Raw genomic sequence first — 112,097 nt, forward strand, 5'->3', positions numbered from 1 at the left:
TAACATTTTTGCTTTCTAATCAGGAAAGTAGGTAACAATCAATAATAACTATGACAGAGTGGCCAGTAATGTCTCTTTGAAGCCAAACGTGACCATGATTTAAGAGGGATGTGCCTGTCCTGGTCACTGAGAACTTGTCATCTGCTATGTTCTCAGGAGGCCACATGCTCCTTCATAGTTCGAAAAATGAAAGCTTTGGGGCCCAGGGGCCCTTGTAAACAAGGGTGTTTACTCTGCTGCTTCTTTGAGATTTTAGCGTCTGAAGGGAAATCCAGAAGCAGCTCTCTAACCCCCTGCATGACTGAGGGGGCTGCAGCCCCGGCTCATGTCAAGAAGGGAGCAGGGCTGCCCTCAGACTGCCATTGTGTTCATGCATATCTTACTCTTCTTGTAGTCATCATCACCTTTGAGAAGCTGATGAAAACTGTGACCCTCTCCCTAGAAAAAAGCCACAAACACAAAATTTTGCCAGACTTTACAGGGAATCTTGGACCCTGATGGATACCATGTTAAGGTCCCCTTTCTAGAGGCAACTTCTCAATGCTTCGAGTTCTTAGAGGAGAGCAGATCCTGCAGGAGGTCCTTTTGGCCTTTTCTGCTCTTAGTAGCGCTGATACTTTTATACACAAATCTTGGGTATAAATAGGATCATCTTTACTCTGAGTCCCAGCGCTAGTTAGTGTTCTAATTTAATGTTAAAAAAGAGTTCAGTGAGGAGTTCCTGTTGTGGCACAGTGGAAACGAATCTGACTAGGAACCATGAGATTGCAGGTTCCATCCCTGGCCTCGCTCAGTGGGTTAAGGATCCGGCTTTGTAGTTTGTAGATGCGGCTCGGATCTGCTGCAAGTGTGGCCCTAAAAACCAAAAAAAAAAAAAACTAAAAAATAAGTTCAGTGAAATGGAGCATTTCCAGCATTCCTTCCACAGGGAACTTGGGTGTAAGACTAAAAGGCAGGAACTATAGGCTTATAATACAGACTTCATAGAAACAGAGGTATGATTAAATGCATGTCTTGATTTTAAAGAAGTAGTTCTGTGCTGAGCTTTGAAATCAACTCTTGGCTTTCACTTAAATCCTTATTTTAAATCATTGATCCTCCAGTAATATCTGCCCCCCCCCACCACCAAACTTCCCTACAACTTGCTTAGAATTTTTATAAATGTGATTTAAAATTCATTTTATCTACACATTTATATTTTCGTACAGAGTAGGAATGGATGGAGAGGTTCTCTAGTTCACACTACCATTCAGGGCAGGAATCAAGCATCATCCTCTGTTCAGATGGTTTTAATGAAGGGAATATCCCTTCCCACTAAATTTTTTGTAGTTTTGACTGTTAGAAAGTTTTTTCTTAAACTGAACTGAAACTTCCCACAGCTTCTACCTGTGGATCCCAGGTCATTATTTTGGGGAAAATAGAGTGAGTCTGACCCTTCCTTTTTTTTTTTTTTTTTTTTTTGCTTTTTAGGGCCGCATTTGCAGCACATAGAGGTTCCCAGGCTAGAGGTCGAGTTGGAGCTGTAGCCGCTGGCCTATGCCACAGGCACAGCAATGCAAGATCCGAGCCTCATCTGTGACCTACACCACAGCTCATAGCAGCACAGGATCCTTAACCCACTGAGCGAGGCTGGGGATCGAACCCGAAACCTCATGGTTCCTAGTTGGATTCATTTCTACAGCACCACGATGGGAACTCCTGACGCTTTTTTATGAGACAGACTTTAATACTTTAGTTGGAAAGGTAAACTCAAGGTCTTCCCTTGTCTAGCTTAAAGTTCTCCCAACCCTCTTTCATATGAAAAAGGCCCTGTAGCCTCACCACCTCGGTGTACCCTAAAAACATGGGCCCAGAAGTGAATAATATTCCAGATCCAGCCTGAGCATGTACTCTCCAAACAAGGCCCCACTAATTAATACAGTCTCGGGTAGCCTTAGCTTTAATAGCCATATCACACCTGGAGCCTGTAGTCCATCAAAAATCACTGGATTTTGTGATAGTGCAGTTAATCCTGATTCTGTCATCCTTCACAAGCATTCTCTCTGCCAGCTGTGGCAACCATCAGTTTTAGGAGCATGAACATGCCTTGTGAAAATTTACCCACGAGGTGACTAATAGCCTTGAGTGTCAGGACAGAGCCTTAAGGTAGACCCAGCCGTCACAGTGACAGAAGCCATGTGGCCAAGGCTTCGTCAGCCTCCTCGGCAGGGCTCTCAGCCCCACGGCTTTGTCGTTCAAGTCACGTGGAATGTTATCTTGCCAGGAAGTCTGGAAGAAGGCTCTTGATGGACACCTTGCAGAAATCATGAAGACATTTAAGCAGCAGCCTCTGATCCTGGCTTAGCAGAAGTGAATCTGACTAGTATCCATGAGGATGCAGGTTCGATCCCTGGCCTCAATGGTTTAAGTATCCGGCATTGCCATGAGCTGTGGTGTGGGTCGCAGATGCGGCTCGGATGTGGCGTGGCTGTGGCTGTGGTGTAGGCTGACAGCTACAGCTCTGATTCAGTCCTTAGCCTTGGAACCTCCATATGCCGAGAGTGTGGCCCTAAAAAGACAAAAAAAAAACAAAAACAAAAAAAGAGCGAGAGAAGGAAGGAAAGAAAGAAAAAGGAAGGAAATGAGTTTGGCACTGTGCACTGGTTCTCAGAATTTATTCTTTTATTTTCTCTTAGGAGGAGCAGGTGGTGAGCGCAAGCTTCCCCTTCCATGTCTGCACCTGATAGCCTGTGCCCACTTAGAAATGTGACCAGTTACTGTCCCAGTGTCCACAGGTCAGTGAGTGGACAGGGGAGTGGGGCAGAAACTAGTGCTGGTCTTATTCTGTTTGCATGTGGAGAAGTGACGTGTTTTGAAGTCTGTATAACTGATTCCACAAGGGACCGCAGGAACTAATGCCAGGCTGCCCTTTGGTGGCCTGTTAATTACAGAATTGTGTCCATCACCTGGCTCAAGCTGGGCAGACCCTCAGAAGTTTATCACCTTAAAAAAAAAAAAAAGGAGTTCCCATTGTGGCTCAGCAAAAACAAATCTGGCAAGTATCCATGAGGACGCAGGTTCGATCCTTGGCCTGACTTAATGGGCTAAGGATCTGGCGTTGCCATGAGTTGTGGTGTGAGTCGCAGATGTGGCTTGGATCTGGCATTGCTTTGGCTGTGGTGTAGGCTGGCAGCTGTAGCTCCAGTTTGTCCCCTAGCCTAGGAAACTCCATATGCCTTGGGTGCAGCCCTAAAAATACAAAAAAAAGAAGAAGAAGAAGTTTATCACCTTGAACATACCTTTTTTTTTCTTTAGATAATAGCAGTCATGCTAACTTTGTTTTTATTTGATTTAAATCTAGGCTAGAATTCCATATGGAATTTCACTAACAGATTAAGTTTGCTCAGCTCTCCATTACAAAGTTGATTTCCTGAGTATTTTAAAGCACCAAATTATCATACTAAATATGTGTAAAGAAAACACACAACTAGTTCCCGTGGTGGCACAGCGGAAATGAATCCGACTAGGAACCATGAGGTTGCAGGTTCAATCATGGGTTAAGGATCCACGGTTGCTGTGAGCTGTGGTGTAGGTCACAGAAACGGCTCAAATCTGATGTTGCTATGGCTGTGGTGTAGGCCAGCAGCTGTAGCTCCAGTTGACCCCTAGCCTGGGAACCACCAAATGCTGCAGGTCCAGCCCTAAAAAGCAAAAAACACCAAAACCAAAAAAACACACAACTATTTGGACAGCAACACTCAGCCGTATGTGTTTATTCTCAGATATTCTCAAAGATGGCTCCCTAACCATACTTGACAGGGGACTAGGATGCAGCCAGAGAGGGCCTGCCTTTTCCTCCCCTCGCTCACCTCCAGCCCCTTTCAGGAACTTCACTCCTCCAATCATCTCTATCCTACGTGGTCACTCTCCACCCTCTGCTCCATTATTCCCTACCTTTATGTCACCTGTGTTAAAAAGAAAAAGTTGCCCAGCCCAACGTCACCCTCGAGCTGTTCCCCTTCACAACGTAAATGGAGAGCAGTCTATAGTCAATTTTTCTACCTTCTGTCCTCCCATCTGCTCCATTTTAAAAATTATACACATATAAGAAAACAATTGAGAATGAAAAACTAAGCACATCATATTCTCCTTCCAGAGATGATTTTGGTTTTTTTTTGTTGTTGTTTGTTTGTTTGTTTGTCTTTTTAGGGCTGTACCCATGGCATATGGAAGTTCCCAGGCCAGGGGTTGAGTCAGAGCTGCAGCTGCCGGCCTATACCACAGCCGAATTAATGCCTTATCCGAGCCGCATCTGTGACCTCCACCACGGCTCACGGCAATGCGAAGTCCTTAACTCACTGAGTGAGGCCAAGGATCAAACCCATGTCCTCATGGATACTAGTCGGGTTCGTTACTGCTGAGCCACGACGGCAACTCCAGAGATGGCCACTCTTGATACTTGATTGTATATCTTTCAGATAGTTTTCTATGGACATACACACATCTAAGCTGATTTGGAGGTTTATTTTTTTTTTCTCAAATAAAAGTATATTGTACTTGCTTTTTTATAACCTACATTTTTCAGTTAAGGTCTCCAAATGTCCATGTCCATAAGTTTTCATCTGGTTTAATACCCAGAGCCTTGAGACTTCCCCAGTGTCCCCAAAGTCCTTGACTGGTGTGCCCTGCCACGATCCAATCAAAGCCCTAGCATTCCTGGGGTCTGATTTCTGGTTGTCATTTTCTTAATCTTACCTTCTAGCCCTCTGCCCATCATATGATGTCAGGCAGGTTGGCCTGCAAGGTGCGCAGCCCCTCGCTCTCTGTGGCTGTTTCCAAGGGGTTGCATTTACCATGCTTCCTGTCTCTAGCATTTCCTGGATCTGGAAGGCATGTCCAAAAGTTTGATAGATTCACCCACTTGTTTCGGTTACAATACATTTAAATGATGTGTCCATTATATGAACTCACACCGGAAGACATGTATCTTTTGACCCATTGTCGACAATACTAAAATTGATCTCTGGGTTTGAGCGATGCCAGACCAATCCCCCATCACACAGTGGTGTTTCTCTCATAACTAGAAAGTGGGCTGACTTTGGGTGGGTGGAGTGCAGCTACTGCATATCTCATGCTGTTAACCCAGGTGATAACCCTTGCCTTGAGCACAAATTTCATGAGGGCTTAGTTCACCCAGCCTGCTGCCATCATTCACTGGCACCTGCCAGGGTTGTTTGGTGGCTCTAAGGTGAGCTCTGATTGAGAGGCTGGCTCCTTACCTTATTCCTTCTCTTCAGCAACCAGTGCTCAGAGTAGGGTGTAGGTTCAATCCAACCTTAGATGGTATTTCAAGAGGGTTTACACTTCTGGCTTTCTCTTTCTTTGAGTATTTCCAGTCAGTAAATGCACTCCTCTCAGAAACATGGATCTAGAAGATTGGAATGTCACAATTATTTAACTTGGGCTCATAGAGAATAATATACCCAATAGGCAAATCTCCTTTAATAACACATGGAACTTAAAGAAAATTGACTATATAGCAGGCCAAAGAGGACTCCTCGATTTCAAAGTCAAAAGTACAAAACTGTCTATGATAATGCAATAAAATTTAAAATAAATTTGAGAAGATCTCACACATCTGCAAGCTAAACAACACACTGAAAGTAATCTAAGTGAAAGAAGAAGTCATAAAGAAAATTACGAAATTCCTAAAAGTGCGTGACCTCAAAAAAACACTACATGCCAAATTTGGTCAGATCCAGATAAAACTTAAATATGTTTATCAAAAACAAGACAGTTTTTAAAAAAATGACTTCAATGTTCAACTCAGGAAATTAACAAAAGAGCAACAGAGCAAGCCCACAGAAAAGGAAGAATAATAAAGATAAGGGTATGGACAAGAACCTAGAAAATAAAAATGAGAGGAAAAATCAGAAAAATCAAAAGGTTAATCAGAGACAAACGTTTGGCAATACTGATCAAGGAAAAAAAAAGAATAACCTCTGGCAATATTTAGCAAAGAAAGAAAATATGCAAGTAATAGACAAGTAGAAAATGCAAGTTCTGATAGACATAAAAGAAAAGCTACAGTATTCTAACAAATGTGATAATCTACAAGAAGCAGACAAATTTCTTTTTTTTTTTTTTTGCCTTTTTAGGGCCACACCTTCTGCATATGGCAGTTCCCAGGCTAGGGGTTGAATCGGAGCCATAGCAACGCAGGATCTGAGTCTTGTCTGTGACCTACACTACAGCTCACGGCAACGCTAGGTCCTTAACCCACTGAGCGAGGCCAGGGATGGAACCCGTGTGCCTATGGGTGCTAGTTGGGTTGGTTAACAGGAACTCTGACAAATTTCTATAGTAATATAAAGTACTAAAATTGTCTCAAGAGGAATGATGATACTAAGCACATTATATCTTATTTAATCTTCTCAACAGTTCCATGAGGTAGGTATTATCTCCATCTTAGAGTTGGGGAAATGGAGGCAGGAAGAAAACATAAGACCCCACAGCCAGAGAGTATGCAGAAATGAGGTCTGAGGCCAGAGGAGCTGGTGCCAGCATCCCCCCTGCCCACGCTCTTAGCCTCTGTGTGCTCTGGATGGCCTCCAGAAAGTTTGAATAGACCAGTGACCATCAGAGAAAGTGAAATGGTATCAAAGGGTACCTCTCCCGCCTCCACATACCCTCCAGGAAAAATAAATCTCTACAGGTCAGTTTTTACTAAATGTTCAAGAAATGGAGACAAAGTCTTATTTATTTATTTATTTATTTTTGGCCACCTTTCTGGGCCAGGGATTGAACCCATGTCGCAGTAATAACCCAAGCTACTGCAGTGACAATGCTGGATCCTTAACCCACTGTACTATAAAGGAACATCCCAGACAAAATCTATCTTATGCAAGATTTTCAAAGCCACCCAACTCAGGAGGCTGAATTAATTTTTATTCCAAAATTATATAAAGACAGATCAAGATTCTATGCCGTTTTCATAGACGCTAACTGAATCCAAGATTGTACTGTTTATTCCCAAAGGCAAGGGTGATTCAACACAACTGCTTCAATAAATAATCTATTTTTGTTTTGGTTTGTTTTGCTTTTTGTTATTTTTTTATGGCCACACCGCAGCGTATGGAGGTTCCCAGGCTAGGGGTCTAATCAGAGCTGCTGCTGCTGGCCTACGCAAGAGCCACAGCAATGCCAGATCTGAGCCATGTCTGCAAACTACACCACAGTTCACAGTAATGCTGGATCCTTAACCCACTGAGCAAAGCCAAGGATAGAACCTACATCCTCATGGATACTAGTTGGGCTCATTACCACTGAGCCGCAGTGGGAACTCCTGACCTGTTCTTAAACTCTCAGAAAACTAGATAGAAAAGTGCTTCCTTTGGGGAGTGGTAGGGCTTATTCTGGGAGCCGCAGGAGACAGCAGATGTCAAACGCACATGGACAAGCTAACAGAGAAATGCGTGGTGCAGCAGTTGTGAGGGATCACCCAACCAGGGGGAATCTAGGGCCGTGGTGGCAATGGCAATGAGAAAAAGCTGGCTCCTGTGCCCCATGGGCCTGTGGAATGAGGCTGAACCCTGCCTAGTGCAGGCAGGCAGCTGGGCCAAGACTCTTCCCATTCACCCCCTCACCCTACCCTCTGGTCTAGAAACAGCCCAGCAGCCTTGCTGGAGGCAGAGACAAAAAGACCCCCCCTTCCAACAGACATAATGCAACCTCTGTGCAAAATCAAAATGCATCCTTCTTCAGGACTATGTCAGGCCTCCTCACCTGGGCCCGGATGCTTCCCAGGGTCCCCGCTTCTAGGACCCCTCCACCCCCTCTTCCCCTCATGCAACTGAATGCCATTCTTTCATTTTCAACAACTGCCTGCTGAGCAGCTCTTGTGTCCCACAAAAAGTCACAAATACCTAACCCAACTGAGTTGACAGCTAAGGACGAGAAGTTCCCTGGGTGAAGGCAGCTCAGCAGTGGCGGTGATGGCCCAGAGGAGTTCCTGGCGTCCACTCTAGTCCAGCCACCACCTGGCCTTCATCCACCTTAGAAGTTGCCTGCTATGATGCAGCTGTGACCACATGTCATGGCTTCTGTGGGTCTCAGTTGACTACATGAGTGTTTCTCAAACCTGGGCTCCACTGCCACGCTGCTGCTACACATTGTTTAATGATCCAGGTTTCCAGTGTCCCATTTAAGACACCGGGATGTGAGTCTGCACTTTTTCTGCTGGTGGATTCTAAACAATTGTAGGTCTGTAAACTGTGCTGACACCTGACTGTTACCACTGCCAGAAGACACAGACCCTACCCAGACCCTCTGAGTTCAAGGTCTTGGCAGCGTCTCAGGCATCTGTGTTGTAAGTGAGCTCCCAGGGAAGGTGCAGTATATATCCACTCTGCCCAGCTGTGGCCCTGTGGAGGCAGCAACCTGATTCCGACCTCCCTGCCTCCCACCCCCCGCCCCCACGTGGGGTAGTTAACAGGAAGCAGGCAGTGTTTGGGCTCCTGCTCTACTGTGCCACCTGCACAAGTTGCCTGCCTTCTCTGAGCCTTTCATGGAATGATGTCCGAGCTTCCCGTTACCGCAATTGCAAATCACCATGAACTTAGAGGCTCAAAACTATGCCAGTGTATTTTCTCATAGTGCTGCAGGTCAGGAGTCTCAGTGCATCTCACTGCGCTTAAAGCAGGTGTGTCAGGACCGGTTTCCTCACCTTTTCCAGCTTTCAGAGACTACCCGCATTCCTTGGCTCATGGCCCCTCATAATATCTTCAAAGCCAGCAGCATAGTATGTCTTTGACTTTGCTTCCATCCTCTCATCTCTTTCTCTGGCTCTTCTATTTTCCTCTTCTGATTTTAAGCCCCCACTGATTACATGGGGCTCACCCTGATAATCCAGGGTAATGTCCCCATCTCAAAGTCCTAAGTCACACCTGCAGAGTCCCTTTTACCAAATAAGGTCAGACATTCACTGGTTCTGGAAATTAGGACTTGAGCACCTTGGGGGGCCATTATTCTGCCCACAAATGGGAGGGATCACCCTAGACCCTTTTTGTATGTGTGTCTTTTTAGGGCCGCACCCACGGCATATGGAGGTTCCCAGGCTAGGGGTCCAATCGGAGCTATAGCCAATGACCTATGCCACAGCCACAGCAATGCAGGATCCAAGCCGCATCTGCGACCTACACCACAGGTCCCAGCAACACATGATACCTAACCCACTGAGTGGGGCCAGGGATAGAACCTGCACTCCCATGGATACTAGTCAGATTCGTTTCCACTGAGCCATGATGGGAACTCCACCCTATGCTCTTTTTAATCAGCATTCCTTCAAATGGGCCCCATCTTCTGCCCGCATCAGGGTTATCTGGGGCTCTTGTTACAAACACAGAGTGTGGGGCCACCCAGACCCCCAAACCTGAGTCTCATTGGGGGTGGGGGATGCTGCCTCTCCTCAGGTGCTCAGGTGATTCCTCTGCACAGTGATGTTCAACTGGATAAGTGAGACCTTGAGTGTGGCGCTCAGGAGGGGAGAAGAGGTTTATGCCACTAGACCCTGCTCCAAGAACCTGGTTAGCCCATCATATAACAATTTTTCCCCTAAGATAAAGGGCTGAGGACTCTTTGGAGGTATGTTCCGGGCCTGCAGATTGAGGCTCTGCTAAACGATGCCCAGAGGCTCCTGGAATGCCTCTTTGGAACCTCAGTCTCTCCTTCACTCTCCTTGGGGGTCCTTGGGCCACTGGACCAGCAGGCAGTGAAAGGAGTTGGCAGGGGTGGCCATCCGCAGCCCTGGCCACCTGGGCTAGCAGAAGTGCTGCCTGCGGGGGAGGGACTTCAGGAGGGGTGGGAGAGGAAGAGGGGTGACCTAAGGGAATTAGAGTGTCTCCAGGGGGGGGACTGTGGCAGGCAGGTTTTGTACTGGCCATGGCGGGAACCATCTGAATAATGCACCCTTTATGGGCTGTCCGCCCTTCCCGATTTCACCCTCCCTGCCCCTCACCAGCTCCCTGCCACCCCCCGCCCACATGGACCACCTGCACCTCATCTCAGGCTCTGCTCCCAGGGGGCCCCATCTGTAACACCTGCTGTGGTTCTCAGCCAGCCCAGCCTGGAGCTTTGCGATGGAGAACCAGACCCACACTCACCTCCCACACACATGCCACGCACACACTCACATATTACACACACATGAGCACATGCCTACACACACACTCTCTCTCCTCCCTGATCCCTGCCCAGACTCAGTGGGTGGTCAGGGCCCTGGTCAGTCACTGTCATTAAATGTGACTGACTTAGTCCATTTGGGCTGCTGTCCCAAGTGCCACAGACCAGGGGGCTTATAAACAACAGAAACTTATCTCTCACGATTCTGGAGGCTGAAGTCCAAGATCAGAGTGGCAGCGTGGTCAGATTCTGGTGAGGGCCCTCTTCCAAGTGGCAGACGCTGACCTTCTGTGTCCTCACCTGGCAGAAGGGGCAAGGGAGCTCTGTGGGAGTCCCTTTTATGAGGGTGCTAATCCCATTCATGAGGGGTCCACCCTCATGAACTGTTCACCTCCCCAAGGCCCCATTTTCTAATAACATCAGCTTAGAATGTTAGGGGCTTAGGAGTTCAGCATAAGGACTTTTTAAAATTGAGGTATAGTTGGGAATTCCTGTCGTGGCTCAGTGGTTAACAAATCCGACTAGGAACCATGAGGTTGCAGGTTTGATCCCTGACCTTGCTCAGTGGGTTAAGGATCCGGCTTTGTCGTGAGCTGTGGTGTAGGTAGAAGATGCAGCTCAGATCTGGCGTTGCTGTGGCTCTGGTGTAGGCTGGCAGCTACAGCTCCTATTGGATCCCTAGTCTGGGAACCTCCACGTGCCGCAGGAGTGGCCCAAGAAATGGCAAAAAAAGACAAAAATAAATAAATAAAATTGAGATATAGTTGATTTACAATATTATACTAGCTTCAGATGTACAACATAGTGATTCAATATTTTTATAGATTATATCCCACTCCAAGTTATTATGACGTGCTGGTTATAGTCCCTGTGCTATACATGCTGTACAATATACTCTCGTAGCTTATTTATTTTATACACAGTAGATTGTTTTTATTGAAGTAGAGTCGATGTATTATAGAAGTTACAGTTCTACAACACAATCACCATATGAGTTTGTGTGGGACACAATCAGTCCCTGACAGTGACCTCCACCAGTGGCTGGCCATACGCTGGCTTTCTCCTAGAGATTTGCCTTTATAGTAAGTTTGGACAATTTTCACCAAACCCAAGAACGGGTGGGTCATGGGCCGCACTAATAAAATGTACTGGCCAGAGGCCAAAGTTCTGTCCTTACTGTTCTCTGATTTTATTGATGACACTGCTTGGCAGTCCCCTTCATGTCAGGCTTGTTCCTGAGTCACCTGCTCCAGCTGGGCCAAGAGTTGGATAGACATGCTGCAGGGGCCTCACAAATTACTGGCTGAGTGTCCTCAGTAGCTGGAACCCCAAGATTTTCTTCCTTCACCTACGAGGGCCCACATTAGATTCTGCACCCACAGGTCCAGCCACCTCCCCAAATACCCCACTGGCCCCACAGTCTTAGCAAATCCCAGTCCATCCTGGCCAGACCCCAGCTGTCTCTCACCTCTCACATATTCTCCTCATCTTCCTGTCACCCAGTCCTGCAGCTTCTCCCCAGCCCCCTGCCCCAGGTCTGTGCTTTTCAGATGTCCCCTGCCCGCTATCCTCCCTCAGGTACTTTTAGGGCAGCAGGTGTCCTCCTCAGTGGACAACCACAGCCCCATCCTCCCAGCACTGGGTTAGTGCGACAAACTCAAACGGTCCCAGAGTCATACGTGTCGGGGAGGTGCCCTCTGGGCCACGGGCAACCCAGGCAGGGGCTGGGGGTGCTGGAAAAGGTCTCATGGGTATCAGAACCAGCACACCTCCTGCGGGGGGCACTGCTGACAGAGCTGGGGCAGAGCCTGCCCCTAAGCCACTCCCAGAGGACAGACTCCCAGCTCCTCACCCCCCAGAAGCCCAGACCTGGGCCTGACCCCTTCCAGCTGGGCCTCTGCACTCTCCCCTCCTCTCCAGACACATCGGCCTCCTTTCTTTCTCCCTGAATGTGAAGTGCATGCTGGCCACAGGGCCTTTGCTCCTGCTATCCTCTCTCCCAAGACAATATTCCCACAGACCTCGTGGGCTCCTTGCTTGGGTCTCAGCCCACACTCCCTTTGTCCATAAAGTCCAGCCTTGGCACCTGAGTCAGTGTCCCCCGAGCTAGGGACAGCTCAGTGCAAAAGTCCCTGCCAGCCTTGAGGCTTGGCTCAAGGAGTTGCAGGGTGGTAGTGAGGGTACTCAACACAGACCTGACTTCAGGGCAGTGGGAGAAGCTGCAGAACTTGGGAGAGACAGCCTTCTTTCCTGTCACAGGCATGGACAGCCCTGCCTCACTCAGCCACTTGGGACATGTGCTATGGCCACAAGCAAGTCCACCCTTGGGTTTTAGTTACTCTACTCAGCACTGCCTTGACCCCCATCCTGCACCCAGCATGGCAACAGTGCCCCAGCAGTCTCCAAGCCTGTGCTCATAGGGAGGGGTGGCATAGGGAGAAACCAGCCCCTCTCCTCTGAGCTACACTTGATTAGGGGGCCTTTTAGTGCTGCTCAGGCCCCAGCATGTTTCAGGAGAGTGGACCAGCTCCTCCAAGTTCTCTCCTGCAGCCTTCTCTCCCTCGAACCCCAGCATGCCTCCAGGAGGCACACAGGGCCTGACCTGAGGGCTGGGGGCATGGGACGAGAATTGGAAAAGACTGGAGTTCCTGTTGTGGCTCAGCGGGTTAAAAACCTGACTAGTGTTCATGAAGATGCAGGTTCAAACCCCGGCCTCACTCAGTGGGTTAAGGATCTGGTGTTGCTGCGAGCTGTGGCCTAGGTTGCAGATGCAGCTCAGATCTGGCATTGCTGTGGCTGTAGTATAGGCCAGCAGCTGCAGCTCTGATTCGATCCTTAGCCCAGGAACTTCCATATGCCTCAAGTGTGGCCCTAAAAAAAAAGAATTGGAGAAGATCCATTGGCCTCAGGACTTACCTCAGCACCTAAGCCCTAAGGCAAATTTATATGCTGGGAACCTCCCCCCACCCGCCTCTGTTTCTCCTTCCCCTTCACCACAGCCTGACCCTTGGCATTGGTCTCGGACATGCCCCTTCACTGTGAACAGCCTCTGGCCCTGACCCTGTCCCAAGGTTCCACTGCCTTCCTGTCCAATGTGCCACCCACTAGCCCAATGCGCCCCAGGCAGATGCTTGCTCCAGGCCTCAGTTTTCCCAACAGTGCAAGATATGAGCTGGACTCTTGCTGTTTTATTTGTTCAATCCACTGGAAACATCCCTTGGGGCATACTAGAGCAGCACCCTCCTCTCTCCTCAGGGTTAGCACAAGGGCTAACTTCATCCCCTGCTCCAGGGAGGCAACATCTAGGCCTGTAACCCTCATTCTCCAGGTCTTTGGAAATGACCTGAGCTGGCCTCCTCAGAGCCTGTGTGGCAGCTCTGGGCTCTCTCGGATCAGTCAGGAGTGCTCTTTCTGAGGGTGTCAACTCAGGGCAGCTGGGGGTCTGAGAGATGGGAGAGGTGGATTCCTATTCATAATGTTTAAGCACCTGGATCTAACTATTCCTGAAAGCAACATACATTGGCTTTTAAGCCTTCATGAGCCAATAAATTATTTTTGCTTAAGCTAGTTGGGTTGGGTAACCTGCCACATCCCCTCAAAGCAGGTCCTGACTGAAACAGAGAACAGATGTCCTGATCTCTACACTGGAACAAACCAGGAGACTTTCAATGTCCAGGCGGAGCCAGCTGAGGAAGGTCACCCATCTTGTTCAGGCCCCCTCGCCCATTCTAAAAGTGAAATAGCACACTGTTTTCCTCCTAGCATCTCAGTGTCTTCACAATGGTGACCCACCATCCCAGTGGGCCAGTTTCTGGGACCACCCTCCCTCTCTACGGAGGCCGCTTGCGGGGTGACGGGCAGTCGTCCATGCCCCCTTGATGCCCACTTTGTACACACCAGACACCGGGGCACAGGAAAACCACAGTTCAGTGGCCATTGCAGAAGGAGGAGTGTCCAAAGGAGCGGCCAAGGGCCCAGCCTTGGGGAAAAAGAGATGAACCAGGTTTTAGGGTGCCAGAGGTTTTCCAGGCGAAGGATTCGGGGCGGCGGGGGTGGGGGGCAGTTCAGGTGCAGAGTCCAGCAAGATCCATGGGTGAGGGAGGCGGGATCTGGGCATCTGATGCTTGTAGTGAGCCCCCCTGCACGGGGGTGGGAAGCGAGCCACAGCGGAGGGTCCGGAATGCAGCGCTGGACGTGTGGCCTTGACCCTGAGGCCTGCAGTAGAGCGGCCTGGTGAGCCGGGCCCCCTCGGGAATGGGAGGCCACGGGAGGGAGTGGCAAGGGGGCCCGCGCAGCCCAGGCTCCGTCAGCTCCACCCCGCGCCCCGCCCGCCCTGTGCTTCCCCGTATGGCCACGAGGGGGCGCCGCGCCTCGCTGCTCCGGGGCCGGCCGCCAGCGCACGGCCGGCTGCGCCCGGGAGCGGCGCAGGCGGCAGGCTGCGGGCGGCGGGCAACGGCCCGAGTCCGCGGCGCCGCGGCTCGCAGGGGGCGCGGCAGGCGCTGCCCATGGGCCGGGCCCGGGGGTTCTGCGCGCCGGGAGCCGGTGAGTGGGGGCGCGGCCGGGCGGGACACGGACGCTGCGGACCAGGGAGCTGGGGAAGGGGCTGCGGCGGCGGCGGCGGCGGGGCGCGAGTACCCGGGAGGTCGCGACGCTGAGGTGCGGGGCGGCAAGGCGGGCAGGACAGCGGGTGTCCGGGCCGCTCCGCGGGGACGCGCGGGGCTGACCCAGGGCACAGGTGCGCGCGCGGGTGACAGTGCGCGTGGCCGGCCGGCGGCGGGGCGGGAAGCCGCTGTGCGCCGGAGTGCGGGGCGGGAGAGGCTGAGGTGGTGGACGGCGGGAGGGACAGCGGGAGGGGCGGCGGGGCGCGCGAGAGTGTGCACTACGAGGGGAGCGGGTGCGTACGCCGGGGTGGCGGCCGGGAGGGGACCCGCGGAGGGCACACCCCCCGGCCGCGGTTGCGAGAGACCTGCTCTGCCGCGCGCGCGCGCGCTCGCGCGCTCAGCAGAAGAGCAAGCTTCTTCAGCGCTGGGGTGGCAGGAAAAGCCAGCCTGGACCCTAGGCCTCCTCCGCGCTAGACCTCAGTTTCCAGAGCTGTGAAATGGGAACAGCAACGCTGAGGTGCTGGGCGCTTGTGAAGAAAGGAAAGGGCCTTGGTCGTGGGGGAAGAGGGTGTTGTCGTCTCTGAAACTGGGATGGGTCTGAGGAAAGGATCAGGGAGCCTGCAGGGATGGTGGGTCAGCTCCAGGTTCCGGGTGTGGCCCTTACTCAGTGACGGTGGGCAGGGCCAGGGGACCCGTAGGCCACTCCTCTCTGTGTTCAGGTGGGGAAAGGGAGACCTAGAGGGGAGGAGGAGAGGGGATGCTCCCGGCCCTGCCCCATGCTCAGCGTGGGGAGTAGTGTGGAAAAGACAAGGCAGCATGGGGTGGTGGAGGGGCTCACCCCTGCCCCCTCCCTCCTGCCTCCTGGGCCCCCAAGGCTGACATTCTGCTGAGCTTCGGATGTCAGAGAAGATTTTCCTACGGTGCAGGTGCTCTGTCCCATCTTACAGTTGAAGTAACTGAGGCTTAGAAAAGTGACAGGATTTGTTCAAGGTCTTAGGACCATGAAGTGGCAAAGCGGGGTTTCAGCCTTGGTAGGACTGGTTCAAAAGCCATATTCCAGCCACTGTGCCAGGTAACCAGGGTAGGCCTGGGTTTGTCTGCTCACTTGTCTAGAGCATCCATTGAGCTCTTACTGTGTGCTCCGGGCCCCCAGGGAGTGCTTACAAGCAGGTGTGGGAGAGCGAAGCTGAACAGGTAATCAAAGGAAAAACCAAGGTCATGACAGAAGTGCTAGGAAGGAAATAAACAGGGTAATTAGGGTGGAGCCTTGGGAGGGGAGTGAGGGGACTTAGCCTCTTCAAAGAGGGTGTCTCTGAGCAGTGACCACTGGCTGTGGTGTGAAAGGAAGGATAGAACCTACCGAAAAAGGTCTGAGGGAACAGTAGGTGCAAGCCTGCACAGGTGTTGGGTGGGAAGTGCTGGCACCAAGCCAATTAGGGGAGCTGTGGAGTTTGAATTTTTCTTCAGGTGCAGTTATTGAAAGGATGTCCCTGAGGTGGGTAGAGGGAACCGCAGGGGGCAGGAGAGGGAGTAGGGAGGGGACTGCTGGAGTCCGCCAGGGAGTTTCAAGGATGAGCTTCTGGCTACCAGATGTGGAGTTTGCCATCCTAGCAGGGCCAGGGGCATGAGAAGGGTGGGGTCTTTTGCAGATGGTGGGGTTTACTGTGGTGGACAGGAGAGCCTGGTCCAGGTGCTGCTCTCAGACCCCCTGCGTCCAGCAGGGGAAGGGCTGCCTACCCTGAATTTGCAGAGGTGAGGTGCTGAGTGTTTTGGCTGATCGGTCTCTGCATCCGTTGACATGTTCCTGTAAGTCTTGAGCCTCATATCAGCTTTCACTTGTGCTTTGCCCCTGATGTAGAATCAGCCATTTCTCCAAAAAGTCTTGGTGTTTTTTAAGGAGGAATGGTGGGGAGGGGGCAGAAGGAGGTCAGTTAGAAACCAGTATCTGAGCATTAGATGTGCTTGTTGCTACCTTGCCGTCATTGGTTCTAGGCTTCTCAGTGGACTCTTTAAAACAAAAAACAAAAACAAAACCCTAAAAGTTAATATTTCCATCTCCTTTCTCCGCAGTAAGAATCTAGCTTCCCCCACATATCAATTAGGTGATAACTTGCCCTAGAACACACTCAAAATAGTTTCAGAATCACTATAACCAAACCACTACCAGGTGTAGTCAGCATATACTACAGTGAGTATGTTATCAATTTGAGATACAGTTAGTTTCATCTGTTTCTGTTTGCGCACCTTTTGGGTTTTTTCCTTTTAGTCTTTATAATTTTATTTTTTGAATATGTAAAACATTGGTTTTACAAGTTTCAAAGGTCAAAACTAAAAGAAAAAAAGGCTGTACTCAGAAATCTCAATCCCATCCCTGTTCTTTCTCCTCCTGATACCAAGGGTAACCATTTGAAATCCCTTCTGGTTTATTCTTCCTGAGTCTCTTTTGCAAAACAAGCCATTTAAGCATTATCACAAAAGTTAGCATATACATCTCCTTTGTACCTTTTTTCAGTTAAAACATATCTCCTTACCAGAAAATAGACACTGTCCTCGTTTGTTTGCACAGCCACATAGTACTCCCCATTCTGTGACTGAACCCTGCTTCTTTATCTGTGTCTTATGGATGGACATTTGGTTTTTCCAGGCCTTTGTTATTAAAAATAATGGAGTAATGGAAAACCTGTATATAGGTCGCTCGTATTTCTTGGAGACATAGCTTTAATTCCAAGAAGGAAGAGTAAAGAAGTACTTATTTTGTTAACTATTTCCAAGTTTCCCTCTCCCAAAAGTTTGCACACCTACCAGAAATGTGTGACAGAGTCTCTTTCCTCCACAGCCAGAAGACAGTATTTGAGTCTCTTTCCTCCACAGCCAGAAGATAGTATTTTAATTTTCATTTCTATTATTATGAGTGAAATTAGACATCTTTTTATATGTTTATGAATCTCTTGATTACCTTTTTTCTGTGACTTGCCTGTCCATGTATTTTGCCAAATTCCTATTGGACTGGGGGGGGCGGTTCCCTTGGATTTAAAAGTTTTTTTGAAATGCATATTAGAGATATTAGAAATACATATTATGCATATTAAAGATATTCAGTATCAGGTTTTTTTTTTTTTAACTTTGTTTATGGTGGATTTTTCCATTAAAAGTTTTCAGTTTTAGGAGTTCCCATCGTGGCTCAGGGGTTAATGAATCCGACTAGGAACCATGAGGTTGCGGGTTTGATGCCTGGCCTTGCTCAGTGGGTTAAGGATCCAGCGTTGCCGTGAGCTGTGGTGTGGATTGCAGTCGCGGCTCGGATCCCTCGTTGCTGTGGCTGTGACATAGGCTGGCAGCTGTGGCTCCAGTTGGACCCCTAGCCTGGGAACCTCCATGTGCCTTGGGTGCAGCCCTAGAAAAAGGGAAAAAGACCAAAAAAAAAAAAGTTTTCAATTTTAGATAATTGATTTAATCACTCTTTTCATTACTGCATCTAGATTTTGAATCCTAATTAGAAAGGCTGTCACACTCAATAGTAAAGGAATTCACCCATGTTTTCTAACTTATTTGGGTTTGTACTTAGTTTATGGATCCAATTTAATCTTTTTCCAGATGTCTATCCCTCTGTCACAGCACTATTTATTTAAAAGGCCATCTTTTCTCTCATGATCTGAAATGCACCTGTGTCATGCACTAAACATTCAAATGCAGCTGCACCTATTTCTGGGCTTTCTGGTCTGGCTCACAGCTTTGTCTCTTCTTATGCTGGTCTCACACTGTGGGAATTATGGAAGCCTCAGTGTGTGTGGCAGGGGGGTATATGGCAAGGAAGACTCCACACTATTGCAATCGGGGAGAAAGATTGAACTCAACTCCCATTTTTGTGTTTTGTTATCTGGTGGAGCTAATCCTCCTTCCACTGCTTTTTATTTCAGGGGTTTCCTAGCTGTTCCAGCATGTTGATGGTATCTTTTGTTAAGATCATATTAAATTTAGGAGTTCCCGTCGTGGCGCAGTGGTTAACGAATCCGACTAGGAACCATGAGGTTGCGAGTTCGGTCCCTGCCTTGCTCAGTGGGTTAACGATCCGGCGTTGCCGTGAGCTGTGGTGTAGTTTGCGGAGGCGGCTGGGATCCCGCGTTGCCATGGCTCTGGCGTAGGCCAGTGGCTACAGCTCTGATTGGACCCCTAGCCTGGGAACCTCCATATGCCTCGGGAGAGGCCCAAAGAAATAGCAAAAAGACCAAAAAAAAATCATATTAAATTTATATATAACTTCAGGATGATTAATGTTTTTATGAAGTTGAATCATCTTATCCAAAAAATATCTTCTTTTGTGTTCAAGACTGCTTAGTCTTATTTGTTCAGGACCACTCTCTGGGACATTTTTTATTTTATTTTGTTTTGTTTTTTATTGTTATTTCCCCAATACAGTTTTTTGTTCTACTGTACAGCGTGGTGACCCAGTTACACATACATGTATACATTCTTTTTTCTCCCATTATCATGCTCCATCACAAGTGACTAGGCATAGTTCTCAGTGCTACACAGCAGGATCTCTGGGACATTTTGAAGTTTTATTCATATTCCTTGTCAAGTTTATTCATGAGTATTTTACCTTGTTGCTATAATAAATGTTGTTTTCTTCCTTTATATCATATATACTGGTTATTTCTGTATGTATGTTATTTTATATCTATCTACCTCACTAAATTTATTTTGTTGCTAGTTTTATCACTAATGCTTTTAGGTAGTTCAGATATTCTGTCATCTGCAAATTGAAATAGTTTTACTTTTTTACTGATTTTTATGCATCTAACTGCTTTCTCTTATCTAATTAAATTGGCTAAATATCTCCAATTCACATTAAATATTGGATATAATGGGCATCTTTACCTTGCACCTAACCTCAGTAAAAAGGTCTTTAGTACTTCTTCCATTATGAAAGATATTTTAGGACAGGAATATATTTTATATATATGTTATATATATATGTACTGTATGTTTTTTAAGGAGTTATTAATTAATTCCTATTTTATTTGGTGGTTTCTTAAAATCAGGAATGGGTATTGATTTTTGTTGAAGATCCATGGAGATAGTTATATTTCTTAGCAAATATCAATTAATTAATACGATAAATCATATTAATGGATTTCCTAATAACAGGTCTGGGATGAGGCAAACAATAAGGTACAAAATTTATCAATATAAATATTAAGCTGTTTTTGCATTCCTAAAATAGAAACCACTTGGGCATGATATTTTACATTTTGATGTGACTGTATTAGCTATCTATTGCTGTGTAACAAGTTACTGTAAACAGAGTGGCTTAAAACAACACACATCTATTATCTCATAGTTTCTGTGGATTTAAAGTCCAGGCCTGGCTTAGCTGGGTTTCTGCTGGTGTTGGCCAGGACTGGGTCCTCATTTAGAGGCTCAACTAGGAATGGATTCACTTTTCCACTCATGTAGTTGTTAGCAGGATTCAGTTCTTTGTGGTTTCAGGACTGAGAGCTTAAGTGTTGCTGGTGATTGGCTGGAATCTGCCCTCAGCTTCTGGAGGCCACCCACAGTTTCTAGGGACCACTTGTGGTTTTTGCCACATGGGCTTCCACAGCATAGCCTCTTTTTCCATCAGGCCAGCAAGAGAGTCTCTAGAATAGATAATCTATGTAAGGGAGTCATGGAAGTTATCCCATCACTTTTGCTATATTTGTTGGTTAGAGGAAAGTCAGAGGTTCCATCCACACTCAAAGGCATGAATACCAGGAGACATAGGGATCATGGGCACATGTTCTCCACAATGGAGCTGGCTTCTGTGTGCTTATATTTATTTTTGCTAAAGTTCCCCAGTCATCTCTTGGTTTGATAAAGCTTAGCTTCTACTGGGTTCTTCAAGAAGGGCTCATGAGTATTGTATTCCTGGATTTCTTTCATGTTGAGACTGTTTCCTATACCTTTGATACTTGAAGGATGGATTGGCTGGTTATAAAAGCCTGACCTATACTTTCCTTCAATTTGTTAAAATGTTGCTCTGAGTGATATTTCTTACATGTTATTGACAAGAAATCTGAAATAAATGTTCTTTTTTTCCCTTTGTAACTTGATCATTTTTCCTGGAAAATTTTCCAAAGGATTTTTTTTCCCCTCTCCCTTTAAGGTCTAATCATTTTACTACAAAATGTCCTGGAATTGACCATTTGAGGTCAGTTTTCTCAGGTGTGGATGGGAGTTTTGAATATGCAGATTCAAGTCTTCTTTCATTTCCAGAAAGTTTTCTTGGAGAATAATTTAAATGTTAATGATTTTGTTTTTCCTCCAATAATTTGTCTATATGCTAGATCTTTTTTTCCCTATCTTTTATATCTATCATTTTCTCTATGATTCTCTTCACTACCATTTTTGTTGTGTTTTGTGGTTGTTTTCCTGCATTTCCTCAATGAGCATTATTAAACTTTCAGTCAAATCTATTCTAAGAGAGCTTTTAATAGTGTTCATTTCTGGGTTGACTTCGTCTTTCATTTTCTTTCCTGAGTTTGGGAAACCCTAGTTTCACATTTAACTGATTTTGGTCCATTTCTATTCTAAGTTTTGAAATTTATACTTCAGGTTTTTTTTTTCATATCAGAATATTAAGGCAATTCAAGTTGGGGCGTTGTTACACTGTTACCCTGTAAATTATGAGGAGAATGATTGTCAATTCCTTAAATTGGTTTGTGTGGGTATTGTCTTATCTTCTAGTAACTTAGAAATGTCCTCGTTGTGGCAAAGTGGGTTGAAAACCCAACGTTGTCTCTGTGAGAATGTTGGTTCTATTCCTGTCATTGGTCAGTGGATTAAGGACCTGATATTGCCATGGCTGTGGCATAGGCCACAGCTGCAGCTCCAATTAGACCCCTAGCCCAAGAACTTCCTTATGCTTCAAGTGTGTCTATAAAAAGAAAAAAATGTCTTTAGGTTTGGTGGGACTGGTAATAATGAATGAATGTAGGTAGGAGTTGGGGATTTGGGTAACATCAGTTTTCTTAGTTCAAGAGTGCCCTCTAGTGTTGGTTTAGAGACATGCCTTATCCTTACTTGTCCTTGGGGCTTGGGGGTGGCATGTGTTGACAATTCATTATTACTTCTATAGGTCCTTTAATTTCCATGCTACTTCTTCTAGCTACTTCCCACCAAGCCTCCAAGGGCCTCCACTTACAAGCCATATTCCATAGAAGCAGGGCCTTTCCAAGACAGCTACCTCTTGTCCCACACACTTTGTCCCCCCTCATTCTCCAGTACTTGGTGCTTTGACTCACCTGGTCTCATACCTGCTCTCAGAATTTCCCCATGTGGGTGGCACTTTCTCTTTCTGGTGTCAGTTCTTAGCCCCAATCCCATGCTCCTCTTTCCCGCCCAGGCTCTGCGTGACCCTCAATACCAGCAGGAGGCCCTTGAGCAGGCTCTGCATTTGGGTCCTTTTCACACCAGTCTCAGGTGTATAGCAGGCTGTCTCCTGGTCATGTTCTCGGCCTGGTTATAAGTGGTCTCATTTGCTCTCCCCCTTCATCTGTGTAGAGAGGTTTGGATTTAGGTGGCTGCTGTTATCTATGGGGACAGAGATGTCCCCAAACTTCTTACTTGGAAAGATTCATAAAGAATGGTGCACTCTTGGAGTTTCCTGGTAGCCTCTTGGGTTAAGGATCCCGTGTTGTCACTGCTATGGTTCAGGTCACTGCTGTGGTGCTGATTTGATCCCTGGCCCAGAAACTTCCACATTCCAAGAGTGCAGCCAAAATAAGAATAGTGTACTTCTCAACTAAATACATCACTTGTTAATAGCTTGCAGCATGTGTGTTATTTCAGGGCTCATTAGTTTTGCTGAACCATTGAAAAGTCCTTTACAGGAATCATGTACTCCCCCTAAATACATCAGCATCTCCTTAGAATGAGGAAGTTCTCCTACAAAACCTCTATTCAGGTATCACAGTCAATGTTTCTCATAACACAGAAATGTTTCTCATAAATAGTTCATATTGAACCTTCAACAGCTGCCCCAGTGATGTCCTTTGGCCCTTATATTTATATCCAGGATCCAATTAGGGATCAAATATTGCACTGGTTTGTCATGTCTACCAGACTCTTTTAATTTACAACAGTTTCCCCATCTGCGGCATATGGAAGTTTCCAGGCTAAGGGTCCAATCAGGAGCCACAGCTGCCAGTCTACACCACAGCCACAGCAGTGGGGATCCAAGCTGCGTCTATGACCTACACCACAGCTCACGGCAATGCCGGATCCTTAACCCACTGAGCAAGGCCAGGAATTGAACCCACATCCTCATGGATACTAGTCGGGTTCTTTACCGCTGAGCCACAATAGGAACTCCTCTCCATTTTTGTATTGTTGTTGCACATCAGTTTTCTCCCATAATCTGGATTTGTTGTACTCTTTTGTCAAAATTGATCCAGGTTGAGGATTTGGGGTTCAGATTGCTTTAAAATTACAGACTGATGGGTCTCTAAGAAGAGACATCCACCTCACCTTCCACCTGCCCATCCTGTGCCCTCCTGGAGGCCAAGGTCTTTTCTGGAGCACGTGGGGAAGGGGTGTTGGGAGGAGAGGCTGCGGGCCCTAGGGCTGAAGGCTTTCCCTGAGCATCCTGTGGAAGTGTTGGGCTCTGACCTCAATTTCCCTTCCCACCCTTCAGGCATCATTCCCGATCTCCTTCCTGTCACTGTCGCTGTGCCCTCTCAGGGGTCTGCCTCCTACACCCCGGGCTTTGGGACTGACTCTGTGGGCCTGGCTCTGCCTCAGGGGGTTCTCTCTTTCCGCAAAGGTGCCCACCATGCCCCTTTCATTCAGGCACCATAAAGACTATTCAGGGAGGCAGAAGGCACATAGCAGAAGGCACTGGGTCGTGGAGCCCGGAGTTTGGATCCACTGCCTGCTCCCTGGGTGCATGTTCTTACATTCTCGGTATCATTCTGGGTTTCAAACACCAGTTGGGCCCGTAATGCTGTGTCTGGTGCAAAAGAGGCATCCGCTGTGCTCATTCCCTCCCTGTCTTGGGGACCCAGCCTGTGTCCCTCCCTTTCGGTAATGATGGTGAGGGGGCCTGACCCCCGTGGCCTGGCAGAGCTCCTTGGGGCTGGGGCTGCAGAAGGGAGCCCTCCCATGTGTGTCACATCATCCCCGTGATTTCCTTCAGGTTACGACCCAGGCAGGCCCACCAAGAATACCCTTAACCACCAAGCCACATAAACGCAACCAGGAAGAGTCTTACAGACTAAGCTATGAAAGCTCCATGAATTTGGGAGCACCTCAGTTTTATTATTTTTGAATAAAGCTGACACAAGTTCCAGGGTTGTCTGTTAAAGGCCTTTCCATCCTGCACCAGGGTCCATCCTAATTGGTGAATTCCTACTTTACCCACAAGGGATCTGCCCAGAGTGGGAAGGAATGCAGCCTTTTGGCATCAGCTAAATATTGCCCCTGCAGAGTCATTATTTACCTGGTTCATTTGGTCAATAATTGTTCATTTTTTTGTTTTTAAATCCAGACACCACTCAATGGTATGTGAGTCTGGCTAAAGAATAATAGTAATAAAACAACTGCTGTTCTCTTTGATGATTGACACCTGCACAGTGCCAGCAACTGCATACCGATGGCGTCAGGTAATTCTCATGGCAATTTTAATCTGCTTTACAGATGAGGAAACAGAGGCTCCCAGATGTAAGGGGATTTTGCCAAGTAATCTAGCCAGTATGGACCTTGGCTGTGTATGGCCTGAAATGTTTACAGTCTGGCAGTGTGGCCTGCCCTCTTCTCTGTCTTTATGAGGCCTCTACTCTATGCTCGGCCACCTGTTTGCCCATCCATCTGACCACCCATGTGCTAAGCAGCTGCCCAGCTTCAGGCCTGAGCCAGGCTCAGCCAGGAGCACCTCCCTGCATGCTTACTATCTACCAGGATGTGCCCAGTTGTTTATAAACATTATCTCATGAGGATGGAAATAAGTAAAATAGAAAACTAACCACAGAGAAAAAAAACTTTTGAAAAGATTAATAAAACTAATAAATTCCTAGCAAGACTGACTAGGAGAAAACAAGTTACCAATGTTCTACAGGCATTAAAAGGATAACAAGTGAATTGTATAAAGTACTTTATACCAATACATTTGATTAAAGGACTCAATGCCTTTAAAGACAAAACTTAACCAAAATTGACACAAGTAGAAAATCTGAACAATACTATTTCTGTTAAAGGAATTGAATTTATAAGGAAAAACCTCCCCAGAAACAAAATGTCAGGTGGCTTTTGCAGTGAATTCTATCAAATATTTAAGGAAAAAACACGACTGCACACTCATTCAGTAAGCAAAAATTAACACGTGTGGTAATAACAAATGCTGGATATGATGTGGAGCAGTAGAAATCCTTCTGATCTATGTGTGGGAGAGGGAATATGTACAGTCAGTTTATAAAACAGCTGAAAATTACTTAGTCCAGGTGAACATATAAATATATACTTGCAGCATGTCCTGCAAAGGAGCACTTCCACTGCTGACGTGTGCCCGAGAGAATTGCACATGCATGTGCCTCAGAGCCATGCTCTTGGCAGCAACAACTAGAACCAACCTAAGTTCCATTGGCAGAAAAATGGAAATAGAAACTGTGGAACACTCACAGAATGGATGGTCAGAGAGAAGACTCTTAGAAACATTGATTGTATGGGTATACTTTTCATCATGTTAAGTGAAAAATCAAGTCACGAGTACTGTGTACAGATGACACCATATTTATAAAACTTCAAAGCAGTCAAACTGGAAGTTCCCCTTGTGGTTCAGCTGGTTAAGAACCTGACATAGCACTTGTGAGGATGTGGGTTCGTTCCCTGGTCTCACTCAGTGGGTTAAATGTCTGGGGTTGCCAGCTCCAGCGCCAACATCCCTCCCCTCAAGTTCACAACCCCCAGCATGGCCAGCATCCTGGAACAGCTGAACATCATCACTGGCATCCTCTTCATTCCTCTCAGCCAAAAAGACTTAGAGAATCTGAAAGCTGAGGTGGCACAGCGGCACCAGCTCCAGGAGGCCATCAAGGAGAGGGATAAGGCTGAGGACCCCATGGCCACTGAGCCAGAGCCAGCGCGGCCTCAGAGGATGAGGCTTCCCACCCCCCGGCTGCCAAGGACCCTTCTTCCCCAAGCTTGCAGGGGTGGAAAGGGAGAGACAGCTGCCCCGTTACCCAGTGATCCAGACTCCAAGAGAAGGGGGCACACCCTGCACATCAGGAGAGGAAGCAAGTCCCTCTTCCTCCATGTTTCCAACCCCAACCCCACCCTCAGCATCCTCCTGGGACCCTGGCCTGGTCTGCCTGACCCCCCGAAGGATGTTCTTGTACTGGTTCAATGAATATATGATGCAGAGGCCTCATTGAAGACATGCGGATGGAGTGTATGGACATCAGTTCCCAGCTGGTGGGCAGGTGCCCCCTGGAGCCCCCCATCCTCAAGCAGGCGTGTGTGAGTGTCCATGCTGCAAGTGTCCTGATCTGTCCTTCCTAACTGTTCATAGCCCTGAGCCGGTTCTGAGTGGTGATGCGCAGATGAGATTTCTCAGGTCATTTGTATATATGCCATTGAGGCTGCTGCTTTTGCTTCCACTGCCCCTGAGCCTGACCTGGCTGAAAGTCCAGGTTTGAAGCCAAAAAGAGGGGAGCTTTCCTGTGTCCTGGGATAGGGAGCCAGAGCTCTGTGGCAGGGCCGGAGGGTTGAGGAGCACTTTAGCTTTGTGGGGTGTTGAGAGCCTCAGTGGCTTTATTACTAACTGTGGTTGGGCCTGGCCTGGCTGTGCTCAGGGTGGGGAAAGGGGTGGACTCCCCTGTGCCCAGCCCCAGCCTCTCTGCTCTTGGGCCCCAGTAGGAGGTGCTGCTGCCCTACCTCCCTGCACCCCAGCTGGGGATAAACTTGGGGGTATAATCTGAATATATTCTCCCCGTTGAACCCCAGCTGCCTAACGCACAGTGAGAGTGGGGGGGTTAGGAGAACCAGGGCTGAATCATGGATCCTGGGGGAGAAGTTACTGATCCACAGGAGTGATTGTCACTTACTTGTGTAACCCAGCTCCCTACCTGGTCCTTGTCTACAAGTACCTTCTACAGAGAGGAGCTCTGAGGATGGCAGAGAGGGGGCTGCAGAAGGTGGTGGCCCCCACGGGCCCTGACTACCCCTCCGCCACCTGCCTACGCCACTTCTCTGTGCCTCTTGCTGAGCTCTGATGGGTGGGAGGAGATGGCCACCCTTGTGAGCTGGAGGGAGCTGCTCCCGGGCTGGGGCATCTGCCTGGTGGCTTTGCAGGGAGCCACTTATGAGTATGGTCTGTCCAAACACCTTGTTTCAAAGGGAGTGGGTGTGAGCTAGCAAGCAAGGCATCCTCACAGCTGATCAAGAGCTTTTTCTTGTTTTTAAACCATCACATCTTGATTTCACATTGGAATAAAGAGAGTTTTTGAAAAAAAAGAAGATCCAGTGTTGCCATGAGCTGTGGTGTGGGCCGAAGATGCAGCTTGCATCTGGCATTGCTGTGGCTGTGGTGTAGGCCGGTTTCCAGGTGCAGCTCCAGGTTTCACTTCATGTAACTGTTGACTATATGTCTTCTTTAGAAAAATAGCTCTTCAGACCCTCTGCCCATTTTTTAATCAATTGTTTTTGCTGTTCAGTTGTATGAGTTTGGTAAAATATTTTTAAGGAATTTTTAAAAATTCCAGAAATGGGAATGATGGGAGCAGGGCGGGTTGGGAGGATTCCATAGTTGGGCTAAATGGAGGGGCTGCTGACACTCTGCTACTTGACTGGGTGGAGGGCCTCCATGTGTCTATTTGTTATCATGCTTCATAACTTGTATGTCACAGGTAATTCTTTCATGCAGCAAATATGTCATAATACACTAAAATGTTAAAAGGAATTTTCATATTTTCTTCCCATGCTTCTTGTCTTGGCCTCTACTCTGGGTACACACTTTCCACTTTGAAGACCACTGAGTTGATCAAGCCACGTGATCACAGGGCGCTGATCTGCAGTAGGCCCTAGTAAGCTCATGCGTGGGTAAGGGAGGGCCAGAGTCAGGGTCAACTCAAGGGAGGCTTCCAGGAGGAGGTGATGCCTCAGCTACTCTGGAAGTCAGGCAGGAGTCAGGGAAAATGTGTTTGGCTGGGTAGGAGGGGAAGAAGGAGCAGGGCAGCTCAGCACCCACTCTCTGAGTCTTGGCCATGAGCAGCTTGAGGACAGGCACTGGGCTACCCTATTGCTGCCATCCTGCAACAAGGCTGGGAGCACAGCTCAGGAGAGTCCTGGGCCTTCTTAACCAGCCATTTCCTGGTTTCTCTGCCAGTTCTCAGTAAACTCCAAGCTAGAGAGGCAAGCAGAGGAGGCAGGAGGGGGCCCAGGCTCTGAGGGGCAGGGCAGGTCACCCTGCACACTCACACGCCCAGGCCACCCCAGGCTGGTGGATTGGGGGAAAGTGCTGGCTCTGATCCACAGAGAAAGTTAACTACACTCTGAGCCCAGTTGGGAGGTGCAGTCCACTGATGACATACTTCCCTGAACTCTCCAGTCCCTTCACATATCATGGCGGTACCCAGCGTCCCTTGGCAGGGCCAGCTATTCTGACAAGCTCCTTAAGAATAAAGCATTGGGAGTTCCCGTCGTGGCGCAGTGGTTAACGAATCCGACTAGGAACCATGAGGTTGCGGGTTCGGTCCCTGCCCTTGCTCAGTGGGTTAACGATCCGGCGTTGCCGTGAGCTGTGGTGTAGGTTCAGACGCGGCTCGGATCCCGTGTTGCTGTGGCTCTGGCATAGGCCGGTGGCTACAGCTCCGATTCAACCCCTAGCCTGGGAACCTCCATATGCCGCGGGAGCGGCCCAAGAAATAGCAACAACAACAACAAAAAGACAAAAGACAAAAAAAAAAAAAAGAATAAAGCATTGCCCACTTGGTGGTTTGTGTGAACATGTGCAAGGGGGATTGTGGAAAGGGTTAAGGAGGCTGAGATGACAGTGTATGTGACAGCTGCTCCCTGGATGTGACTTGCAGGCCCCCAGTAGCCTGCAGTTTGAAAACAGATGTTTCTACATAAACACAGCCAAATTGTATTAGCATTTTGGATGATGAAAAGGACTTTAAGTGTCCGCATGTTGCAGTTCTGAATTGTTTGCCAGAGAAAATGTGCGTATACTTTATAAACAGCAAGTGTAAGAAGCAGGAACAAATTAGGTTATTGCACCGGAACCAATTTCCTCAGCAGAGTCAGGCACATTGCATATATTAACCATGATCAGTGGTGATGCCACTCACCTTCATGAGGAAGCCCCAGCTTCCTTCCTGCTGCCCTTTTCACCCCTGGCTCAGACAGAGAGGGCAGCCTGAGGTCACATGGCACCCAGGCCCTGTGGGACCTTCAGGGAGAAAGTCACAGACTTTAATTTATTTTAAACTCTTTCTTCTGGAAAATCTAAAAAACTAAGCATGTAAAGACTAGATAAACACGAATCACCATGTACTCATCTCCCAGCTCCCACGCTATTGACTCACAGCCCATCTTTATCCCAACTCCCGTTGTGTTAAGGTTTCAAAGCAAATCCAAGATACCCTGTTATATCCCCTGTCATGACTGTGATATGCATCTAGGAACTGATAGGGACTTTATTATAAGCACCATGCCATTGACACACCTAATGAATAAATAATTTCTTAAAATTGTCTAATAGCCAGTCAGTCCATGATTAGATGCCCCAGTTACTTCCAAAATACTTTGTTCAGGGAGTTTCCCGTTGTGGCTAAGCGGTTTACAAACCTGACGAGTATCCATGAGGATGTGGGTTCTAACCCTGGCCTTGCTCACTGGGTTAAGGATCTGGCATGCTGTGAGCTGTGATGTAGGTTGCAGACATTGGCTTGGGCCTGGTGTTTCTGTGGCTGTGAATATGGTGAGATTTTAGGTTATTGGGTGGCATTATATGGCAGAAGGAATTTTGCAGATATAATTAAGGTCACTTGTCAGATGACTTTGATATAGTGAAAAGGGAGATTATTCTGGGTGGGCCTGACCTAATCAGGTGAACCTCAAAGGAAGGACTGGGTTCTTCCTAAAGTCAGACAGATTTAAAGCCTGAGAGAGACTCTCCTCTTGGCCATGAGGATGCAAACTGCCATGTTGTACAGAAGGTGGGTGGCTTCTTAGAACTGAGTTCTTTTTCAGTAATTGATTTATTTCTAAAATTTCCCTTTATTATGTGGCTGTCATTTATTCTCTTCACAGTGTCTTTTGAGGAGCAGAAGTTCATAATTTTGATGAAGTTCACTTTATCAATTTTTTTTTCAATTATGTTTTGGTGTTTAAGGAATTTTTATCTAACCTGAGGTTACAGAGGTTTTTCTCCCATGTTTCCTTCTAGAAACTTTATAGTTATAGATCTTACTCTTAACCTGTGACCCATTTTGAGTTAATTTTGCCTATGATGGGAAGAATGAATCAATATCAGTTTTTTTTGAGGGGGGGTTGGCATCAGATAACCAATGGTTCCAACATCATTTGTTGAAATGATCTTTCTTAGCTGAATTGCATTTGCATTTTCTTAAAAAAATCAATTGACCATAAACTTGTGGCTCTATTTTCTGGACTCTCTATTCTATTCCATTGATCTCTTGGTCTATCTTGTTTTGTTTTGTTTTGTTTGTCTTTTTAGGGCTGCACCCACGGCATATGGAGGTTCCTAGGCTAGGGGTCGAATCGGAGCTGTACAAGCTGCTGACCACAGCCACAGCAACACAGGATCCGAGTTGTGTCTGTGACCTATACTGCAGTTCATGGCAACACTGGACCTTAATCCACTGAATGAGGCCAGGGGTTGGACCTGGATCTTCATGGGTATTAGTCAGGTTCATAACCTGCTGAGCCACAACAGGTACTCCCTAGACCTTCTTTTAGAGAGCTCACCTGATTAGGTGGGGCTCACCCAGAATAATCTTGATTAGCTCTAAACCAACTGATTAAAATCCTTACTTAAATTTGCAAAACTCCCTTCACCTTTGCCATACAACATACTCTAATCACAGGAGTGCCATCCATCATATTCATGGGTCTCACCTATACTCAAGGAGGGGGCCATGTACACCAGGGAGGGGAGAATCTAGGGGGCGGGTATCTTAGAATTCTTCCCACCACATTTTTAACTTAACACAGTCTACCTTCAAGTGATTCTATGCTACTTCACATATAGTAGTGGACCTGATGCCAGTGTACTTCTGTTCTCTCTCAGCCTTTGTGCTTGCATGTATTTCCTAGAGTTGTGTAACAAAGTACCACAAACTGGATGGACTTAAAATGTAAGAAATTTATTCTCTCATAGGGTAGACATCTAAAATCAAGGTATCAACAGGGCTATGCTTCCTCTGATACCAATAGGAAAAAAGCTTGCCTCCTCCTAGCGTCTAGAAAAGCTTGAAAAGCTTGAAAAGCTTGAAAAGCTAGAAAAGCTTGAAAAGCTAGAAAAGCGTCCTCCTAGCTTGCCAGAAAAGCTTTTTTTAGGGCCACACCCACAACACATGGAGGTTCCCAGGCTAAGGATCGAATTGGTGCTGCAGCTGTCAGCCTACGCCACAGCCACAGCAACACCAGATCCGAGCCTCATCTGCGACCTACACCACAGCTCACAGCAACGCCGAATCCTTAACCCACTGAGCAAGCCCAGGGATCAAACCCACAACCTTATGGCTCCTAGTCGGATTTGTTTCCACTGCACCACGACAGGAACTCCCGGAAAATCTTTGACATTCTTTTGCTTGCAGCTCTAGTCTCCACCTTCATTGTCACATGATGTCCTCCCAGTGTGTCTGTATCTTCAAATGGCTGTCCTGTTACAAGGACACCAGTCAGATTAGGGGCTCATCCTGCTCTAGAATGATATCATCTTAACTAATAAAATCTACAGTGACCCCATTTCCAAATAATATTATATTCAGAGATACCGGGGATTAGAAATTCAGTATTAGGGGGCGGGGGATTCAACACATAAGAGTGTTGCTGTTCTGCCAATATGTGTATATTTCCACATGTTTACAAACCCAACACTGCATTATTTTTGCTCTGAACAGTCAATTGCATTTTTTAAATATTTCAATAAAAAGAAAAAAGGTCTTTCTACTTACCCATGTAGTCCCCATGTTTTGCTACTTTTATGTAGATCTGGGGGGCACTGAGGCTGGGTGGGCCTGGCACATCCCCAGGCAGTGGCCTCCTGACCACCAGGGGCAGGTGTGTAGCCCATCAGGCCACGTGGGCCCTTCTTCATCCTCTTTCCCGCATTTGTGAACATATCCCTCTGGGTGCTGCATGTCTCAGGCTTTGTCTCAATAGCAGTTGTTTCCTAAATGGTGGTCCCTCTTCGTTTTTCTTTCCAGTTGAAATTGAGGGTTAATAAGTATAAAGAGGTCCAGGCTGGACTTTGGGGAGCTGGAAATGTGCTGTTTCTCCATCCGGGTGCCCATTGCACAGATGTGTTCACTTTGAGAGAACTCACTTAACCTGCACACTTCAAATGTGTGTCATTTCAGAATGTATGCTGTACCTCATTAAAAAGTTAGGACACAAGCAAGTAACCATAACTAAGGCCAGAAGAGAAGCTGAGGGCCCCAGAGGCCCTGCTTCTGGATGGATTTGGTGGTCTCTTGAGCAGGAGCCAGATCCTGGGCTGCCAGTGGCCAGCCTGGGGTGAGGGCCTAGATTCTTGAGCATATAGGCAGGGACCTAGGACTCAGGGGCAACGACATCTGTGAAAGGACTCTGCAAACTCTAAAGTGCTGTGCACATGCCAGTCTGAATCCCTAAATGGCAGTTTATTTTCTGATGATTTGGGTCTTGGAGCTCATCTCAGAGAGCAGTAGCAGCAGCACTGGTTTTAGAAAAGAGGTGGCCTTGCAGCTGTTGCAGGTCTGAATACAGCAGCTGGGCTGCCCCATACAACAGCCTCTGCTTTGACAAATGACTTTGAATCAATCATCTCTGCTTTTTGTTAAACTCAAAAGCACCCTATATGCTCCTCTGTGTTATTACCTCCACCAACTAATGAGTATCTGGAGAGAGAGGAGACTGTCCTTTGCCTTTTAGTGGAATTGGCTGCTTCCCCAAGGCTGCCGGCTCCAGAGAGCTGCCCCCTCCTGGCGCCTGCTGGGTGACCTGGCGCCACGCTCCTCCTCAATCACCTGTCTGCTCTCTCCCAAAATGAAAACCCTTTGATACTTAGTAGAAGTTATACAAGCCATTGACAGGAGGAAAAGTCAGAACTGCAGAAAGGGGTAAAGGAGAAACCCAAACTACTCACTACCCTGTTAGCGATGAGTTAATTCCTCTCATCATTGATTGTGCTGGACTTTTCTCAGAGGGCGTGGAGGTGTATTTTTCTTTTGCAAAGATTTGTTCACTCTAAGCAGAGCCTGAATTATAACTGGCTTTTCTCCCTCCTTAGCTGGCATGCATTCTCCTCAGAATCTCTTGTGTTCCTCTGACAACTGCACATATTCCATCAAAGAGAGGGACCTTTGCTTAACCAGCGGCGTTGCTGGGCGCTCCGCATCCTTAGCAGTGCAGTGAGCCTCCTTGCCCTCATCAGGTGCTATCCATCATTGTCCTCTCCCTGGATAGGGCCTCAGAGTAATTGTTAAGGTTGAATGTGTAGATCCATGCTGGCTCTGCCTTCATGCCATCCATCAGATGCTATGGAGAGAGTCCTCAAAGCCTCGGAGCATCACCCAAAGGTTCCTCCTCCCTCTTCTGTGCCCTCCCTCTGCTCCCCCTCCACCTTCTGCATCATTGGCCCACTGATCAGCCCTTCCTTCCTCTGCTGTCCTGCTCCAAGCTTCCCCCCACCCCTGCAACCTCTTCTCCCTACAGTCTACCTCATCTCAGTCACCCAGGTGGCCAAGCACAAACCTGAGTAGCTGTGTCCTTTCCATCAGCAGCTCCCTTGCCATCCAGATTTCAGTATGACCTGTGGGTGTCACCTTCCCGATCTGTCCAGAGTACAGCCACTTCTCTCCACCCCTTGATTCCAGCTCATCCCACACCCACGACTCTCCCTCTTACCCATTCTTCAGCCAGTGGTCAGAGACCCTGCCCCCCAGGGCCATCCCAGAACTCTTGACCAAACCTACCTCTTCCCCAACCCATGCCCCTCAGCGCAGCTCCTTATCCTCCTGCTCCAGCCACAGTGGCCTTGCTCTTCTTGGCTGTTCCCTCCTCTGGGCCTTGGCACTTGCTGCCCTGCACAGTCCTCCCCCTACCCCCAGGATATCCTTCCCACATCTGGTCCTTCTTGCCACTGAGTTTCAGGCCAGATGTCACCTTGGCACATCAACTTGTGAACTGGGGTCATTAGATCCATTTAACATAAGAGAATATGAGAGACCAAGTGATTTCCCCAGGATCTCACGGCAAGGAGCAAGCCCACATCTGCCTCTGATCAGCCTGTGCATAAAGCCAGAGCATTTACCCCAGCCAACAACTGATTCAGTGTAGCCCACAACCCTGCTGGTGATGATATACTCCAAAAACAGACCTGGCTCAAGGGCCTGATGTATTAGGATTCTTTCTATTGCAAGTGCAAAACCTCAGCTTAATCAGACTTAAGCACAAAAGGAGAATGCATTTGCATCTGTAACTAAAAAGCCCAGGAGTAGGAGTTCCCGCTGTGGTACAACAGGATTAGTGGCATCTCTGCAGTGGAAGACACAGGTTGGATCCCTGGCCCAGCACAGTGGGTTAAAGGATCCAGTGTTGCTGCAGCTGTGGCATAGGTTGCAGCTCAAATCTGATTCCTGGCCCAGAAACTCCATATGCTGTGTGGCAGCCAAAAAAGAAAAGGAGAAAAAAAGAAAAAAGAAAAAAAAAAAAAAAAGCCCTGTGGTAGACTTTAGGCATGGCTAGATCTAGGATACGGTATCAGGTTCTCTGCCAGTTGGCTCTGCTTTCTTCACATGGGCTTCTTTTATAAGAAGGACTTTAGCACCCTTACACTTAATTCCTGTCCTTTCCTTGATCTGAACAGAAGATAGTCACTGCTCCAGCAGTTCGAATAAATGTCCCAAGAATTGCCTGGTGGCACACTCAAGTGGCATGCCCATCCATGAATCTATCCCAAAGTCTAGGCAGGGGAATGTACTAAGTGGCCAGGCCTGAATCACATACCCATCCCAAACCATTGTAGGCCAACGTGGTTCCTGCCCCAAGTAGCCACTAGGGCCACATGCCCTCATACCACAGGCAAGAGAGACAGAGGACAGGAGGGGTTCTGTTGCCAGAAGGAGGAACCAATGCTTGACTGGCAGAAACCACAGGGGCCTATGACCTTGGGCAGCTGCAGCAGGACCATGTCTTGGTGTGGACCAGGAGGCAAGCCTGGACTCCACCTTGCTCACTGTGCCCTGGTCTCACTAGGTCCACATCCTGCAGCAGCCTGGTCAGAGGCGTGGTGCACACTCATCAGAGGGCCTTTGCTGGGGCTGCTGGAAATGGGAGAAGGCTAAAAATTGAGCCAATTAACAGCCTTCTCCCTTGGGGAAACTGTTGGTTGAGCAGAGCATAAGCAGGCAGTGAAGCCAGCTTGAAATAAGTTACTAAGACAGGCCGGCCCCTGCACCAGATGAGAGGCGGTCCTGGAGAGGGATGGAATCAGGGCTGCTGAGCCAGGGCTCTGATGTGCAGGCCACCCCAAAGACATCCTTTCCAGGAGTGGGTATTTCTGAGTTGCTCTGAGACCCTTACCTCCCCCTCACCCAGCCACTTCTTTTGCCGCTGAGGATCTCACTGTCCCCAACCCAGTCTCTTACCTGCTGGCAGACCAGGTTGGGACCAAGAGGATACACAGGTGGGACTGGCCTCTGCTGGGCCCTGACAGCCGCCATCATTGGGACAGCAATGTTTTCAAAATGTCTGTGGCTAAAATCTTATTTTAAAGAAAGATTTTAAAATTTTCCTGTTAGTCTCAGAAAGCTAGGGTCTTCTGTCACCTGAGCAGCAGGGTCTGTCTGCATAAGCAGTGCCACCTCTCTGCTGCAACCTGGCAAGGCCTAGAGAGGTGATAGGTGGCGCCTGGGCTGGCCAGGCGGCCCGTGCAGAGCCTGAAAGTCATCATCCTGATGACATGATTGGCAGTCACTCAGGACAGGTCTCTGCAAAATTAAAGCAGCACTCAGCATGGTTGGACCATTCAGTGCCCTCTTGGCCCCTCTACGGACTGGAGCCTGGGGGGAGCAGGTGCTGAGAGGAGGGTGTGGCCAGCTGAGGCCCAGACATGTGGATCCCTGTGGGTCTCAATCAAGTTAGGAAGGCAGCTTGGTTCATTTAAGAGAACCCAAGACAGAAGGTCCTAAAATTCACCTCATCCGACAGCCACTGTCCCCAGGGCTGCCTCCTCAGGCTGGGCTGAGGCTTGAACACAACAGCGTTTATTCACTGTTTAGTGGTTGTTATGCTTTGATGTGTTTATTTTAACACATTTTAAAACACACACAGCCGTGAGTTCATAGATATTATGGGTAAGGATGATGCTAATTTTAAAATGCAAATTGATATGAAGAACATGATTAAGTGAATATCTGTGCAGAGTGTAGCCAGTTCAGGAAACATCAGGAAAGTGACCCTGGAGTGTGTTGTCCAGTGAACACTGAATTGAAGCATTTTGTGTCCTGAAGGTCCTGAGCCCAAGTGAGGTTCCTGGAGCCTGTGTGCACAGGACAGGTGTGCATAGGACAGATGTGCCTGGAGGAGCCCCACCCTTGTCATCCTGCCAGTACCTGGCATACTGATATCCCCAGCCCTGCAAAGACTTCCCCTGGTGGGTGTCCTCGATCCTCCAGTCCCCCTTGGGGATTCCATGCACTGACACGTGTGGCCCAGGGCCCAGCATGGAGGCTTGAACACAGCAGCGTTTATTCACTGTTCAGTGGCTTTTGGCAGCTTTTCCACCTCCTCCCCTCCCCTGTGGGTGGCGGGAACTGGACAAGTAGGGCCTGAGTGACACCCAGCAGGGCCACTTATCTGAAAATAACTCTGAGAAGCAAGAAACTGCTTTGGGTCCTGAGTCAACACCATCCATGGCCTGGCTCCCCAGCCGCCTGCACCGTGGGGCCAGGGAGGGTGAGAGCAGTGACGCCGTGGGGGCTGGAACTGAGCAAGGAGACGGAGGAGGGACTCCAGGCACCTGCTGTCATTGTGATCCCTCTTCCTGCTTCCACCATCTCCACTGCTGCTGCTAGATGATCTAACGGATCTGTCAGTGGGGAAGCTGGCTGCTCCCTTTTTGCCAGGACATTGTTGTTCTTTCTTAATAGTTCTGTGTTTATTTTCAAGGATGTATTAACCACATTTGGGCTGTGACTTTGTTTGGCGCGAGGTGGCTGGTTCACATCCTGTCTGCAAGTGAGGCAGTGCACTGTGTCCACTTTATTAGGAAGAGGGGACTTGCCTGAAGGCTCCCAGATGGATGGTGCTCTATGGGTCCCCAAATCTGGGACTCCTCAGGGTAAAGGCTCTGGCTGGCTGTGCATCAGAACCACCCGGGCTGCCCATGAGCTGGGGCCAGGCCCAGGCATCTGCATTTTCCTTGAGCAACTCTAGTGACTACCAGCCTCCCCTGGCTGCTGAGGGCAGGGACAGATGTCCAGCGTGTGCATCTGACCAGACGGCCCTACCTCCACTGATGGGAAGTCTCAGCCTCAGAGGCAGGAAGGAGCTCACTGGCCTCTGCAGAGGCGATCATGGCCAAGTGCCTCTTACATAGGACTTGGGTTCTAACACCATCGCCTGCTTTTAGGATGATGGGAAAGCCCTGTTCTGCCTGAGTCCCAGAGGTTGACATTGCACTCTAGGCTGCATTGGGGCAGCCTCTAGTGCCTATGGTCTGCGTAGCCCACTATCCAGCCAGAGCCTTTCCCCATGAGAGCTGCCTAGGGTCTCTACATGGAGACCCTCCCAAGTCAAAATCAGTCCTGGCTGTGGGCTGCCTGGACCCATTTTATCAGACAATAAAAGTCCAACATCAAATTGAGTCCCTGGAACAGGTGGAGGTCATTCTGTCCCCCTATGATCAGGCTGGGTGACCTAGCACAGGTCAGACCCTCTCTTTGAGCCTCAGTTCCCCCTTTGGTGAATTGCAGATGACAGCCAGACTGCTCTTCAGCAAACCCGGAGGGAACCAGATTCACGATTGCATTTGTGCACATGCTGTGCCGTGTTGGCTGTAGATGAGGGCCCCTCTGCTCCAGAGGGACAGGGACTGGACCCAGAATTCTAAGTGGAGCCATGGGCTGCGGGGCTCAGAAGTACACACGCATCCTCCCAGCCTCTCTGACAAGGGCCTTTTCTCTGTCTACTCGATGTTCCTGAGAAAGCCAGAGAAAAACAGTATGTTTCTTTGTTTTATTATAACACTGATGACTTCATCTTCCCTTGTCTTCCCAGAAAAGACGATGACGAATTTGTTAAAGTTCAGCTGTGAGCGCCTCCTCTTAGAGCAAGAATGAGGAGTATTTAAAAGCAGCTTCTTGCTTCTCGGAGTTATTTTCAGATAAGTGGCCCTGCTGGGTGTCACTTAGGCCCTACTCCTCCAGTTCCCGCCACCCGTGGGGGAGGGGAGGAAGTGGAAAATCTGCCGTGTCCTGCCCAGTCATTTGGCTGCCCGACTCCCTGGGACTATCCCACGGGTTTTAACTCCTTACCCCAGATTTCCAAATTCAGGGAAGAAATGAAATTATTTCTCTGTCCATTAAGATTTTCCAGCCCCTTGACAGACATCTCTAGCTAGAAGGAAACAGCCCGAGGCGTGATGTCCATGTGGCCTCCACAGCTGCCATCAGGGTGAGGGGCTGGTCTCCAGTGTGCCAGGACCCCTGCCCCAGGGTCCCCCAAGGTGCCCAGACCCCAGGCAACTGCAGAGGATTTAGCCAGGTCCGAGCAGAGCAGGGGTGGTAGGTGAGGGGGACAGTGAGGTGGTGGCATCCTCGAGTAGAGGGACAGGTGCCAGGCAGGAACACGGGCCCAGTGTGGGCAGCTCTTCTGATCTCTTGAGGGAAGGCAGAAATGCTGATTCTTGCAAAAGCTCATGTCAGTAAGGTCAGCAGAGTCACCGTTTCAAAGGGCAGGATACACTGGTCACTGCTTGTCAACCTCAGGTGACTTTCCTGGAGTGACCACTGGGCATGCCCTTGGCAGGTGCCTGCCAGGCCAGTGCTGGGACAGGGGGCTGAACTGGACTCTCCCTGGCTGTGAGCAGTTAGGAAAAAGAGCCATGCAGGGAGCAAGGCCCTGCCTGGGGACAAACATGTCCAGAGAGCTGTGCCAAGGACAAGAGAGTCCAGAAGGGGAACTCTGGCTGCTGCAGTGGAGGCATTGAGTCAGGCCCCCTGGAGGGAAGGATGATGGGTTGAACTTTGGCCTCTGCCATCCAAGAAGAGGGTATGGCAAGCACAAAGGCCTGGAGGCAGGAATGGTCCAGAGATGCAGGAATGGACTATTGAGGGGCAGGTGGGAGGGTCAGAGGGGAGAGGCCGCACGTTGCGGGAGAGGCAGGTGGGCTGTGGCTCTGGGGAGGGGTCCGGCAGGGATTCTGAAGGAAGGAGGAGGTGGGCCCAGTTCTTTGCAGGTGGTTCTTTGCAGGTGGGACAGAGCTTGGCTGTCCAGACTCCTGGGGATCCCTGCTCCTCCAGGCCCCCACTTCTGCAGCCAGCCTGTGATTCCTGGGTCCTGACCAGGGCAGTGTGAGGTACACGTGGCCTGGCCCTGAGGTCTGGGCTCAGAGAGAGGCCAGGGTAACACAAGTGGCAGTGGAGGGCCAGGCAGCCCGGGCCAGGGGCCAGTTCCTGCCTGAAGGAGGTAGGGGAGCAGGCTGAGGGGCCGCCCAGCCATCTGGGCCTGACAGGAGCCTGAGTACCTCTCATCAGAATTGGATGGACCCCACTGATGGAGCAGCGACTCTGCTCCCGACCCCAGTAGACCCAGTTCAGGTGGCTATTATGAACCTACTTTATAGACGTGGAAGCTGAGGCGCATACAGGTAAGGGGGTTCTCCCAGTGCCAGGCGGTGAGGACACCCACCATGCCCTACCCAGCCCCTTGGAACACGTCCCTGAGCCTCACAAGCTTGCTTCCCAAGGCCACTCTGAAATGAATCCCAGAAGCTACAGGGAGAAAAAAAAAATGTTTATTTTTGCCAACTGTTTCCCAGCCTTGAAAACGCCTGAGAGGTGTTTGTCAGGAGGTGTGGGTGACTCATGCAGACATGTGGAGATGGAATTGGCTATTTTTGCCTCAAACTCCAGGGAGGCATGGGCAGCATCCCTGCAGGTGCGCAGGCGGCCTGAGCTGACCCTCAGTGGGAGAGGGGGCAGTGGGTGCCGGGCACAGTGGACTAGACATCCCAAGTGTGTCGGCGTTACTAAAAACAACCCCCTCAGCCCAAAAGGCGGCTCTGGGTTTCCTGAGGTATTGTCATCTGCATGGTGCCCTGTCCTCTCGGGGCTTGTGTTGGGTTCTGGGCCCATGGGAGGTGGGGGGGCAAGGTCCTTATTGATGTCCCTTTCCTTCCAATCTGCAGTGTCTGAATATGAGGCACCCTTGCCCTGCCCTCTCTGGGGGAGCAGCCCTGGGCTGGTGACCCCACACGGCTCATACCTTCTTCCACATTCACCCGAGGCCTGCCTTCCGGGCTCAGGTGTGGAAGCTGAAAGTCCCAGGTTCTTGCAGTTCAGGAGCCACGAAAACTGAGCTAAGAATGGTTTTCCTCCCCTGTTGCCCATTGGGTGCTCCCTCCCTGAGGGGCTGGGGTGGAGATCCCATTCCTGGGCTGAGGGAGGGCCCCAGGGGGCCTAGAATGGGGGACCATGGCCCTTGTCCCACAGCTGGTCAAGTGTGGTCCCTGCACTTAGCTGCCTTCTGACCCAGGCTGTCCCCTGCTCTCTGGGGCTCAAGGGCCCCACTTTGGAGCAGTTCTACAGTGCTTAGAAGAGCCCCTGTGCGCCAGGCTCCTGCAGGCAGGGCTATTAGGGGTCATCCTGCCTCTACCCCTAGGAGGGAGGCACATACTGAGGCCAAGGTGAGGCAGGGGCCTGGCCTCAGGGCAGCTCCCACAGCTGCTGCCATTTTGGAGACTTGGTCCTGGGGACAAGGGAACAGGAGAGGGATGTGGCCTCACTGCCAGTGTAGCTCCTTTGACTGCAGAACAGAGATGGGCTCAGCTGAGGGCTGGGGCTGCAGGAGCCATCAGAAGCTTCAATAGGAGAGGAACCTGGGGACAACTGCCTTTGATCAGTCACAAAAGGGGGTGAGCCTGACTGGGGGTAGTGGCCCCCAAGGGGACAAGGTGGCTGTGCCTGAGCAAGGCAGGCTGGGCTGTGCCACTCTGGTGGGTGAGGAAGCTGAAAGAATCTCAGCTGAGGAACAGTTAGCACTTTCATTCCTGGGTCCTCGATCCACACATCTCAGTGGCAAATGCGTTTTTCACACAGAGTCTGATATTCATTCCCTGTGGTAAATAAGATGCTTGTTTTCCCCTCACAAAACAGGCCACACTTCTCCCTGGCAGCTGTCGCCTGGCTGGCCAGCTCCATGGAGCAGCACGGTCACCACTGTCGGCCTCGGCCACTGGCCAGGCACTGCCAAGCACTTTCTCTGTCCTCTCCTGTCCAGTGTTGCACATGGTCACCTCCAAGTGACTGTTGTTCATTCAGTCATTCAGCAAGTGCTGGCTGAGCCTGTTCGAGATTCTGGGGTGCAGCCGTGAACAGGACTCATGAAGCCGCACCGCCAAGGAGCTCACAGTCCTGTGGGGAGAAGAGGAGACAAAAAGTAAATGAGACATAGGATAACCCATGTCACAGGAACATGAAACGAGGTCCAGGGTGGAGAGGGCTGGGCAGCGAGTGCCCTGTGTACCTACGATCAGGAAAGTCTCTGATGGCAGCGGGAGTGGTGAGAGGGAGGCAGCCAGGGGAAGCGTGTTGTGGTGGGGGAAGAGCAAGCTCTGGAGCAAGCCCGAGACCAGAATGAGTGCGGTGTGTGCAAGGGGAGAATTGAGGACAAGGTCAGAAAGGTGGGCTTGGAGCCCAGTCAGTGGGCACTTTTGGGCCCCGAGAAGGACTTTAGAGGAGCACCCCTGCATATTGCAGGATGTAGCTGATGATGGTTGGGACTGAGTCCCAGCACTGTGCTGGGCATGGTCACTCACAGGCTCTCCATGCTTGTGCGGGCTCATCATCCCCATTGTGCTTGTGGGGAGCCTGGGCTCAGGGAGGAGCCTGCACACACCCTTGCAGCTCCCATCCACCTGCCACCCGCGACCCCGTCCCAGCCAACCAGCCTTTCCCAGGTCTCCCTCTATAACCCCAGCTGCTCAGAGGACCCTTTCTTTACTCACTTCCTCTAGTGGCCACCTCCAAATTCACGGGCCTCAGCCCCCTGTCTACTGCATTTTTGAAGTCTTCTTCCAGGAGGGGACACTGCAGCTGGGCCTTCAAGAGGCACAGAAGCAGGGTGTTCTAAAATGAAGGAAACAGTGGAAAACCTGACTCAGAGGTGGGAATGTGGATGGCATGTTTGGGGCACAGCAGGCAGGCTGGTGTTGCTCACTATTTTTCATAAAATCAACTCATTAAAATGAAAATAATCTGTAACGAAAGTTTACATTCCTACCTAAATCACCAGTATCATTCCCATAAATAGAAACCATTTAAAAAAGAAAGAAAGAAAGGAAAAGACCACCTACTGAATGGGAGAAAATCTTTGCAAATGATGCAACCAACAAAGGCTTAATCTCCAAAATATAAAAACAATTCATACAGCTCAACGACAACAACAAAAAACAAACCAGTCAAAAAATGGGCAGAAGACCTAAACAGACGTTTCTCCAAAGACCGTAAAAATTAATATCATGGAAAGAAAATGTACTGATTTTTAAAAAGAATAAAACTACAAGATATATACTCCAGCATTTGGGTTCTAGGATGGTATAAACATACTCCACTCTGTCTATCCCACTAACTGCAGCTTAAAATCTAACAGAATAGGTGGAACAGGTAGAGGACTTTGAAAAGTAAATAATAGCAGGCAGTTTGGGGAAGAAAATCAGAATTTGAAGTATCTCCAAACTGGCAGTTTGTTTACCATTTTTCCTCCACTGATGTCCCCCAGCCTGAACTCAAGGCAGCCTGAAACTTAGAAGCATCATTGGCAGTGACACAGAGAGCTTCGGGAGGTAGCCACTGGTCCTGGCTCAAGAAGCAGCTGAGAGGTTTCCTTTTTCTTAGAGCAAGAAAATCCATTTAAAAAAATTTTCCGGAGTTCCCGTCGTGGCGCAGTGGTTAACGAATCCGACTAGGAACCATGAGGTTGCGGGTTCGGTCCCTGCCCTTGCTCAGTGGGTTAACGATCTGGCATTGCCGTGAGCTGTGGTGTAGGTTGCAGACACGGCTCGGATCCCGCGTTGCTGTGGCTCTGGCGTAGGCCGGTGGCTACAGCTCCGATTCGACCCCTAGCCTGGGAACCTCCATATGCCGCGGGAGCGGCCCAAGAAATAGCAACAACAACAACAACAACAACAAAACAAACAAACAAACAAAATTTCCTCGCTTTTGACATAAATTGCAGCAATATATTTCTTGATACACCTCCTAGAGTAATGACAATAAAAACAAAAATAAACCAATGGGACCTAATTAAACTCAGAAGCTTTTGCATAGCAAAGGAAACTATTAAAAAAGAAGAAGAAAAAAAAGACAACGTACTGAATGGGAGAAAATCTTTGCAAATGATGCAGCCAACAAGGGCTTAATCTTCAAAATATAAAACCAAACCAACTCATACAGCCCAACAACAACAAATAACAACAGCAAAACCAAACAATCCAGTGGAAAAATGGGCAGAAGACCTAAATAGACATTTCTCCAGAGAAGACATATGGATGTCCAGTAGGCACATGGAAAGATCCTCAACATCACTAAGTATTAGAGAAATGCAAATCAAAACTGCAGTGAGGTCTACAAATAGCAAATGCTGGAGAGGGTGTGGAGAAAAGGGAATCCTCTTTAACTGTTGGTGTGAATACATGGTACATAGGTACAACCACTGTGGAAAAGAGTATGGAGCTTCCTCAGAAAACTGAATATAGAACTACCACATGATCCAACAATCCTACTCTTGGGCATATATCTGGACAAAACTCATTCAAAAAGATACACATGGGAGTTCCTGTTGTGACTCAGCAGGTTAAGAACCCACTAGTTTCCATGAGGATTTTGGTTCCATCCCTGGCCTTGCTCAGTGGGTTAAGGATCTGGCATTTCCACAAGCTGCAGTGTAGGTCATGGCTCAGATCTGGCATTGCTGTGGCTGTGGCACTGCAGTTCCAATTTGACCCCTAGCCTGGGAAATTCCATATGCTGTGGGTGCAGCCCTAAAAAGACAAAAAAAAAAAAAAAAAGATACACACACACCCCTCTGTTCACAATAGCCAAAACTTGGAAACAACCTAAATGTCCATCAACAGATGAATGAATTAAGAAGATGTGGCACATAAACACAACGGAATACTACTCAGCCATAAAAAAGAATGAAATATGTCATTTGCAGCAACATGGATGGAACTAAAGATTCTCACACTAAGTGAAGTAAGTCAACAAGAGAAACACAAATACCATATGATACCACTTATATGTGGAATCTAAAATATGGCACAAATGAACTTATCCACAAAACAGAAACAGACTCACAGATGTAGAGAACAGACTTGGGGTTGCCAAGGACAAGAGGAGAAGGAATCAAATAGACTAGGAGTTTAGGATTAGTAGATACAAACTTATATTTAGAATGGATAAGCAATGAGATCCTACTGTATAGCACGGGAACTGCATCCAATCTCTTGGGATAGAACATGAAGAAAGATAGTAGGAGAAAAAGAATGTGTCTGTGTATATATTCATATATGTATATGTGTGTGTGTGTATATATATATATATATATATATATATATATATATATGAATGACTAGGTCACTTTGCTATATAGCAGAAATTGCCACAACATTGTAAATCAACTATGCTTTAATTTTAAAAATCAAATTAAAAATCATTCCTCTGCTGTTTTATACCCCAGCTTACAAGAAATCCAATAGGAGCATTCATGGGCACTGCAAGAACCTAAAACTCGGAGGAAGGGCCATCTTCCTCTCTGAGCAGAGGAGTTGTTGTCCCATGGAGGACAGGTTAAATTGCCACTTTCCTTTCTCTCTCTGTCCTCCTGCCACTTAGCCCTGGATGCAGGCATAGTTATGGGAAGTGCAGAACAGAACAGGGTAAGTAAACCCTAGCTTTTTTACTTGAAGACCAAAAAAGGGGGCCCCAGGACGCTGGAAAATACCATAGAGATTGTAGAAAGGAAGGTCAGGAAAGCAGTCTCAAAAAGTTGTTTATGAAATCCCAGGCTTATCCCTAAGCTGCGCAAGTAGGGACCTGACCTTAAAGAGCACACTACATAGGCTTTGATAAAGTACAAAATGGACCACTTCCCAGGTCTTAGATTGGCCACTGCATGGCACACAAATTTGAACATCAACTCAATGGCTTTGAAAATAAGACTAACATTAAACCCACAAGCCATGGAACCCCATCAGAACTTTGGAACAAGCCCAACGGGGTCAATTGCCTGATATAACAAAACCATAAATATTCTCCATGGGATTTTTAAAGAACCAAAATTCATAAAGTATTCAAAATGTCTAGAACACCATCCAAAAAAATTTTTTTTTGTCTTTTTAGGGCCACATCCTCAGCACATGGAAGTTCTCAGGCCAGGGTTTGGATTGGAGCTGCAGCTGCCACCCTATGCCACAGCCACAGCAATGCCAGATGCAAGCCACATCTGAGACCTACACTGCAGCTCATGGCAATACCAGATCCTTAATCTACTGAGAAAGGTCAGGGATACTAGTTGGGTTTGAGTCACAATGGGAACTCCCCAAAATTATTTGACATGTGAAGAACTAGGAATAACATGGGTTTGAACTGTGTGGGTTCACTTATATGTGGATTTTTTTTTCAATGCAAATTCACTACAATGCTATGTATTCTGTGGGTTGAATCTGAGAGTGCAGAACCACAGGTGCAGGGGTCTGACTGTAAAATTAAATGTGGATTTTTGACTGTGTGGAGGGTTAGCACCACTAACTCCTGCATTGTTCAAGGGTCGACTGTAAAATGACATAAATAGATTCAAAGGAAAAGAATGGGAAAGGAGATACCATGAAAATACTAATCAAAAGAAATCTAGAGTAGCAATATTATTAACAGTAAATTTCAGAAATTTACCAGAGGTAAAGAGAAATGTTACAGGAGTTTTCTTCATCACTCAGTGGTTAATGAACCCAACTAGAGTCCACGAGGATGCTGGTTTGATCCCTGGACTCGCTCAGAGTGTTAAAGATCTGGTGTTGCCATGAGCTGTGGGGTAGGTCACATATGCGGCTGTGGCTGTGGCTGGCAGCTGTAGCTCTGATTTGACCCCTTGCCTGGGAACCTCCATATGTTGTGGTTTGGCCCCTAAAAAGAAAAAGAAAAAAAAAAGGGAAGAAAAAGAAAGAAAGAAAACGAGAGTGAGGGAGTTCCCATCATGGCGCATTGGAAACGAATCCGACTAGGAACCATGAAGTTGCAGGTTCAATCCCTGGGTTGAGGGATCTGGTATTGCCAGTGAGCTGTGGTGTAGGTCGCTGATGTGGCTTGGATCCTGAGGGTTGAGGATCTGGTATTGCCGTGAGCTGTGGTGTAGGTCGCTGATGTGGCTTGGATCCTGAGGGTTGAGGATCTGGTATTGCCGTGAGCTGTGGTGTAGGTCGCTGATGTGGCTTGGATTCTGAGTTGCTGTGATTGCAGCATAGGCCTGTGGCTACAGCTCCGATTTGACCCTAAAAAGACCAAAAAAAAACAAAAAGAAAAGAAAATGGGAGTGAGGTTTACCTACCAGAAGGGAAGAAATGAAATTATGATTAATTGTATGCATAATCAGCTTCTGGAAAACCCATGACTGTTAGAACTGATGAGATATAAAAATCCATATACAAAACTCAATAGGAACACCCAGGTAAAGATATAGTAGGGGGACATCAGAGAAGATAGTGGCATGGGAAGTGCCAGGATTCTATCTCCAGCTAGATGACAGTTGCACTGGCAGAATCTGTCTGATATAACTATTTTAGCACTCTGGAGTCTATTACAGGCTTGCAGCTCCCAGAGGAAGGTTTAAACAGTCATTTTCATCAACTTCAGGTCTGAGCACGGTCACAGCTACCCATCCCCCATCCCTCAGTCTCCTGGCAGTCAGCCATGCACATATTCCTGGAGCAGTTTGCCCACAGTTTGTGGGAGCCAAGGTGGGCAATATCTGGGATCTAGGTTCTGATGCTTATTGCTGCTTCTTATCATGGAGGCACAGATACAGGAGACCACCATAGTTGTAATCCTCACTAGCTAAAGAGGCTTCACGGGGTTTAAAGGGCCAGAGTCTCGCTTCCTTCACCCACTTCTTTTTTTTCCTTTTGGAAGTCAGACACGTAAGGATTAGGACTTTCAAAAGCAACCACATATGGGAGGGGGCTAAGTTACTGCACATGCCTTTGGAAAGGCACAGTCTCAGAAAAGACCCCGAAAGATCTTAATTTTACATGTTAGGCTGATTCCAGCACAAAGGCACACTGAAGCAGTTTTTTAAAAAAACAGGAAATCTTGGGGAAGTCTGATTTCTAGATTCCAGTTTCCACATTATTCAAATGTCCAGTTCTCCCCCCTCACCCCCAAAAGGCATACAGAGAAACGGGAAAGTATGGGCCATTGAAAGGAGAAAAAACGTCAACATAAATCATTCCTGAGAAAGACCAGATGATGGACTTATTAGATGAAGATGAGGTAACCAGTTAAAACTATGTGTGGACAAAATAGAAATATCAATAAAGAGATGGAAAAAATAAAAAAAGAACCAAAAGAAATTTTGGTGCAGAAAAGCACAATGCTTGAAATGAAAAAAAAATCAGTAGATGTATTCCAAAGCAGGTTTATGCTGATAGAGGAAAGAATCAGCAAACTTGAAGATAAAGACAATTGAAATTATTGAATCTGAAGAAAAAGAAAAAATACTGAAGAAAAGTGAATGGCGCATAAGAGACTTCTGGGAAACTATTAAGCAAACTATGTCTTATGTTGTGAGAGTCTCAGAAGGAGAGGAGAGAGAAAAAAGAGCAGAGAAGTTATTTGAAAAAATGGTGGTTGAAAATTTCCCTGACTCGATGAGAAACGTGAATATAAACATCAGAGAAGCTCAACTAACTCCAAGTAAAATAAACTCAAAGAGACCCACAATCAAATATGGAAAGACAAAGATAAAAATAGAATATTGAAAGCAGCAGGAGAGAAGAAAATTGTCACATACAAGAGACCCTCAATAAGATTATTAGTAGATTTCTCACTGGAAACCTTAGAGACCAGAAGGCAGTGAGTTGATATAGTCAAAATTCTGACAGTAAAAACATAGCTAATCAAGAGTTTGATATGTAGCAAAACTATCCTTCAAAAATGAGGGAGAAATTAAGATATCCCCGAATAAACAAAAGCTGAGGGAGTCCATTACCACCAGAACTGTTATACAAGGAATACTAAAGGAAATCTTTCAAATTTAAATAAAAAGACACTAACCAGTAACTCAAAGCCATATGAAAAAATAATGATCTCTGGTAAAGATATATACATGGGTGAATATAAAAGTTAGTATTATTGTAACTTTGATTTGTAACTCTGCTTTCTGTTTTCTACATGATTTAGAGATTAATGGATTTAGAGAGTTCCCATGGCGGCGCAGTGGAAACAAATCCGACTAGGAATCATGAGGTTGCGGGTTCGATCCCTGCCCTCACTCAGTGGGTTAAGGATCCGGCATTGCCATGAGCTGTGGTGTAGGTTGCAGACGTGGCTCGGATCCTGCATTGCTGTGGCTCTGGTGTAGGCTGGAGGCTGTAGCTCTGATTGGAGCCCTAGCCTGGGAACCTCCATATGCCATGGGTGCGGCCCTGAAAAGAGGAAAAAAAAAAAAAAAGATTAATGTATTTAAAAAAAATAATTATTAGTCTTCGATACTAACTGCATAAAGATGTGATTTTTGTGACTTCAATAACTAAAACAGTATAGGGACAGACTGTATAGGGACAGTTTTTGTATGCTATTAAAGTTAAGCTAGTATAAATTCAAACTAAAATGTTATAATGTTATGGTAAATGGTAACCATAAAGAAAATAACTATGAAATATACACAATAGGAAATGAGAAAATTAAAATATTTCTCAGTAAAAATAAAAAATTAAATACAAAAGAAGACAATAATATAGGAAATGAGGGACAAGAAGCTATAAGACATGTTAAAAAATAGTGAAATGGCAGAAGTAAATCCTCTTTAACAGCTACTATTTTAAATGTAAATGTATTAAACTCTCCACTCAAAATATCAGATTGGTGGCTTGGATTGGAAAAACAAAGAAATAAACAAAATGATCCAACTCTATTCTGTCTACAAGAGACTCATTTTAGATCCAAAGACATAAATATGTTAAAAGTGAAAGGATGGAAAAAGATATTCCATGTTAATGGTAACCAAAAAGGAGTGGGGAAAAGAACTATAAAATTTTAAAGGTTACAAGAGACAAGGAAGGACATCATATATCAATAAAATTCGTTAAAATTCTTCATTACAGCAAGAAGAGATAGCAATTATAAACATTAATATAACTAAAAACACCATCAAAATATATGAAGAAAAAAATTACAAGAGTTAAAGAGGCAAATAAACAGTTCCATAGTAGTAGTTGGAGACTTCAGTATCCTACTCTCACTAATGGATAGAAGAACCAGATAAAGGATGAGTAGAGAAACAGAGGATTTGAAAAACATATTAGGTCGACCAGATCTATGAGACACATACAAAACACTCTACTCAACAACAGAAAACACAGTCTTCTCAAGTGCACAGGGGACATTTCCAGGCTAGGCCATATGTTGGGCCATGAATCAAGACTCGAGATTAAAAAATATAGCTATCATATGAAATACCTTCTCCAACCACACATGATGAAGTTAGAGGTCAACAATAGAAGGAAAACTAGATTCACAAATCTGTGGAAACTAAACAGTGAATTCTTTTTTTTTTTTTTTTTTTGTCTTTTTGCCATTTCTTGGGCCGCTCCAATGGCATATGGAGGTTCCCAGGCTAGGGGTGGAATTGAAGCTGTAGCCGGCCTATGCCAGAGCCACAGCAACACGGGATCGGAGCTGCGTCTGCGACCTACACCACAGCTCACGGCAATGCCGGATCCTTAACCCACTGAGCAAGGCCAGAGATGGAACCCACAACCTCATGGTTCCTGGTCAGATTTGCTAACCACTGAGCCACGCCGGGAACTCCAACAATGAATTCTTAACTAATATTTCAAAGAAGAAGTCATAAGGGAAATTAGAAAATCATTAGAGACAAATGACAATAAAAACACAACATAAAACTTAATGGAAAGCAGTGAAAACAATGCTAAGAAGGAAAGTTAAAACTGTAAAAAGTTAGCATTTGAAAAGAAGATCTCAGAGTTCCCTTCATGGCTCAGCGGTTAATAAACCCAACTAGGATCCATAAGGAGGCAGGTTTGATCCCTGGCCTTGCTCAGTGGGTTAAGGATCTGATGTTGCCATGAGCTGTGGTGTAGGCTGCAGATGCAGCTCGGATCTGGTGTTGCTGTGGCTGTGGTATAGGCTGGCAGCTACAGCTCCGATTCGACCCCTAGCCTGGGAACCTCCATATGCCTCAAGTGCACCCCTAAAATAGGAAAAAAAAACATCAGCATTCCTGTTGTGGTCCAACAGGTTAAGAACCTGACACAGTGTCCATGAGGATGCATGTTCTATCCCTGGCCTCACTCAGTGGGTTAAGGATATGGCATTGCCACAAGCTACAATGTGGTTCACAGATGTGGCTCAGATCCAGTGTTGCTATGGCTGTGGTGTAGGCCTCAGCTGCAGCTCTGATTCGACCTCCAGCCTGGGAACTTCCATTCGCTGCTGGTGTGACCAAAAAAAAGAAGAAAAGAAAAAGGAGTTCCCATCGTGGCGCAGTGGTTAACGAATCCGACTGGGAACCATGAGGTTGCGGGTTCGGTCCCTGCCCTTGCTCAGTGGGTTAACGATCCGGCGTTGCCGTGAGCTGTGGTGTAGGTTGCAGACGCGGCTCGGATCCCGCGTTGCTGTGGCCCTGGCCGGTGGCTATAGCTCCGATTAGACCCCTAGCCTGGGAACCTCCACATGCTGCGGGAGCGGCCCAAGAAATAGCAAAAAGACAAAAAAAAAGAAAAAAGAAAAAGAGAGAGTTCCTGTTGTGGCTCAGCAGAAGTGAATCCAACTAGTATCCATGAGGATGCAGGTTCAATCTCTGGCCTCACTCAGTGGGTTAAGGATACAGCCTTACCATGAGCTGTGGTGTAGGTCTCAGACGTGGCTTGGATCCCCTGCCCCTGTGGCTGACAGTGGGGTAGCTCCTATTCAGCCCTAGCCTGGGAACTTCCATATGCTGCAAGTTTAGCCCTTTAAAAAAAAAAAAAAAAAAAAAGGCAGAAAGAAAAGAAAAGAAAAAGAAAACTGAACCGGTGTTGGCACAGATGTGGAGAAACTGAAAATCTTTTACATTGTTTGTAGGAATGTAAAATGCACAGCCACTGTGGAAAAGAGTGTGACAAAGGTAAGAAACAACCCAAATGTCCATTGATGGATGAATGAATAATGAAAATGTAGTATAAATATACAGTGGAACATTATTCAGCATTAAAAAGGAAGGAAACTCTGATATGTGCTACAACATGAATGAACCTTGAGGACCTTAGGCTGAGTGTAATAAGCCAGTCCCAAGATGACAAATACTCTATGATTCCACTCATACAGGTACCTAGAATAGTTACATTCATAGAGACAGAAAGTAGAATGATGGTGACCAGAGCTGGGGGAAGGGGAGAGCGAGGAGCTGTTGCTTGATGGACATGGTGTTTCATTTGGAAAAGTGGAAGATTTCCAGAGATGGGTAGCAGTGATGGGTGGTAAATGATCAGTGCCACTAAAGCGCACACTTAAAAATGGTTAAAATGGGGAGTTCCTGACATGGCTCAGCGGAAACGAATCTGACTTGCATCCATGAGGACACAGGTTCAATCCCTGGCCTCACTCAGTGGGTTAAGGATCCAGCATTGCAGTGAGCTCTAGTATAGGTTGTAGATGAGGCTTGTATCTTGCATGTCTGTGGCTGTGGCGTAGGCTGGCGGCTACAGCTCCAATTCGACCCCTAGCCTGGGAACCTCCATATGCCATGGGTGCAGACCTAAAATAGACCAAAAAAAAAAAAAAGGTTAAAATGATAAATATTATGTTAAGCATATTTTCTGATAATTTTTGAAAAAGATGTAATGGGGGAGGGGGAAGAAATGATGGGATGTGACTATGTAAATGTGTAAACTTGTGCTACATAGGGAGAAGTGGCTCTGATTTGAAGTTGTGGCTTACTGTATCCTTCAAGGTCAAGTGGCAAGGATAATCCCCAGCAGCTCTTGATAGCAGGTTTCAGAAGCTCCAGCTACAACGCTGGACAAGCAGGATAGAGGGCCATTGAGCCACAGCCGGCTTGGAAACCCTGGTGAACCACAGGAGTACTGTTGACAAGGGTTTTGGCACAGAGCCCCATTGGCAGTTGGAATTACTACTTATGTATTCTGGGCCCTTGCAGGTGGTAAGTGCCCATGGGGGTGACTGACCTTGGTGGTCCTTTCTTCCCCAGGTGGGCACTGTGCTGAGAGCTTTGTGCACTCAATCTCATGGGCTCCTCTCCATAAGCTGAAGATGAGGGATTCTTCCCCCTATTCTCAGAATGTGAAGGCACTTTTCAGGGCTCAGAGAACTCCCTTTTCAGCCCAGGGGAGTGTCCTTTGCCTCTTTCCCCTCAGCCAGACCTGGCCCAGTGCCCACCCAGGAAAGGATGCTCGAAAGAACATCACCTCTCAGGTCCCCAAGATACGCCACACTCATTTTATTCCATAGCTTCTTTAGATTTCCATTTTTGGCAGATTTTTGATAACAGTCACCAGCACCAGGGGCTGTGACAGCAAAATGGGTTTTGTAGACTGGCCATCCAGGAGCCAGAAATGTTTCTAAATGTGCTTTTGTCCCACAGTGTGGACTTCACTGTGGCTTTAAAATTTTTTTAAACTAAAATCAAAATTTAGGGAGTTCCCTGGTGACTCAGTGGGCTAAAGATCCAGCATTGCCCCTGCTGTGGCCCGGGTCACTGCCATAACACATGTTCAATCTCTGGCCCGGGGAACTTCCACATGCTATGGGTACAGCAAAAAATAAATCAATCAATCACAATAAAAAACAGAAATGTCAAGAGTCGTGGCCTCTCTTAAACCTGGAAGGTCTGAGCATGTGGTTGGCCCTCAGGGACCCCAGGGGAGCTGTGTTTTCTCATGCTCACAGCTCTGGCCACTCTACCAGCATCCCCTGCAGGGAAGCTTACTAGGGGTCCTCTCCCTGGATCTGCCAGTCTTCCTGTGGACTGGATCCATGCAATGCGGGCTTGCTGCCCACACCCCCATAACTGTCATGGGAGCCCCAGAACCTCCAGATGTGGGCCTGGCAGGAGCTGTAGATATGCCTGAGGTGGGGGGACAGGGCAGGGAACCAAGGCAGGAGCACATTCCTAGCCTGGGGAGGGGCATCTGTGACCCAGAAGCCACCCCTCTCCCTCCCAGGGTCAGGCCTGCTCAGGTCAGGTCCCCTGCAGGTGTATCTTCCAGGGCAGTGATTGTCCCAACCTGGGCTGGTACCTGCCCCTTGGCCAAGTGACAAGTGAGGGCAGGGCGGGCCTCCCGGACAGTCCCACCAGGACTCAGTATTCATCAGAAGTTGTGGTTTCCCCAAAGCAAAACTCCCATGTTTGGAGCCAGAAGGAGAAGAAATGGGTGTCAAGGAGGCAGACCCAGCCGATGGAGGTACCAGAAGGGGTGGATTTGGGTTGCAGCTCAGGTCTGGGCTGGAAAGGAGATATGGCACCTGGGAGAGGAAGTCTTCTGTGTACTTGGGCCCATAGGCCACAGATGATACCTGGAAGGGTTACCTGTCCATGGAGGGGCCATTTTGACCACCTAGGGACCAACCAACATGTGCTTCTTCCCTCCTGGTGTTTTGGGAACTACTGGTCACACCTCCAGAGTCTGACCAAAGGAGTTCCACTGTGGCTCAGTGGTTAACGAACCTGACTAGTATCCATGAGGGCTTGGGTTCGATCCCTGGCCTCAGTTAGTGTGTTAAGGATCCGGCATTATTGTGGCTGTGATGTAGGTTGGTGGCTATGGCTTCGATTCGACCCCTAGCCTGGGAACTTCCATATGCCGTGGGTGCAGCCCTAAAAAAAAAAAAAAAAAAAAAAAAGTCTGACCAAATCCCTTTGATGCTGCAACTTGGGGACACCAGCCAGCATTAGTGCCTGGGTGGGCTGATGAGCGGGAACAGGGCTTGGGACTCAGACACACCTGCTGTACTCAAGTCCCACCTCTACCAGCTACTCAGCATGTGAACTGGGCACCTGCCTTTCCCATGCTGAGCCTTAGTTTCTTCATCTGTAAGATGGGAGGCCTTAGGGCTGAGATGGGGTCAGGCAGGGAAGATTGACCCAGTCAGCCTTTCCAGGCCAGGAGCCCAAGCTTCACCCCAGCTTCTCCCTCCCACTGATTCTAAAACTTGAATGCCTGAAGCCTTGGTCACTTCTCACCATTCCTGTTTGCACTGTTCAACTTAGGGCTTCACTGCTTCTTACTTGTATCACGGAGTCACTTGAATGCTACCCATCTTAACTGAGCTCTATGTGTGTGCATCCGGGGGCCAGGCCCTGGGGTACGGCATTACGCGAGCCAGGCTCCTCCTGGAGAGAAAGGAATGCTGGAGACTGAGGCCAGTGAGAGGCCTGGGGGAGATGGCAGCTCAGGGGTCCCCAGGGATTAGGAGGGGTGTCAGGCAGGCAGTCCAGCTTGTCTTAAGGTGTGGTATGTTGCTTGTCCTGGGGCAAGGAGGCCATCACCTGAAAATGGCAAAAAGTGGAATTTGTATTTCAAGCCGTGGCTGGGCCACTGTTGGTTGTGTCCCCTTGGTGACCTCATCACAGGGTGAGCATGCCCCCATCCTGCCACCCGCCACGGCCCTGAGATGCGTTCAGGTATTCTGGGGGCCTTTCATCCTTGCAGCTTCCCTTGATGATTGAGCTTGACCTTCTGCTTGAATGGCTGACACTAAGACAATGACAACATCAGGGCAAGGGGGGCATGCCCCTCAATTGTAGTTTTGATGCTGTTCGTATCATGTTATAGGTGCAATTTTCTCTCCTGCCATTTCACTTCCTTACATTATAACCGTTTTGGTGTTATCACTGAGTCCTCGTAACTATCATTTCGCTGGCGATAGAAACTCCACTAATGAATATGTGACAGGATCCTGTCCATTCTCTTTTTGTTCATCATCTATGACACTCTGGATTTAGTTTACTGTTTATAATTAAAACAGGACCAAACTCCTTTCCACAGCTCTTCCTCTTTAGATTATTTTCTTGGGATAAATTTCTAACAGTTTCATTAAGATGAAAGGACACTAGCAAACCTAAGGCTCTTTAGAGTTCCTGTCATGGCTCAGCAGTAACAAACCTGACTAGTATTCATAAGGATGTGGGTTCAATCCCTGGCCTTGCTTAGTGGGTTAAGGATCTGGCGTTGCCATGAGCTGTGGTGTAGGTCGCGGACTCAGCTCAGATCTTGTGTTGCTGTTGCTGTAGCTGTGGCGTAGGCCAGCAGCTGCAGCTCCAATTTGACCCTAGTCTAGGAACTTCCATATGCCATGGGTGTGGCCCTGAAAAGATGAAAGAAAACAAACAAACAAATACCAGATGTCTCTTTGCACATCAAGCCAAATCTTGTCCAATTCTAAGTATATAGCCCTGCCCAGGAGTATTTAAAGGGCTGCTCCAACACTTTGACACCTGCTGGAGTCAGCACAGTTCTGTTCACACTCTTGGAACCCCAGATCCCAGAAAAGCAGAGAAAGAGAACTGGAATAGGCTCTTTAGATGGAGCACAAACAGAACAGCCTGCCAGCCCGCTCAGGACCCCATCTGTGCTGGCCCCAGACTCCCAGCCCCTGCTCATGTACACCACGCCGGCTCTGTGCTTCAAAGCACAGATTGGGTTGATTTCAAAGATTTCCAAGGGAAGAGTTCCAATTGTGGCTCAGAGGTAAGGAATCTGACTAGTATCCATGAGGATGTGGGTTCAATCTCTGGCCTCGCTCAGTAGGTTAAAGAACCAGCATTTCTGTGAGTTTTGTTGTAGGTTGCAGATGAGGCTTGGATCCCAAGTTGCTGTGACTATGGTGTAGGCCAGCTCTGATTTGGCCCCTAGCTTGGGAACTTACATATGTCTCAGGTGTGGCCCTAAAAGGACAAAATGTATATTTTCAAGGGAAATTGTGACAAGAAACAATTTTCTCAGCATCACTGGCTTTTAAAAGTATTATGGTAAAATAGGAGTTCCCATCGTGGTGCAGTGGAAATGAATCCAACTAGGAACCATGAGGTTGCCGGTTTGAGCTCTGGCCTCGCTCAGTGGGTTAAGGATCTGGTGTTGCTGTGGCTGTGGCGTAGGCTGGTGGCTATAGCTCCCATTAGACCCCTAGCCTGGGAACCTTCATATGCTGTGGGTGTAGCCCTAAAAAAAAAAAAGACAAAAGACAAAAAATTATGGTAAAATACATGTAACATAAAATTTATATCTTAACCCTTTTTAAGTGCACAGTTCAGTGGCATTAAGTACACTCACATTGTTGTGAAACCATTACCACCATCCATCTCCAGACTTATATTCGTCTTGCAAAACTGAAACTCTGTTAATAACCCCTCTCCCCCTTCTCCCTGGGCACTGCCATCTACTTTCTATCTCTATGAACTTGACTTCTCTAGGAACTTCATTTAAAAAGAATCACACAGTATTGGTACTTTGTGTCTGGCTTACTTCACTCAGCCTAGAGTCCTCAACTCATGTTGCAGCACATGTCAGAATGTCCTTCCTTTTTAAGGCTGAATAACATTCCATCTTGTGTATACACCGCATTTTGTTATCCATTCATCTGTTGATGGACATTGGGGCTGCTTCATCACTGGCTTTTAAAAATTACTCCTGCACATCCAAACAGTGGAAATTGTGGGATGGTTAAAAATTGAAAAGCATGGAGAGTTCCCTGATGGTTTAGTGGTTAGGACTTGGTGCTTTCACCTCTGTGGCCCGGGTTTGGCAAAAAATAAAAATAGCATGAAGATGCTCTGTCCTGCCATGGGAAGATTTCCAAAAGGCGCTGCTGTGAAGAGTGTAGGAGAGTGTGCAATGAGCTACTTCTTGTGTAATGAAGAAGAGATGTGTTTTCTTGTCCATGCATAAAGAAGTTCTAGAACAATAGACAAGAAACTAACAAAAAGCAGTTACTATGGGAGAAAGTGTGCAGGGGAAAAGAGGGTGGCCCCACCCCCACTCCCATAGCCCATCTCTGAGTTCCCAGCAGGCTGGAGCCCCTGCACAAGGGAGGAGCGTGATGTTTGCACCAGCACACCTGAGAGGGGGCGGAGGGACAGGAGGGATGGCAGGGGCACTACCATGGCTCTGACCGCACCCACCCTATCTCAAAGGGACATCCAGCTGCAGGGAGTCATTGTCCCCCTCTCCTTGCCCAGGCACACCCTGCAGAGCCTCAGTCTCTCTGCATGCCTTGGCCTGCTTCCTATCTGCCTCCTCCGAGCCCTTTCCAGCTCCGAGAGCTCCCATCTGTCTACAATGCCAAGACAGGGCCAGCAGCCCCTCCATGCAGGCACGATAAATGACCCTCAGCAATAGAGGGAGGACACCGGAGACTGGAACAGTGAGACAGCCCATCCATTGAGACCCAGGCCAGGGCCCTGCTGGTGACGAAATGGATGGTTAGAGGTGGGAGGGTAACACCAGCTGCCCCTCTATTCTCTGGGCATCCCTGTGGGTCATACTGGTTCTAGCCCCCAGCTTCACCCAACCCCAGACCTTCAGTGTAAACTTGCCAGTCTGGAATGGAGCTGGGTGCTCCCCCTCCCCCATGTGTCCAGTGCCGCACACCCAGCCCCCAGTACCAGGCCAGGCCTGAGGTGCTCTGTCTTGAAGTTGTGGCATCCTGGCTTCCCCAGAAAGACCCTTCTGCGGCCCCTCCCACATCATCTGACAGACCACCTTGCCCCACAGAGAAGTTTCCAGAATTACCTCCATCTCCGATTCTGGCTCATCTTTGAGAAAACTGGACTGGGATCTGGGGCGGGCTACAGAAAGAAGAAGGTACCAGGCGTCCAGGAGAAGAGAGCACACCTTGCTGGCCTCGAGAGTGTTCTATCTGGTGGAATGAGGGTTTGGGGCAGAGGCAGCACCCACCCCAGAGCTGACCACCATTCCCTGCTGGGCACAGGCAGCCCTGCATGCCCACGTGCACAGCAGCCTCCCCGTGGGATGGACATGAGGCAGTTTTGTGAAACGTTACAGTTTCATCAGCTGAAAATTGAACATTTACAACTTTGCCAGGAAGGTGAAAATAAAGCTGTGGCTGTCCCCAGGGCTGGAACTGTCTAGGCTGCTGCCCACAATTGTTCCTGCCCCCCGCACTATAACCCAGACCCCACAGCTCCCACACCCACACATCCTCGTGCTGGCTTTCCATGGGGCTCCTTCTGATCCAACATTAGCTTTGACTCTCCAAGTGTTTCTGTCTCTACTTTCAGGGCCAGGTCACCCAGGGGGCTGAAGTCAGAAACAGGCCAGAGCCGGGGTCTTCCTTGGGGGACAGCAGGAGTGAGGTGAGCAGGGTGAGGGGGAGCCTGGTCCCTGGAAGGCCACTGTGGCGAGCCTGCTGGATGCCACGGTTGAAGCCATGGGGGCGACTTGAATGTTGTGTGGGGGAGGGTTAGACAGTCACAGTGTTGCCATGAGTGCCTCAGTCTTCATTCAGGAAGACTGGCCTATAGAGGTCTGTGGCAGAGCCAGGGAGAAGAAGCGCAATCTGCTGCACGCTCACGGATCGGGCTCCTGCGGCAGGCCAGGCCCTTGGCTCAGGGCTGGGTCAGAAGACACGCAGGCTCCGGCCCCACCTTGGGGTCTGGGTGAGATCTTTCTCTGCACCATGCACCAGCAGCACCCCCGAGCATTCCACAGTGCTGACAAAGAGGATGCTGATTCCCACCAGAAGTCAGGCCCAGCCTTGAGGGGGTCGCCGCAGGGAAACAGGGAAGGTTGTGCCTAGGAGGAGGTGTTTCAGCCATGTCCAGAGGGATGGAGGATTGAAGATAGTGGGAGGGTCTTCCTGCAGGGCAGCGGGGCAGGGGATAGTTGGACAGGTCAGTGGGTCCTAATCACAAAGAGCCGGGAAGACCAGGCTATGAAGGACAGCCATTTGTCTGCACCCAAGAGAAACTCAATCAGGCTCATGTATGGAACTGACAAAAGAGCAGCTTCAGGCATGGCAGGATCCAGGGCCTCACACACTGAACTGAGGGGCAAGATGGCCTTGTGGGGACAAGATGGCCCCAAGAGTGCCATTCCACCAGCTTAGAAGCCCAGGGGAAAACGTTTTCAAGTGCCTCAGAAGTTCTAGGATTGGAGTTCCTGTCGTGGCGCGGTGGTTAACGAATCTGACTAGGAACCATGAGGTTGCGGGTTCAATCCCTGGCCTTGTTCAGTGGGTTAAGGATCCAGCGTTGCCGTGAGCTGTGGTGTAGGCCAGCGGCTACAGCTCCAATTCGACCCCTAGCCTGGGAACCTCCATATGCTGTGGGAGTGGCCCAAGAAATGGCCAAAAAAAAAAAAAAAAGGAAGTTCTAGGATTGAATTCAAGCCCTCTAGTTTGGACCAGGTCTTGTGGGGGAATATGCTCATTGTCTAGGCCTGGTCAAAAACAACCTTCATTGGGGGTAGCAGTGGATACTGGAAAGTCCTAAATGGCTGGGACTGAGGTGGAGGAGAGATGGGTCATGGGGGATACAGTGAATATAAGGTGGGGATCCCTCCCTAGTAGTTTTCCCAGGAAGTGATCACTGGGCTCAGGTGGGCATTGAAGTGTCTATGGGAGGCAGGGCCCACCCAGCCAGGATCCTGGAGGACCAGCAGGTCCAACTGCCCCTTGCCGTTGCAGGCAGGCATGCCCCGGACACTGAGAACCTCCGACATGGTCACCCCAGGCAGCCTCGGCCCACCCCCTACTGAGCCCACGGATGGCGAGCAGGCTGGGCAGCCCCTCCTGGATGGACCTCCATCCTCAGCCTCCCTGGACACCCTGATCCAGCACCTGGTGCCCACGGCTGACTACTACCCTGAGGTGGGTGATCTACCCAGTGGGGAGACAGGCAGCAGGCATGGAGAAGACAGCAGGGCTGGGGCTAGCCGGGCCTGGGGGGTGGGCTGGTCTGGTCTGGGAGGCACGTCCTCCCACACCCTTGTGAGCACATCCTGCCTTTCTCCCATGTCACCCTAGAAAGCCTACATCTTCACCTTCCTGCTGAGCTCCCGCCTGTTCATCGAGCCCCGGGAGCTCCTGGCCCGTGTCTGCCACCTGTGCATCGAGCAGCAGCAGCTGGACCAGCCAGTGCTGGACAAGGTGAGAGGCGGGGCAGGGTAAGGGGCCCCTGAGTGTACAGCTGTCCCCTGACAGGCATCAATATCTTGGAGAGGCAGTGACTGGCCCTGTTCTCCTGACAAGGAGCCCACAGGGGTTTCTGACTTGTCTAAGACCCAGAGCCAGAAGGGACAGTCAGAACGTTTAACCCTGGCGCTGTTTTCCAGTGCCCTAGGGGAGCCCTCCAGCTCACCCTGAACCCAGACCTGGGCCCCCAGAATCCCCCGATTAGGGCCCTGCCATCTGTGGCCTCAGATTGCCCTACAGTGTCTGTTGGGCTTCCTCATCCCAGCTCTCTGCTCCACCCTTCCCTCTTCTATGGGTCCTCTGATGGCCCAACTTTCCCTCCATTCCCCACATCCTTCTCTTGGTCCCTGACCAGATCCCACAGGCTACAACTCTCTGTTTATACACGTGTGCCAGTGATAGAAACCCAACTTCAACTGGCCAAAGGCAAAGGGACTTTACTGGCTCATGTAACGACAGAGTCTTAAGGTACCACTGATTCCAAGGGCTCAAACATCATTAAAACATGGTCTTTTCCCTAAGGCCCTCTGTTCCAGTTTCTTGTGGGCCAGCCTCACTCTCGTTCAGGCAGGTTAGTGTGCAGTGACAGGAGGCCTCCGAGGCTCCAAGCTCCAAGTCCACCCTTCCCAATCCTGTAGAAAGAGAACAAAAGTCTAGAGCTCATTGGCTTAGCTTAGGCCGCTTGCCCATTTGTGAACCAATCACAGTGCATGATGGGGGTGTGCCATTCCCTGATTGGCCAGCACTGATCTGGGTGCCCTGGGGCAGGGTCAGCTGGTGATGAGGGAGAGGGGAATCCAAAGCCAAAGTGGGACGCTGTCACAACAGGAAGGGAGATGGGATGACTGGCAGCTACAAACAAAAGATGGCCCTTATCCTAAATATGCGTGTGTCCCCCTCTGTTTTCCTGGGGTTAGGCCCCATCCCCATGTCCTTTCTCTGTCCCCTGGTGCAGATAAGACACAAGCCCCTTCCCCACCTCCACCATGACGGCTGCCCCCCACCCCCGCTACCCGCGGCAGCCCAAATGGGCAATGAGCAGCTGAGGTGGTGGCTGCTGTGACCCCAGTCTCCTGAGCAACCCTCACCAAATGCAGATGACCCTGGCTTGCCTTGCAGGCCCGGGTCCGGAAGTTTGGCCCCAAACTGCTCCAGTTGTTGACCGAGTGGACCGAGACGTTCCCCCGGGATTTCCAGGAGGAGTCAACCATATGTCACCTGAAGGACGTGGTGGGCCGCATCGCCCCCTGTGACGAGGTGGGCGAACCAAGCCGGAGTCTCTTCACCTTGTCGACACCCTCGTACTCAGGGACCTCAGCCTGTTCCTAGGCCCACCTCAGGGCCCCCCTCTCCCCTGCCAGCATATTGCAGCCGCTCTAAATTAGCCTCTTTCTGCCCCATCAGGGAATCAGGCACTGCAGAGTAGGCAGAGAAGTGAGGCCTCTGCTCTCATCAGTGGCATCAGACAGCAGGAAGACCCACTCATGGGCTCTTGTGGCTGCATGGTCAGGCTTCTTTCCCAGTGGCTTGGGAGGCAGCCAGGGTACTGGGGATCAGGTGCCCCTGTACCCCACACTCTGCCCTGCTCTCCCAGCTGCATTGCTCTGGGGAAGGCACTTAAAGGTGAGAGGGGAACAAGAACCCCTACCTCTCAGGCTTAGGTGAGAACAGTGAGGGGTAGTGCATGTCACTTGCCTTGGGTGGAGACTGAATGTGGCAAGCTGATAGCTAGTGAGCTGCCGCAAAGTGGGTCTGAACATGGCAGAGCCAAAGGAAAACTGCTCAGACAGGCTAGGCAACAGCAAGCCATAAAATCCAAAGCCTAACTGAGGCTTGGAAAGGGAGCCCCTGCCCTGGGGTCACTTTACATAGCAGGCAAGTTAGTTTTTCTGAGATCTTGAGAAGAGGGTCATCTCCTCCTCCTCTTCTGCATCCCCTGGTCCATCTGGCGATTATGACTTGGCTTGGGATACAGCAGAGAACAGGGGTGGGGAAGGCTCAATGATTGGATGGATCAGGAGGATGAAGCAGAGAGGGGAGATGCTGACTGACTGGCTGGGTACATAGCTGGCTACTTGGATGGATGGATGGAATGGGGAGAGAGAAGTCTGGGCAACTGGGTAGGCAGCGAGATTTATGGGATAAGTGGATGTGGAAAGATTGATGGAAAGAAGTAGGGGAGAAAGGTAGAAATGGTGGACAGGTGAGTAGGGAGATGGATAAATATATGGATTAGAGGGCAGGTGAATGGGTAGATGGTGGGTGGGGGTGTGGATGGGTAGACGGGAACATGGGTGGGAAGGTGAGTGGATGGATGGATGGTGGATGGATAGATGAATAGTTAGGAGGTGAATATGTGGGTGAATGGATGGATGGATGATAGATAAATAGATCCAAGGGTGGGTAGATGGATGAGGGCAAATGTTAGAATGGAGGAAGGATAGGTAAGTGAATTGATGGATCTGTGGGTGGATGACTGTATAAAAGGGGAGATGGGAAATAACAGATGGGTGGAGAAGAGATGGGTACAGGATGGATGGATGGATGGATGGAATAAGGGGTATGTAGGGAGATGAAAGCCCAGTCTCCTGCTTCATCTCCCTCCCCCCACAGAAAGTCTTCAAACAGTGTGGGGTCTTAGCCATAGACAAGATGGATTATCCACCCTGATCAGGCCTGCCTCTGCCATTGGCAGAGCCATTTCAGAGGAAGACCCTGCCATTCTGGCCGTGGTGGTGTGGGACAGGTCTAAATCCTGGGCTTGTTTCCTGGAAAAGCAGTGCCTCTTCACCAACCCCCCAAGAATCTGTTCAGGGCTGTGCTGGGAAATCTTTTCTAACCACTCAGTGGATGAAAATAAGATACAACCAAGACCTATATGAATGGGCTGTCAAGAGTAGTCATTCAGTAGGTGTGGGTTTTCAGAGTAGAGATAACTGGTTTGAGCATTTCTCATTCCTTCTTTTGGAATCCAGTTAGGTGTGCTGAGTGGTTTGAACTGGAACTGGGATTCCTTAGTCCCCATGCCACCTACGCAGGCCCAGGCCAGAAGTGTCCCATATGTCTTTGTGATCCCCAAGCTGCCGTTCCCCAGAAAGCATGTGCTCCAAGGGGATGTCCCATAGGCCGCTCCCCTGGATGCTGCAGATGGATTGCAGGCTGCTCCCCTCCCACCACAGTCTCAGCTGGGAAAGAGTCGGTGAGCCCTGAACCAAAGTGATGAGGTAGGGCCCCTCGGACTCAGAACATGGGATCTGGGTCAGACTTCCTGAGCCCAGATCCAAGCTCAGAAACCACAGTGGTGGGACTTTGGGCAAGGTGCTGCCCCACTCTGAATTTGGGTTTCTTCATTAGTCGACGGAGATAATAACTGTTCCCACCATGCAGCTCTCAGGCAGTGTCCTGAAGTCACGTGTGCTCATATTTCAGCACTTGGTAAATGTGAGCTATGATGATGAACAAACTCTTTCCAAAATTCAGGCATATGGGGATTGCTTTTAACTTTTATGAAATTTTGTTAGGGAGCATTGCAAACATGCACAAAGATAGGTAATCATAACCATGAACTCCTGTGTGCTCATCACATAGCTTCAACAATGATCAACATTTTGCCAAACGTGGAGTTCCCATTGCGGCTCAGTGGTAACAAACCTTACTAATATCCATGAGGACACGGGTTCAGTCCCTGGCCTCACTCAGTGGATTAAGGATCCAGCATTGCTATAAGCTGTGGTGTAGGTGGCAGGTGTGGCTTGGATCCTGAGTTGCTGTGGCTCTGGCGTAGGCCGGCAGCTGCAGCTCCGATTCAGCCCCTAGCCTGGGAGCTTCCATATGCCACACATGCAGCCCTAAAATGCAAAAAAAGAAAAAAAAATTGCCAAACGTGTTTTCTTTTATCCTCTCCCAAACTTTCCCCTCCCTCCAAATTATTTTTAAACAAATCATAGACATTCTATCCTTTGCTCCAAAAACATTTCAAAATTATCTTATAAACGATTTTTTACACAGAGATAGGAATAAATGATATCAAGGGTCGTTCCCAATCCAGTGAGATGAGCACGAGTGTTTTCAGAGCAGTGTGTCTTTGGGCAGGTCACTTAAGCTCTCTGAGCCTTAAAATAATTTCTCTAAGAGAGAAGATGAGCACCCCTCCCTCCCAGGGCTCTGAAGAGAACCATGCTGCTCGGGGACATGGAGGAGACAGTCCAGGGCAGAGGGAGCCTTTCCCGTCAAAGTGGCTGTGACTGGCGACACTTTTCCCTTTCTTCCTGCTCCCCCCACCCCCGCCATTTCCTGGAAGCTTCATGGCCTCACTGTGCTCCCTGTCACCTCAAGAGGCTAGAGAGAAGCTGAGAAGGCCAGTCTCCTTGACTGTAGGTTCTGCGGATTCCCATGGAAGCCTTCCAGCATCCGGCCACTGCATTGAGATGCCTGTTCCAGGCCACCCTCTGTGGGGCAGGAGACCCTGCCTTTGTTGCGGGGTTGGTGCAGGGGGGTCCCAATAGGTCAGGTTTAGCAGTTTCCGCTCAGGGTGGCCAATGCCAAGGCTGAGGGATCCTGGGGGAGGCTAGAGGGTCACAGCCCTGGGTGAGGGAGAGAGCAGGACATCAGTGCCCTGGCCATATCCACTGCGCTGGCCACACCCACTGCGCTGGCCACAGAAGACCAACCTTGCTTTCCCACTCACCCATCTGTCTGCTGGACCCCCCTCCCCAGGGCGTAGGTGGTGGAAAGCTGACTTGAAGATGGAGCTGGCAGTGGGCACGGAGCTCCTGCCTGTGCCGGTGGGCTGAGCCCTTTGGCCATCACCTGTGGGTGTCAGGTGGGAATTTTGGGAATTTTAGAAAACAAGGGCCTGAACCAGTCTGGCCAGAAATGGGTTCTAATCACCAAATGCTCAGTCCAGGAGAACTTGGAGGCACCTGGAGACCCACTGTCACCACCCAGGGCACCTTCGAACGGCAACCTCTGCACTTGCACCCAGCTCTGTGTACACAGCAGGCCCCTCCGTGGGAACGACAGAGGAGACAGTCCAGCCCTCATCCTCCCAGTTTGTGGGCAAATTATGGGGGAGAGCTGAGCCACACTGGGTGCACCCTGGCACTCCAAATGTGGGCTCCTGACAGTGACAGAGAACTCCTGGGCATCCTCAGCGGGAGGCCCCAGATTCACCAAGATCTCCCAGCCTGCGTCCACAAGGTAGAGATATCAGTAAGAAAATGAGAGGAGGTCAAGGAGAAGGTCAAATATCATCCCCACATTCAAAAGAGGAACAGAAGAGAAAGAGCCAACAGATAAGCTTGAGATTAACACCAGTGGAAAAATTGTAAATGAATTAGCACACAGTCAATGGCAATTACTCAGAGTAAATACTGGTTCAATAGAAACAAGTCTTGCAAAATTGTCTGCATATTTTTTTAAATAGGCTCAGCACACGGTTCTGTCAAACTGTAGCCACAGACGCACTGTACCCTTGGCTTCAGGAGGGCTCCGCACTCTGCCTTGGAGAGGCTGACTGACTAGCAGCACATCAAGGTTTATCCAGTCAGCAACTGTGTGTGGGCCCCTCCTGTTCATGCCGGGGACCAGCAAAGAGTGGCCCGGTATTGCCCTCGTGGAGCTGAGAGTCCAGTGAGAGACTGGGGTGGGCTGTGAAGGAAAGACACGGAGCTTGGAGGGGGAAGGCTGCACAGGTCCTGCTCGGGTCATGGGCAGGCAGGAGGGACAAGGGGTGAAAGGGATGGGGGAGTGGCCTGTGTCTGGGGCACAGAAAAGAGGAACAAGGGCTACCTGGAGGCCACTGAGCATGGTCAGAGCTAACCTCTGGGCCTCAGAGCTTTTGTCTCTGCAAAAGCAGGGGGGCGTTTTAGGGAAGGGGGGTCACAGTGGTCAGAGCGGCATTTTGCACACTCTGGCTGCAGGATGGAGTGGAGGCCAGCATGGATGCAGGGGGTCACTGAGGAGGCTGCTGCAGCCCCCAGGGAGATTGCTGTGGCCTGGAACACAGAGACCGTGGTGGGAAACAAGCATGGGGATGGAAGAATGCAAAGTCAAGAGGGGTTGGTAATGACCTGGAGGGGCCTGAGGGACAAGGCACTTGGGGATGGGGCCGTGCCCAGGTGCCTGACACCAGGTTCAGGTGGCCCCTTGGCTGCATGGCTTTGGAGAGCAGACAAGAACGTTGTCCACACACAAACACAAAATGACATTTGACGTGAACCAGAAAACCCAGGAACGAGGCACGGAGCATGGACAAGAGAGAACTAGACAGAGACAGAACCCAGACATCCAACCACAGTGCAGAGAGACAAGCCTGCAAACAGTCCAGAGCAGGAGGAACCAGGGGCCTGAAGCAGATGCCACCTGAGAAATGGCCCTTGGATTTCATGACAGGAGATCCTTGGTGACAGTAAGAGTTGGTCTCATGGTGATGGGAGTGGAGCCAGAGGGGTGGGGGAAGGGCGAGTGGGAGATGTGGGAACTCGACAGCAGTGTGGCCACCTCTGGGCTGGGTGGCAGAGAGAGATGCGGGTGCTGATGTCGGGGCTCACTGGCGACTGACTGTGTCACTGGGCTGGCTCTGGCCGGACCCAATTCACCGTCTCCCTGGCACTCAAATGAGGACCCGGAAGGCAGGGTGCTGACCACGCTTCGGACACAGCAGAGCTGGGAGGGGGTGTCCATTCCACAGGAGACAAAGAGAAGAGGTGGATCTCAGTTTACTCACGCACTGCCCAGCTAACCTGTGGGTGCCTCTGGGCCTGTCCCACAGCTCTGGGAGTTAAGGTTAGGGTTAGTATTAGGGTTCAGGTTTGGATTCCCTGTGTCCTGAGGGCTCTGCCATAGCCGCCCTGGCCACTCCGCAGAGAAGCACTTTCATAAGGGGCTGAGCTCCATCTCCATCACTGGAGCTCCAGGCACAACAGAGCTGGACCTCAGTACCCCTTTGAGCCCCCTCATAGACTTAAGGCTGGCCCTATGCCCCACCACCCCACCTGCAAAATGTCTCTGGATTTGTGTGTTTCAAAGCAGCATGAAGAATGTGCACTTTTTCCGTCTGAAATTACCTCGCAGTACTGACCACCCACCCCTGGTCATCTTCTGAGACCTCTGGGACCAGGCCCCACTGGACACCACCTATCTGCCTAACTCCTCATTGTTGCCAGGAATCCAGGCCCTAGATGCCACTGCAGCTCCCAGGCTAGCTCCTGACTCAAGGGGGTTGAATCCATCTCTGGGGGAGCCATTTGCTGGCAAGTCTGTGTGTTACTGACCAAACCTCTGGGAACGTGTAAACATCTTGCTCAGTAAACAGAGCCAGTCCGATGATGCCTTCCTTGGAAACAGGGGTCTCTGAGGGGACAATGATCAGTTCCCTGGGGATGGGGGTGGGGTGGTTCCCAAAACCAACCACCTGAGCTGCGTGGAGAAAGACCGTTGGTACAGTAAGGTGTTATCAAGTGTCTACTGTGTGCCCAGAGCTGTGACACAGAGAGGTCAACCCAGACTTCCCGGCCCTGCTGAGTTATCATTCTGCGGGGGAGGAAAACACCTAATCATCTCCTACAGTGACCCCATGAGGAAGTCCCGCAGGGTGACCTGGGCAGAGGACAGATAGCAAGGCAGGTCAGAGATGTCCTCTCTGAGCTAGGCCTGGGAGACAGGAGGGGACCCCGTTACAAAAGGCCAGTGCCCAGGGCAGGGCCCATTCCACATCTCCTTCCTCTCTCCCTTGCTCTGCTCCCTGGCAGAGCCTATCCCACCCTACCCCTCTTGCCAGGAGCAGGCCTGAGCCACCCTCCACCCAGACCCTGAGCCTGGAATACTGAGGCTTCCCAGCCATCCCCTCCCTCCCATTCCCATCTGGCCCCCCACCTTGTCTCAGCCTAACTAGGGCCTGAGACCATAACATCAGGGCCCCCTGGGCATCTCCACCCAGCCCCTCTGCCCAGACAGCTGGGGCACTTTTGGACCATGTTCACCCTCCCTGATATGTGCTCTTCTTGGCTCCACCGGTAATCCTGCAGCCTGCTCCCCAGTCAGCCTCAACTGTGGCCCCAACCCCAACCTGCCCTGGATTGGGTCCTGCTTCAGAGGGGGGCAGGTGCAGCCACACCTAGGACCAGCCCATCCCTGCCAGCTGGGGAGCTGCCTGCCTCTCAGACAGGCAGAGGTGGTATCCAGGGCTGAACACCCTCTCTCCATCCCCCTCCAGGCGTACCGAAAGAGGATGCACCAGCTCCTGCAGGCTCTGCACCAGAAGCTGGCAACCCTGGGCCAGGGGCCAGAAGGCCTGCTGGGTGCCGACAAGCCCATCTCCTACAGGACTAAGCCTCCGGCCTCCATTCACAGGGAGCTCCTCGGCATCTGCAGTGACCCCTACACAATGGCTCAGCAGCTGACCCATGTGGAGCTGGTGAGCAGGCCTGAGGCACCCCTCCACCCAGACCCCAAGCCTGGAATACTGAGAATTGCCAGCCACCCCTCCCCCATTCCCATCTGGCCCCCCCCACCTTGTCTCAGCCTAACCAGGGCCTGAGACCATGACATCAGGGCCCACTGGGCATCTCCAGAGGGTCCTAATTCTGGAGACGTATCTCAGCACTCCTAGGGCGAAGAACAAGAGGGCTGGAGGTACCAGCCCTGCCCAGGCCTGGGACAGAGGAACTGGGTTCTAATCCTGGCTCTGACACCACCTGATGTGTGATCCTCCCAGAACTAGCGCCTTCCCCACTCAGGCCTCAGTTTCCCCATCCAGGACTCAGTCACACTGCACCCATGCCAGCTTTCCAGAGAAGCCCAAACAGGCCTTCCTGCTTGTGAAGCGGCTGCCCTGGCCTAGCCTCCAGCACACTGGTTTCCTTGTAGATCTAGAAGCCCAGGGGCCTGCCCTAGAGAGGGAGGAGGCTAGAGAGTAGGTTTCTTTTCTTTTAAACCTCCGCCACTTATGGTGCCCTTACTGTTTCTGGGCATTGTATTCAACTCTTACATGCGCCATCTCATTTCATCCTCCCACCACCTGGCCAGGTAGGTGCTGTTATTATCCCCTTTTCACATATAAGGAAGCTAAAGCCCAGAGAGTTTAAGTGATTTGCCAGAAGTCACACAGCAGAAGGGACACAGCCGGGATTCAATTCTGACCCAGAGCCCATGCTCTTAGCCACCAGGCCTACTCCGGAGGGAGCGGGTCATTTCAATCACCCGATTTCCAGCCTGGTTTCCTAGGTAACACACCCTACAAGCACTCCCCATGGGGACACTTCTCCCTGCCCCCCATGAATTGTGGCAGCCGTAGGCATGGGAAAAGAGGGGCTGCCCCTCCAGAATGGTGCTGAGCTCTGTGGTGTCCTTGGACAGGGAGCCGCAAGAACCCCACTCCAGCCCCCCAGCTGGCACCCGATCCCCGTACCTTTCCCGACTCCTCTTCTCCCTCCGGTGCAGGAACGGCTACGACACATTGGACCTGAGGAGTTTGTCCAGGCTTTTGTGAACAAGGACCCTCTGGCCAGCACAAAGGTAGAAGGCTCTTGGGTGGACTGTCCCAGCAGTGACCCCTGCTCACTCACGAGAATCCCCGGAGCATCAGCTGAGCCAGCTTGGGAGGGGCCCAGAGCAGAGCAGATAGGCTTAGAGGGGCCATGCTGGCTCCACCCAAGCCCCTAGCCCAAGGCCTTCGCACCCCAGAAGCCCTGAATCCCAGGGAAGGCCTGGTAGGGTGGAATATCCCTGGCCCAGTCACTTACCCAGCCAGGGTGAAGGGGCTGGCAGGGAGCCCAGGCCCTGGTTGGGTATGAGGGTGGAGGACACATTGGGTGTTCCAAGCCCCGGAATGCCCTCCTGGTGCGTTTCAGTGGGCGCCTGTGCCCTCTAGTGGCCGCTCTGGGGGAGCGCAGACTGGTGTGTGCAGCTCAAGGAACGTAAGGGCCTCTGAAGGTGGGCCAGGTGCTTAGGACAGGGTCCACACACTGAGTCTCAGACCCACCCCTCTCCTCTCAGAGCCCAACCAACAGTTTGCCTGCTGCTAATCAAGGAGTTAAATTCAAACCAGAATTGGAAACATATCTTCTACCCTCGACCCTAATAAAAGTGCAAACTAAATATGCAATTGGCGTTTCACCTCTTGGATAAGCAAAGATTAAACACAGTGGGTGTGTATGTGTAGGGAAAAGGACACGCTATACATGGGGGCAGGGGGTGAAATTGGCACAGCCACTATGGAGGGCAGCATGGCAATAGCATCATCACTTAAACTGTACACTCTGGACCCCAACTTTCCACACCTAACAATTTATCCTACAGACATACACATTCAAGTATACAAAGATATTTGGGATATCCTTCTGTGTTTTATGACAAAAGGCTGGAAGCAAACTATCTTACCATCCATAGGGACTGGATTAAAAATTATAATACATACATAGGTAGAATGCTAGTCAACCTTTAAAAAGAGTAAGAGTGACTGAGAATAAGAATCACCAAAAATCCCTTGTTGAGAGAAGAAGGTAGAGTGAAAAGGAGAAACAAAGAGTATGTAACTGGAGTTCCCGTTGCAGCTCGCAGAGACCCTGACTAGCATCCATGAGGACACAGGTTCTATTCCTGGCCTTGTTCAGTGGGTTAAGGATCCGGCCTTGCTGTGAGCTGTGGTATAGGTTGCAGATGAGGCTTAGATCCCACGTTGCTGTGGTTGTGGCAGAGGCTGACAGCTGTAGCTCTGATTCAACCCCTAGCTTGGGAACCTCCATGTGCCTTGGGTGTGGCCCTAAAAAAAAAAAAAAAAGAGTATGTGACCGTCTGTGTAGCAACACAAGGAGGGTGCATGATACATAACTGCTTGCACGTGCGTGTGGACAATGTCTAGGGATACTGGTTACTCTGGGGAGCCCAGCATGGAGTGGGAGCAGGAGTGGGAAGGAGACTTTGCTACTCTTATTGGGTTGTTTGTTCTTCTGTTTTATTTTGTTTGGGGTTTTGGCCATTTCCAAGTATTATTTTTTATTGTGACATACACCAAGATTGCACGTGACATTTATGTACCCACTTTTACATTGCTTCCAACCTCTTGGCTATTATAGATATTGCTACTATGAAAATTCTTAAACATTTCCAAAATATGTGGGCACGTTTTTCTAGGGCATCAGTTCTCAAATGATTCTGTCTCAGGATGACTTTCCACTTTTAAAAATTATGGAGGACCCCAAAGAACTTTCTTATGTAGATGAATTAATAATATCTGCCGGGAGTTCCCGTAGTGGCACAGTGGTTAACGAATCTGACTAGGAACCATGAGGTTGCAGGTTCGATCCCTGGCCTTGCTCAGTGGGTTAAGGATCTGGCGTTGCCGTGAGCTGTGGTGTAAGTTGCAGGCGCAGCTCGGATCTTGCATTGCTGTGGCTGTGGTGTAGGCCGGTGGCTACAGCTCCGATTGGACCCCTAGCCTGGGAACCTCCATATGCCATGGGAGCGGCCCTAGAAAAGGCAAAAAGACAAAAAATAATAACAATAGTAATAATGATAATAATAATAATATCTGCCAGTATTAATAAATATTAGCCATTATTTTTAAAATATTTATTCAGAAATAGTAATAACCTATTATATGTTCAAGTTACATATTTTATTAAAAATAACTCTATTTTCCAAAATAAAAAAAGTGAGACAAATGATATTGTTTTACAGTATTTTTTGTAAATCTCTTTAATGACTGACTTAATAGAAGACAGATTCTCTTAATCTACTTCTATATTCAGTCTCTTGACATACATTATTTTGGTTGAAAATCCAACCTCCCACAAATAGATAGTTGGAAAAGGGAGGAGGATTTTACAGCCTTTTCAGATAATTGTGACTATTCTTCTTTGATACTAAATAAAAACTCAGCAAGTGGTTAATTTTGTGTGTGTGTGTGTGTGTGTGTGTGTGTGTGTCTTTTTGCCATTTCTTGGGCCGTTCCTGTGGCATATGGAGGTTCCCAGGCAAGGGGTCCAGTTGGAGCTGTAGCCGCTGGCCTACGCCAGAGCCACAGCAACGTGGGATCCAAGCTGCATCTGCATCTGCAATGCCGAATCCTTAACCCACTGAACAAGGCCAGGGATTGAACCCGCAACCTCATGGTTCCTAGTCGGATTCGTTAACCACTGCACCACGACGGGAACTCCAGCAAGTGGTTAATTTTTAAGATTAGTTGCACTTTGGAATCTGAAAAGAAACTCTATCACATTAAAATTCATTGGTTGGATCTTTTTGCCCATGCATGATTTTGTGACATGCATTGGCCGTTTGGAAAATATGGATTCCCTGAATCAAGCAGGTCTTCTGAATGTTGGAATATTTCATTATACAATATTTTAAAATTATATTCATTCATATGACTACTGATCTCATCCCCCAAATTTCTTTTTCTTTCTTTCTTTTTTTTTTTTTGTTTTTCTTTTTTTGCTCTTTAGGGCCACACCTATAGCACATGGATGTTCCTAGGCTAGGGGTTGAATCAGAGCTGCAGCTGCCGGCCTATACCACAGCCACAGCAATGCTGGATCCGAGCCATGTCCGCAACCTACACTGCAGCTCATGGCAACTCAGATCCTTAACCCACTGAATGAGGCCAGGAATTGATCCTCATGGATACTAGATGGATTCATTACCACTGAGCCACAATGGGAACTCCCCCAAAATTTCTTAAGTATCAGGAAGCTGTCAAGCTCCAGAGGCAGATACATGTGTTAGAAGTGCCCAATTTTCTCTTGAAAACTTGAATTTTATCCTTCACATCAAATACTATCAATTGTTTTCCTTGAAGTTACAGGCTCATTTTGTTATTTTTCAAGGAAATATCAGCCAAATTCTGAAGTCTGAATAACCATAATGGGTCAGTCCTTATTTCAAGTAAAATGATGTTCCTTGAGTAAAGTTCAGCTCATGAGCCAGTCTCAGCAGTACTTTTCTCAAGAGCGCCATCGGACCCCTGTGTGCACAGAGGTGCCTTTATCTATAGTCCTCCCTCTGTGTCTGCAGGTTCCTCCTCTGCAGGTTCCACCAACCTCAGATCAACAATATTAGAAAAAAGTTAAAATTGCAGATAATTCTGAAAAGCAGAACTTGAATTTTCTGCACACCCAGCAAACTATCTACCTAGCATTTACATTGTGTTAGGTAGTATAAGTCATCTAGAGATGATTTAAAGTATACAGGAGGATGTGCATAGGTTCATGCAAATACTACATCATCTTGCATAAGGAACTTGAGCACCTGTGGGTCTTGGCATCCGCAAGGGATAATGGAACCATTCCCCCTGGATATGGAGGGATGATTACACTCCCATTTTGTCACACAGAATATGAAAAAGACATGTACTCAAAGGTTGAGATTTAATAAAATTGAAAAGTTTTGCCTCCTCAAAGAAATTCTTTTTTTTTTCTTTTTCTTTTATTTTTTATTACTTTTTTTTCTTATATATTTGTCAAGGACATTCTTAAGCCACACTTACTTTTTAAAAAAATTTTATTATGGGTGTGTGGTAGTGAAAAACACCATAGCCACTGGTATCATTCGGGGCCTATCTCTATTCCAGCTAAGGTGACAGCGATTTTACCCATCATTCTATGATGTCAGTGCAAATGTCAACCCAGGGAAAAGGGGCAGTAACATTGTATGAATGTGAAAGTAGTTTTGCCCCTGTGGACCCTCTGAAAGGGTCCCAGGGACCCACCCCCAGGAGTCCATGGACAACAGTTTGAGATGTTGCTCTAGAATATACCTACAAGGGAAATTGCTGCGTCAGTCACAGAGTGGGCATGTGGTCACCTTTGCCAGGCGATGCCAGGTGAGGCTGTGTCCATTCACACTGTCAGCAGGGAGTTAGTCTTGCTCTACGGCCTCACTGATACTTGAAATTGTGAGACTTTTTTTTTTTTTTTTCTTTTTAGGGCTGCACCCTCAGCATATGGAAGTTCCCAGGCTAGGAGTCAAATCAGAGCTACAGTTGCCAGCCTACACCACAGCCACAGCGACAACAGGATCCGAGCCACATCTGCGACCTACACCACAGCTCATGGCACCCCTAGATCCTTAACCCACTGAGTGAGGCCAGGGATCAAACCTGCAACCTCATGATTACTAGTCAGATTTGTTTCCACTGCACCATAAGGGGAACTCCTTGCCATACTTTTACATTGTTGTCAAATTGTTAAATGGAGTATCTTTTCATGTGTTTCAGACATTCTTGTTTTCTATGAAATGCCTGTCCCTGATTTTTGTCCAGTTTTCCATTGGTAATTTGTCTTTTTCTTAAGGATTGCTAAGAGTTTTGTGTAAGTTTTTAAAAATACATTCTAGTTAATTATTCTTTGTTATATGTTTGGCAAATTTTCTCCTCCTACTTGGTTGCTTTGCTTTTCCTTCTCAGTGTGTCTTTTGTTGAACAGGTGTTCTTAATTTTCTCTTGATAAGGAACTCGTTTCTGGATTATTTTCGCCTCTGTGTTTTGAAGCTCTGTTATTAGGTGCAGACAAATTAGACTTGTGACAAATTCTCAGTAAATCAAAACTTTTATCATCGTGCAGTTGCCCCTTAAATGCTCCTAATAATTTTTGCCTTAGAGTCTCTTTTTTGCCTTAAATTTTAAAAGTAGTACAGCTGTGTGATATTTATCATATATTTTTTTCTATTGTCTTACTTATATCCTTGGGTTTAGGGTGTCTCTCTTGAAAACAGCAAGAGGCTGAATTTTTTTTTTTTTTTTTTGCTTTTTAGGGCTACACGTGTGGCATATGTAAGTTCCCAGGCTATGGATTGGAGGTGCACCTGCCAGCTGACACCACGGCCATAGCAATGCAGAGTCCGAGCCGCATCTGCGACCTACATGGTAGGTCACAGCAACACTGGATCCTTAACCCACGGGGAGAGGCCAGAGATTGAACCTGCATCCTAATAGCTACTAGTTGGGTTCATTACTGCTGAGCCACAATGGGAACTCCTGGATTTTTTTTTTTTTTAAATTACAGTGATTGTAATTACTGATCTATGTGGATTTATTTTTACTACTGTCTATTGTACGTTTCTTTCCATTGTCTTCTTTACCTCTTCTGTTTCTTTTTCCTTCCTTTCTTGATTTCTTTGGATTCTTTGAAATTGTGCCACATTTTATTTATTTTTTATTTATTTATTTTTTGGCTGCCCCCCAGCATATGGAGTTCTGGGGCCAGGGATCAGATACAAGCTGCAGTTGTGACCTAAGTTGCAGCTATGACAATGATGGGTCTTTTGACCCACTGCTCTGGGCTGGGGATTGAGGGAGCCTGCGTCCTGGTGCTGCAGAGACGCCACTGATCCCCTTGCACCACAGCAGGAACTCTGAAATTGTGCCACATTTTATAGAGATGGCACAATTTTTTTTTAGTAACTATCTTTTTATTGTTTTAATCACCTGTTAGTTCTTTTGTAGTAGAAGGGTATACATCAATTTTTAACATTTTTTTAGTAACTATCTTTTTATTGTTTTAATCACCTGTTAGTTCTTTTGTAGTAGAAGGGTATACATCAATTTTTAACATTTTTTTAGTAACTATCTTTTTATTGTTTTAATCACCTGTTAGTTCTTTTGTAGTAGAAGGGTCTACATCAGTTTTTAACATTTTGTCTCCAAAAAAATTATCTTTCCAAAGGATATTTTATAGCACGGAGAAAGTTCATGTGGGAAAATATGGGAATTTATATGTGGTTATAGAGACAGAACATACATACATACAGTTGGTCCTCATTATTCACAGTCGCTATATCTGATAGTCATGAGCACTGAATTAGCAAATACTGAGTCAGTCTTCCTGGAGAAAATGCAGGGTTAGATTCCTGGCAAGGCTCTCATCACAACTTTTTGTCAACCAGTCAACACATAGCCTTGATTTATGTGTGTTTCTGTTTAAGATATCTTATTTAGGAGTTCCCGTTGTGGCACAGCGGAAACGAATCTGACTAGGAACCATGAGGTTGCAGGTTCGATCCCTGGCCTTGTTCAGTGGGTTAAGAATCCACCAATTGCCATGAGCTGTGGTGTAGGTCACAGACATGGTTTGAATCTGGCATTGCTCTGGCCGCAGTGTAAGCTGGCAGCTGTAGCTCCAATTGGACCCCTAGCCCGGGAACCTCCACATGCCAAGGTTTGCAGCCCTAAAAAGACACACACACACAAAAGATATCTTATTTAATACATAATATTGGGGGTTCCTCGCCTGGCTTAGTGGTAATGAACCCAACCAGTATCCATGAGGATGCAGGTTTGATCCCACAAATGACAGAGGAGTGACATAATAATTTGGGGGTTACAAATGAAATTTTAGAGAGTAGACATTTGCAAGCAAAGAATCTGTAAATAATGAGAATTAACTGTGTGTGGGGGGGTTATGATATGTATTCCATCTTTAATATGACTAGAAGGATTCATGTCAAATCATGAGTATTTATGGCTGGTTTTGAGGTTTAGACTTTTCCCAGATTGTCTATAATAATCATGGCTGACTTCAAAAAGTTACTCATATTCAAAAAGTTGTTGACAAAAAGCCTGAGTGTGGTCCTTGTTCTTCCCTAGCCTTGTTTCAGTGACAAAACTAACAACCTGGAAGCTTACGTGAAATGGTTCAACAGATTGTGCTACCTGGTGGCTACTGAGATCTGCATGGTGCGTAGACAGTGGGGGCCCTGACCTGGCATGGCTAAAGGTAGCCAGGGCTTGAGGGGAGCCCACCTGGGAGGGAACCAGAAAAGCATTGTGAGCCCAGGGCCAGGCTGAACACCCCCTGGGACACCAGGTGTCTCCGGCTTGCCTGTGGTGACATTTCTCCTCTGGGTAGATCCTGGCATGGACGCATTGGTCAGTCCCAGAGAGTGTTCAAGAGATGCTTGCTGAGGGAGGCGGGGGTGGCTCTGCTTCCTCCATGCCTATCTGCCTGGGGTGGCCTGGCCTGAAGCCGAGTTCCATTTGGCTCACTTGGGATTTACAGGTAGAAACAGAAACAATCCAACCTTTAAGAACTGGGAGATCGCACTTTATTTATTTTGTTTTGTTTTGTTTTTAGGGCCACATCTGCGGCATATGGAGGTGCCCAGGCTAGAGGTCAAATAGAATCTACAGCTGCCGCATACGCCACGGCTACAACAATGCCCAATCTGAGCCACGTCTGCAACCTACACCATAGCTCATGGCAACACCGGATCCCTGACCCACTGAGTGAGGCCAGGGATCGAACCCGCATCCTCATGGATACTAGTCAGGTTAGTTTCTGCTGAGCCACTCTGGGAACTCTGGGAGACTGCACTTTAAAGTCCAGGTCTCTGGCTTCTCCTGGAAAGCAGGAAGACTGGGCAACTGCTCTGGATGTGCTTATCACAGAGTCTTAGCCCCTCCTGGCCAGACCCTGCCTGCCCTGTTCTCTCCCTTCAGGCAGAGGTTCCCTCCCTTGAGCCCACTCCTCCACTGTCAGAGGAAGCTCAGACAGCATATGTGGCAGGGTGGACTCTCTAGAAGCAGATGCTGAGACAGAGCTTGGGGTGGAAGGTGTTTATGAGGGGTCAACACCTTCGACAGAGAAAGGGGAAGAGTTCAGAAGGAGACACCCCCATGTGATGCTTTAGCCTGTGGGAGTGCTTCCTGTCAGAGGGCCCACCTCCTTCTCCCCCACCCTGCTGTGTCACCATCACTGTCACCATGTGGCCTGCCCTGTGAAAGACAGGTCAGGACCTTAGGTGGGCGGCTCTCTGAGGGAGGTTTGGGTGTCATAGCTCTGTAGACACCACAGGACACTTCTCAGTGGCAGTAAAGACTGCAATTGCGCGTCTGGGGGCTGGCAGCCTGTCTGTGTGGAAGGAGCAATGCAGGGGTCTGTGGGCCCCAGATGTGTCCAATTTTTACATCACTGGCCTGGAAGCTAAAATGGAGGTTTACCTGAGAGAAGCTTGGACTGAGCCCACCTGAGAGTCGGGCAGCGCTCCCACCCAGGATGGCCCAGCTTGGTTCCAAGCCAACAACTGTCAAAGTCTCCGCGCTCCACATGAGCTGGGGTCAAAGTCACGCTGTCAGTTGACAGAAAGCAGTGACAGGGCTGCTAGGGGATGGGGCCTTGGCCAGTGTGCCCCCACAGCCTGAGCAGGGAGAACAAGCTTGGTGCTGGGAGGAGCAGTCAGGGAGCCATGCTTTCTGCTTCTGGGGTTGAGCGTGCTGGCACTGAGCCTGAGGGAGAAGAAAGACACGCGGGGGCTGGGGGGTGCACCTCCCATGCTGAAGGTGGCTCTCTGTCCCCACAGAAGTCCCACCAGCCCCCACCTGACCCTCCACGGCAGTGGGCTCTGGGCAAGCTCTGCCTGGGGTGCTCTGCGACCTTAAGTTCTGGGACTACAAATTGCCCTGGAAGCAAGCATCTGAGCTGTGAAATGGGCTTAAAGAAGGCTCATGAGGGGAATTCCCATTGTGGCTCAGTGGTTAACAAACCAGACTAGCATCCAGGAGGACATGGGTTTGATCCCTGGCCTTGCTCATTGGGTTAAGGATTCAGCATTTCCATGAGCTGTGGTGTAGATTGCAGAGGAGGCTTAGATCCTGTGTTGCTGTGGCTGTGGTGTAGGCCGGCAGCTGTAGCTCCAATTTGACCCCAGGCCAGGGAACCTCCATATGCCATGTGTAGCCCTGAAAAGATAAAAGACAATTTAAAAAAAGAAGAAGAAGAAGAAGGTTCATGAGGAACAGGACAGGAAAGCAGGGTGTCTGCTCAGGGCAGGGTGGGGAACGCCTCCTGGCTGAGGCTCACGTGCCCTGTCCCCAGCCGGCCAAGAAGAAACAGAGAGCCCAGGTGATCGAGTTCTTCATTGACGTGGCCCGCGAGTGCTTCAACATTGGCAACTTCAACTCCCTGATGGCCATCATCTGTGAGTGGGCCAGCCAGGCCTGGGGTCCCCAGGGCCAGCGCCCCTAGAGAGGGTGTAGTAGGCACACCCAGGCAGGGGGTACAAGCTGGGGTGGGGATCTGCGTGGGGGTTGGGCACAGGCTGGGCTATATCCCACTTGCCCCAAAGGTCCTAGGGAGGTGCCCCTTTTGAGACAAGGCCAGCCCTCTCAGGGCGCTCGGTGAGAGCTTGGTAGTGTGTCCGCAGATCCAGGGAGAGCCGAGGCCCAAAGCAGGCCCCTGGTGATAGCATAGGGCCAGCATGGTAGGGACCAGGCCAGGGGACCTGCACACAGAAGCCAGGTCTGCCTGGACACAATGACCATTCGCACCCACCCACCTACCACGAAGGTCAGCCCCGGGCAGGGTGCAGCCTGAGGGGTGTGGCCAGCCGTGGTCTTGCAGAAACCCCTTCCCCCCCGAGAGAGTGAGTGGGGCTGGGCAGCCCAGAACACAGAACAGCACCTGCCCCAGCTCAGCCCTCCCTCTCTCAGCTGGCATGAACATGAGCCCTGTCTCAAGGCTGAAGAAGACCTGGGCCAAAGTGAAGACGGCCAAGTTTTTCATCCTTGAGGTAAGCCAGGCCCCTGGGCTGCTGGGTGGCGCCAGCCATCCCCAGGACACAGCTGCCCAAACACCTCCCTGTCCCCTTTCAGCACCAGATGGACCCAACAGGGAATTTCTGCAACTATAGGACAGCCCTGCGTGGGGCAGCCCACCGCTCCCTGACCGCCCACAGCAGCCGGGAGAAGGTAGGTCAGAGGCTTGCTTGGCCCTCGGATCTCCTCCCTGCTCCAAGCCATCGTGGCTCTGAAAACCTGGGGGGTGACTTCAGAGTCACTTCCTGGGTGAACCCCCTTCCCTTCTACAGCGTCTATAATAGACAATCACATCACCTTTCTCCCCAAGTAGCACCACCTCCCCAAACAGATCCACCCACCCCCAGGCAGCTCTATCAGGTAGGAAGTGCTACCTTGTGGGGCTATGTCAGCCTCCTGAGGTTGCCCTCCCTGGAGGCTCAAACAGAATGAGGCCATCCCCTCTTCTAGCCACCATCCTTCAGAAACCCCAAGCCCTGCCTCCCTCTCTCCTCTGAAGCCCCAGGACTGCCCTGCCATACTCTGGTCTTCAGGCCCCTCCCCACTTGGGTCCCTTTGTTCCCTGCACCGCTCCATTTGTCAGAGAACCTCTATTTCAGATCAAATTGTGGTTCCAACTACATAGGGTCTTACACCCCCTTACTGTAAACTCAATACCTTCATTGATGTGGCCTCAGATCACCTTTATGTTTTTGGAAATGACTGAAGCAAGCTTCTTGCCACTAAGATCGCATCCTCAAGAGTTCCCTTCATGGCTCAGCAGAAACAAATCTGATGAGTATCCATAAGGACACAGGTTCGATCCCTAGCCTCACTCAGTGCGTTAAGGATCCTGCATTGCTGTGGCTGTGGTGTAGGCCGGCGGCTATAGCTCCAATTTAACCCCTAGCCTGGGAACCTACATATACTATGGGTACAGCCCTGAAAAGACCAAAAAAAAAAAAAAAAATCACATCCTCACAGGTCTTGTTCTTATACATTTGCATTTGGGGGACCTTTGCTCACTCTGATCAGTTTTATTTCTCTCCAAATTCTCCTAGTGGCCTCTCATAACAAGAAACCGTTGTGTTTACAATAAGATGGTGTGAGATCCTCTGTACTTGGAACCCGAACTTGATGCTTAGGCCCTGGAATTACCATGATCCTCTGGCCTAAAACCTGTCAGCAGCCTGATGATGAGAGTTGTTCATCTCCCCAGGGAGAAAACACCGACTTGCTGTGCCCTTTCAGTCTGGTCTCTTGCAGGAACATTGGTGGAATCCTGGCCCTGCTATAGTTTGTGCAAGTCTGTCTCCAGCTGGAGGGATAATAGAACAAGTTGCTGTTCTTGTCACTCTGGGATGATATTGGGTGGATATGTGGTCAGGTTTGGGAAGCAGGCTGAGGTATGCACGCTTGTGCCACCCATCAGGCCTCTGCAGCCCTACCCCCACCAGGCACAGATTGTGCACAGCCCCTGCCATGCTCTTGGCCATGTCCTGTCCAGCTGGCCCTTCCTGTGCTGGCTGTGAGTACTTGGGCAACACTGGGCCCCAGGGAGGCTGGCACAGGGGGTGTGGCAATTGGCAAAGAGAGTGCTCAAATCCCAGGGCAGGTGAGCCTGTCCCCCAGGAGCCAGGAGGCCGGACAAGCAGAGCAGCTGGGGCAGGCGCTCACTTGACTGAGCACCTGCCCCACGAGGGCCACCTGCCCTCCAGCTCCCCATTTAATTCTGGCTTCAGCACTGCCACTCCCCACATTAGGAGACTGAGTCTCAGAGAGCCGCCCTCACTTGTCCCGTCACATGGCAATTAGGCGGCAGAGCCAGGAATCAAGCCCTGAGTTTCCCAGTCTTTTCCACCCACTGTTCCCAGGGCAGAGGTGCCGTGCGGCAGTCACAGGGGTACTGGCTTATGGTCCAGGAGTTGAACTGTGGGGTGGGGTGTGTAGAGGAGGCTGCAGCCTTTGGACTGGGGTTGCAGTCACGGCACCAGCGCTCGGTGCTGTTTCTTTTCCACTCCAAGGGCAGAGTGAACAGACCAGGCCTTTGTGCTCCTACACACTGGATGCCCCCACCCCCCCAGCTCTGGGATGCTGGGACATTGGGACTATAGGTGGGTGACTAACAGAGCCATGCATTTAGTTCCACTGCATTCTTCTCTAACTTCTAGAGAGATGTGGGCCGAAGCTCCTTCATGAAAGGGTGGAAGACTGGAGGCTGGCTGGCTGGATCAGTGGAAGAATGGATGCATAGAAGGAAGGCTAGATGGACCAAAGGGTGCAAGGAAGGGAGGAAGAAAGATAGAAGGAAGAGGAGTTCCCATCGTGGCGCAGTGGTTAACAAATTCGACTAGGAACCATGAGGTTTCGGGTTCGGTCCCTGCCCTTGCTCAGTGGGTTAACGATCCGGCGTTGCCATGAGCTGTGGCGTAGGTTGCAGATGCAGCTCGGATCCCGCGTTGCTGTGGCTCTGGCGTAGGCCGGTGGCTACAGCTCCGATTCAACCCCTAGCCTGGGAACCTCCATATGCCGCGGGAGCGGCCCAAGAAATAGCAACAACAACAAAAAGTCAAAATACAAAAAAAAAAAAAAAAGAAAGATAGAAGGAAGAATGGAAGGCTGGGAGCTGGAAGGAAGGAAACAGGGCGGGGGAAGGAGAGAGAGAAGGAAGCTTGGAGATGTTCTTGCAGTGCCCTGGTGTCCCCAGTGGAAACTTTGAGGGCAGGAGGTTACAGTGGTCATGGCACTTTGTGTTTTCTTCCTGCCAGTGGTTTGTTCCTGTCTGCCCCTCCTGCTCCCTTAGTCTCTATCATGAAGCCCCCTCCACCCAGGGCTGGGTGACATAAATCTAGGGTGACCAGTACATCCCATTTGACTGAGGCCGCTCCAGGCTGCAAGACACAACAAGTCCTAAATCCCAGGAAGCCCCTCTGTCCTGGACAAACCCTACTAAATCTGGCTCTGGTCCTGGCCTCGTTGGATGACCTTTCACAAGCCCTGCCACTCTGTGGGTTTCATGTCCCCCATCTCCCCTGTCCAGCTGAGCCATCCCTGCTTCTGTGTTGTGCTGAATGGTCAGTGCCCAGATCCTCACCTCAAAGGCCCTGTCAGCTTAGATGGAGGGTGACCTAGGCACCCTCTAAGCCAGAAATGTCAGGGCCTGGTGCCTAGTCCCAAGGGTGATGGGCTGGAAGCTGACCCTGGCTGGACTGGCCACATGCGCCAGACTCTGGAGCCTGATGTGTTAGCAGATGAGTTAGTTTCCTAGGCTGATGTAACACAGCACATAAGCCAGGTAGCTTAGAACAACAGAAATGTATTCTCTCACAGTTCTGGAGGCCAGCGGCCAAAATCAAGGCTGGCAGGACCACACTCCCTCCCAAGGCTCCAGGGGGAGGCTCCTTGCTTGCCTCTTCCAGCCTCTGGCGGCCACAGGCATTCCTAGGCTAGTGGCTGCATCCCTCCCATTGCCTCTGTGTTCACATGACCATCTTCCCAGAGTGTGTCCAAATTTCCCTCTTTTTATAAGACTACCAGCCCACCTGAGCCACTATGACTTCATCTTCACTTGATTCCAACTGCAAAGACTCTCTCTCCAAATAAGGGCCCATTTGTAGGCACTGGGGTTTAGGACATGAACATACCTTTTTTTTTTCTTTTTTTTTTCTTCTTAGTGCCACATCTGCGACATATGGAGGTTCCCAGGCTAGGGGTTGAATTGGAGCTATAGCCTCCAGTCTACACCACAGCCACAGCAACACAGGATCTGAGCCCATCTGTGACCTACACCACAGCTCATGGCAATGCCAGATCCCCAACCCACTGAGCGAGGCCAGGGATGGAAACTGCATCCTGGTGGATAATATTTGGTTTAGTTTCTGCTGCACCACAAGAGGAACTCCACAAACATACTTTTTTTTGAGGGACGCAATTCAACCTACAGCACAGGGTTGACCAGCTAGGCCCCCAAGAGTAGTCAGAGCTGTCAGCAGCTCGTCTCCTTTCTCTAGGGGGCAGCAGGTGCAGGGAAGTACAGAGAAGCAAGACATCCCACAGAAACCGAGAGACCCTGCCCTTCTCAGGCTGAGCACATAAGCCTGTCCCTTCAGGAACTGGAGCAGGAACACTTTCTGGCTTTTCCAAAATGTAGCAGGATAAGATCTTTAGCATCAAGAAAGACATAGAATGATAAGTTGTTAAAGATGTTTTTTAAAAGGAGGGAGTTCTTGTGGTGGCTCAGCAGTAACAAATCTGACTAATATCCATGAGGACACGGGTTCGATCCCTGGCCTCGCTCAGTGGGTGAAGGATCCGGTGTTGCCGTGAGCTGTGGTGCAGGTCACAGACGTGGCTTGGATCCTGCCATTGCTGTAGCTGTGGTGTAGGCTGGTAGCTGTAGCTCCAGTTTGACTCCTAGGCTGGGAACTTCCATATGCTGTGGGTGCAGCCCTAAAAAGACATACATACATACATACATCCCATTTGTATTTAGCAGAGTACTCAGCACGCACCATTTCTCCCGCAGCATGTGAGCCAGGAGGCCTAAGTGTGGACCCTTGGATTGCTGGGGGAGAAGCTCCCATGGGCCTCTCCCAACAGGCGATGAAAGAAATGGTCAAAGGCCATTGGAACTATGTGTTTTTCATCCATCCCCAACATCAGGGGAAATGGCACTGTATACAATAGAAGCTCAACCAGGACAGGGGTCTGATGGGCCTGGGAAGAAACAGTCTGGCCCCAGTTTGTGCCTCCTTTCTTTGTGCTTCCTGCATTTCCCCCCACAATGGATACTAAGTAGCATGTAAGCCATGAAGCGGGGAGGCTGGCCAGCCCTGCCCAGGTCTCTCTTGCCTGCTGCACCCTGGGGTCGCATCCGAGGTTCCTGGGGCAGGTAGCTGCTGGCCAGGCTGCCTCTCTTCTGTGCAGCCCCTGCGGGGAGGCCAGCTGAGGGCTGACCTGTCCCTTCTCCCTTCCAGATCGTCATCCCTTTCTTCAGCCTGCTCATCAAAGACATCTACTTCCTAAATGAGGGCTGTGCCAACCGCCTCCCCAATGGACACGTCAATTTTGAGGTAGGGTCCAGGGCCCCGGAGGGCCTGCCACTGAGTTGGGGAGATCAGTGAAAGCTCCCAGAGCAGGAATGCTGGCCCCGAGCGGTTGGACTAATGGAGGACTCTGAGGTAGAGGGCAGCAGTTTGGAGCCAATGTCAGGGCAGGATTATTGGGGTCTCCCCACATCTTCCATGGGGAGAGACAGGTTCATGAATGCATAGATTCCCACTCTGTGCGAGCCTTGCACCCAGCACAGGTGAAGCAGTATCACTTTCACTCCTTAAGGAGCACCAGGCCTGTGAGAAGGCCCACAGTGACCACTGACCAGAGCTGCACAGGGGCCCAGTTCAGAGTCAGGGGTGGGGGGGCTCCCAAAGCAGGAGGAACTGGTCAGGCAGAGTGGGAAGCAGGAAAGTCTTCTTCTTCCTCTGCAGACACTCACTACTCTTGGCTCAAATGTTCCCTCCTCCTCAGAGTTCCCTGGTGGCTTAGTGGTTAAAGGACCTGGCATTTTCACTGCTGTGGCTCAGGTCACTGCTGTGATATGGGTTTGATCCCTGGCTCAGGAACTTCTGTTTGCTGTGGGCAAGCCCCCCGCCCCCAAAAAAATGTTTCTGGACTTCCCACTGTGGTTCAGTGTGTTAATGATCCAGTTTGTCTCTGAAAGTGCCAGTTTGCTCCTCTGCCCAGCACAGTGAGTTAAAGATCCAGCGTTGCTGCAGCATAGGTTACAGCTCTGGCTTGGACTTAATCCCTAGCCCTGGAACTTCCATATACCAGCCGAAAAACAAAATAAAAAATATTTCCATCTCCGGAAGCCCCTCCTGACCTCACAGGCTAAGGGAACCCCTTGTACAGTGGGCTGTCATCCCTCAGTCACAGCACCCAAGCCCCTAAGCTCCTTAGAAGCAAAGCTGGGCTGATCCACCCTACCTGATCATGGCTCTCAACCCCACCCAGAACACATGCCTCTAAGTGGCTGGTGGGCTAAGCTTGAAGGGGAGGAATGGGGCCCGGTAGCCTCAAGGGCATGAGACAGTGACAGCAGGTGGTCACTGAGTCAGATGGAGTATGTCCTGAGCAGTGTTGCCCCCAGTCCACAGGAAGGAAGGGGCTCCTCTCCTGCAAGAGGGCCAGCCCTACCCTCGTGCTGGCCCCACTCAGCCTCCAACTCCAAGAAGCAGTCAGTCCTGGGCTGGCCCCTTGCTCTGTCGCAGCCTCAGTTTCTCCATCTATGAAACAGGGCTTCCCCACAACCACACAGAGGAGCTAGGAGGAGCGGACCTGCCGCACGGCCTGCCAAGGGCTCTGCAAGTGTCCCCTACTGGTAGGGCCCACGATGGCTGACGCCTGGGCCCCTTTGGCCTGGAGCGGCCTCTGCTGTGGGGCTCACACAGACACCGCAGCAGACCTTCACATCTGCCAACAGGCCTGGTTGCCCATGGGGGCCAGAGTAGCTGGAAGAAGCCCAGTGCAGCAGGTGGCCTGGGCACTGCATCCTGGGGGATAGTCCAGGCTGGAGGTGACGGGAAAGAGGCAGGACTCGGGTGGGACTGCAGGGGCCACAGGGGCCTGGAGCTCACCTCCAGGTGATCCCATGGCACACCCTGTCTTTTGCCTTCCTTGAATTGGTCCTCAGCACTAAGGTGGGGCTGGGGAGGAGCAGGCATCAAGGGGCAACAAGGCAAAGTACTCTCGTGGCCCCAGATCCGGGGTGAGGGTCACGGGGGCTGGAGCAGAACCCAAGGCTGATTAAAGGATGCCACAGAGTGGGGTCTAACCCAGTCACAACTTTGTATTTTTTTTTTTCTTGTCTTTTTGCCATTTCTTGGGCTGCTCCCGCAGCATATGGAGTTTCCCAGACTAGGGGTCCAATTGGAGCTGTAGCTGCCAGCCTACTCCGGAGCCACAGCAATGCAGGATCCAAGCCGCATCTGTGACCTACACCACAGCTCACAGCAACGCCGATCCTTAACTCGCCGTGCAAGGGCAGGGATCGAACCCGCTACCTCATGGTTCCTAGTCGGATTAGTAAACCACTGCACCACGACGGGAACTCCACAACTTTGTATTTAAAATCCTTCTTGGAGTTTCCGTCGCGGCTCAGCAGAAATGAATCTGACTAGCATCCATTTGTATGCAGGTTTGATCTCTGGCCTTGCTCAGTGGGTTGAGGATCCAGTGTTGCCATGAGCTATGATGTGGGTCACAGATGTGGCTCGGATTCTATGTGGCTGTGGCTGTGGTATAGGCTGGTAGCTACACCTCTGATTTGACCCCCTATCCTGGGAACCTTCATATGCCACAGGTGCAGCCCTAAAAAGACAAAAAATATATACACAAAAATAGAATAAAATAAAATAAAATCCTTCTCTAAGCTAGCACAGTTTAAAATTAAAAAAAAAAAAAAAGAGTTCTCTTATGGCGCAGCAGGTTAAGGATCTGGCATCACTGCTGTGGCACAGGTTCAATCCCTGGCCAGGGAACTTCCACATGCCATAGGTACAGTTCACACCCCCTAAGAAAAGTTAGCAGTTTTTGAAAATCTAAATATATGTACTCACATTTTACTCAATTGCATTTCTACATAGGTGAATTAACTATTTCACTTAAATATATTTATTTAAATGTATTTGCATCATTCTGCAAATAAACAAATTTACCGTAAGTGGGGATATATCACTTGCCATAAGTCTGGATAGCCACAAAAATAAACAGAATGAAACTAAAATAATGGCCCCTCCAGCTGGATGCACTACCTGCTGGAGGCCAGAGCCCAAAGCTGCTCTCTCCACACAAGGGAGGCAGGTGAGCCCTAGGTATTGGGAGCAGACAGAATAAAGAAATTTGACAAGGGAGTTCCCGTCGTGGCTCAGCAGGTTAAGAATCTGACTAGTATCCATGAGGATTTGGGTTTGATCTCTGGCCTTGCTCAGTAGGTTAAGGATCCAGCGTTGCCATGAGCTGTGGTGTAGGTTGCAGATATGGCTTGGATCTAGCCGTGGTTGTGGCATAGGCTGGCAGCTGCAGCTTCAATTTGACCCCTAGCCTGAGAACTTCCCTATGACATGAGTGTGGCCCTAAAAAGACACACACACAAAATAAAAAAAAAAGAAAGAAAGAAAGAGAGAGAAAAGAAATTTGATGAACATCCAGACTTCCCAGTGAATAAGTCTGTCATTTTTCTGCCCCATGTTCCACTCTGCCTGTCTGACATAGGCCTCACTGGGGGTGATGAGACCTGGCCAGGGTGGGCCCCACTGTCCCAGGTGACCTCTAGGCACTGGGGGTACATCCATTGTGTGTCTCTGTGTCCCTGGCAGAAATTTCTGGAGCTGGCCAAGCAAGTTGGAGAGTTCATCACATGGAAACAAGTGGAGTGTCCCTTCGAACAAGACCCCAGTATCACCCACTACCTGCACACCGCCCCCATCTTCAGCGAGGATGGTAAGGTGGCCCCGAGGCTCCCTGACCTCCAGCCATGGAACTCCTGAGTGGTCTCAGTCAGGGCACCTTTCAGGAAGCCTCCTCTGAGCAGGGGTGTGCCATGCCCACGTGTGCTGGTTCTGGGAGGAAGCAGAAAAAAATGCATTTCCCAGCTTGGTGGTTGGTACCCCCAGAGCACAGGACGGAGCCTGGGAAATGTCAGGTTAGGCCCCCAGAGCAGGCTTCCCCTGGGCACAGTTGGGATGCTGTTGGGCATCGTACATCTGAACCGTGTCTAATATTTTCATCAGGAAAGTGGGTATGATGATTAGAATTGCCCTCCCAGGGCTCATGTGGGGATGACAGAGCACTAGGCTGACCGTGGTCTTTTTGCAGCGGGTGTGTGTGTGCATGTTTTCGTGTATGTGCATGTTTTCATGTGTGTGCAGAGTATGTGTGTGTGCACATGGAGTACCTGTGTGCGCACATGGAGTACCTGTGTGCATATGTGTGTGTGTGTAATACACACCAGCATGAGATGACACATCATTTCTCCAGAGTGCCGTTAATGTCTGTTCCCTCCAATAAGCCAGATTTCCAGCTGATCATTTATCAGATACAACAGATGTGCTTGTGAGTTTGCTAAGTGAGCATACTGCTGGAGCTGCCCCTTCCTAGACGAGAAAGTGCTGGAGAAGCAAGCAGTCATCTGGGCTTGAGCTGATCGGCCCTATGGGGGCCATGTGGTCCCATAGTTGGCTGCTCTCTAGAACCTGGATGTCCTGGCACCATCTTAGGAGGCCCCTGCTCAGCACACAGAATGCCTGGTTCCTCATCACAGCAGGCATTTTTATACAGGGACCCACACCCATGCTCAGGAAAACATTTTCTGCCAAAAATTTAAAAATTAGAGGAAAAGACTTTTTAATGATTTTATCTGTGAATCATTAATACTTTCAGTGTTGCCATTTTATTATTATTTTTTTTTATATTTTGGAGCCAGTAACTTTTGAGGGGTCTCCCAACCCTACACCCACAAGAAGCTCAGCAGCCTGATGGATAAACCAGCCTGGCTGCTCCTACCCCAGCCAGCTGGGTTACCATGGGCAGGTTTCTCACCCTCTCTAAGCCTCACCCACTGCATCTATAAAGCAGGGTAATGAGAGAAACTACTTCCCAAGGCCATGGTGAGAATTACTTGACTTGACACAAGCAAAGCTCACAGGACTACACTTAATCAATAGTAGTTGTATTAGTTTCTTATTGGTGCTGTGACAAATCACCACACATTTAGTGACTCAGAACAACGTAAATGTATCCTCTTATGACCAGAGAAGTTAGCAAGTCCAAAGTCAGTTCCACTAGGCTAAAATCGAGGTGTCAGCAGAACTGGTTATTTCTGGGGATTCTGAGGGGAGAATCCACTTCCTGGCCTTTTATGACCCCTAGTAGATGCCTGAATTCCTTGGCTTGTGGACCCTTCTTCCATCTTCAAAGTGTGCTACTCTAACCTCTGCTTCCACTGTCATACTGCCTTCTGTAGTCTCCCTCTCTCCCTCTTATAAGGACACTTGTATTTAGGGCCCATCTGGATAATCTAGGACAATCTCTCATCTCCAGAACCTTAACTAAATCACATCTCTGAAGTCTCTTTTGGCTACATTCAGGGGATTTGACCTGAATATCTCTGGGGCCATTATTCAACCTAGTTCACTAGTTATTATAATGATTACTATTATTTTTTAGGGCCATACCTGCAGTTTCTGGAAGTTTCCAGACTTAAGGGTTAAATTGGAGCTGTAGCTACCTGCCTACACCACAGCCACAGCAATGCCAGATCTGAGCTGTGTCTGTGACCTACACCACAGCTCATGACAACGCTGGATCCTTAACCCACTGAGCAAGGCCAGTGATTGAACCTGTGTCCTTATGGATACTAGTTGGGTTCATTACCACTGAGCCACAATGGGAACTCCGATAATGATTATTGTTATTAGTCAAAGGAACTTTGGCAATAAAATGTATCAAGGGCACATTAGGAGAGGGGTGGGGAGAGTCTAGGGGCAGGAAGGGGAGAGGTGTGGGTGCATTTCATTCACTCCTTCAATCAATAGTATTTCTAGAGAGTCTGCTATGCGCCAGTCAGCCACTCTGCTATGAATATACAAATAAAATCCCAGCCCTTCTAGAATGCCTGTAGAAAGGAGCACCTTCCATTTTGACCCTCTCTCTTCCTGTCCCTCCTTCCACCCCGCCCCCCCACAAAAACCTAAGAAAATCAAGAGAAGGGACCTAAGATGCTAAAAGCTTCTGATAGAAGCCTGGCCCTACCCTCAGCTCCAGCTGACCTCCCCTGACAGGGTGTGCTGGCAATATAGTCAGCCTCAGGCTCTCTGAAACAAGAGAAATATAGAAAATATCAGTAAAGAAACAGAAGCTATAAGGAAGAGCCAAATGGAAATTTTAGAACTGAAAAATGCGATAACTGAAATAAAAAACTGTACAGATGGGTTCAACAGCAGAATGGAGAGAACAGAAGAAAGAATTTGTAAGCTGGAAGATAGAACAGTAGAAATTATACAATATGAACAACAGAGAGAAAACAGACTGAACCAGAGCCTCAGGGACCAGTGGGACTGTAACAAAAGATCTAATGTCATCAGGGTCTGAGAAGGAGAGGAAAAAGTGAATATGGTTGAAAAGCACTTGAAAAAGTAATGGCTGGAAAGTTCCCAGATGTGGAAAAGACATAAACTTACAGATTCAAGAGGCAGAATGATTCCCAACCATGATAAACCCAAAGAAACCCATCCCAAGACACATCATAGTCAAACTCGTGGAAACTAAAGAAAAAGAAACAAATTTTGAAAGCACTGAGAAAGAAATGACACTTTACCTATAGGAGAAAAATAATTCAAATGACATCAGATTCCTTATCAGGAACCATAGCCAGAGTCAATGGCACATTTTTCAAGTGCTGAAAGAAAACAACTGTCAACCCAGAATTCCATATCCCATGAAAATATTTTACAGGAATTAACTGTAGATAAATCAAAATGGAATTCTAAAAACTGTTCAGGTAACCCACAGGAAGATAAGAAAAATAAAACAGGGAGTTCCTGTCGTGGCTCAGTGGTTAACAAACCCGACTAGGAACCATGAGGTTGTGGGTTCAATCCCTGGCCTTGCTCAGTGGGTTAAGGATCCAGCGTTGCCGTGAGCTGTGGTGTAGGTTGCAGACGCAGCTCGGATCTGGCATTGCTGTGGCTGTGGTGTAGGCTGGCAGCTACAGCTCCGATTAGACCCCTAGCCTGGGAACCTCCATATGCTGCAGAAGCGGCCCTAAAAATGGCAAAAAGACCAAAAAAAAAAAAAAAAGACTCACGGAAGTAAAAAAGACTAAAAGACCAAAATCACCAAACTGTGTCAATCAATGGAGAAATTTCAATACCCATGCATGTAAAAACCCTCAGAAAAATAAGAATAGAAGGGAATTTATCACTTGATAAATTGCATGTACAAAAACCCTTCAGCTAACATCATATTTAGTGGTGAAAGATGGAATGCTTTCCCATCAAGATTGATAACAACTCAAGGATGTCTACTCTCACCACTCTTATTCAGCATTGGTGGAAAATCTAGTCAATGCTATAGGGCAAGAAAAAGTAAAAGACATACATATCAGAAATGAATCAACACTCCCCCTATATACAGAAGGTGTAAAATATCCCAAGGGATCTATTGAAAACTCCTAGAACTAAATGAGTTCAGCCAATGTCGAAGAATACAAAATAAAATAGCAAAAATCATTTTATTTCCATGTACTCACAATGAATATGTGTTCACCAAAATTAAAAAAAAAAAAACATTTACAATCAACCAAAAAAAGAAATACTCAGGTATAAATCTAATACAACATGAATAGGTTCATATTCCAAAAACTAGTGATGCTGATGAAAGAAATCAAAGAAGATCTAAATAAATGGAGAGACATGACATTCATAAATTGGAAGACTCCAATTGCAAAGATACCAGTTCTCCTCCTCAAATTTTAGGATAGGTGTGATGCAATTCCTATCAAAATTCCAGCAAGATTTTTTATAGATATATGCAAGATTGTTCTAAAGTTTACATGGAAATATAAATGAGCTAGAATAGCTGAAACAGTTTTGAAAAAGAAGAGCAAAGTGGGAAGAATCACTCTACCCAATATTAAGCCAATATTATATAGGTATAGTAATCAAGATGGTGTGGTGTTGGCAGGACAGACACATAGATCAATGTAACAGAATAGTGAACCCAGCAAGAGATCGACAAAGGTGCCAAAACAATTCAGTGGAGGAAAGAGTCTTTGCAACAAACAGTGCAGGCACATTGGACATCTATAAGGCCAAAAATGAACTTCAACCTAAGTCTCACACTTCATATAAAACTTAACTCAAGGAGTTCCCGTCGTGGCGCAGTGGTTAACGAATCCGACTAGGAACCGTGAGGTTGCGGGTTCGGTCCCTGCCCTTGCTCAGTGGGTTAATGATCCGGCGTTGCTGTGAGCTGTGGTGTAGGTTGCAGACGCTGCTCGGATCCTGAGTTGCTGTGGCTCTGGCGTAGGCCAGTGGCTACAGCTCCAATTCAACCCCTAGCCTGGGAACCTCCATATGCCACGGGAGCGGCCCAAAGAAATAGCAAAAAGACAAAAATAAATAAATAAATAAATAAATAAATAAAACTTAACTCAAAATGGATCATAGGAGTTCCCGTTGTGGTGCAGTGGTTAATGAATCCGACTAGGAACCATGAGGTTGCGGGTTCAATCCCTGGCCTTGCTCAGTGGGTTAAGGATCTGGGATTGCCATGAGCTGTGGTGTAGGTTGCAGACGCGGCTCGGATCCCGCATTGCTGTGGCTCTGGTGTAGGCCAACGGCTACAGCTCCAATTCGACCCCTAGCCTGGGAACCTCCATATGCCGCAGGATCGGCCTTAGAAAAGGTAAAAAGACAAAAAAAAAAAAAAAGGATCACAGGCTTGAATGTAAAATGTGAAACTATAAAAACTGAAGAAAAAAACAAGAGAAAATCTCCAGGTTGTAGAACGAAACACACAAAGTATCTTATGAAACTAAATATGCAACTACCGTATGACTCAGCAAATGCACTCTTGAGCATTTGTTTCCAAAGAAATGAATGTTCACATGTTTACACAAAAACCCATACACCAAAGATAACCAAAGCTTAATTTATTATAGCCAAATATTGAAAACAACCCAGATGTCCTTCAGTGGGTACAAGGTAAAATAAAGTATGGTATGGAGCACTATTCAGCAGTAAAAAGGAAGCAACAAAAAGGAACAAACCACACCAATACACACTATAGCATGGATGAATCTCCTGAGAATTACAGAGGGAAAAAAGCCAGTCCCAAAGGGTTACATACTGTTCCATTTATATCACATTCTTGAAATGACAGACTATAGACACATGGACACAGTGGTGTCCAGGGCTTAAGGAAATGGTGGGGATAGGAGGGAAGTGGGTGTGGCTACACGAGGGATCCTCGTGGTGATGGTGATGGAATGTTCTGTACCTTGACTTGGCACCCGTATCCTGGTGATGACCCTGTTCTGTAGTTTGGCAAGTGGTTACCATTGGGGAAACTGGGTAGAAGGTGTACGGATCTCCCTGGATTTATTTCTTACAATTGCATGTGACTCTACAGTTACCTCCCAACAACAATTTAACTTAAAAACAAAAGGCAGGTGAAACTCTGGGTGTAGAAGAGGTTATTGTTTTGGATCTCAATTGCAGAATTTCACTTCTTTTTCTGACTAGGTCTTTATTTGGCTTCTTATGAAAGTGAGAGCCCAGAGAACCAAACAGAAAAAGAGAGGTGGAAATCTCTAAGGTGAGTCTAGGTGCCAGTACAGGGGTAGGGGGCAAGGTAGGGGGAGCAGACGGGGGTGCTTGGGGCTGGGACAGAGCCAAGGGGCTTCATCCATACCCGGTTGTGAGCCTCCTGGGAGACCCCCACGGGGAAGAGGCAGGTCAGACCAGGGTCTTAGAGGTGAGGGTTGCAGGGGCGGGGGGGGGGGGGGGGGGGGACTCAAGCACAGTCATGGAATCATGACTCCCATGGCTGGAGGCTGCCCTGTGGGCAGTCGAGATGTGTGCCTGCCCAGTCCCTGGAACCCCAGTCCATACTCTTATGCCAGAAAGTGAGACATGCAACATCTCCAGCGTGTTTGGCCTGTTAACACGGCATGCCAACCGGAGGATGGCGACAGTGGGCAGCCTTGGGCTCTAAGGATTGAGCCAAGAGGATTGCACATGCCCCTCTGCGGTGGGGGTGCTAGTGGGGGGAGTATTACCGTGGGCCAGCGAGCAGGCTCCCACCACTGTGCGTGTGTTTAAATCTGCAGGTCCTCTATTCTGGGGAAGACGTGAGAGGCTCTGAGCTGGAGGAGGAGGAGGAGAGGAAGCCAGCAGAAGCCTTCTGCAGCCCTGCCCCAGCAGCCCAGTGGCAAGCAGAGGCACTGGGTGCCTCGCTGCTTTGCAAACCATGACCCTGTGGCCTGGCACCTGCTGCAGTGACCACGCGGCACAGAACACCTTTCTCCACCTTTTGTGGAACCTCAACCCCGGCAGGACCCAGGGCCTCTGGACGTGTGGGTGGCACTTGCCTCGGAGACCCCATCCTCAGGACTGTGGTGGTCACACTGCTGGTCAGTCTGTCTGTCCTCGGCAATGACCCAGGGGCTGGGTGGCTGCAGTCTCATTCTTGCTGAGTGACTCAGGCCATAGAGGTGAACATCTGGTCTGTCACTAGGTGACCTGGGAGCCTCCACATCTCCAGCAAGAATCACAGTGACATGAGAAGGGCCAGAGCCCACCGGAACCTGAGATTCTACTGATGGATCCAACCCTACCCCTTGCGATGGGCTGGTTTCTACAGCCCTGTGAACCCCCTTTCTGGATCACGTTGGTATCAGGGGACAGCTTCCTGGTGACAGCTATGACAAGTTTGAGTCATGGACAGTCAGCAGGACAAGTTTGAGTCATGGACTTGACCATGGGTACAGTTCATTGTAAATGTTGGAGTTGGTATAAACACATTGGTACACCTTGCGGATCCACATCCACTTCGTGTCTCTCACCTGTGGGCTTCTGCCAGGATGCAGGGCAGTTTCCCAGCTCAGGTCCAGGCAGACTGTGACCATAGGTCAGAAGGGAGACATGGCGGCCATTTCTGATCCACAGGCACCGTGCCATGCTAAAAGGAGCAGGGTGCAGCCTTGCGCGAGGCCAGGCACCTCTCTTGTTGGGGCGGGGGACAGGGGGAGTGTCCGAGCCAGGGAGGACCCTCCACCCACCCTGAGGCTCCTACCACGGGGCCTCACCCAGCCCTTCCCACACTGAGTTAAGTTTTTGGGCCAGAAAGCAGATGAGCCTTGGAGCCGCTGAGCCCTTACCTGGCATGTGACAAGGTCACCCTGTCCACAAGTCTGAGAGCATGATGTGCACCCCTGGCCACGCCCCTTGCTGCAGCTTCCTCCAGGCTGTGGGGGCGGGAAAAAAGGATGTTAGAGAAGGACCTGCAGTTGGAACTGAGGTAGGTCAAGCGGGTCACTGCTGGTAGAGGCCTACCCCCAGGCCTGAGGCTGCTTCCTGTTTCCTAGTTCTGTGACCTTGCAACCACTGTTCCCACCGCCTGTTATGCTGGTCCTCAGCTTGTTGATCCAGTCAGAGCTGCAGCCTCGGGAGTAGAGTCCCCCTCCTGGGGAGAGATTCCTGACAGGCAGCCCCCTCCTCCACATCTGCTTCCTCCAGCCTGCCAGCCCCTCGGTGCCCAGTGCAGAATGGGCAAAAGGCGAGGATGGTGACCTGAGGCCCAGGCTCACCCCCAGCTGGGAGAGGGTCCAGGGAATGAAGCAGCCCAGGGCCAACCCCACAGAGAACACAGAGTCAAGGGTGCCCAGGCTGAGCGTGTTAGCGTTTTATGCTCATCTGAAGGGCCCTGCTTTCTACTCCTCTGAGCAGCCCCTGGGTGGCCAGGACAGAAGGAGGCCCTTCTCCCAGTAGTTCCCAGGTGGGGATCTTGGTGTCCATCTCTCTCTCTCTGGGTGAGCGATGGTGCCCTGCTCGTGGCCACAAAGACGGTTCCTTAGCCACTTCCACGATTCGTGCCCTTCCCTGCAGATGCCCCTTCGTCCTCCTGCTGTCCTGGCTTCAGTCCCTACAGCCAGGTCAGGTGGCCTACAGGGGAGGCAGCAGGTAGAGCCTATGCCTGTGGGGCAGGTGTCAGCAGCACAAGAGGTGCCCAAGAGTGGTGTCCCTGAGGCCCAGGTTGGTACCAGGTTATACTCCCCCTGCCACACAGCACAGGGTTTGAAGCTACCCAGCTCAGCCACACAGCAGGCACCTGGCCCCAGTGCTCTGGGGAGGCTGGCAGCCCCTCTGTGCCCAGAGGCCAGGGAAGAGTCATGGCTCTGGTCTCTCCATTGTTGTCTAGCACTTTTTCTCTTTCTCTGAGCCCTTCAGGGAGGGAGCAAGGGGACTGGGGGGACAGGAAGTTGTCCCTGACTGGAGTTTGCCTCAGAGACCCCTGGGCCTGGCTGGGGATCAGAATCAATTCATCTCACGTGAATGATCCATGGGTCCCCTGAAGCCCCCGCCCCCCCACAGGCCTTCCCCCCAACCCAGTGTTGCCAAAACTCAGCCTGTGCCCACTGGTGCTGAATAGAAATAGGAAGACAGGGTTTTGAGTAAAGGGGAAAAGGATAACTTTATTGCTTTGCCAGGCAAAAGGGGTCACAGCAGCTAATGCCTTTAAGACTGTGTCCCCTTTGGGAAAAATTAGGAGGTGGTTTTATAGTTTGGGGAGTGGAAAATAAGGCTGTAGATAAGGGTCAGGTAGAGGCAAGCCTGCATTGTTTCTCAAAGCTGGTGTTTAGTGGCCCCAGGACTGGTTCTGGTGGTCCTCCTTCTTTCTGGAATGAAGAATAATTCAAGGAGTTCCGGTTGTGGTGGAGCGGAAATGAATCTGACTAGGAACCGTGAGGTTGAGGGTTTGATCTCTGGCCTCACTCAGTGGGTTAAGGATCTGGCGTTGTCGTGAGCTGTGGTTTAGGTCGCAGACGTGGCTTGGATTGCAAGTTGCTGTAGCTGTGGCATAGGCTGGCAGCTGTAGCTCTGATTCAATCCCTAGCCTGGGAAACTCCATAGGCTGTGGGTGTGGCCCTAAAAAGCAAAAAAAAAAAAAAGAATTCAAGTGAACGTCTTCCATTTGTTGAGGGCTTTAGTTCTAAAGAAGGGCTCAAAGATATTGTTAAGTGTATCCCTGGAGGAGAAACCAGGCCCCTGCCCCGAGGCTGCACCACTGTTTCTTGACTGCTCCTCCCTGGTCTCTGCATCCCCTCCCTTCCCTGATTAGCAACTGTTTGAACCTGCCCTTTGCAACTCAGGGAAGGTCGTGGTGACTAAAGCTTATTCCCTAAAAACAAGAAATGGGGGACACAGAAAGCCTTGTGTGCCCACAGGGCCCTCTTGCTTTCACTAGTTCCATGGGGTGGGTGTCTCCATTTCAGCTAATGACTTATCCCAGGAATCCAGCCTCTGTGGAGGTGTATCTATCCCATCTGAGAGCGATGTAGGCCCAGACCCCAGACGAGCCCAAGGTGATTCCCCAAAGGTATGCCCAGAGCTATCCCAGGGGACGCCATTAGACTCTTTCCTCAGCAGCTCAGAGACAGATAGTCATGAGCTTGGCCCCTTGTCCTTTGTCAGACCTCAGGCCACTGTGTCCCCCATGCTGCAGGATTCATATGGGGTTCCCCAGGTGGAGACAGCCCACCCACAGCACCCCACAAAGCAATGCCCTTCCCAGTCTCTAACTCTCAACTGCTGATACACTTCATCCATGAGTCAAGGGGGCAGAAAGCCAGCTAACTCAATAGAAAGGCTCAGTCAGGGTGTCCCTAGATGCTCCATTTCACCACCAAATTCAAATGCTTCCTTCATGGGCACCAAGCCTACCACGAAATCCCATGAGGTAGGTACCATTACCCTTGGCAAGTGACAAAACAGAAAGGCAAAGCCATTGCCCAGGGATACCCAACTCACAGGGACAGGGTCTGAGCCGACCAGGGCCCATTGTCTACCAGGACACTGCTACTGATGGTGTCGAGGAGCCAAGAGGAGCTCTGACCAGCCTCTGGGTCTTCCCACGAGCACACAGTGACACCCATCTTTCCTCTGCTCCTGCCCCTTTCTTCTTGCAGGGTCGCTGAGCCCCCCGGTACCCCATGTGTTCCAGATGTGCCCTCAACTACCTCATTCATGCTCAAGACAAAGCCTCCCACTGCCCCCAGCTCCCTTATTGTACACACTCTTCCATGGGCCCTGCTGGGCACAGCCATGCCTCCTTCCTGGCAGCAGAAGACAGCAGGCCTCTCTCCTCATCATGCTACCCTTTGTCCCTGGCATCTATGCTGTAAGGCTAACATCCCACTACACACAGCTTCAGTGAAAACAGCTCCATTTTCACTCCCTGGACTCAGAGGGGAGCCCTGGATTCCTGGGCCAGGAGATCAATCTAACAGGGAGAACTTAAAACATACACACACAAGACACTTCTCAGCACAATCCAGCACTCACCTGCAGGCTGAGCAGAGAGACTGACTGCCTTCGGTATCAAACCCTGGGCCTCCAGGCAGGAGGGAAGATTAGCTGGGAATGGATAGACCTGAGGCATAAGCTAGAACCCCACTGCTGACAAACAGACCTTCACCAAGTAGGGAAGCTGGGAGTTCAGCAGAGAGAAGAGTTTAGCAGAAAAACACATAAAATTACCATATACCACACCTAAAATCTCTTCGGTGCCCTCCTGAAACTGAGCAGGACTCTGTGAGGCTCCTGGGCACAAAAGCCTTCCTGTGTCCCCCATTTCTTGTTTTTAGGAACTAGATGACATTCAGTCTCCATGACCTTCCCTGAGTTCCAAAGGGCAGGTTCCCACAGTTGCTAATCAGAGAAGGGAGTGGATGCAAAGACCAGGGAGGAGAAGTTAAGAAACATAGGATAACAATGGGGCAGGGTCCCGGTTCCGCCTCAAGGAATATACAAAACGACATCTTTGAATTCTTCCACAGAACTTAAAACCCCCAACAAATGAACGATGTTAGCTACTTGATGAAGCATTCTTTATTCCAGAAAGAAGGAGGACTACCAGAACCAGTCCTGGGGCCACTAAACACCAGCTTTGAAGTAGAAGGCAAGCTTGCCTCTCCCCTGATCCTTATCTGTGGCCTTATTTTCCCCTGCAAAGCTGTAAGCCCACCTTCTAGTCTCTCCCAAGGGGGGCACAGTCTTTAAGGCATTAGCCTGCTGTGGTCTTCTTTGCCTAGCAAAGCAATAAAGAGATTTTTTTTTCTCCTTTGCCCAAAACTCTGTCTGTGTTTGTATTTGGCACAGGGGACAAAGACTGTTCAGCAACAAAATTGACATTTGAATTAGTGGCCTCAGTAAATCCCAGTGAGTGCCTGAGTGCACGCCATCCAATCAGCAAGAGGCCTGAATAGAACAAAAGGTGGAGTAAAGGGAAATGTGCTCTCTGCCTATTTTTGAGCTGGGACATCATTCTCCTCCTGCATTTGAACTGGAACTTATACCTTTGACTCTCCTCACTCTCCAGCTTGCACACAGCAGGTCCTGGGACAACTCAGTCTCCACAATTACATGAGCCAGTTCCTTATAATCTATCATGTCTCTGTCTGTTTGTCTGTCTGTCTATCTATCTATCTATCTAGCTATCTACCTCTCCTATTGGTTTCTCTGGGGAAACCACACTAATACAGGAGGCAACATGTCCAGTTTTAGAAAGATTTCTTTGATACCTTTTAACCTAATAATTCTACTTTTGCAACTTATACTAAGGGGGAAAAAATTGAGATTAGCATGGTATTTGCACCATAGAGAAGTAGCTAATGATTACTTTACTCCTGTTCCTGTGACAGCAGGTGGATTTTGCTCCCTAGTCCAGCCCAGAACCTGGAGAGCCCCCACCTGTTGAATGAAAAATGCAAAAGACTCAAACTTATGAAAAGATGCTCATGGGTGATAGAAATGTTCAACCTCACTCAAAAGAGGACCACATTGGCATGCTGTATTCACCTCTTAGACTGACAGAATAATAATTGCAAAATTGTGTGGGCAAAGCTGGGGAAACAGACACTCCTACATTGCTCTTTAGAGTGTAAATTGATACACTCCTATGGAAGTGGATTTGGCAATTTTCATCAGAATTGCAAATATATGTAGGCTGTGACATAGCAATTCCCTCTCGTGAAATTGATCTTACCAACATGCTTGTACATCTCCAAATGAATAAGCCTGCATACAGCTATTCATTGCAGTGTCATTTGACAGCAAAAGATTGGAACCAACCCAAGTGTCAATAAATAGGAAACTGGTTATACCAATCACTGCACAGCCCTACCATAGAACCCTGCAGCTGCAATGAGGATGCTCTTTTTGTACTGATATGAAAGGTACCCACTGTATGACACAGGTATAAAATAGCATGAATAGCATGTTAGCATTTGGGTAAAAAAGGATGAGAAACAGTATATATTTACATGTGCTTATTCAAACTCTCTTTAAAATTTTGAAACATTTTAAAATATACAAAAACTTACTAGTAGTTAACTTTTGGGAGATACGGCGTGGGTGGATAGAGAAAGACTTCCTGCTTTTGAAATATGCAATGTATTACCAATTCAAAATTAACTTTTAACACACAGAGCATATATCTGAGAATCTGAAGAGCAAGGACTTCCAGCTTCTAGCTGTGGGAGACTTCTCTGCACATGGAATTACTAGACAGGATCTATACAGTCTTCATTTCACAGAATATTGCGATATTGCTTTCCAGAATATTTACCAGTCTATAGTCCCACCAACGGGATTCAGGGAAAACCCCCACCCCCACCCCCGACCAATTCTTGCCAACACTTAATATCATCAGGATATGTTCCTGCGGCATGATACTTGCTATATGTGCATCAAAATAAGGAAACAAATTATGAAAGATGATGAGGGTCAGTAATCACAGGATATAATCCAGGAATTCCCATTGTGGTGCAATGGAAACGAATCCAACTAGTATCCATGAGGATGCGGGTTCCATCCCTGGCCTCACTCAGTTGGTTAAGGATCCAGCATTGCTGTGAGCTGTGGTGTAGGTTGAAGGTGCAGCTCAGATCCTGCTTTGCTGTGGCTGTGGTGTAGGCCAGTGGCTACAGCTCCTATTCAACCCCTAGCCTGAGGACCTCCATATGCCGTGGGTGTGGCCCTAAAAAGCAAACAAACAACCCTTTAGGTTTAACTGAGAGGCACAAATAAGGCCTTCAGGCCACAGCAATGGCACTGGTGGCGAAGAGGACACACCATGTGTCAGTGTGTTTAGTGTTTCCTTGAAATTTGAATTATTTGCCTGACCACTATATACATCCCTTTACCCTTGCTTCTTTACATAAATGTTATCATATGTATTATATCTAAGTACATTGCAAAACCTATCAAACAATGTTATAATTTTCTCTTTTAACAATCACTTATAGATATTTTGTTTTGCTTTTTAAGGGCTGCACCAGCGCCATACTGAGGTTCCCAGGCTAGGGGTTGAATTGGTGCTACAGCTGCCAGCTTATACCACGTCCACAGCAACACCAGATCCGAGCTGCGTCTGCAACATAAACCACAGCTCACAGCAAGGTTGGATCTTTAACCCACTGAGCGAGGCCAGGGATCAGACCCGCAACCTCATGGTTACTAGTGGGATTTGTTTCCACTGAGCCATTACAGGAACTTCAACAATCACTTATGTTTTTGTTTTTAAAGAATTTAAAAGAAGAAAAATAGTTTAGTATATTTACCTAGGTATTCAACATTTCTTCTTTTTTTTTTTAACATTTTGTTTCTCTGTATATTTCTATCTTCTTTCTTTCCTTTTTTTTTTTTTCCCTTTTTTTTTTTTAAGGGCTGCACCCACGGGATATGGAGATTCCCAGGCTAGGGTTAGAACCAGCCACAGCCACAGCCACAGCAATGCTGGACCAGAGCCGTGTCTGTGACCTACGCCACAGCCCACAGCAATGCCAGATCTTTAACCCACTGAGTGAGGCCAGGGATCAAACCCGTATCTTCATGGGTACTAGTCGGGTTCATTAACTGCTGAGCCACAACAGGAACTTCTCTCTGAATATTTCAAGTTGGATATTTTCCAGCACTCTACCATCAAACAGGTCAACTATTTCCTCTCTTGTCTTCATTTTGCTATATATCCCATCCAGTGAATTTTTAATTCAGATATTACACTTTTTGTTCTAAAATTTCCATTTGGTTGTTTTTTTTTTTTTTTTCCTACTTCTCTGAATATTTATCTTTCCTTTTTTTTTGTCCTTTTTTTTGTCGTTGTTGTTTTTGTGGTTGCTATTTCTTGGGCTGCACCCGCGGCATATGGAGGTTCCCAGGCTAGGGGTTGAATCGGAGCTGTAGCCACCGGCCTATGCCAGAGCCACAGCAACGCGGGATCCGAGCCGCGTCTGCAACCTACACCACAGCTCATGGCAACGCCGGATCGTTAACCCACTGAGCAAGGGCAGGGACCGAACCCGAAACCTCATGGTTCCTAGTCGGATTTGTTAACCACTGAGCCACGACGGGAACTCCTCCTTTTTTTTAAAAAAAAAAAAAAAATAGTCTTACTTTTACCTCCTGAAGCATAATAATAATAGAGGCTTCAATATCTGGGTTATTTGGGGCGTGGCATCTTTGTTGATTGTCTTTTCCCTTTAGAATTAGTCACATCTTTCTTGTTATTGGTACCTCAAGTAATTTTGGACCATATCCTGGACATTTTAAATATCATGTTGTTGAAATTCTGGAGACGATTCAAATCCTCTGGAGAATGATTTTTTGGCTGTGCTGGTTTTAGCAATCAATCAGACCTGGTTAGGTTCAGACTATTAATTCTGTCTTCTCTTCTGTGGGTAGTAGATCCACTGTCACCTTAGTTTTCAAAGGCTTTACTTGGCAGGAATATAAAGTGGCAGAGCTTCTCTGGAAAATATTTTGGTCGTTTCTCATAAACTAAACATGCACTTACCATATGACCCAGCAACTTCACTCTTGGGCGTTTATCTCAGAGAAATGAAAACTTTCTTTCTTTCTTTGCCTTTTAGGGTCACACCCTCGGCTCATGGAAGTTCCCAGGCTAGGGGTCGAATCAGAGCTGCAGCTGCCGGCCTGCAGCACAGCCACAGAAACACCAGATTCTAGATGTGTCTGCGACCTACACCACAGTTCATGGCAACACTGAATCCTTAACCCACTGAGCAAGGCCAGGGATTGAACCCGAAACCTCATGGATCCCAGTAGGGTTCTTTAACCTCTGAGCCATAAAGGGAACTCCCTGAAAACTTACTTTCACACAAAAGCTGTACGCAAATGTTCATAATGCTAGAGGCTTTATTTTTATAGCAGCTTCAAACTGGAAACAACCCAAATGTCCTTCATCAGGTGAATGGTCAAATGAACTGTGGTACAACCAGACAAAGGAGTGTTGTTCAGTGAGAAAAAGGAACAGGCTATTGATACCTATCACAACTTGGATGGATCTTATAGGAATTATGTTAGTGGAAAAAGCCAGTCTTAGAAGGTTACATACTGTGTGATTCCATTTATATGACATTATCAAAAATGACCATCACTGCAGAAATAGATACCAGGTTAGTGGTTGCCAGAGGACAAGGGTGGGGTGAGTACAACAGTAAAGGGGCAAAAGGAGGGGGTCTCTTTGTAGGGATGGAAGGTGCTATGTCTTGATTGTGGTCATGATTACACAAATCCATACATGGGATAAAGCTGCATAGAACTACACACACACACACACACACACACACACACACAACTGCACATAAAAGACAGTGAAATCTGAATAAGGTCTGTATTTAATTAATAGTATTACATCAATGTCGACCTCCTGGTTTTGATATTGCACAATATGAGTTATATAAGATGTCTCCACTGGGGGAGGTGGGTGAAGGGTACGCAGATTTTTAACCTCCTATGAATCCATAATGATTTCAAAATAAAATGCTTTTTAAAAGACTAAACCATGCTGCTTTGAGTCTGCTCTGCGCAGGTTGGAGGTGAGCTTGGGATATATATCTACTCATCCACAGACATAAGGATCCCTCCTCCCTCTCTGGGAATTGCCCCACAACCTCTGGCTCACTTGGTTTCCTCTTGGGGTTTTAGGCATTTGCTGTTGGTACAGTCATGCAGCTTTGCAACAAAGGCTGTCTTTAGGGCAGGGACAGAAGAGAAAAAAAGGAAAAATAAAAAGAACCCAAGGATTTTCCCACATATACTTCACCTTGCAAAGTCCCCTTTCCTAATCCTCTGGCTAGACACATGGTTTCTTTGAGTTCTATACTGGGACTGATGTCAATTCAAAACTAGGAGATAAGAAAGGAAAAGAAACCAAGGATCTCATCTCCATTATGGGTTATCCCTCCAGTTTTGGCTCTTCTCTCCAATCCGCCTGTCATTGCAAACATGTCAGCGTCCTCAGCTCTTGACTTTACTTTGTCCAGAGTTTTTGGTTGTAACCGAGGAGATAGAATTCAGTGGTCTTACTTCATCTTGGTCAGCATCTGAACCCATAAAGATAATGTTTAACCTCCCCAGTTAGCCTGTGAGATCAATTTGAGAGGGGTGAAGAAGAAAATAAGAGCTTTATTACTTTGCCAGGCAAAGGAGACCACAGCAGGCTAATGCCCTAAAGACTATGCCCTTCGTTGAGAGAGAATAGGAAGGGGTCTTATAGTTTGGGAGTGGAAAATAGGGCCACAGATAAAGATCAGGGTAAAGGGAGGCTCCCATTCTTCTTCAAAGTTCCATGTGAGATCAATTAATCCACTTATTTTATTTTTTTATTTTTTAAAAATGTTTTATTTTATTTTATTTTGCTTTTTAGGGTCACACCTGCAACTTATGAAAGTTCCTAGGCTAGGGGTCAAATCGGAGTTACAGCTGCCGACCTACACCACAGCCAGCAGATCTGAGTTGCATCTGCAACCTACACCACAGCTCATGGCAATGCCGGATCCTTAACCCACTGAGCAAGGCCAGGGATCGAACCCGAGTCATCATGGATACTAGTCGGGTTCGTTACTGCTGAGCCATGACGGGAACTCCTTTTACCTCCCTATTTTAAAGATAAATTACTTGAAGCTTAAAGAGGCATAGTCTCCTGCCAAAACCCATATAGCCAATGCTAAGGTGAAAATAGATACACCAGTTAAAATTAGCTCATAGAGGAGTTCTCTTGTGCATCGGGCTAAGGATCTTGCATTGTCACTGTCGTGATTCAGGTCACTGATGTGGCATGGGTTTGATCCCTGGCCTGGGAACTTCCACATGTCACGGGTGTGGCCAAAAACTTAGTTCATGGCACAGGCTGTGGAGTGGAGTGAGAAAGCAGGAGGGGGCAGGAAGGAAACAGGAGGTAAAAGGACAGAGTGGTGGGGAGATGGAGGTTGTGAAAAGGGAGAGGAGGAGGAGAGAGTAGGGGAGGCGAGGAGGTCTCTTCCTGTTGGCTCAGGCAACAGCAGCTCTGCATTGAGTGTACTTACCCAGACCTCAACCCTTGCCACATACCCCCTTCCTTCATGAATTTCTTGGAGGCAAACCGATCAGCCTAAACAGTGATGTAATCCTATCCCCTGTTCCAGTCAGGGCCCAGGCTTAACCCAAACAGCCTTGGCATTTCCTCCTTGACCCTATTTGTCTAGAGGCACCTGGGTGGGTCACCACAATGGGCTGAAGATGAGGTTTTTATTCTACAGTTGAGAGGAAGGCTTTCTCTCTCCTTACCCAGCAGGAACAAGGAAATAATGTTGTTCCAGTTACTGCTGGCCTCTATCCTTGAGAGGAGACAGGCTTAAACAAAGCCCATGCAAGAAGGCCTGCCTGGAACCTCCTTTCCTCTAGATTTCCTTCCTGAGTGAGCCAGTTTAAGTCAGGGCTTCTGTTACTTGCAGCCTGGAGCATCCAAATTCACCGGTCCCAGCCTGAACCACTTTTGGATGTGTCCCAGGAGCCACCTGACCCCAGCTTGGTGCTGGAGAACTGCCTGACTGAGGTCAGGACAAGAGGGGGTGGGTCAAGGGTATTCAATGTCTGCCTCTAGGGGTGAGTGTGTGGTAAGGTCTGGCCCATCAGAGCATTTATCCACTTGGTCACAATGTGGCTTGGTGGTGAACTCTCTCTCTCTCTCTCTCTTTTTTTAGGGTCGCACCTGCAGCATATGGAAGTTCCCAGGCTAGGGGTTGAAATGGAGCTGCAACTGCCTTCCTACACCACAGCCAGAGCTGTGGCGGGATCCGAGCTGCATCTGCAGGCTGTACCATAGCTCATGGCAACACTGGATCCTTAACCTACTAAGCGAGGCCAGGGATCAAACATGCATCCTCGTGGATATCGGTCTGGTTTGTTTCTGTTGAGCTGTGATGAGAACTCTCTTGGTAGTGAACTCTTGACAAGAAACTGTGATTAAAAAAAATATTGGATGGGAGTTCCCGTCGTGGCTTAGTGGTTAGCGAATCCGACTAAGAACCATGAGGTTGAGGGTTCGATCCCTGGCCTTGCTCAGTGGGTTAATGATCCGGCATTGCCATGAGCTGTGGTGTAGGTCGCAGATGCGGTTTGGATCCTGCGTTGCTGTGGCTCTGGTGTAGGCCGGCGGCTATAGCTCTGATTGGACCCCTAGCCTGGGAACCTCCATATGCCGCAGGAGTGGCCCAAGAAATGGCAAAAAGACAAAACGAACAAACAAAACAAACAAACAAACAAAACCAAAAAAAAAAAAAATTGGCTGCTATATCAGTAAACAAAGGACGTTGCAACCGTCAAGCCACTGTAAGATTTATAATAGATCAAATGTATGTCTATTTTTGCCCCAAGGGCTGGAGATAGAATCATTAAATGTACGGAGAACGTTAGGCCTATGAAGGAGAATCTGACCAAGGGCCACCTGGAGTCACCACCTCAGTTCTGTCAACCCATCTCTGCAGTGTACCCCAATCTCCCTATCCTTGGCTCCGCTTAACCACAATCCCATGACTTCTAATAGATTCTTCAGTGGTCTCTTGATGGGTCATCAGAGATAGATTTTTTTTTATAATTGCAAAGAGAACACAACATTTTGAAAATAGAAAAAAAAGGGGGAAAGTAAAAATAATCACCCATAATTCTCCCAAATAAACCAAATTATTTCCATTTTGCTAATTTCCTTCTGGGTCTTGTTCACACATGTGGACTATATTTTATAGAGTACAACCAGAGATTTATTTTGTATTCTGTGTCTGCTCTCAACAGTACATCATAAGTGTTCTTCCCATTGCCACTGCTTGTTTGATATATTAATAGCTGCATAATTGTCCTCAAATTTGTTGGACCATAATTTGCTTAACAAATGAATGAGTTTATTTCCATTTTTTTTTCCCCTACAGCTAATACGACAATAAACATCCTTGTGCACATAGTTTTATTTTTCTTGTGTTGCATGTTAGTTTAAAAGCAGCATGAGAGCTGTTGTCAGCTCTGGGCTGGCAGTTTGCATTGCACTGTTTCCCCTGAATCCCGAGACTGCTAGTCAGAGAACAGCTGCTGGGACTCTAGTATCCGGCTCTTGGTGCCCACAAAAAACTGGCTGCAGCATGGCCTCCCAGCTGGATGACATGTCTGAAGAGAGAGACTCAGAACCTCACCTCTACTTCTTGAAGAAACCAGCTGCATTCACCTGGCAGGGAGTGGGATTAAGCAGCCTCTGTGGTTTTCCTTCAGCAGACAGGGCCACCCTTGCCTTCTGTGCCATTGGGCTCCATAGCCCAATAGCTGACATCAGCTCTGGGGGCTATTTCTCCTCCACCGATGCTCCATCCACAGGCTAACAGTCACAGTGCCTTGTGTTTCTAGCATCAAGGTGTAGGCACCTGACTCACACTAGACCAATCAGATGCTTTCTTCCCAGAGGGATACAAAGCTGACTCAGCCCAACAGCTGTGCCCTGATGAAGCTCTCCCTCTTTTCCTGTTGCCCAGTCTCCCAGAGTCACCTGGGTGCTGTCCTTTCTGAGCCTGGCTCTGCTTTCTTGCCCTCACCAGAATGAGCCTTCCAAAAGAGTCTCTTGCTATATACATCTCTCCTGCCCGTGAACAAAGGGCCTTTCCAGATGCAGTCAGACACCCCTGGCAGGGGAGCCCATGGCACTCTAGGGACCAGCACTCCACGTCAGCTGGAGGACCAGCCATCAGACGTGAGGGCTGGCCTGCCCTGGACAGCTCAGCCCAGCTGGCATCTCCTCTCTCAACTCTTCTTGGCTCAGTCATTTGTCACTCTGACCAAACAAATCTTGACAAAGGACGAGACAATGCCTTCGATCCTGCTAAATGGCTCCTACCCCAGCAGCCTGTGCCCACTCAGCATCGGCCCAGGCCCCATCCTAATTCCTGGACAGAGCCTCTGGCTTCCTGGCCTGGGACAAGTACCAGGAAATTCAAGCATCGGCTGAATCTTGAGCCTGGCACTGACCTGCAGGACCTGCAGGTCCCAGCGACTTCTCACTACTTATTAGCTGGGACAAGTTTGCTCAGCAAAGAGCTCTCTTCTCTGAGCTTCACTTTCCTTATCTGCAGGGTGGGCACACAAGCCCTAGGTTTGAGGGTCCTCAGGAGAATTCAATTCCAGTTCCCTGCACCAGGTTCCAAATATGAAGTTCCTGATATATTTAAAATGAGGAAAGTGGCAGTAATTGTGGTATAATTTAAGAGCCTACAAAAAAAGTATGATACAATAGTATTCATGTAATTGACAAGATGATTGCAGAAAATGCAATACATTTTTCTACTGAACTCTGAGTGGTTCAGTCAGGCAAGACACAAGCTCAGAGCTACAGGATAGCCATCTACTTATGATCTACTGGAGGAGCTCCCGTCGTGGCGCAGTGGTTAAGGAATCCGACTAGGAACCATGAGGTTGTGGGTTCAATCCCTGGCCTTGCTCAGTGGGTTAGGGATCTGGCGTTGCCGTGAGCTGTGGTATAAGTTGCAGACATGGCTCGGATCCCTCATTGCTGTGGCTCTGGCGTAGGCCAGTGGCAACAACTCCTGTTAGACCTCTAGCCAGGGAATCTCCATAAGCCGCGGGAGCAGCCCTAGAAAAGACAAAAAGACAAAAAAAAAAATCTACTGGAGCTGGGGCTGTAACCCCAAAGTCTAAATTTCTAGAAAAAGATATAACCAAACCCAATGCAGAAACATCATTGAATCCCATTCAAAGAAAAGAGTGCAGGGCCCAAGGGGGAGGCAGGGGAGGGGAGGCAGGGGAAGAGGGGGACACTTTTAGATATTTTTGGGAACATTTGAATAGGATGAGATATGGGATTATTTTACAGAATTATTATTCATTGATTTTTTTTTGTTTGGCCACACCCACGGCATGCGGACGTTCTCAGGCTAGGGATCAAACTGGTGCCACAGCAGTGACAATGCCAGATCCTTAACTTGTTAGGCCAACAGGGAGCTCCTACTATTCATTGTTTTGGTTGTGATAATATATGAGAAAGGCCCAAAGGGTCATAAAATGTTTCAGAAAAACAATTTTAAAATAAAAGTGATAGACGGGTAAAGCATTTATGATGAAATGCTAACAGTGGATGAACCTAAGTGATGAGGTACAAGGGCTTCACTGTGCCTTCTTCCAACTTTTTCTTATACTTGAAGTTTTTGGTTAAGAAAGCTTAAAAGTTTTGGGGCATTCCTGTCGTGGCTCAGCAGTAATGAACCCGACCAGTATCCAGGAGCATGTAGGTTCAATCCCTGGCCTTGCTCAGTGGGTTAAGGATTGGGTGTTGCTGTGAGCTGTGGTGTGGGTCGCAGACATAGCTCAGATCTGGCTTTGCTGTGGCTGTGGTGTAGGCCGGCAGCTGTAGCTCCAATTAGACCCCTAGCCTGGGAACCTCCATGTGCCACGGGTGTGGCCCTAAAAACACAGAAACAAAAACAAAACCCACAAATGCATCGTACATTTTTCTAAATAAAATGCTGTTACATTGTGCCTCTGTTTGCACTGGGGTTCCCATTGTCTGCATGTGCCAGACACTGGCCAACCTGAGGGGCTGTCCATTCTGGACAGACTGTTCTGGGTGATGCCTGTGGGAAGGCAGCACTGCAGTCCTTACCCAGGGAGCCACTCAAACCCTTCGCAAGTCCCTGTGCCTTCAGTAACAAGTCAGAGGGAAATGGGGGTGACTGCAGTAGCTATAGCTTCCAGGCACCCGTCATCCAATTTGCATCCATCCGTCAGAGCTAGAGAGGAAGAGGCCATTAGGACCATTTCACAGAGGAAACTGACCCAAGGGGATAGGAGCGTGCAGAGGTCACAGAGTTGACATGCAGCCAAGCAGGGATTTGAACCAGAAAAATTCTGATAAACCACTCTCTGAAAAATAAGAAAGGCAGTGGAAGCGGGTGGGGAGGAGATAGGAAATAGGGAGGGCGCCTTGATTTATACAGTCTGCCCATTTCTGTGGTATAAACATTATCCTACAGTCACAGCTAATTTCAAGGTGTCAGTTGTGTAACAAATGGTTGCAAAATCCCTGATTTCTTTTCTTTTTAATGGCCACACTTATGGCATATGGAAGTTTCCAGGCTAGGTGTTGAATTGGAGCCACAGCAACACAGGATCCAAGCCGCATCTGTGACCTACACCGCAGCTTGCGGCAATGCCAGATCCTTAACCCACTGAGCAAGGCCAGGGATTGAACCCAGATCCTCACAGACCCTAGTTGGGTTCTTAATTAGCTGAGCCACAGGGGAACTCCAAATTCCTGAATATTTCACAATCAGTAGCCCTGATTTCAACCCAGTCCTGGGCCTCTGTCTCTGAAGCCCCCGCTCTTTTCTCTATCATCATTTCCCTCACTTTGGTCCTTTGAATAATGACTTTTATAATTTCGCCACATCTATATTCCATCTTACTACCATTTATTAAATACTTTTCTCTAAGATGTCTCAGTTTTTAAAGACAGGTGACATTACTATCATTGAAAGTGAAATCACTTGCTATAAAATAGAAGTCATTGTTAAAATGAACACATAATTATTAAAATAAAAATATTATTTGCACTTCCTAAAATACCCTTTCCATGTGCTGGCCCAAGTAACCCAGAGGAGCCAGCAAATCTGATGTGAACTTACAAATACTCGGCCAGTATTCGGAAATGTGTCTAGTACAGTCTTGTAGACTTTACTAGTCTAATAGAGTCTTGATGTCCCTATAGGGCTCTTCACCTGCAGCATCTCCAGGACTTCAGGATCCACAAGGAACACACTGAGAGCAGCTTCTCCAGGACGATCTTTCCCATGGG

General features: G+C 48.6%; 1 protein-coding gene across 2 annotated transcripts; it reads left to right on the forward strand.

Annotated features, from left to right (window-relative positions):
* The first annotated feature begins 14,656 nt into the window (after nt 1–14,656).
* Nucleotides 14,657–95,736, forward strand: RASGEF1C (RasGEF domain family member 1C). 2 transcript variants are annotated; one of them, XM_047777862.1, is made up of 15 exons: nt 14,657–14,700; nt 58,713–58,787; nt 60,119–60,301; nt 60,458–60,580; nt 61,745–61,882; nt 68,841–69,041; nt 70,067–70,141; nt 77,208–77,297; nt 79,435–79,537; nt 80,049–80,128; nt 80,211–80,306; nt 85,109–85,204; nt 88,508–88,631; nt 94,436–94,508; nt 95,023–95,736. In XM_047777862.1, exons 3-15 carry the CDS (start codon nt 60,125–60,127, stop codon nt 95,045–95,047), a joined length of 1,401 nt encoding a protein of 466 aa, XP_047633818.1. In that variant the 5' UTR covers nt 14,657–14,700; nt 58,713–58,787; nt 60,119–60,124; the 3' UTR covers nt 95,048–95,736. The 2 variants fall into 2 exon arrangements, with proteins under 2 accessions (XP_047633818.1, XP_047633819.1); XM_047777863.1 differs by lacking the exon at nt 58,713–58,787 and having other exon boundaries at nt 14,659–14,700.
* Nucleotides 95,737–112,097: the final 16,361 nt, after the last annotated feature.

This window comes from Phacochoerus africanus, chromosome 4 (assembly GCF_016906955.1).
Source record: "Phacochoerus africanus isolate WHEZ1 chromosome 4, ROS_Pafr_v1, whole genome shotgun sequence".
Classification (NCBI taxonomy): Eukaryota; Metazoa; Chordata; class Mammalia; order Artiodactyla; family Suidae; genus Phacochoerus; species Phacochoerus africanus.

Coding starts and splice junctions, on each gene's coding strand:
- RASGEF1C (XM_047777862.1), top strand. CDS start 60,125: ATGCCCCGGACACTGAGAACCTCCGACATGGTCACCCCAGGCAGCCTC. Junction 70,142..77,207: donor ACCCTCTGGCCAGCACAAAG/GTAGAAGGCTCT, acceptor GTTCTTCCCTAG/CCTTGTTTCAGTGACAAAAC. Junction 94,509..95,022: donor GAGAGGTGGAAATCTCTAAG/GTGAGTCTAGGT, acceptor TTAAATCTGCAG/GTCCTCTATTCTGGGGAAGA.